Source organism: Euleptes europaea, chromosome 11 (genome assembly GCF_029931775.1).
Source record: "Euleptes europaea isolate rEulEur1 chromosome 11, rEulEur1.hap1, whole genome shotgun sequence".
NCBI lineage: Eukaryota > Metazoa > Chordata > Lepidosauria > Squamata > Sphaerodactylidae > Euleptes > Euleptes europaea.
The window spans coordinates 29437849-29582027 of NC_079322.1; the positions used below are offsets into that span (position 1 = coordinate 29437849).

The 144179-nt window shown below is 42.8% G+C and overlaps 3 protein-coding genes and 1 pseudogene across 3 annotated transcripts in view; all 4 read right to left on the reverse strand.

Moving 5' to 3' along the window:
* Window positions 1-648: 648 nt before the first annotated feature.
* Window positions 649-67100, reverse strand: DNAJC13 (DnaJ heat shock protein family (Hsp40) member C13). Its single transcript, XM_056857229.1, has 57 exons — window positions 66999-67100; window positions 57787-57867; window positions 56786-56861; window positions 54911-55060; window positions 53796-53837; window positions 50947-51147; window positions 50340-50546; window positions 49458-49553; window positions 49018-49109; window positions 48625-48791; window positions 48329-48408; window positions 48083-48252; window positions 45478-45577; window positions 45028-45135; window positions 43918-44073; window positions 43416-43472; window positions 42035-42156; window positions 41425-41500; window positions 39747-39842; window positions 39447-39590; window positions 38031-38045; window positions 37256-37338; window positions 35185-35338; window positions 33305-33408; window positions 33045-33204; window positions 32207-32269; window positions 31391-31492; window positions 28259-28363; window positions 27096-27298; window positions 26246-26330; window positions 25920-26074; window positions 25566-25611; window positions 24852-25006; window positions 24457-24658; window positions 22725-22840; window positions 21554-21632; window positions 20472-20607; window positions 18756-18940; window positions 17952-18026; window positions 17467-17586; window positions 16846-17025; window positions 16286-16453; window positions 14885-14998; window positions 14237-14353; window positions 12363-12540; window positions 11893-11984; window positions 10066-10165; window positions 9009-9083; window positions 8429-8541; window positions 7260-7429; window positions 6892-6934; window positions 6454-6627; window positions 5419-5598; window positions 4290-4430; window positions 2083-2226; window positions 1745-1844; window positions 649-765 (listed from the first exon to the last, which is right to left on the reverse strand). The coding sequence occupies exons 2-57, from the start codon at window positions 57852-57854 to the stop codon at window positions 668-670; spliced, it is 6738 nt and encodes a 2245-aa protein (XP_056713207.1). The 5' UTR covers window positions 57855-57867; window positions 66999-67100; the 3' UTR covers window positions 649-667.
* Window positions 67101-83962: 16862 nt separating this feature from the next.
* On the reverse strand, window positions 83963-94065 carry LOC130484160 (zona pellucida sperm-binding protein 3-like; annotated as a pseudogene).
* A 5946-nt stretch (window positions 94066-100011) lies between these two features.
* Window positions 100012-119697, reverse strand: LOC130484161 (prostatic acid phosphatase-like). The gene is made up of 10 exons (XM_056857064.1): window positions 119569-119697; window positions 119001-119096; window positions 115249-115335; window positions 114393-114542; window positions 112551-112649; window positions 109389-109493; window positions 105523-105655; window positions 104324-104406; window positions 103568-103678; window positions 100012-100167 (listed from the first exon to the last, which is right to left on the reverse strand). The coding sequence occupies exons 1-10, from the start codon at window positions 119695-119697 to the stop codon at window positions 100012-100014; spliced, it is 1149 nt and encodes a 382-aa protein (XP_056713042.1).
* Window positions 119698-127785: 8088 nt separating this feature from the next.
* Window positions 127786-144179, reverse strand: part of LOC130484103 (prostatic acid phosphatase-like) — an 18441-nt gene continuing 2047 nt past the window's right edge. The window contains exons 3-9 of the mRNA XM_056856979.1: window positions 139543-139641; window positions 136650-136754; window positions 135514-135646; window positions 132867-132949; window positions 130413-130519; window positions 129609-129778; window positions 127786-127878 (exon numbers count right to left, since the gene is read on the reverse strand). Coding sequence (XP_056712957.1) covers window positions 129622-129778; window positions 130413-130519; window positions 132867-132949; window positions 135514-135646; window positions 136650-136754; window positions 139543-139641 — 684 coding nt within the window. The 3' untranslated portion in view covers window positions 127786-127878; window positions 129609-129621. The remainder of the gene's footprint in view (window positions 127879-129608; window positions 129779-130412; window positions 130520-132866; window positions 132950-135513; window positions 135647-136649; window positions 136755-139542; window positions 139642-144179) is intronic.

Here is a 144179-nt window from a genome sequence, read left to right on the forward strand (position 1 = left end):
TACGGGATAATGTATAGAACATATCACAATTACACTATGCTTTTATATAACGTTATTTTTTTTAAATAGTTTTTTTTTTTTGCTGCACTTTAATTTTTTTTCCAATTTGGTAAAGCAGTTTTATACATACAAATATCTTGTTAGGTCTCGTGAAGGGTAATGTTAATGATTGAGGACACAAGTAAACATCAAGTCAGCCAAGTTCAAGAGGGATGGATCACATCCGACTTGGAGACAAGGAAGGAAGTGTTCTCCTTAGAGAGGGGTGAGAGGATCAAGTGATTTTAGCCCAATTCTTCAAGACTGTAGCTCAACTCCAGTCATGCCAAGTCCATAAGATACAAAAAACTAGGAAAAGTGTTGTTTGATTCACAGTCTTGTAAACAAAAATATAAATGAACAAAAAATGTGCTCACGTACAGCAAGAAAAAAATTCTTCTGTACCCTATTTAAGCTGATCCACAGAGTACTTTCTTCTTATGTTACAATGCGATAGAATTGTGAATTTTTTTTCTAAAAAAAATATATTCATAGAAAAAGGAATAACACTGTCAGGAAACTGGAAAGGCAGGCAAAATTCGTTTCAACTATTTAGGACCAAGGAATGGAGGCCTTCCTTATCACTGGCCAGTCTGCTGTGGAGTCTCTCACAGGTGTTTTATGTCCTTTAACTGGTATCTCCAGCTTCATGGTCCACCGGTGGTGGGACGCTGGGCAGGACAGATGAAGCCCTCCCTGCAGTAAGGTAGCCAGCAACACCAGGACCTGTTTGAGGAAAAGGGGAGGAGGAAAATAATATTTTAGAAGGCGCTCAATGAGCAAGTGAGTGTGTTTCAAGCTGTTCGTTCAGCTCAGACAACCAAGGCGGTTTGACCTCTCTACAGTAAATTAATCTGATTTTAAATCTCTCTAGAATGCATTTAATCAGTTTACTGATCAGGGTTTTTTTGTTCATCATCACTGAAAAGGCACTTTATTAAGGATGTGCATTTTAAACATTGGTATCTTCTTTCAGAAACCAAAATGTGAATCCGGAACAAGTCACTGTTGCAAAAAAACCAAGGCTAGCAATTCTGCAACAGTCTACAACAGATACAAGTTTGCTACAACCGTAGGCCATGCACCTAATTGGCATTTTGTAAGAGGAACGGAGCAAATGCAACATGCACGGAGCAAAGTGGTATCTACCTGCTTTAGAGCGCTAGAGAGAAGTTTAGCAAGCTGCCTGCCAGAGTCAGTTCTAAAGCCCACTTCTGAGATGAAGGGGACTGCTACCAGACAGAAGGGAAGGAGAGGAGATACCTGAGGGAGAAAGAAATCAGAAGCAAGGGAAGTACAGACAGCAAAGCACTTGGAAGCAAAGGTGAAGCACAACTCCGTAGTGTCTGAGAAGGCCTGGAATTGACAGATTGCTTACACCTATAAGCATACTTTCATAAGGTACATTCAGGTCCTTCTGAACTGCAAGTTCAGAATGAAGGCCAGAGGGATGTTAATCTCTCTTATCACCAGGCGATCCCTCACACACTGGTTTTCTTCAGTGATGAAACAGAACCGTGCCAAAGCCCGTTTTACCAGGAGTAGTTTTGAACCTCTTTCGACCCATTTCAAACCTCTCACTCAATGTGTAAAACCCAAGGTGGATGGAAATTAAGGAGTTATTTTAGAGATAGCTGAATAAGGCAGATCACTCAAAACAAAGGGGGAATGGGAAGAAATGCCTGACTTCAGGGGCATTACCAACCTGTGAGGTATCCGGCTGTCTGAGTTTCAGAAATGAACAAGTCATGTTTCTGATCTTTAAAGGCACTCCACACAGAGGAACGAGACAAGATTTCATTTACCTGAAAAACAAGGAAGTCCACGGAAGGGTTTTTTACCTATTTTATTTGCTGTTTATTTACTGCAAGTTGTAGCAAACACTCTCACCTGTTACAAGGGTCAGATGATAGTTTAATTTCATGAGGAGGTGATCTTTTAAGATGCAGGTTTTAAATTCTGTTCTTTGTAAGAGTGAAAATGCAAGAGGGTCTCTTGACATACTTTAAAAAGGAGTTCAGGAGTCTGCCATGGGACGCTTACCTGCTCTCCGTACTGTAGGCTGCGAGTCATAGATTTCAAGGCTTTCACAATTTGAGCTTTTGTGGCTGAAGGGCTTTCCAGATTTTCAAGGCCAATGCCTTCAAGCAGTTTTAGCAGATACAGGACCAGGTCTGCTTTCAATGCCTATAAAAACAGGATTGTAGGCTACTTCATGATTGTCCAGAAAAAGGTAAAGACGCGTGTAAGTCTCTGAACCCAGTGGAGCAGTTATCACCTACCTATGCGGCTTTTCATCTCAAATTAAAATAATAATAATAATTGGTTTTTATACTCCACTTTTCTCTACCTTTAAGGAGTCTCAGAGCAGCTTATAATCGCCTTGCCTTCCCCTCCCCTCCCCACAACAGGCACCTTGTGAGGTAGGTGGGGCTGAGAGAGTTGGGAGAGAACTGACTAGCCCAAGGTCACAGGATTCATGTGTAGGAGTGGAGAAACAAACCCAGATCACCAGATTAGTCTGCCGTTCTTAACCACTACACCACGCTGGCTCTCATAAACATTTTTCAGACTGGTGTGTTAGCAGAACTCATCTGAAGCTCACCTTAATACACAACAGAATTACTATAGGAGGAATTCATTAGCTTTCCAACATTAAAGACAGCTGTTCCAAATTCTGGTCTGGTGCTGTGGACTGTGGTTCTATCAACACATGCACACATACCAGAGGTGGGCAAAACATATATTTTTTATTATCTCTTACATTTCCATCACACCCTCCCTGTCACATAACTCAATTCAGCCTTACACAGGATCCTTAAGTGATCTCCCACCCAGCCACTGATTATGTTGCTGCATGAAGTGATTTCAAACGATTGCATTAATTCGGGGGTCCTCAAACTTTTTAAACGGGGCCAGTTCACTGTCCCTCAAACACTGTTGGGGGCCGGAGGCTCTGCCACTGAGCCACGGCCCCTCCCCAAACACATGCATGCAAACTCGCATGTGAGCACGCACAGACCCAGGATGGGAATGGAACACTTTGCCTGGGTGGAGAAAGAAAGAAAGACAAAGAAAAATAGAAAGTAAAAGAAAGAAAGAAAAAAGAAGGAAAAAGAGAGAGAAAGAGAAAGAAAGAAAATCCCTGCGAGTGGCGAGAGTGCGCACAGCCCGGCCCGCCACCCTCCCCATCCCAGCCTTCCCCTCCACCTCCTGGCCGGCGAACCTGACCCTCTAACCCCGCCCGGCCCCCCTCCTCCTCTGCAGCCGAGGCCCGGCCCGCCTCGCGAGCCTTCGCTCGCCTTTTGCAGAAGGGCTGGGAGCCGAGCCGGGGGGAGGCGGCGCCTGTTCCTGGAAGAGCCCAGCCTGAGAAGTTGGTCACATTCTTGCCCGCACTTCAAGAGCTGAGGCAGATGCACCAACAAACAGGCAGGGAGCGAGTGAGCGAGCGAGGAAGGGGGCCCCGAGGAGGAGGAGCGCGCAGCCCGCCTGCATTAGCTCAGCCCCGAACCACCCTCAGTCTAGGCTGGAGCGCAGTGTGGCTGCAGTGGAGACGCCGGAGCGGGTGGGCAGGAGGCGGAGAAGGACACGGGGAGAGCGGCCGCCCGAGCCCCAGCCGGCCAGCCGCCTGCCTGCCTTTGCAGGCGGAGCGCGGCCGAGCACTTCCTGCCCGCCCCGGCGCGCCTGGGTCTAACTGCCAGCCAGGCAGCGAGCGCCCTTGCCGGGCTCGCCTTGCCTCCCTTCCCCTTCCTCCCCTCCCTCCTTCGGCGAACATGGACAGAGCGGAGGCGGCTCCCCAGGCAGCCGGGACGGACGTCGGCCCCCGCGGCCGCTGACTTCGCCCTGCCGCGCACCCCAGCCCGAGGTCGGGTTTTTTTGGGGGGTTGGGGGGCTGGAGGGTCGTTTGGGGCCGGCGGCTGGCGGATCGCCGCCTCGGATGGGGGCGGGAGGCAGCTTTGAGACAGCGGAGGGGGCTTTTCTCTCCCCTTTTTTACCCCCCCTCCTCCCCAGAAACAAACTTGTGGCTGCAATTTTTTAAAGGGGCCGGGTTCAGGAACCTGAGGGGCCGGATCCGGCCCGCAGGCCGTAGTTTGAGGACCCCTGCATTAATTTTAGGGCTCCTCCTCCACACACACACTCATCCACCCTTCCCAACTGGACTGAAAGAAGCACAAGAAACTCTACTTGGTATGTGTCTAGACAGTAAAACTAAGTGCCACACAATAATGAAAGTCATGAAGCTTGCTTACTTGGGCAACTAAATCATTTTGCTCTTTTTGAAACATTCGATTAAGTGCTTCACAGGCCACCCCAATAGTATCCGGCCGCTTCTTCATTCCATTCATCACAGGGCCAATGGTCTCCAGTGCTGCCATTGAACGAACACAAAGCTGCACAAAAACAAAACAACCCCCCCGGCTTTTGCACCATCTGCGGATTCATAGATGTCACAGTGATGCATACACAAAGGTGAAAAAAAGATCCAGCACAGCAGCCTTGGCGCTACCCACATTATAAGCTGCACCACCCTTGACAAAACACATTCCTAGTGCTTCCATTCAAGGAAGAAGTTTCTTTGCACCTTATTAACTGTTGTACTCAAAACTACATGGGTGTGTTTTAACTGTATTCCATTTTATACTGTACTAACCAGGCTTAACATGCCTGCTGCTTGCTTCGTCCAGAAAATTTAAACCAGGGGTGTCATAGAGGAGGGTGCCGAGTTATTTTCTGTTGTCCCAATGGGTTGAAATTAATCAAAAGAATTTCCGTCTAGATATTAAGAAGAATTTTCTAACCGTTAGAGCAGTTCCTCAGTGGAACAGGCTTCCTCGGGAGGTGGTGAGCTCTCCTTCCCTGGAAGTTTTTAAGAGGCTAGATGGCCATCTGTCAGCAGTGCTGATTCTATGACCTTAGGCAGTTCATGAGAGGGAGGGCATCTTGGCCATCTTCTGGGTATGGAGTAGGGGTCACTGGGTGTGTGTGGAGTAGTTGTGAAATTCCTGCATTGTGCAGGGGGTTGGACTAGATGACCCTGGTGGTCCCTTCCAACTCTATGATTCTATGAAACATACAGCCCCTTGAGAGCTTTTATCTGGCCCGCAGGCCAGACGTCCCCCCCACTGTCAATCTGGGCTGGTCAGGCATGGCCTGGCCTGACCAAGTGACATTTATGTCATATCTGGCCCTCGTAACAATTGAGTTTGACACCCCTGATTTAAATGGTGTCATTAACTATCAGCCCGATGAGCCGAGGCACAGGTGACTGAAGTTCCACAAACAAGCCTCTCAGAAGTCCTCTGTTCTTGGCACAGATATATTTAATCAGTGTGGACTTTAAAATTAATCCCATTCGGGAACAGACCCACGTCCGTGTACCTCGTTGTCAGCCAGTATGTGAATGACGCGCATGGCACTTTTAGGGATGGCGTTGTTCTTGTGATTCATGGCCTGGAGAATCTTGGGAAGATGGCCAAGTGGGGGGACTTGGTCTGCTAGCTGAGGCTGAGCACAAAAGAGGCACACCGTTGCCGTCGTTATGGTTTCTAGAGTTTCCCCCTGTTTCAAAACAAAAACAAACAAAACAGAGCACATCAATGAGATTTCCAGATCTGCAAGAGGCAAAATTGTACAGCACCCCCATGTTTGACTTGTAAAACTGGTTATAATTTAATACCACCCAGAAGTCATACGTATTTAATATCTTAAAATTGTTTGGTAAGCACTTCATAGGCTGGTAAGTGATAAGACAACCTCAGGCTGACTTATCCTTTCCTAAGTAAAGGAGGGGTCCAGAACCCGGATAATCTCTTCTAATTGTTGAATAATTAGTTTTCTGGGGGAAGAAATTTGCATAGAAAAACCAAACCATATCCTCAGAATCTTTGTGTAAGTTGTTTTGTACAGCTTATTATTCACTTGTGCCACTCATGTTGCACTGTGGTTGTGCAAGTGTACACACGTTTGGTGGTCGTTACAGTCCTTGCGTGAAGGAGGAGGAGTTGGATTTTATCTGCCGACTTCCTCTACCTTTTAAGGAGAATCAAGCTGGCTTACAATCTCCTTCCCTTTCCCTCCCCATAACAGACACCCTGTGAGGTAGGTGGGGCTGAGAGCGTTCAGAGAGAACTGTGACTAGCCCAAGGTCACCCAGCTGGCCTCATGTGCAGGAGTTGGGAAACCAAACTGGTTCACCAGATTAGAGTCCGCCACTCATGTGGAAGAGTGGGGAATCAAACTCGGTTCTCCAGATTAGAGTCCACCACTCTTAACCACTACACCACAGCTCTATACAGGCTCATAATGATATACATAACCAGAACTTGGCAGATGACTAAAGCATTTATTCAGCTTTCAAAAATTCAAAACCAGTAGCAACACTAGTCTAAAGTAAAACCAGTGTGTACCACTTACATGTGGGTTGTTCTTCTCCAGTAGTTCAGTGAATTTTTCTAATAGTGCAATGAGAAATTCTCTAGGTTTTCGAAGGACCCAGGCCGGCTGGGCAATAAATATTCTTAGGAAGACTCCCCCAACGGATAATTCTCCTTCTGCTTCGCCATATACCACAGCAAAGTCCTCAGGCAACTGGATCAATCAGAAGGGAAAATGGTTATTCTGGGTGGCTACTACAAGGTGGCAGCTAATGCGATTTGCAGGCCTAATTGCTACAGTTAGGGGGCAAGTTCTGTAGGGTAGTTGCAGATTGTTACAGTAATGGTAAGCCGTGAGTAAAGACCGGTGCAGCTATTTTCTCCACTATCCCAGAGAGAAAACAGCATACAAACACAAAACATGTTCATGTTGGATCTCTCCTGTTAACCTAAGTTAAACACTTAGAAGCTTGTTTACCTTCCAGTTAATATCTGGGTTGTCCCTCTGTAGTTTAAAGTGCCTTTAAAACAGAGAAAAAATCATTAGGGTAACAGTTCATTAACTGGAGTAAAAAGGAACTGCATTTAATAACCCCCCTCTCTAGTACCTGAGATTCAAACCCAAATAGGTGAACAGTGTTTTGGTTGTTTTCAGAATTTTTGATTGATATAGGATATTTGTGTTATTCTACGTGATAATTAAGGATCCATCCCTATGTGGCAACTTCACTTGGCTGAGTACTGAAGGATTCTCAGCTGCATTTTTTTCAGGCTTTTACATTCCATTAAGTTTGATCAGGAATCTAGCTACACAAAACAAATTATTTTACTACGATTGAGACTTACTCTAGCATCATTTCACGAACAGTGGTGGATACTTTCTCCCTAGAGTTGTCATTCCATATTAACTCGGGATTTTCGTGTGTTCCTTCGAAAATATGAACAGCAGCTTCAGGATTATCTCTCATGGCATCCATAAACACGCCAGGCAGAAACTTCATAAGGATAATCCTAACCTAAAGATTTAGATTGCAGAAATACAATAAAACAAGGCTATGAGCACTGTGGCAAAATCTGCAAATAAATGTGCCCAATTAAATAAGCAAAAGCACTGAAAAATAGTTTTGAAAGAAATTTCAGTTCTCTCCAGGAGACAGAACTATGTTGGGGATACCTCCACATGGAAAAACCATTATTATGGAAATGACCCATGTTACAAAAATAAAAAAATCCTCAGATTTGCAATAACCTCCTCTGAATCAACTGAACACTAAAAATAGGCTTTTCCAGACAGAAATTTCTTCACACCCCAGGCAGGGTCTTCATGGAGTTTATTTAAAGCCACCACCTAGTTGAGGTTGTTCATTTGTAGCAACATATAGTGGTTGGATCCAAAGGTGCCCACCTGTGTGAAGTAGGGTTGCCAGGTCCCTCTTCACCACCGGCGGGAGGTTTTTGGGGTGGAGCCTGAGGAGGGCAGGGTTTGGGGAGGGACTTCAATGCCATAGAGTCCAAATGTCAAAGCAGCCATTTTTTCCAGGTGAACTGATCTCTTATCGCCTGGAGTTCAGTTGTAATAGCAAGAGATCTCCAGCTAGTACCTGGAGGTTGGTATCCCTAGTGTAAAAGTGTCTTATGCTCACAGGACACAGCTGTTTCACTCCTGTGCTAATAAGTTGGGTGGGCAAAATGAATCTAAATCAAAAGATGTACTCTACTTACACAAGTAGGAGCATCAGTACAGCTGCAGAACCTACCTGCTATAGCGCTGCATAAACTTCTTTGCATATGTTTACAGCACAGCAGGAGCAGCTGCGGCTCCTTCCACTCACAGTTCTTTGGATCCAACCCATACATCTACTCCTAATGATACCACAGGCAGCCTTTTTGATAAGGGAGCGGCAAGTCCAAGCCAAACCACAAGGCTACATTCCAGCATGCAGTAGGGTATGCTCTCAGCCCCTTGTACCTGGAGTGCTGGTTCAACAGCCATACAGGAAACTACTCTCTCTCACCTTTGGACCCACCAGCTTATCTGCTGTCATTTTGGCAAAGAGCTCTGCGGTCTGAGATCGGACTTGTGGGTGGGTTGAGTTGCAGAACATGTCAAGTAAGTAGATTAAAGCGCCTGGAAAAGGACAGAACGGCAATTGGCTCTTCCAGTCACAGCAAGTTTGCAGACATGCTGGATGCAACAAGAATCACGTAACATCTTATATTAATGTACAGACATGTGGGGCACGTTTCTATAGTGCTCCGATGGCAACAATAGTGCCCCATGACCATGGTGGTGTTTTCACATTCTGCAGCTTGCCTGGCTGACACACAGCTCTCCCCTCCCCTACTTTGTTTCCTTTCGTTGATCCTTCTTAATCCCCTGAAGGAAGACTGGATTGTGAATTCCGAAGGAGGATATACAATTTAATTTCAGGGGCTTCTTCCCTTCTTCATGATTTCCTATCACCCGGATAACATAACTGGTGTTTTATGTATGCACATTATTTCTCTTTTCAATTATTAATGTTAAACATAACAGAAAATATCAATGAACTCCTGATTAAAAACAGTAAGAAGAAGTAACAAACGCCACTGTACCTTTTGCCATCGCCTCCTTAACAATTTTGGTACTAGACGTCAAAGCATACAGAGTTTCAAGAACAAGCTGCCGACCTGCCAAGATTAAGCAACTCTTAGTAAAGCCCAAAATTTAAATCTACTTATCAGGGAGGAATTCAACACTAGACACAACAAGGCACGGAGTAGACTTGCGGGGAGTGCTCCAGTTCAAGAACTGGAGCATAAAGCTTCCATGGAGTTTAGGTCCACAGACGTACACTTCTAATTTGCAACAGTATTTATCACTATTTCTTATTGAGTTAATTCTATGTGTTATAGAGCTGACCTGCAATCTAAGAGTTAAAGCTGACACTTTTTGCATAGATTTGGATGTGTAGCATAGCTGAAGAAGTCTTAATGTATGGTGCTGAATTACTGATCAACCCATTTCTCACTGTCCAATAATTCATAACATTTCTTGTGTTATCTTTAGGTTATACCCACCCAATAGCTACTGTGCAGGAGTAACACCATTAATATTGGTGGGGAACAGTAGCAAACAGCACCCTTTAAGCCGCACTCTCTATCCTTTGTGATGCCTGCAGCCCTGAGGAGATGTCAGGACATTGTTCACAACAAAGGCTAGCAGGTCTTAGTCCTCTGCCTCTGTTTTGAATGCCAAGACTAAGCCCTGAAGCACAAAAACTATTATGAGTGCTACTGACCATCAGCAGATCCTGATCCATCGTCAGCAAATAACCATCATTAATCCCACAGATCTGTGATTGGGGTGCAAGACTTTAGGATTACAGACCATGGTTTCGAAACGGGCTTGAATCCAAAAACATTGCCCTGAGGAACTGGGCTCATAATCCTATGTAAACTTACATAGGAGTAAGTCCTACTGACCTTACTTCTCCATAAACCTGCACAGATTGGCCTATAAGAATTAAGAGTTATTGTGCTACTTAAGACAGAAATGTTTGATATCTGCACGGTTTTCCTTGTGAGTATTTTTAACAAGAAGTGTTCAACATTTATTTCTATTGCAGACCGCGCTTTTGTCATTGAGTGGGTCAACATAAGTTCCACGTACTTGAAGGCAGCGAGTGCAGAAGGGCCAGTAAGTTGGAAAGAACCATTGCCTCTGCAATATTGTTCACACATTCTTGGTTACTAGTGACTATGTTCACCACCTGTGGGAAGGAAGAGGGACAAGATTAACAACAGCTAAGCTTGAACTGGCAGCTTGCCTCTTCTATAAACTCCTTCAAGGCAATATCAGGCTGGCCTGCCATGCAGAACATTCACTGGCCACAGTGGGCTACTTCATCCCTTCTTCTCCCCTCTGGACACTGGCATTCTTTTGAGCTCCTCCCAACTGCTACAGTTAAGGGGCAAGTTCTGTAGGGTAGCCCCTTCGTTCAGAACGTCCTCCTTCTTGATGCTTCCCTGGAGACAACCTTACTTCTTTTTAGGCAATAGGTCAAAACATTGCTCTTTACCTAGGCTTTTAATAAAAGTTCCACGTTATTTAGCTTTCTTATGGTCAGCTCCTAGACTGAGGACTGTTTTATCATCATGCCTTCAAAAGTTAAATTTTATGTGCTGTCATGTCCTGGTTTGGTTGTAACAGCTTTATTGCCATGTTTTTATTTGCGTTCTTTAATTTTTTCTTAGTTGATTTTGTTTTTTATTGGCTTTACTGTTGTTTTCTTTGTTCTACTTTACTGGTTTGGTTGTGAGACACAAGCAGGTGTGGAGAGGTAGCACACACATTTTCTGAATCATATATAACACATTAAAGAGATTTGGCCCCATTTACCTCAGCTATAAATCTCAGTGCTCATTTCCCTTAGCTCTTCTGGTTATATTATTAATGCTGGTATTAAATGGTAAAGGTAGTCCCCTTACCAGCGTAGTATAGTGGTTAAGAGCGGTGGACTCTAATCTGGAGAATCAGGTTTGATTCCCCACTCGTCCCCATGAAGCCTGCTGGGTGACCTTGAGCCAGTCACAGTTCTCTCCGAACTCTCTCAGCCCCACCTACCTCATAAGGTGCCTATTGTGGGGAAAGGAAGGGAAGGTGATTGTAAGCTGCTTTGAGACTCCTTTCAGTAGAGAAAAGCAGGGTATAAAATTCTCCTCCTCCTGTGCAAGCACCAGGTCATTACTGATCCATGGGGTGATGTCATATCACAAATTTACTAGGCAGACTGTGTTTACGGGGTAGTTTGCCACTGCCTTCCCCAGTTATCTATACTTTACCACCAGCAAGCTGGGTACTCATTTTACCAAAGGATGGAAGGCTTCTGTTGGGCTCAAACTCTGGTTGTGAGCAGAGCTTGGACTGCAGTACTAAAGCTTACCACTCTGCGCCACGGGGCTCCTTAATGCTGGTATTAAATGGAATTAAATACAGCCAGTGTGGTGTAGTGATTAAGAGCGGCATACTATAAACTGAAGAACCAGGTTTGTTTCCCCACTCCTCCACATGAAGGTGACCGTGGGCCCGTCACAGTTCTCTCAGAACTTTCTCAACCCATGTGGAGGCAAGCAATGGCAAACCACCTCCGAACATCTCTTGCCTTGAAAACCCCAAGGGGTCACCATAAGTCAGCTGTGACTTGACAACATGTGCACACACACACACACATACCCATTAAATGGAGGGCATAGGAACTAACGTCACTGAGAATGTGAAGTCTGTTCGTTATTTTAATGGTAATCAAGAGAAGAATCCTGACACTCCTTTTACAGAGAGCACATGAAGGATGTAGTGGTGCATAGATCACCATATCCAATTTTGATGTCTCTGGCCATTCAGGAAGTGAACTTCACCCTAGTCTACCTACACAATGCATTCAAGAAGTATCTGGTCAACCCTGTAATACAGCGAGCAACTTTCAATATTTTTTGTTACCTCCAGAGCCAGCTGTTGTACTTGACCAGCTCCGTGGACACGCAGCAGGGAGAATATTAACTTAAAGTGTCCTATGCATTCACACTCTGAACCTACATGAAGAAAAGGGATGCAACAAGAGAGGTAAAATCAACAAAATGAGTGAAATGTGTTTTTTAGCAAAGGAAACAGTACCTTTAAAGATCTATCTGGAAACACTTTGAATAATAGCTGTTTTGGTGTGATTATATTCTTCAGTACAGTGATCCTGTGATTATATTCTTCAGTACAGTGATCCTGCTGGTGCTCAGCTTGTTGTTCCTGTTCCCAGCCCTCTTGGTCTGTGGTCCAAAGTCTTATCCTCGACACTGGCTAAATAATAATTCTGGCAGGTGACTACAGTCACGTGCCTTCCCTCTCACTGTTTTGTCACTTGCTCACTAAGTGCTATGTCAGCCAAAGGGCAGTGACTTAAGATGAATGTCACTTACCTGGGTTATGTTTTATTACATTCCTCAGAGCCTCCAAAGCCATTTCAACCCTTTTCAGCCTCTCTCCATGTTGGTTAGACTCTACTTTCCCAGTCTGAGTGATAGCCATCAGTGTATGAAGGTATTGTGCTTGTGAGCCTATATAATCTAAAAGGCTTGCAGCAAATGCTTTAGGAAGCTGCAGGGAAAGAACACAATATAATTCAGTAAAATTACCTGTTAGCATTTTAAAGATTTAAAATTCAGTGATAAAATCGAATCTTGAGTCAGGATTGAGTACTAAAAAATTTTCCAGCTTCAAAAAACAGGTTGTTCTTCGACCAAAATCCTATCTACCAGATTAGAACATAATACTTTAAACAGACCAACATACTTTGAATAGCAGTCAAGGAAATTCTATAATATGTGGTTATTCTATCCTAAATCTCTAAGATTCAAATGCTGGACTACAATCACAAAGGAACACATGACAAGAGAAAATGGAGACACATCTCCTGAAAGCATGCACAGTGCTAATAAATCAACCGTGTACACTTTCTTTGCATTCAGACTTCATGATAAACTGCAGTTGATATAGCCATGGTTTAAAGAAACTCCAGTTCAGTGTATTATGAATGCAGGGTGTCTAAAGTGTGATTTGTTGGTAGTTGCTAAACTGAGATTTTAAACTAGGGTTTACACCTGGCTTGTTAACCATGATTTGCACTACCCATGATGTGCTGTGAGATCTGAATGCAGAAAAGTGTTTGCTCTGTAATATTTATTTAATTTAAAACATTTTTATGCTGCCTTCCCACTTGATCAGGGTCAACAAGGCAGCGGACATTAAAACATTTGAGCAATTAAGATACAGTTTAAAATTTTACAAGAAATCAATTAAAAACAATGATCACCTCTCCCACTATCCTGCATAGAGGGAAGCACATACTAACAGGAAACCAGCAACCGTCTGCTACAGAGGGCACTTTCTAAGGACACTCCATCCCCCGCCCCTTCACTCTGCCTTTTCTCCACATACCCCAGCAAGTAATGATTCATCAAGAAAAGTGTCCCTCAGAGTTAAAACTAAAGGAAATTTAAAACGCAGCCAGAAACAAGAAAGAAGGGGTGCTGGAGGGGAACTATAAATGACCTGTTTTATTTAAGAGTACAGTTTAGGGGACACAGTGAAGTAGTTCCATAGGGATAGGGAATCACAGAATCATAGAGTTGGAAGGGGCCATACAGGCCATCTAGTCCAACCCCCTGCTCAATGCAGGTTCAGCCGAGAGCATCCCTGACAAGTGCTTGTCCAGCCTCTGCTTAAAGACTGCCAGTGAGGAGGGGAGCTCACCACCTCACTGAAGACAGCTGATAGTAAGAGAGAAAGGGGAGGTGAGGACTCTATACACAATTTGTTTTTGTTTGAGAGTTTCATGTCTGGTTCAGTAAAGCAGCTAAACAGGAAAGGGGAGAATCAGGCTTGTCTTGCCCTGGACTTCTTCCTCGCAACCCCCACCCCCATTTCCCTTCTCATTTATTGCAGCCAGTATCCAACAGGCTGCATAAAAAGTCACCTGAAAGTGCAAGGCAGCTAAGGATTGCGCTTGGGAAACAGGAAAGTAGGCCAGCGGCAAACCAAATGGCATTATGAGCACACAGTGGTCTGTTATGTACATCTGGCAGACTAACCAGGGTTTGTTCAAAACACTGGCTTTAAGCAAGCCACAGCTGACTGAAATTCAGCTGAATTTCAACTGAAAATTCAGGCAGAGATGTTTCAGTCACTGACAAATACTTCATGTTGGTATGCCCTAACTGGCTATTAAAATGTTACTTTAAAAAACCCCACCATTAAAGGTTTCAATCCACCAGTAGCAAAAGCAGAACCTCACCTCTAGCTGGAATGTGGGAACTTCATTGTACACTCTAACGAAAATCTCTCCCACAATAAGTTCTTTCGCGTGATCACTGAAGACAAATTCTGACCCGTAACTTTTGTCACAGTCACCCTTCAGGGGGGGAAAGTTTAGATTAGCATATTTACATAATAAATTACACACAGAAATAACACTCTGCAGCTGCCTAGAGGGGAGAAACAATGTGAAATGGCCCAACACAAAAGCTGCAGAATCCTTTAGATAAATACACAAACCCTTAAAGTTTTAGAATATAGCCGTGTTTGCAGCCACAAGTATGTCTGTAGACCAATTTGGAGTATGACAGTCAGGACAGAATTTGGCTAAGAATTCCAGCTCTCACTTCCTGGACTTCTTTGCAGCAAAGGCTGAAAATGTGGGCAAAGGAAACCAAAAAGAGAGACGTCCAGTGCTTACAGTGGATACTGCTTCTGTCCTTTCCTGCACAACACTTGTAAGAGGTACTGTTTGGAGTTAGGCTTAAAATATTTAAGCTGCACCACCTCTGTAAATATTTGCTTACTTATTCTGATAAAGAACAGTAGGCTTGCATGCCACTTCTTAGAGTACCTGCCTCAGCCTCTCCCAACTAGCCAACCTGACCATTTTAAAAAAAAGTCTCACTCTTTTTATCATGCTTTCCTGTTGAGATTCCAGGAACTCAAGGAGCTCTACTCTCGTCCGATTGTTCCAAATCAAGTAAGGGCTCTCCATGTTGCTGTTGAGCATCTTCAAAATCTAGGGGGAAAGGTTAAGGACAAAGATTTAGCTCAAAATAACTTCCATTTCTTTCCACAGGTGCTTCCTTCAGTCATTGTAATACTTCCTTAACGCTACTTCAGGAACACTGTAGATCATCTAGCTCTCTCACACCCCAATCTGGTGTTTAATCCTTAACCTGCATATGCTTTTCTTAATTTAAAAATCTAGCACTGATTTAGGTTGGCCCCATCATGAACCTACTGCCCCAGAAGCCTCTGCTTCACAGTTCTGGTATGCACCAAGCTGTTGTGAATACTGTCTTTCTATATATCAGCTCTCCATATTTGTTTTCTTCCATACTGCCAGTAACGTCCAGATCTGCTCAAGCTAGGACCTGAGAGAGACAAGTTCAAATTCCCCCCTCAGCTATGAAGTGCACCAGGAGGTCGTGGGTGTCACTCTCAGGCTGATCTATCTCAAAGGGTTGTTATGAGGGCAAAACGGAGTGGGAGAACCATGCCAGTAAACCAGGATTAAAGAGGAGGGGGAGGAGGAGAACAGTTGGGTTTTTATATGCTGACTTGCTCTACCACTTAAGGGAGAATCAAACCAGCTTACAATCACCTTCCCTTCCCTTCCCGTCAGGTAGATGGGGCTGACAGAATGTGACTTGCCCAAGGTCACCCAGCTGGCTTCATGTGTAGGAGTGGGGAAACAAATCCAGTTCACCAGATTAGCCTCCGCCACTCATGTGGAGGAGTGGGGAATCAAACCCGGTTCTCCAGATCAGACTCCACCGCTTCAAACCACCGCTCTTAACCACTATACCACATTACACCATCACAAAGAACAGTGGTTATGTAGAACGCAAACATAGTGGGGGCCAAAGCAACAGTTCGCCACACAGAGTAGTCAAGCTCTCAAAGTTATCTTTGGTAGCTTTAACATGGCGTCTGAATTGTGTGATAGCCATTAGTACTAGAGACAGTACCTCTGTTAGCCCCGTGGCCCAAGAAGAAAAAAATGCTGAGCTATAAATTGTCAGAAGAAATCTACAGATCTCTGCCACACTCCCATATCTTGTTTAAAAATTCCATTAGTTATCATACTGAGAACTGAAGGTTCTCACAAATGCTTCTGTCAAATATTCTCAGTGTCCAGTGAATTAATGGCTAAGAAATGTCCTTCCATATTTCCATTGCTCAGTCTATTCTATTGAGAGCTCACATGCTCTCCGTCTATGGAGCACAAACTCTTCTGTAACCCTAACCACTGAAGAAAAGCAGACAAGTATTCATATGAACATTAAACACTGGTGTGTACCTCAGTAGGACTAACCACTGCCAGCTTCCTTGCAATGTAAGGAGTAAGCATGCTTGCAAGACTTTTTCTGATGGTTGGATTTTCAGGTGTCGCTTGTTCTCCAGGAAGATATCCTCCAAGACGGCTCAAAGCAAGGAGGCCAAGCTTGGCAAGGCTATTGGCTACTTCCTGTTAATTGAAAACAGTGATTCAATCCTACACTTATGTTACTTGAGTTGTAACACATATATTACTTCTGTTTTCACAAGACTGCAGTCCATTCGGACATGCACAGAGTATGCATAAGCAAACATAATTCATCTTGAAAATACTGCTTAAGCTATTGTCGAAGGCTTTCACGGTCAGAGTTCATTGGTTCTTGTAGGTTATCCGGGCTGTGTAACCGTGGTCTTGGAATTTTCTTTCCTGACGTTTCGCCAGCAACTGTGGCAGGCATCTTCAGAGTAGTAACACTGAAGGACAGTGTCTCTGCTTAAGCTGTTCAAATGAGGTTATTCAGGATACCTGTCGCCATACCTTAAATTTGTTTTCACTATCCATTAGGAGTTCTCTAATATTACCTGCTGATTGGAATCTTCACTCTTCTGAATACCACTCTCTTCCAGCGTATAATCATAGTTGAAGAGGTAGCCAAGTAAATACCACAGAACTCCAGCTCCAAAGAGATGTGTCTGCAGCAAGTAATCCACTGCAAACGAGCTGACGCATTCTACTCCCAGGGAAGCCACACGTGGAATGTTCTAAAGCAGGAGGGGAAAATAATGGCTTTGAATGGCGAGTGAGAAATGCCGAAGCCCAACTGGAATAAGGCAAATGATATTTTAGTCTAAACTGCAGATTGCAGCTCTTGCGCGTGATCCTAAGGGTACACAGAACTTGCCTTTAGTTTTCTGAATGTACTGTTCTAACGAAGTCATGCTGGATTGTAGTGTAAGTGAATAAATTAGCTCCTAAAGTTGGAGATCAGCAGCTTCAGTAAAATAAAGTTCTGCTGCGTATGCAAAACAAGAAGTGTTTTCTACGCATCCAGGCAAGATGATGCCTAATTTGAATTAGAGTCCTAACAGGATGCAACTGTTACAATCTGATGCATCTATCTAATGGACATTTGAAGTCCCATTCTAACCACACAGAGTAGAAGCTAGGAAAAGTGCCAACACAGAAGCCTCAGAAGAGCTTACTTTGCCATAATACAGCACTCGACAGAGGTCCTTGATGATATTGGGCATTTCAGTAATTTTCTCTCTGCAGTCTTCAAACTGAGCTGCCACGCTGTAACACTTACTTATATGTCCACACACCTAAGGAGAGAATAAAAACTTTTGTAACCCACAAGGAATTGTGCTGCACTAGGTAACACTGGACATAGCAAATCCACCTTCCATAGAAGTAAAAAACCAAGGCAGATTTGCAGTGGGCTTACCATCCATTGCCCCTGGGAAGAATTAATATTATGCCTTCATGAAGTGTCTAATGTTACAGTAAGCAAGAAGCAGTAATTCCCATTTGATGAACAACTGATCCTTAAAGAGCCATAAACCCAGCAGCATCCAGCAGGTCTATGAGATACAACATATATGAACCTGGACTCCCACATATGGGTTCTATTTCAGCTCATACACATACAGGTCGCATCCTTCATGACAAGGATTTCTTTCACGCTTACCTGGACTGACATATCATCTGGCTTACTAGAGCGTGTCAGGACTGCAACACACCGATTAAATGCCTCTTGCAAAACCTGTGGGGACAGACATTTCTTCAGCAGGTTGCCAGTGTCTAAATCTGTTGAGACTGCTTTATCACCCACTAAAGATTTTCTTCAATCTTTAGATCCTGTTCTAAAGCCACAATGCTAAAATTTGTACTCCAAAAGACTGTTTGATGTAGCAAAATACATGACAGAGTTTACCTGTACGCATTTTTTATAGTACTGTGAGGACCTTCGGGTTTTCTTTGCCCTCATTTTGAGTATTCATTATATTTATTCTACTCAGATGTATTTTTAATTAGAAGGCAAAGAAAAACAACCATTGGCTATAGAACAGTAGCTTCAATTGTTGCCAGCCACCTTAACGATTAACTGAAATTATACAGAATAATTTATATTAAATATTTCTAAGCAGCACTGTTACTGCTTCTATTATTTGGCACGTTAGAGGCTTGTTTTATGTAAAAATAGTCCTCACTCAGTCATTTTTCCAGCAAGCTATTTCCTTACTCTTTGAGCAAATTAAACTGCATACACAAAAAACTGTTGTAATTGCTTTTGCAACTGTACAGAATTGACCTGGGCCTGCTTGTTACATATATGGCTAACAAGCTGGAAGAAAAGCATTGATTCCAGAAAGCTTCCATAAGTAGTAAAAGTGCAAATATTTTAACAGAAAAAGAAATTCATTCCTCTTCTCCTTCTGTAATGCCCAAACCAAAACTTGCCCATAGAGCAAAAACCCCAGCCACGGTCTACCTCTATTCCATTCTCTCTTCTGAGCTCTTCTGCATTAAGTGCTGAACAATTGACAGTGTAGAACGCCAGCTCAGTTGCGGCCGGCAACAGAGGGGACTCCTTGGAGAACAAGACGTCATCTGAAGTTTCTAGGGTGATTGTCTTGATCAGCATAGGGTAGCCTGCATATTTGTAGGGCTTCAGCTCTGGAAGAAGAAAATGCCAGAAATCAATGTCCATATTTGAATCCACCTGGCAACAAACCCCTGGACTACACAGTTTATATTATCTCACAGCTCTTTTGTTCGCATGGATGACAGAAACGAAAATTCTCCTGATCTACCCAGAGGAAGCTAAAGATACTGATAACAAGCTCAGAAACAGAGACTTAATGAGATAAATTATCACATTATTATTGGTCTTATCAACTGACAACAAAAGGAAGCAGACAGAAGGCAGTGGCTGCTCAGCAACTATCTGGCCCATTATTGACCAAAGTTCTTTCAGTATGAGCACAGAGTGATTTAGCTTCAATCTAAAAACATAAGAAAGGACATGCTGGATCAGACCAAGGTCCATCAAGTCCAGAGGTCCGTTCACACAGTGGCCAACCAGTGCCTCTAGGAAGCCCACAAACAAGACAACTGCAGCAGCATTGTCCTGCCTATGTTCCACTGCACCTCATCATATAATAGGCATGCACCTCTGACCCTGGAAAGAATTGGTATGCATCATGACTAGTAGCCATTTTTACTACCGTAGCAGCCATGGATAGCCCTATCCTCCATGAACTCGTCCGCTCCCCTCTTAAAGCCTTCCAATTTGGCAGCCATCACCACATCCTGGGGCAGGGAGTTCCACAATTTAACTATGCATTGTGTGAAAAAATACTTCCTTTTATCTGTTTTGAATCTTTCACCCTCCAGCTTTAGCAGATGACTCTGCACTCTGGTAATACGAGAGGGAGGAAAGCTTCTTCCTGTCCACTCTCTCCATATCATGCATAATTTTATACATCTCTATCATGTCTCCCCTTAACCCCCTTCTTTGCAAGCTAAACAGCCCTAAGTGTTGTAACTCAAAGGACAGTTGCACTAGCCCCCTGACCATTTTGGTTGCTCTTTTCTGCACCTTCTCTTCCTTCATCCCACCCTCAAGTGGCTCCTCACACTGTTTGAGGCAATATTGAAACTCCCAGAGATTCTGGAACAATTTCTCAAGCAGCACCTGGGCAAGAGGGCTTCCTTTGGACTACGTTGGATCTCGCCCACCTAACCTTCAGCACGGGGACCCCCACTTTCTGCCTTAGGCTGAATTCTGAGTTTTCTATCAACAAAATTTTCCTTTTTAGTCTGATGTCTGCACTCTTATTGAAGATACTCTTCAATACCAGGAATGCACCGTTGTACAAGTATTTAACATGTCTGAAGAATGCTTTCTGTTTGTGATGCATCCATTTAAAACTGAATAATAATGCACCCAACTATATCCAAGTCTCCCGCCATGGAAGGCAAAACATAGCTCTGCCAGTTGTTTGCAGTTTTGCATACCTGCTGCTTCTCGCAATGGCTCAAGCCTAGAGCTCAAGGCTGTAATTTTCCATTACTTGGGGGTATAGGGCAATATCTGTCATATTTTACAGCACTGCATACGTTTGACTTTGCTGTGCAAGTGCTGATTTTCAATATGCTCAATACCAAATGGAGATGAATATACTCAGAAGTCAAATATAAGTACCTTCTCTGTGTCTGTTGAAGAGGATGCTTTGGGCTTTCAGAATCAAAATAATATTTTCAGGATCCGGACCATCCACTACTTTGGCTGACTTTGTACACAAAAACTCATAAGCTTTATTCACTTTTTCAAACATATCCTGCAGATGAAGTGCATTATGGAGAAGTATATATGAATCTAATCTCAAAATAGATTTGCTAATGCTGCAAAAGAAACAAGTTTAAAGAGATGTGCTTTTCTTCTATGTAACCTTCAGGAAAACACTGTTTTGTTTTGTAGGTCATTTCAACATTTTGCTGGTTTATGCTTTAGGCTGTTTTGGAAAGTCGGTTGGCACAGTATTTGGAATAGTGTACAAACACTGCAAGAGTATTATCTCATTATTTTAAAAACTTAGAGAAGAATTCACTTATGTATCAAATCTAGAGCCCGCGTGGTACAGTGGTTAAGAGTGGTGGTTTGGAGTGGAGGACTCTAATCTGGAGAACCGGGTTTGATTCACCTCTCCTCCACATGAGCGACGGACTCTAATCTGGTGAACTGAATTTGTTTCCCCACTCCTACATATGAAGGCAGCTGGGTGACCTTGGGCTAGTCACAACTCTTAGAGCTCTCTCAGCCCCACCTACCTCACAGGGTGTCTGTTGTGGGGAGGGAAGGGGAAGGGGATTGTAAGCCAGTTTGATTCTTCCTTAAGTGGTAGGTAAAGTTGGCATATAAAAAGCAACTCTTCTTCTTTTTCTAGAAGGTGCCTGATAAGCCATCTAGTCCAATCCCTGGATCCATTCCAGAAATCTAAAGCTATTCTCAACAGTTGGCTATGAAAGTCATATACTTAGCAGCTTTCCAAAACCATCTGCTGCATTTTAATGATGGCACTTGTGCAAACAGGCTGCCTCAATCATGCAAGTTAGACAAATACATCAGCACATGCCAAGGAATGTAGACATAACAATCTCTTCCTGCCACTGAAGGAATGGGGATGATCCCTGCAGCTGGGAGAGTTCTATGTAAGGCATGCAGATCTTATAAGCAATCCCTGGAAGCAACACACATTCTCTACAGCTATTATATATATTACTTACTCGACCTTCGGGATTCTTGTCAGGGTGATATTTCTGAGCCAATCTGAAATATGCTTTCCTGATCTTGCTCTCATCATGTCTGTCAAGTACAGAAAGGATTTAGTGACCTACATGGTAATTTAATCAGGGAGAAAAAAACATGATCTAGCTAGTTATACCCACCTAACTAATGCTGTTTATTTTTAGGCTATTTCTATGCCACCTCTTCAGAGTCCTGCACAGGGCGGCTTACAATTAAAATGATGTAACAATATGAAAACAAAACATTAAAAACATTGCACATAAGCAGCATAAAAACTATCCATAAAACAAAAGCAAACCATTTAAAAAACTGGTAAGATAAAATGTCTAATTACAAGCCTGGGTAAAAAGATATGTTGTACAGCAGGTGCAAGGTGAGTGTCCAGGAGAAAGGTGTTCTTGAGATGAGGGGGCCACCATGAAAAATGCCCTGTCTAATGCTGCGGAGTCAACAGCTGCATGTCTAGAAGCCAACATTTCAAACTGGAGGTTTTATCCCTTCCTCCAGGCATTTTTGATGCCACAGATAACTCTCTACAGACGTTGTACACAATATATAAGTCTCTTACTTAACTTAATAGAGGCAGCAGCCATAATGGCATAATGAAAGGAATCTTAGTGGGTTACTCTCAACACAAATTCCAAAGACTCTAGACCTCTCCAATTAATTTTGCATTTCACTAGACTACAGTCCTCCTTACATTATAGAAGCTACAACGGTAGGGCCAACATCAATTATTCGAGTCTGCACACAGGATTCCCCTTCCATGCACTATGCTATTTTTCTCTTTTTGGTATTCTGCCTGCACTTCTGAATGTGGCACTGAGCCAAATCAATGAATCAGGATAGTCCCAAACAAAGTGTGCTCCAGTGTCAAATTACTATATTACTGCTGCTCTCTAAAACCTGAAGAAGTGAGCTGTGACTCATGAAAGCTCAAGCCCTGCCAGAAATTTTGTTAGTCTTTAAGGTGCTACTGGACTCTTGCTCTTTTCTATCTCTAAAACCTGTTAGCCACACCATGATTCATTGGTTTCCCTAGGCCAAGGAGCAGCTGGGGCCAACTAAGCAAATAAGATCCAACAGAAGGAAATGTAATTTGTTTTAGGCCTCAGTTCTACTTGTAACAAGGAACTTATGACAACTTACTGCCCTTGTCCCTTTGGAAGATGGAGGACTTCATAAGCATCATCTATTGACATTGTAGGTGGCCTCTTCTCTACCTCCTTCTTCCAAGCATCCAGGGTGTCTTTCAACAGTTTAACCTGTAAGAGAAAGAAAGAATTCCCAATGACGTTTTTTGCACCTCTACTCAGTAACCTACTTGGCCCTGTATTAGAAGTCTGCAGGACACTTAAATTTCTTTCTACTTGAACACTGACTCAAGAGTTCATTCACGCTTATCAACTAGCTTAAATTCAACAGTTATCATCAGTGTGGGATTTGGTCTGTGGGATCCCACAGGGCGCGGGCTTATTCTCCATGCTATTCAATCTCTGTGTAAAGCCCTTAGGATAAATTGTTTGCAGTTTTGGAACTGGATGCCATCAGTATGCTGATGAAACCCAGCTCTGTATCTTTCCAACCAAATCTCCTGGGGATGCAGGAGAGAGTCTTGAGCCGCTGCCTGAGGTTAAATAGCTGAGAGAGAACAAACTGAAACTGAATCTCAACAAGACAGTGGTTATGCTGGTTAGGAAACCTGAGGGCACTCTGCATCCCACTTTTGATGGGTTTCAGCTGATGCTGACTCAGTTAGCCCCCTAACCTTGGCTCAGCCAATCTGGCCACCTGGGACCACACCATGTTAAACACTGAGACTGGACTACTGAAGTGCACTCAATATGTATCTCCCCTGAAAATCAACTCAGTGCAGGATGCTGCAGCTTGGTCATCATCCGGAACTAGGCAGTGCATGATACTACAACAATTCTGCAATCATGCCATCAGCTGCCCATCACATACCAGGTTCAGTTCAAGGTAGTGGCCATCACATGCAAAGCCCTTCATGGCCTTGGACCCTTATATCTGCAGGATCACTTCTCCTTCTATGCCCCACCATGACACCTTTGGTCATCTGAACAGGGCCTTCTACAGGTGACCCTACAAACGGGCAAGTTCAACAGCTGCCCACAAATGGGCATTCTCTGTAGTGGCCACCACCCTATGGAATGGCCTGCCTGAAGAGGTTAGGAAGGCTCCCAAGCTTTTAAACTTTCCGCAAACTATGTAAAACTGAATTATTCAGAAGGGCTTTTTATATAAAGGAATAGGGCTGCATTATAGCAGAATGATTCAGGAAGATGTTTTGACAGAGGGAATGGGATTGTGTGTTCATGCTACTAATATGTATTATCTGCTGCTGTATGTTTTGATCTTACTCTCACTACATTATATGTCTCTTTCTATAATACCATTTCTTGCACTGGTTAACATGCCACTGTTTAATACTTATGCCTTGTGCCAGATTTCTGCAATCCTAGTCCTATTACATTGTTTATTAGACATTTCCTCATCCTAATGATTGTACTGACTTACATTATGCAATCCATCTTCAGTCTCAGTGAGAAAGGCACACTATAAATAAACCATAACAAATAAATATCTGAAGAAGTGAGCTGTGACTCACAGAAACTCATACCTGACAGACATTTTGTTAGTCTTTAAGATGCTACTGGACTCTTGCTCTTTTCTACTGCTATGGATAACAAATAAATTATAAATGTAAGCCAGGCTTGTCCAGATCACAGCCCCTGGGGCATACTCAGCAAGTGAGCTAAGCGATCATGGTTTTTACAATTATTGACCTCTTCCTCTCCCCACTGCCCTTAAAATTCTGCTGTGGTACAAATAAGGCAGTTTTTAAAAAAAAGTGACTTACAGGATCTTTAATTGGCCAGTCAGGAAACCGCAGTTTATCGCAAAGATGTCTGAGGTAATAAATGTTACAAAACAGCTCATTCTCCAGTTGAGGGTAGTTGATTACTGGGATTGGGCAATACTGATAAAGCGCTCTTGTATTACTTTGAAGACGGGGAGTGAAGTCAGAAAGATGAGCAGCAATTTTCTCTATCATGAGGCGCCTGTGAATTGCAAAAGGCATCTTCAATCAAACAGGTGCTAAAAGGTCTTCCAGATACTGAAAGGCAGTCAATTCAGTCTACTTCTTTGACCACAAACCACAAAGCCATCTGGATGATTCAGTGTACAACCAGCAAACTAACAGGAAATATGTACCAATCCCTTCTTTCAGCAGGAAGTACATAAATGAGTTACCTCATTTCATTATTCCAAATAGCTTCTGGAGTGTCAAATTCACCCAAAAATATTTCAGAAAACTTCTCTGGTTCATAGTTTTCTAAGTAGCACACCATGGCTTCTGGTAGGATGTGTCCAAGAATACTCCTCTGAACTATATCTTGCCCTTTTGTCTAAAGCACAAAACAGAAGAAACCATCAAAATGATATCTGCAAATTAAATAAGGTTTACATACCTAATATAACAAGTATTAATCTGTGCAAGCCATTATTAATCACTAGGAACTTCAAACACTGTAGAACAGTAAACTACTCTCCACTACTTGTGATATAGTATGATGATCCAACAGTGATTTTTAATGGTTCATCACCCACTCACCCATCAAAACTAACTCCACAATGGAAGGCCTGGCATAACACTATGTTAGCCACATATTTCCAAAGAACAGAATTCAAGTAAGGGAAGTTTGCTCTAATTTTTGTTCTGTCAACTGTAACTAACACTGATTCCTCAGAGATAGACACAACTTTCAAAGACAGACTTAGAGATGTTTGTGGATTTATTTACAAAATTTATATCCTGCCTTTCTGCCCTTACAAGGATAACAGACCAGCAACAAGCAAAAATTCTAGTAGCTAAAATTGTGTATACTTGCTAAACAGAAGGTAACACATAGCTGTGCTCTGCTCATTTGAAGGAACATTGCAAATTTGTTTTGGACTGCTGCTTACCTCTTCCGACTTGAAAGCCTGCTTTGAATGCGTATACTTCAGAAACCTAGAAATCAAGTTAAAGCATTTGGTTAACTACCTACCATGAGTTGCGCGCACGTGCGCACACACAAATTAACACACTCGGATGATTTCCCACCTGCTTTAACCCTTAGTCCTTGGATTCTCCCCAGAAATTTATCAAGAGCCACATTCCTTCAGAGACTCCTTCTCGCAATACTTACCCCTCTCTTTCTCTATCCACTCCTCAATATAGCCTTGACCCTTTACTGTACAACAGCATATAGGGAAGGGGTTTGAAAACCCCAGTCTACCCCTTCCAACCTCACATGAATACATTCTTTGTGTTCTCACCTTGCAACAGGGAGTACGTTGGAACCAGTGTACATCATGATGAAAAAGAATACCCCACTGAGGTAAAGACGTGGTAACTGTGGGTTGTCTTGCATGATGTAGAAAAGTACTATGGCCACTTTCTCAACAAGAATGGGGTCAAAGGTCAGCAACAGCTGAAAGGAAATAAAACTTTACATTGTTTGAACCAGGCAGCCCAACTTAACTTGCTGCCCTATTATCCAATCAAGAGAAAATATTTCAGGATAAAACAAGATGCCGGAGAGAACACAACAACTGAGGTACAACTCCTTCATAAAGATCAGACGGCAAAAAAGTCAGCTTACCTGAATGATATGGGGAAGGCAAGTGCTGTCAGAAAGAAGTCTCTTCACTCTAGGTAAAGGTCTTATAATGGCATTGTCCTGATCTCTAAAATGACAGGTTTTCCTTTATCAAATGGGCATATTATACATCATTCAATATACATAGTGATATACTTTACTTCAAATACTTCCCCACCATTTCCTGCTTTACAATCATCAGCATTTCCCCTTCCAGTTATGCCCCACAGTCAGCTTTACCTTTTTTTAAAAATAATTGTTATGCATGGCATATCAGCCTAGGAGATCTGTTGCTTCAAATGGTCACAGACCTCCCTTTCACAAGTTTCAGTAACAGTGTAGTTACAAATGTGCTTCTATCCCTCTTTGTGTAGCCACAGTATACTGGGCCTGTTCACCTATGTTTGAGGATCTGTATATGGTAGGGCAGTGATGGCGAACCTTTTAGAGACCAAGTGCCCAAACTGCATCCCAAAACCCACTTATTTATCGCAAAGTGCCAACACGACAATTTAACCTGAATACTGAGGTTTCCTCCCAGCTCGGCAAGGGGGGGGGCGCGGGGAGTCCAGGGAAGGGGGGAGGCTTTGAACGGCTCCGCGCTCCGCGCGTGCCTACAGAGAGGGCTCGGCGTGCTGGACTTGGCACGCATGGCATAGGTTCGCCAACATGGTGGTAGGGGCATATGCACAAAATCATCCCCCCTAGAGGCAATACTAGCTATAGCAATACAGAAGAGTCTTCCAGATGATATCTTGTGTGTGTAAAGGGCTGTCAAGTCGCAGACGACTTATGGCGACTCCTTTTGGGGTTTTCATGGCAAGAGACTAACAAAGGTGGTTTGATATCTTACCTACTAGGAAAATAGCTACACATTGTGACCAGCATGTTGAGAATAAGCGTAGCAAGATCCGTCTCATTCAGCACAGCCTGTCCAGTGGCGAGGAGGCACCACTTCAGTTGAGGGATAACCTGCAGTGGCCGCCACCCATCCATGCCCTGGGCCCAACAACGGGTTTTCGGCGTCAGTTTCCCTTTGGCCCACAAATCCAGCATCTAAGTTAGAGATTGATTGTGACACCGAACAACATGAGAAATCATGGCTACGAACAGATAAGCTAAGATGCAGGGCATAAAGAAAGCCCCTCTACTCATCCCCCCCAAATAAGCCAAGTCACAGAGCACAGAGAGCGCCCCCTGCCCACTCCCCCAAAATCAGCTGTACCAGAGACACTAGCTAAAACAACCCGAACTAATATGACTCAGGAGAGCTCTCTTTCACAGCTTAAAATACCAGTGAGAAGGAAGAAGAGTTGGTTTTTATATGCTGACTTTCTCTACCACTTAAGGAAGCATCAAACTGGCTTACAATCCCCTTCCCCTTCCCACAAGGCATCCTATGAGGTAGGTGGGGCTGAGAGAGCTGTGACTAGCCCAAGGTCACCCAGCTGACTTCATGTGTAAGAGTGGGGAAACACATCCAGTTCACCAGATTAGCCTCCACCACTCATGTGGAGGAGTGGGGAATCAAACCCGGTTCTCCAGATCAGAGTCCACCGCTCCAAACCAACACTCTTAACCACTACACCACGCTGGCTCTCTCTCTCTTGCCAATCCGGGGGGGGGGGGTAATTGATTGGGTGCAACTCTGTGCTAACCAATACTCTGTGACTGGCCCTGGCAGTCCCACCTGTCTAAAAACAAGGACATGAAGGCTGGGGAGCACACCCCTCCCATTGCAGTGTGGTTGAGGGCATCACCACCACGACTGGCATAAGGCCAGCTATGCAGACCACACTGCTTGTGTGGGTCTCCAGATATACTCCACCAGCTCTTTGGATTGACACTCTGGGCGTGTAGAAACGGCAGGACCAGATGGACTGCATAAAGCAAATCTGAACATGGGAACATGCCCCCACCTCACTGTCCTTTCATGTTAATTATCTGCCAACAACATGATGTAGCCTTCAAGAAAAGTGCAATGCCAGTTCTTTAGCAACTGCATAATAAACTTACCTCATGAAAGCTGTAAGGACCACTTCTCTCTTTGTCTGCATTGCCAAAATACCACTCTTTCTCACTCTCTCTCTTCATATCAGGTGACGCTTCAATTACGTTGCTCTAAGAAAAATGCCAAAACAAACCAGATCATTACATCAACCCAGCAAGGAATGACAGATTTTCAATTTGAATGTTCAGTGTTCAACAAGCTCGTAAATGTATATTTTAATCACACACAGGCAATTTTAAGATAACACCTAAGTAGCAGCAATCTTTCACATCAGATGGTCCAGCAGATGTCACGCTGAAGATGCAGTCTCAAATGTGACACTGAAGATGCAGTCTCAAATGTGCTAGCCGCACACTAGGAGTACAGACAAATTTTCTCCAGCAATACAAACACCCGCTGTGATAGAAATCCTAAAACCTGCTAAGGCTCAGGCATGCCACCTAGAGCGTCTGGGACCCTAGATACAATAAACGTATTGAGGTCATAAGAACATAAGAAAGGCTCTGCTGGATCAGATGAAGGCCCATCAAGTCCAGCAGTCTGTTCACATACTGGCCAACCAGGTGCCTCTAGGAAGCCACTAACTAGACGAGTGCAGAAGCACCATCCTGCCTGTGTTCCACCGCACCCAAAATAATAGGCATGCTCCTCTGATACTAGAGAGAATAGGTAAGCAGCATGACTAGTATCCGTTCTAACTAACAGCCATGAATACCCCCTCTCCTCCATGAATATGTCCACTCCCCTCTTAAAGCCCTCCAAGCTGGCAGCCATCACCACATCCTGGGGCAGGGAGTTCCACAATTTAACTATGCGTTGTGTGAAAAAATACTTCCTTTTATCTGTTTTGAATCTCTCACCCTCCAGCTTTAGCAGATGACCCTGTGTTCTAGTATTATGGGAGAGGGAGAAAAACTTCTCCCTGTCCACTCTCTCCAAACCATGCATAATTTTATAGACCTCTATCATGTCTCCCCTCAGCCGCCTTCTTTCCAAGCTAAACAGCCCTAAGCGTCTTAACTGCTCCCCATAGGACAGTTGATCTAGTCCCCTAATCATTTTGGTTGCTCTTTTCTGCACCTTCTCAAGCTCTGTAATATCCTTTTTAGGTGTGGTGACCAGAACTGTACACAGTATTCCAAGTGTGGTCTCACCGTAGATTTGTACAAGGGCAGTATGATATCAGCAGTTTTATTCTCTATTCCTCGTCTAATTATGGCCAGCATGGAATTTGCCTTTTTTACAGCAGCCGCACACTGGGTTGACATCTTCATTGAGCTATCCACCCCCCCCCCCCCCAAGATCCCTTTCTTGGTCTGTTGCTGCCAGCACAGATCCCATCAGTGTATATGTGAAGTTGAGATTTTTTGTCCCAATATGCATCACTTTACACTTACTCACATTGAATCTCATTTGCCATTTTAATGCCCATTCTTCCAGTATGCAGAGATCCTTCTGGAGCTCTTCACAGTCCGATTTTGTTTTAACCACTCTAAATAATTTGGTGTCATCTGCAAACTTGGCTACTTCACTGTTTAACCCCAACTCCAGGTCCATCCCACATTGGACTATCCTGGCAGACTTAATCCCTTTTGGACAAAGGAGCGGTTTAGACCAGACCAGGTATTTGTTGTGGGATATGGCTCTGATTGGTAAAAGTAGCCTCTTGAGATGGGGATTTGCATGGGATTGGAGAAATTCACTTGTCAGTCTTAGAAAGGAGGCTGGCATAGGTCCAACTCCATTTAGCATAAATGTGTACATTTGGGGTTTTCCCCAGTCTTCAGCTTTCAGTCTTCCCGGGAAACTGAGTCCACGGGAAGTTGGGTAGGGGTTAAGGACTCCTTCAGCTTCTTGTTACCACAAGGAACTCTGCACAGGCTCTGAGCAACCAGCTACAGCATAGGTAGTGTGTTTAAGCTTAGTTAGTGCAACTGCATTGCTTTTCATGTATCTGTGTTGTTATTGCTGTGTGCTTTCCCATGCATTTTCGTTTGTTTCACCTTTTTCCACCACCACCCCCTTTTGAATCCAACCACTCTTTCCCTTTAGTTTTCTCCTTTTTACAATAGCCCCCCCCCTTTAAGACTTTTTGTTTTGGCTTCACTTAGTACAATCCATTTCTCTGGGGTATTTCTCTCAATCTCTTCCCCATGTGCTAGACTGCACAGCTGCTACTAGGTTGGTGTTAAGTTATTCTGTTATTGCTCTAGTACTGCACTGGAAGAGGGCCTTCTCTCTCTTGAACAATAAAACCATAAAACATAAATATGACCCATCTCCAAAATACCTCTTCTTGACTCTTCTCTGCAGCCTCCAAAAAACGAGCAACAAAATAAGTACGCTGAAGGTTAGAATACTCTAAGAGGAACTGAATATTTTGCTCCAAAGTTGCTCAAGAAAACGCGGACCATTTGTTAAAACATGGTATAATCCATTTTAGCCTAAGTTGGTACACGTAAGGACAATGCAAAAGGATATGTACCAAGGAGTCCACTGACTGAAGAGGGCAGGGACTGGAAGAGGGCCCAGCAAGGAAAGGCACCATTTCCCCCCTTCCTACTGTAACATACCCTCCCCCCTTTAAGAGGCTCCATTTGGAGTTCATTTCAGAAAATTCACAAGGGACTGAGACAGCAAGGTAGACTTCCCCTGACTATGGAAGATCCACTGATTTAGCAATTTGTAATAATCTTTTTTCCTTTCTGTAAATGTATTGAAATGTATTAGGACAGCAAGGGAATATCTGGGCAGGATATCTCTGTGTGTCTGTGTGCTAGTAATTGGGGCAAGAGTCGCTGAGGGTTACAGTGAACCATAACAAGAACTGGGTGAAACTGTTACTATACTGCCGCCTCTCTGTCTGTAATACAATCAGATATGCCCTAAATGTTGATGGGCTGTCATATCTTGAATTTGGATAAATATCCCTTCCTCAGTATGATCGGGACTCAGAGATTTCTGCCCATTAGGGCCTCTGGGTTGCAGCTGCTCCAAATAAATAACTGTTTCTTGAAACAATGGTCTTGGGTCTCTCCCCACACTCGAACCCCCGTTTACCGCAACAGGACCAATACTTTTAGTCACATGCTTTTAAGCTCTACATAACGAAGGGTAAGAAGCTACAGATTTCATACTTGCAATGGTACTGTAGCCCTGCTTGTGTGAAGGTGAGCCAGAGTGAGGAGATCCACAAGGATCCTGATACCATTTGAATCCATGAGCTCCTTGACATTTTTCTGAAAGAAAATAAGAACAACATTGTTGCAAATGGAATACGTTTAAAAGCCCGCTTTAAATATTTCAGTTCACTTAAGAATAACGCAGTACCCCCAGAAAGTCAGTGAAAAGCCTGCCATTGCTTAAGTTTTGTGACATCCCTTTCCTTCCTGCTTCTCTAATTACAGCAACAGATATCTGCTAGATCAAGGAAAAGAATAAAAAAACACATCCTGAACAGTTTACTTCAGAAAGGGCTAAATAATATCGATAGTTATAGAGTAGGGGGGGGGGTTAGCAACAGAAGAGACCAACTAGAAAAACACCTTGCAGAAACACTGATAGTCCACGCTCTGCCACAGAAGTTTGCTGGGTGACCCTGGGCCATTCACACACACTCAGCCTAGACTAACAGAACTTGCAGGGTGGTGGTTGTGACGATCATATAGAGGGCAGAATTATGCTGTAAAGCTGTTTTGTGTCCCCCCGGGGGGAGAAAACAGGGTATGTAGGAATAAATAAAAGGCATTACAATGTCATAAGAACCTAAGAAAGGCCATGCTGGATCAGACCAAGGCCTATCAAGTCCAGCAGTCTGTTCACAGTGGCCAACCAGGTGCCTCTAGGAAACCCACAAACAAGACGACTGCAGCAGCACCATCCTGCCTGTGTTCCTCAGCACCTAATATAATAGGCATGCTCCTCTGATCCTGGAGAGATGTCAGATGGATTACCTTGTTGAGAATGAGCTTGTTAAGGAACAGTATCAGCCGGTCCCGCTCAAGTCTGTCAGTGCACTATGGGAAAAGACGGAAAATTATTTTTAATGAGAGGAACAAGCTAAAGTACTGTGCTACATTACTATCACCATCAGTCCCTTTCATTTATTTATTTTTAAATTATGCATTAGCAGACAGGTTAAAGATAAAATCATCCTATCATTTCCAACTTCATATTACGCAAATACAAAATTTAGGAGCATTCTGATAGCGACACCGCAAGTGCTAGAAAATGACCTGAGTAAAGTTAAACTGCTTTCTCAAGCTGCAAAACAGCAATCTAGTTGTTCAGTACAGAACTGACAACTGCAACACAATTATGGGAAAACTGTCTCCCAAACATACTTTTCTATTTTACCTTCTTCATTTGCTAGCCAAAAAGTGTGGGGATCTCTCAAACACTGCTGTGCATGTATGTTTTATTTGGGTAAAAGCAAGCTGAGTAGCGTAATTATGATCAGGACAGGTTTTGTACTGTAAGAGTCCTGAAGAATCCCATGCTATGACTTTTTTCATACTGGACATCAAATTTGTCTGGCATCTTTAATTTTCTAGAGTCTGCAGTGATCAGGCATGCCCAACTCAGGAACCCTGTGTGTGTGTCTGTGTAAAGTGCCATCAGAATCTAGAAATGTATAAATGCTACACTTTAAAACATACACATTAAGAAAGAAAGCCATTCAGGAGACAGCACACAGACAAGTTGTAAGAAGCTGCTTGTTCAATAGTCAGGAGCATCATGTTTGCATTCCCTGCCGCTCAACAACTGAACATTAACTGAAAAAATGCTTACCCTTTCCAACATCCCTACAATATATCTGGTGTCACCAAACGGGCCTATCTCTTCATAGCATCTGCCATAAACAATGGCCAGGGCTTGCAAGCAGAGACATTTCATGTTTATTTTAGGGGTGAGCAGGAATCGGTGGTACAATTCGTTGAAAAATTCATACCTGTAGTAAGTAACAACACAAAAGGTTTATGGAGCAGGGAGGAAAAATCCCATGAAGACTCTAAAAAAAGAAGAACAATAGGATCATAACAGCAGCTCACGATTTTTTTATTGCTCCACTTTCCTCACTTTCATCTTCTTCCAGCAGCAATCTCAGGTAATAATCCCCTATTTTTATTTCTTCTGACAGGCATTCATACTTCACCTTTTGCACAGAAAAAAAATGTAAACAGAAGTGTCCTCTATTATTGCTAAGTAGTCAAAGTTGGGTTCCTGCAAATGCAATACCTGAATGATAAAATCTCAGAATCCAAATGTCACTCAACTATAGTTTTCTATTTAGTCCCCCTTTTGAGGAGAAAAAGGAGTATGCCTGATGATGTTGGCTTAAACTTGGCAGGGGACATGGCTCAGTGGTAGAGCATCCCTCTTTGTATGCAGTAGGTCCCTGGTTCAGTCGCCAATTAAAGGGATCAGTAGGTGATGTGAAAGAGCTCTGCCTCTGTGCCTGGAGAGCTGCTGCCAGTCTGGGTAAATATTTCTATCCCTGATGGACCAATGGTCTGATTCAATATGAGGCAGCTTCATGTGCATGCATGTGTAAACTTGAATGGAGGCATTAAAATCAAGTCTACAAATAAAATGTACACAAAGCACAATATAGCAATGTTTACATACACATTGTGAATCACCCTTCAAATACATTATGCATTCCTTATACTTAACAAAGGATTATTATGTAAATATTTGCATACTTATGCACTGGAGAATCTATTTTATAGCATATCCTGATTTACAAACTTGATTTCTATTGATGTTTATGCAGACGTATGGTATTGTAGTTCTGATGATTAAACTAGCCCTTCCTTATTTTCTCTATGTTACATTGACATTTAACAGAACAAAATTATTCTTTCTTTTTTTTGCCGCCAAGTCACAACTGACTTATGGTAGTACAGTAGGCTTTTCAAGGCAAGAGATGTTCAGAGGCAGTTTGCCATTTCCTGCCTCCGCGTCATGACCTTGATATTCCTTGGAGGTCTCCCATCCAAATACCTGCCAGGGTCAACCCTGCTTAGCTTTTGAGACCTGACACGATCAGGCTTGCCTGGGCTATCGAGGTCAAGGCAAAATTATTATTAGCAAGCCCCACAGCTGGCAATTTCTCAGAAGCAGATACACCAAAAGAGACTTCATTTAATATAGTTTTGATTATCTATTGCAAGCATGGAGGATGTCCTATTTCTCCCATTTGTTCCAGAATGTGTGGGACCTCTGAGAGTAAACAAAGCAGCTTCTTTGAGGAGTGTCTTCTCAAGAGAAATGACTAAACCCTTCATCTATCCAACATTCTCTAACGTCACATTTAAGGGTGCATATTTAAAGTCACCCAAGGCGGATTACCTGTTGATAATCCACCTACTAATGCCTTGTAAATACTGTGCCATTCAGTCAAGATTAAAGACCACATTATGCTTTCTTTTCAAATGCATGCTCAGAGACAGAGAATTCTAATCAGTTTGTGATTAAGAATATGAAACCAGATGCTACATATTTCTATATTAATACAAGAACACTTTTTAAAAATCTGCAAGTGTTTAACCACTACATGGCAGAAACTTGCCACTGCTTTAAGACCACACTGGAAACTTTGCCGTCATATTTTCAGAAGCTGTCTACAATGGATGCTAAAAATGTACTTACATGTATCTGTTTGGATACATTACAGAAATCAGTATGCATATGTGTGCACCACATTCCCTACTTTGGTGTAATTAATAAAGCTAAATGGCATCATGTTATCATACACAACCCATGCAAGAGAGCATTGAACTTTACCTACAAAAGGCATTTTAAAAAATAAGCTATTTCCACACTATCAGTAAGTAATACTACACATCCTATAATGCTATAGATACTAATACAGGTACATTCAAATTAATGAGTCTGAGAGTTTGCAAGAAACAGACGTTAGACATACCTCAAATTCATGGTGATTCCATGAGATGACATTAGCGCTGCCAAGTTCTCTATCAATCTGAAATGCCCGCATTTCAGACTCCAGGGTGTCTCTCAATTCTTCCCGGGTTTTGAAATTCCAAATCAAGTTGGATCTAGCATGATCTTGAAGAAATCTATACAAGGATATGGGGAGCCTATTTCACACAGTATTTTGATGCTGGCAGACATTTCCCACTACTGTTCCATATCATAATTTAGGAGGGCATTTTTATAAAGGAATTAAAGCTGTAGTATAATAGAACAGCTGAAGAGGATAAGAATAGGATTGCAGTCTATCTCGAGACTAAGAGCCCAAGCAGCTCCTAGATTTACTGAGGGGCTGCAGATGAAGAGAAGACAAGGGAGACGGCTAGAGCGACAGTGGAGAGATGCTTGTTACAAATCCAACAAGGCCCAGGCTAGAGCTCATTTTAAAGCGTATTCTGAGGCGGTGACAGTGGTGAAGAAACACTTTTTCCACCACCAATGTATCCACACAGTGTAGACCTAAGAAACTCTTCCAAGTGGTCAGGGGCCTATTGGGGTCTGACATACTGGAGGAGGCAGACAACTCTGCTGCTCAATGTAACCATCCGTTCTGACTTGGACTCTACATTCGCAGTGACAGGATTGGATAGTCCCAGGGTGCTGGACTGGCCAGTCGTATAGGAGACCTTTCAGCTTGTTCAGTCTAAGGATGTGGCTGGATTCTTGGAAGTCTGAGACCTACCAGCAGCTTGTAACAACCCGTGCCCCTTCTGGCTACTTCAATCTGTTGGAGATTAGGCTGGATCCAGGAGACAGTAAATTTTGGGCTGCAGCAACCGGCTCCAAAAAACCCCATGTGGGAATGCATAGTGGGGAATTGGCCCGGCTTCTCAATTCAGGCACCTGTGAAGACCGTGCTTAGCTCCTCCGCCTCGCCCTCTCCCATGCCGCTTTCTTCTTCCTCTGATGAACTCTATGGGATTTTACCAGGCCAATCTCATATCTCTCTCCCTGCTCCAATTGTCTCTTTAGATCAGTAACATTTGCTTAGGTTAGAATTTAGCAGAAGTTAGGATTTGTAGAACATTAACTTAAGTTTGTGCGGGCAGGAGAATTTCAAACTTCATATTCAATTTGCTAATTCCCTTGGTTATTATTTTCTTAATAAATCCTTAACTTTGAACCCACGCCTGTTTATTTCTGCAAGCCTACACACCCTTACGAGGTGTTAGACCAAATCTTAGACCTTGGTATACATCAGGCAATAGTATTTGCCCTGAGCACATGTGCGCATTGGAGTCTGACGCTTTAAAAGCAGGATGCACCTATAGTCAGAGTATATACACATGTGGGCCATTTGGGTAACACCAGGAGCTTCCATTCATGCAAACAGCGGCATCTTTCAATGAGCTGACCACCACCTGGAACCAGGGGAAAGTGCCCACAAGGGACAAAGAGGAGCACCAATGGAAGAAAGGCTTAGGATCTAAAGCCTTACTCTTTTCCCCAATTTGTTGTATGTGTAATTTTCAAGCTGTGAACTAGCACAATGCCACATAATCAGGAAATAAGAGAATTAACTTTCTGAGTTAATTTCTGAAGGATGGCTTGGTTCCAACACAAGAGCTCAAGGAAGGTGTTGGCAGAATGGATCTTTCCTTGCCTCCCTCTTCCTAAGTGGTCTGCTGTTTGTCCTGAAACTCCTCTCCAAGGTTGGGGAGAGCCCTTGTAAGAAAAATGCACTATGGGTCAGGGAAATCAAGTGAAACAGCCCACCTCCTCAAATTCTGCAAGTGGCTTCCGGAGGGTCAAATCCAAAACTTGCAGTTGATCACAGTGATTCAAAAATTAATCACAGCTGTTCAAAATTAAAAGGCTGCTGGAATGTAAAGACTCTTGTTGGCATTACGGCAGGAATGCTTGGGTCAACCTCACTTCAAAACCTTCCTATCTTGTTTTACAAATTATTTTAATAATGCACTTTTGTACATAAGCCTCAAAACTGCAGTTCTGACCAAAGTTTAATAAGACTTTCCAATCCAACCACCAAAAAAATGGTTTACCTGTAGTAGAAGAGATCCCAGTTTGCTTGTATTTTTATTCTTTGCCTCCGTTTCCTCAATATGACCGGCTTCTGATTAATATTCTGCCGAGAGAAAATTAGCCAAACTTGAGGCCAGGACAATTAAAGGAATGCTGTGAAATGAGACTGAGCACACACTAGAACCATTTCCAGCAGCTACCAAATACAGAAGATTTGATTATATGTCCCTATTTGAACGGAGGTACCGGAAGTCCATAACAGATACACAGCCTTTTTTCCAAGCCAAAGAAAAACAGAAGGTGGAGCAGACACTTATAGAATGTGAAAATGGGTCACTATACCACAAGAATAAGTTTTATGTTAGGACAGATAAGCAAATCAAGCAAGGGATTAGTCTAGCTATGCCCCAGCTTCTTTGAACAAACTGGTGCTCTTTCTGCTGAGATCCATCTCTTTGCCAGGTGCTGAGGCAGCAGTATACCAAGGCAGTATTGTGCTACTGACAAACTAGCTTGCGGGAAAGTTGCACCTTTGGAATTTTACCAAAATGACTGGGAAAGACAAGCACACCTGTTAAACTGGAATGGAATACCCACAATGAGAAGGGAGGACAGCAAGTTAGTGCAGACACAATTATTTCCCTGCAGGACTAAAGACGTTAAGTAGCTACACAGAAAACTGCATGCCCAATTGGCCGAGGGATACTAGAAACCCTACTGTGCACCAACAGAAGTCTCCACATGCCAGGCATAACTCAAGGGAGTCTATAGAAAGGAAGGAAGACTCAAACTCACCATATTGTTTCTGTCCTGGTTGTATTTGGGAAGCAGAAAAACAAAAAATCAATATTTGACCAGAAGAGTTGCCCCACACAAATTTGTAATAACCAGAATAGTGTACAATAAGCCTCACTGTAAACATGATTACTAAATGGCAAAGGCAGAAACCTGAACCCACGAGCCAACGTGTAGTCTGCAAAAAGCTTAAAACAGATTGCATTTTTGGGAGTATTAGTAGTTTTGCTTGTAATACATGCAGTTCTGGAAAGTTTAACTACAGTTCTCAGGACATGCCATCAAATAAGCAACTCAAAAAGGCCGTTTCTATATATAGAAACTGAACTAGTGCCCAATTTTTCATTTCATCCCATAAAAAATAGTGTTGTGCATGATAATTCAGTATCAGGCTCAAGGCGGCAATAATTCGATGCAAAGCTCAATCTTCCACATATAGCTTATTTACTTATGAAGCAACAAGAGATGCAGGTCACCCTCTCCTTTGCCATGACAAGAGCAAAGTAAAGCAGCAAGCCCCTACATGTTAAAAGAACTGTTAACTTTAGCAAATAGGTCATTTTGATTCAGGCAGCTCTCGCTTTAAGAGATCAATTCCTGACTGCTCTAACAGAATCATGAGCTAGCCACATGCCCAGAGATGAATGAAAGCATGGCCCAGCAAAAGAGGGAAACGGGACCCAGCTGCACAGCTAAGGCAGCTCCACAGCAGAACCACAATAGGAGGAAAAGAAAGGAACAAGGCAAGTAACAAGAAAATATGCCAATGTGGATGGTGCCTCCGATGTATTCAGCCTACATACATTTGCTGTCAAAAACACGATTGTCACCCCTTCGCACCCACCTAATCAGTCAAGAACAGCTAGGAGCAAAAAAGGAGCAAAAGCAATTTTTGAACTAAACAAGCATATAAAAGTCTAGTAAATTTCACAACCCCTAAAAATGAAGGGAAGGGGAAAAAATAGGTAGCTGCAATATTCTTGTCCAGCATTAAGACCTAGAACCTTTCCTGGTATATTCAAAATTTCCCCGTATGGAACAGCCCCACGGTCACAATCCATGGATGAAGCTATGAATGAGCTGGGAACTCCACGTCCTAATTTAACACCCTACATGGATGCAACAGGCAAGACCAGCCATAACCTTTAATAAAGATATCACCACTATTCTTAACTATTTTGAATGCAAGACGACAACGTCGAACACATAAGAACTCCAGAGTTGCTCCAACAGCATCAATTAAATAAAATAGATTTGAGGTGTGTGGGGGGAAATCAAAGAGAAGATATTGAAATACAGTGACAGAATATTAAGGCTACAATCTTACACACGTTTACTTAGAAGCAAGTCTCACTGAGTTCCAGGAGACCTTGTTTCCAAGTAAGCATGCTTTGCATCATGTACTAAGAGTCTTACCTCTTTCTGAGCTATTCCCATTTTGTCTCTCCAGTGCATCAAAACAATATCCACCTTCTCTTTGGCAAATTTTTCAACTTCCTTAGCAGCTTTTCCTGCAAGTCTTTGCCACTCTGGCACTTTATTAAACTTGCCATATTGATCCTGCAGAACAAAGCTCTAATCAAAATTCATTTCCTGGGAATGTAATTGCAAATCCGAAGCATGTTTAAAAATTTTAGTGCCTCATCCCTAAAAACAGGTACAAGCAAATAGCAAGAGGCACAAACAGAATTCAAACCCACTCCAATTCATACTTACATTTGCAATTTTTAAGTTATCTCTAATATGCATCCGATCAGCATCCTTCTCAGGAACTGGGTCATTGCTGTCTAGGTATAATAGCAAGCCTGATGGCTTAAGTCACAAAAGAAAACAAGGAAGAAATAACATTCCTTTACATTTTTATATACATTTTACATACATTTTCATAACATTTCTTTAATTAAGCTTTCTGAATTCAAAAGCAAGTCAGAATGCATTTTAACAACTACTCAGCAAATATGCACACACAAGTCAGGGACTGAACACAGCTGAAACAATGTTATTGTGTGAAATATAAGGGGCACAATGCAACATACATTTAAACCTTTCTTAATTGAGCTACATGCCGCTTTACAGAAAATGTTTAGGACGTGTCCTCTGCTTGTATTTTGTCTAAAAGGTATTAGACCAATTCAAGATTGCTACAGCACTTTCTTCATCCCTGATACATGGAACATCTTCCATAGCACCCACCTTTTACTGCTGCTGCTTTTTCAGATTTTTATAGTACGACCTTTGACTTGGGAATTCTGCACCTACTTATTATTCCCAAAACCCCAACATATGCCACAGAGTGATTTCTAAACAAGTTGTCACACCACATAGACTTAATGTTGTTTTCAGACATGACTGTGTATACACTGATACCCTAAATGGAGATCATCATCTGGAGATAGGATAATGACTTGTGTGAAGTAGTCTTAACATTCTCTCTCTGTGTGTACAACAGTAATGTTTTGTATACTTCTGTTTCTTCTTTGGGTCTGGCATCTAAAGAACTACTAAAGACATACCAAAAGGCTTGGGCATACCACAATGGGATTACTGTGTTCCCCCCTTTGATCACGAGAACCCTGGTAAAATAACAAAAATTGCTTTTAAAGCTTTCCTCCATTTCAAAAGATGTTTTTAATACAATGAGGAATTGCTTATTAAGAAACACAAACCCAAATTTCTTGTGCATGCAAAATTAATTGATTCCAGTGGGGCAGCCGCACTGTAACAAAACAGAATTCCGGCAGCACCTTCAAAACTAACAACATTTATTCCAGTGTGAACTTTTGTGAGACAGATGCCACTTAAGATTCTATTGGAGAAAGAAACCCCTTTACCTCCCGCACTTATGTAAAACTGAGATAAAAGGGTTTTTTTCTCCTGTTGTATCTGAAGAAGTGGGCTCTGTCTCGCGAAAGCTTGCACTGAAATAAATACTGCTAGTCTTTAAGGTACCACCGGACTTCTTGTTTTGCTGAATTATTTGCACAGTTCTTCAGACCCAGGCCCAGATAATCAGATCTTATCTATGCTTCACTATAAAATACCAGATAATCAGATCTTATCTATGCTTTGCTATAAAATACAAGGATCTACAAGTATTCAGAAGCACCTCCATTCTGAAAAGACACCCAACCAATGACAGCCTCTCTTGAAACTTGTGAACTGGCTTCTGACGGTGCAAAGAGCTATGATTTGGGGGGGGGGAGTCCTCTTTAGATCCCACCACAGTCCTCAGCGATATCAGATTCTTCTATAAGCACAATAAGTGTAACATTCAACTCAGATGTTTTCTTCAGCTATTAAAAAAATTGTTGTTTGAGGAGCAGTGTGAGGACCACTTGCAAAATATTATAAACGTATAATATTTGACCGACACTTAAAACAGAGTTTCTCTTACCAAAATACGCTTCAACAAATTCAGAGCAGTTGCATTTTCAGCTGTCCACAGGCCCACTAAATGTCTGCTTAGCTGTCTGAAAAGCAAACATTGAAAAACTGTTTCTTTGCCAGAGAACAAACGTTCTGTCCATTTCACAGCATTTTTTGTTCTGAGGTACTACTATTGCCCAGTTTGTAAAATGTTACAATCTAGCCCTAATTTACTTCGTATCTGTTTGACTTGTGACTGTTCTTTCCCAAAAATCAGTGTAAAGCTTAACACCATCCTTTTTTTTTTTAAGTAACCTTAATATCCATAGTAGTCCTTAGTCTTCTTTCTGTTGCTATTAACCCGAGACATTCATTTTCAGGGTTATTTACAATACTTTTGCCCCATGGACTTTATAGCTGCTACTTCTGTGTATGTCAATTTCATTTCAGGTACCGAATTCATAGTTGGGGAAAAACAAACTAGGAAAAAAGGAGCAATGTTTAGTCGCCACAAAACTCTCTTTAATGCTGTTTTAAGTGGGGTGAAGAAAAGTTCAAGAGGCTGCTCCAGGAAAAGGGGGACTTGGCCAAAAGGCAACATCCGGATATAAGTAAGTGGCATTTAGTTCCAGACTTACCTGTTCGTAAGCATCCTTTGATCTGTGCTAATTGTAAACATGGCAGTGTGTAAATGACGAGGCAAGGCACCTTCGCTGAGGGCAAGATCTTGCATTTTGGTTGCTATCTCTTTATCACCCTCCTTGGGAAACAGGGCAAGAAGATAACTATGAAAGAATCTTAGTTAAGTTATTGTGTCTTTACATTACAATACAAATCATTGAAGCAGTTGGAACGGGGGGGATGAGTCTTGCTTCTGTGCTTAAAGAAAAATATTCTACTGAATCACCTACTATTTGTCAAAGAGTTTCAGTTCCTGGAGTACTGTGTAATATTTCGCATTGTGCACAAGCTAATTCTGGACCATTTTCAGTGTAATATATTGCAGATAGGGCATCCACTTTAGTTCTAACACCAGCACCTTCTATTACTTTTTTATTTAGCATCAAGCCAAAATGCAAAGTTCTGTAAAATTTGAAAGACAGCTTACTGCTTTATTAATTTTAGTTTGTCCTCTACTACAAATGGTATCAGTTTGCAACCTTACCACCTCCGTCTGACAGAAGGGCATTTCTGAGGGATGAGAAACGGGGTGATTTCCGACGATTCCTCCCACTCACTACAGACCCCCGCTTTGCCCCCAATGCTGCTCTGGAGGCTCTGCTAAGCACCAAGGCTAAATGTTAGAGGGCTCAGTGGGCTGCAGCAGCAGGAGAGAAAGCAAAGTCCTGTTCAATTCATGGCTCTCACAGGATACGAGCCATTGTTACTAGTCTTCTTTTGGTTTTAATGGAAGTAATTTTCCACAGCGACTCTTTTGAGATGGATACTCCAGTCCCAAGAAGACAACCAGCATGGTGGAATGGTTAGAATTGTGTGACTCTGATCTGGGAGACCCAGGTTCCAATCCCCACTCTACTGCGGAGATTTCGGGGGGACCTTGGGAAAGCCTTGCCCAAGTTGTTGTGAGGATAAAATGGGGGAATGGAGAACCATGTATGCTCCTCCCTGAGCTCCTTGGAGAAAGGGTGGGATAGTAAATGTACTAGACAGATTTACTCAAAAGCTTGTCCCATTCACCTCAAATGAAGAACACAAACAAGAAAGTGTTTCAGATCAGAACGTTTAGTTATGAAGAGTACATCCACAGAACTCAAAGTACTTAGCAACCCATGCAAGAAAAAACTGGATTGAACTACAGCTTCACAGAAGTCAAATCAAGCTCATAGGTTTGCTTCATTCGAAAGAGTAGGCATGCAATTGTTGTACCAAAGAGAACATCAGAAATTGTTCTCAAAATTATTTCTCCAAACGTCTAGTTTGCACAAGTAGTTTGCAGCTCAAGCTGGCTACTCCCACTCTCATGAGAAGATATTACTACAGTTACACAATACGTCTTACCTCTATTATTGCCTTCATAACCAACCCAGCTCCTTTCACAATGGCCATGGAAGGGTGCTGTAAAACCAAGTGATATAGAAAGAAACCAGAATCTCACTATTTCCTAGTACAGCATCAACATCTCAGATGTGCAACAATATGAGAAATTCTCATCAAGAAGAGTGATCTAGAACTGCAGTTGCCATTCTGGCTATTAGAAACCGTTAAATGTGCCAACTGGTTTAGCGCTCATTTTAGAGTCTGGTCTTATTACAGACATCCATGACCCTCTAGAATAGGACCATACTGGAAAAAAATGTGGAAAGCTTGAATACAAATTTACTTTGTTGAATTACCTTTTCCAAGTTTATCAAAAGATACATGTAAATATATATATTAATTTTCCTTAGTCAACCCTTACACAAATATTACTTTAGTATGACATGTGTAGAATGCTTTCAGCCAAATACAGAATAAGAGGAATGATCTTTGCAAGCATCTTATTTCACATTACCAGTCTCACCTGAAAGAGTTTAAAGAGGGTCCTCCCATTAGATGCAACCATCTCAAGTAGCATATCAAATTGCTGCCCTTCTGTTGTCTCACTATACGGAGCACAGAGAGCAAAGGTAAGGAAATCCAAAAGTGAACTAATAACCAGGGCACCCGTTCCATGTTCCTGAAATTAAGAAGATTTGAGCATTTCAGGTGTAGAAATATTTGCAGATATAAGAAAAGCCATGCTGGATCAGACCAGGGCCCATCGAGTTCAGCAGCCTGTTCACAGTGGCCAACCAGGTGCCTCTAGGGAGCCCCCAAACAAGACAACTGCAGCAGCATTATCCTGCCTGTGTTCCACAGCACCTAATATAATAGCCATGCTCCTCTGATCCTGGAGAGAATAGGTATGCATCATGACTAGTATCCATTTTGATTAGTAGCCATGGATACCCCTCTCCTCCATAACACATCCGCTCCCCTCTTAAAGCCTTCCCAGTTGGCAGCCATAGAGTCTGTGTTCCTGTAACTGTTGATTTGAGTCATTAAGGGGATATCCACAATCTTTGCAAGACATTACCATTCTTTTTGTCATATTTAGCCACAGTGATAAGAAGGTAAACACTTGACAATCCACACACAAACATACACAAAGGTTACAAAGAAAATATCAACAGCAGGGTCAAAGGGCCACAGAATGCAGGGCAAGATGTATGCCTGATCCTTGTGAATGCAGGATTTCACAACTACACATATCCCCTACCAGGTTCCTGCCACTGTTGGCCCCTAGTTAGTTGCATTTCCAGCTACTTCTGCTGCTGCTCCTTCCTCAAGCCCAGTTTCTCATGCATAGGAACAGTTTTTCTGTTCATACAGATCCCTTGCATCTCATTGAAACTTTTGCTTCATACTGTCTTAATTTAAGTTTTCAAATGCCATTAAGCCAACAAAGCATTTACCATTTAAGGAATCATGTGACCAAATTCCATATCAATCACAAGCCAACTTAAGAGTGTAAGGAGATAAAACTGAAAATCCTTTAAAAAATCCCCCAAGTTATCTAAGGAGTCGTGTCTCACCCACCCCCCGATACACAAAACACCCTCAAGTATTCAAGTGATCTAAAAAGACTTGCCACATGGGAATTAAATTTCTCCAATAAGTTTTCCAGAAACTTCTTTGAAGAAAGAAGGGATGCTTTGTTTAGTTGCTCTTGCCTCAGGTCATAGTCATCGTGCATGGGCTATGGATAAAGAAAGCATTTAAATCAGAATGGTTTCAGGCCCTCAAATGATCTTTCGGAGCTTTTGGTTTATGAACACTGTAATGTAATAAGGTTATGGCTCTAGAAATAATAGAAGGAAGACTATGGTATAGAAACAATAGAAGGAAGACTGTGATAAAAATGAAAGGATTCAAAGGTCAAAGTGACAGTATCGTATGGGTAAAATACCATATATACAGAGGGTTGTGGTAAGATTGGTGGCAATTCTCACTCCCTTAAGGAAGCCAGTCATTAACTCATGAAGCTCATGACAAATGATAAAAATCCTACCGTAACATACTTGACAAATATAATACTTACACACATGAGGGCACAAAGCATATCAATGGAAGCATGAGTTACTCCACCGTTGTTCCTTTTAAGAGCCTTCACTACCTTCATTCCCAGGCGTTCCCGAAATCTTTTAAGAGAACACAGCAAAGCATTACACTAATACGAAAAGCAGCAAAATAACTAATATTGAACTTTACTCCAATGCTCTACCCCATGCAATGAGCAAACCACTGTTTGTGAACTGATTTTATATTAACTAAAAGTGATTTTATTAGCACTGACTGTATTATGATTGATGGATTGTAGTATGCTGGAAGCCGCTCTGAATTCTGTTTCAGCGGGGGATGGCAGGGTACAAATTGAATAAAATAAATAAGCAAGCAAGTAAAATGAACAAACCTTGAATTCCCAGGTTCATGCCTTCTATCCTTCCTCCCATCATGCACAGAGCCCTAATCAAAGGCTTCCTGGTTTAGGATGTCTCTTTAATTTGATGCAACATTAAACTAGTCCAATGGTACCATAAAGGCTAAAAAAAATTATTCTAGCAAAGTTCACTTCAGCAGATGCATTAAACATTCATGCATTAAACATTCATGCACTCCTCTGCAATCTAACCCCAACATTCCTGAATTTGGGAATGTTACACAGGGATTTTACCCCCCCTCCCCCGTAACTGGGATTCTAAAACAGGATTATACCATAGTTTAGAATCCTGATTATGGATTCTAAATTTGTTAAGGAGCCAAGCTTGGACATTTAAAAAACTGGGAGCAACACCTGAGTATTCCTAAAGCAGGACATTCATTTGTGGCTCTGATCACGAGAGGGAATACATGAAACCAAGGCTTTGAAGCTCATTCTCCTCTCCTCATAAATCATGATTTGCAACGTCTTAATGCAGACTGTTCCAATTTAAAATGTTTACTTCAGCCTGTCTGTTCATCTGAAAATAGCACATATTTGTTTAGACCATTTATATGCTGCCTCTTCAGAGACCTCTTGTGAACAGTAACCCTGAACTTTACAGTAAATCTATGTTAATTTACTTTCTAGTTTCAGATTTCAAAATAATTCACAGGGAGTTTAAAGATATGCTCGGCAGCTTTGGACAGCAAAAAATCAGGCCAAACTAAAGGCCTTCTTGCTTAATATACTACAGGTAAAAAAAAAAAAATCACCATTAAGAATAGTAGGGAAAAATGAAAGTATTATTCCTCAAGACTCACAGAACACAGTAAGATTTAACTTCTGGGTAAACGGCAAAGAAATCAGTTCCTACTTGTTCATGCACTTCTACAAAGAAACATGCACACAAGCAAGTTTGTGGATGCACACAAGCAAGTTGTGTAAAAGCCTCTCATACTTCACTGACGCTGCCATTAGGGTAAGCAATTTATTTTTAAAGTCTTTATTCAATAAAATAAACAACAACCAAAAACAAACAATCTTCATAGTTTAAAATATAATATATCTATGTAAACTTAAAAATTTAACAGATACAACTTATTCCAATATCCTCATGTATACTACCACACCAAATACACGGTTTAGTCCTCTGTAAAATAGCTAGACTATCATCACAGCACATTGTCCTTTCTCACCCTTGATTATAAGATTTTCCATTTTATTTACAGTTCGTAGCCAGTGTCTGGCAAAAGTCATTCTAGCAGTAGTTATCATGTGTAACCCCATACATGGTTTATCTTTAGTTAGTTTAGGGGCTAAATTTAACAAGAGTATCTCAGGTTTAGGGGTAAGCAATTTTTAATGCTTTTAATCTGACTGCATTTATTTCATTATCATTCAAATTCCCAGTGGTAAGGAAAACAAAGTACCCTACTTCATTCTGTTTACTCTTTATGTAGTTTGATTAGTTCTTCCCTCCTCTGTTCAAGGAGAGACTACAGCTCTTAGGCAGATTCATAAACCTCCAGTGGAAAAGAAGGAAAATCTGAATGCAGGCTCTAAAGCACCAGTTCCCCTTCTCTACAGTAATTAAACAATCCCTTTCCACTTATCCAGATCGTGAGGATTAGATGGCTTATTTTTCATACTGTGTTTTTAATTGTAAGCCACCTCTAGCAGGATTGTGAAGAAATATTAAACACAGAAATATTCTGAAGAAGAAGGTTGGTTTTTATATGTCGATTTTCTCTACCACTTAAGGAAGAATCAAACCAGCTTACAATCACCTTCCCTTCTCCTCCTCACAACAGACACCCTATGAAGTGGGTGGGGCTGAGAGAGCTCTAAGAGAGCTGTGACTAGCCCAAGGTCACCCAGCTGGCTTCATGGGGAGGAGTGGGGAAACAAACCCGGTTCACCAGATTAGAGTCCACTGCTCATGTGGAGGAGTGGAGAATCAAATCTGCTTCTCCAAATTAGAGTTCACCACACCAAACCACTGCTTTTAACCACTACACTGGCATAGTTAAATAAATAGTTAACCCCTGAATAAAGCACCTAAAGTAAATCCCTGAATAACGGATCAGCACCTCAGCATCTTGGCAACATTACAGGAGCCATTGTGAAGAATACAAGAGCTCAGAGAAAGCTCAGAAATAAAACAAACAGAATGCGCTATATGGATTGATTATTACAAAGCTGATGTCAAAAATAAAGTACCTACTTCAGAAGCTGAGTGAAAGCAAGAAACCCTGCTTTTGAAGCAACTAATCTCCTAACAGCTTGGAACTGGCTTTCAAGCTCTGCATTTGATGCTGCAATATCACCTTCTTGCGAGAGTAACGCTGTTATGGCATTATTTATTAATTTTTCTTTGTTTTCCGAAAACAGGCCCTGAAGAAGGAAAAGATATATTAACCTTGACCTCAACAACAGAACATTAAAGAATGAACAGAAGAATTTTACTTACATCTTGTGTTACTGCATGCAGAACTCCGCTGTATGAAATGTTAGCATTGAACCTAAAGACCGCATCTGCAAAGTTGCCATCTGTGATAGAAAAGTATTGGGAGGCAATATTATAGCAAATTCACACAGCACAAAGAGGGCTTTGTTTTTAAAATGCAATTGTAAACTGCAACATACTATATGCAACCTAGAATCATAGAGTTGGAAAGGGCCATAGAGGCCATCTAGTCCAACCTCCCCCACTTAATGCATTATCAGCCTAGAGCATCCCTGACAAGTGCTAAATAGAAGACTTACTTGGAGGTGCTGCCAAGAATCTTAGATGAAGACTTTCAACTTCCTCATCCACTGGCATACTTAACAGACCCCACCGCTGACCTTTGTCTGTTGGTGTCATTTTCACACAGACATCCCTATTACCAGAAGCTCTTACTCCATCCAGTAAACTGGCTAACAATGAATCCCTGGGTGGGGGAGAGAGAAAAACAGTTCCAATTACTTTTGTTGCCTGAATATTTTGATACTATGCTAAAGCACTATAGTTTTGAAGCTGAATAAAACTTAGCATGCTCACAAGCACATGTAAATATTATTCTAGGGAACACACATGAAGCTGCCTTATACTGAATCAGATCATAGGTCCATCAAGGTCAGTATTATCTAAGATTATCTAAGAACTTTTAACTATACCTCTCTGTTGAAGAATATTTTCGGATTTGTCCCTTGATAAACTCTATGGTAAAGAGCTGTGGATTTTCTGAATCACACACTAGTGCAAATACCTTGAAGAAGAAAAAAGAAGTCAAATTGGTGGCCATGCTACAGCTCTATTATTCTGTACCATTTTATATTTAAATTTCAGAAATTACAGGTTTGGATGTTACTTGCAACATCAAATTCAAATTTCAAATACTTTTATTGGCATAGTACAATTTACAGACTTGCAACATACTTTTGATTCCCCCGGGGGCCCTGGTGTTTGGTGCAAACCAAGACTTGTCATGAATCTCAAAACTATGCTTCAATTTTTAAAACCACAATATGTTGCTTAAACAAGAGTCACATTAGACATCGTATCCAAATTGTCACTTTTAATATTTTTGTGACCCAGACCAAAATTGCCCCCTTACCTCTCCTAAGGGTTTCAGAGTTGCAATGTTATATGTAGCAGGGTCACGTTCCACTAAGCAAGTTTCTGTAAGAGCCAATATCCTTCTCACCGGTTCCTTAAAAATGAAGAAAGTGCATTACATTCTAACTACTGGAGGCAACAGTACTTAGTTGAGGCAACTGCCCTCCATTAAAAGTCAATAGGATGAAGTCAAGTCAATGTTAGATACATTTGGGATATTATTGTAATTACAGCCTACTGCTGTTAGGTTAATTGGGAAAAAGCACAAAATTCTGGAGTATGGTAAATTTCCGAGCTGGAGCCAGACTAAATTTTACATCAGCAGAATCAAATTTTCCTGGCCTTCCCCCTCCCACTGACCTCCACAGAAAGCTGCACCTGGGGGATAAGAGTCCCTGAGGGAGGACATAAAGAAGGGGGGGGGGTTAGTTGCAGGAAAGGGGTATCAGTGGAAATTACTAATTTAGCCTGGGTCAGAAACTGCTTGCTTTGGGGCATCAAGGGCTGCTCTTCAAGGGCTGCTCTTCACAGAACTCATTTTTATGTTCTTTGGATTGTAGCCATTTGTTTGAGCATGTCTCACCTTGTGAACTATGTTTACATATCAACAAAATGTTTAGTGTATTTTAAAAACAAATTTCATGCATACTACAGATTTCTGTATTTCCTTTCATACATGCATTTAATATTCCTTTGCCAACTGTTCAGACTACAGCAGCATGCATACTTTTCCTGAACTACCATGTGGTAATATATTAACAGGAAACAACATTTAGGAATCAATTACTAAAAACTGAGAAAGGGTGAAGGAGAAAGACAACACAGGGTCTTTTCCTAAACTTTAACACACAAATCATGCATTTAAATTATTAGACCTTACCGAATGTCTAGGAGTTATCTTTTGCACCACAAACTCTGCTAAAGATGTGATAGATTCATCATTGCTGTATTTCCCAAAGCGAAGAGTCAAATACTGCTCAAATTCTAAAGGTTCTTTCCTGATCCTCAAGAGGATGCCAACATAATTACCAGCATGATCTATTGCGCTCTTGATAATTTCTTCCCTTTGCTCAGAAACAAATAAATGCTGCAAATTGCAACAGAATTCAATAAACTTTAGTACATAAACTTCTTTTAAATTTAAAAATTAATAATCTTGAATAGGTATTTGCAAACCAGTTATATAAAACTAGAGTAAATAGCATTAGTGAATGTAAATCAGTTCAAAAGACAAGTTTCTCTTTTTATAAATTTTCTAATACCCACCCACATGTTTGCTGAACAGGGTCAAAATATCTACCGTATAATAATATTTTACTGAGGGTACACTATTTTCTATTTCAGATATTTAAAAAAATATATAGAACTATTACTGATGCTAGATAATTTTCTGGTTTTGCCAAACTAATCAACAGTGTTTATAACATTCTGGGCAATTAGATACTAGATTCAGGGATAAGTGGTAACTATTCTGTAATGACACTTACTAGTCTACTAAATCCTCCATAAAGTATACAGAAACCTCCTGGATAATCGGAGAGATCAACAAATCCTTCAATATTTCTGTAGTCATAAGAACACAGAACTTTATTTGTGACTGGATTAATTTGGTCAAAGCCTCCAGGAGTCACTTCTAGAATTACAGGTTTTCTTGTATCACTCCAATGGTGCTTGTAACAGTTATATCTCTGTGGGGGGAAAGTAGCTGTTAGTTAGTTTGTTTTTTAAACCCCACTATCATACCTTTGCAGAACAGTTATTTACTACAAAAAACAAAAAATAAAATACATTGCCAAAACAGCATATCAGACATTTCATCATCCTTTTCACTGTCTAAAATAAACCTGTCAGCAGCTGTCAATTTATTATAAGTTAAGACCTCGTCACATGCTGTTATTTTTTCCCTAACCAGAACTTATCTAGAAAGAAATGATTAGGTAGATTGTTGTAGGATGATTCTGCTACTGAAATATATTCGTCCTGGAAAACCGTTGCTAGGTGTGGTTTCCCAGAACATGCCATGCTGTGAAACAGAACATGTGACAATCAATATAGCACAGTCTCATTCTCTGCTAAAATTTGCCAAACTCAAAGACCTCAGTCTAATATACCTCAAAGAGACAGCAATTAGACCTGTTCTGAAACAACCCTCTCTAAGCACCACTAGGTTGGAGAATTTCCGGCCAGTTGTCAATCTTTCATTCTTGGGCTAGGTGCTTGAGCAGGTTGTTGCTACTCAGCTCCAGGGGCTCTTGGAAGAGACTGATTTTCTGGACCTATTTCAATCTGGCTTCAGGTCAGGGTTTGGAACACAGTCTGCTGTGGTCACCTTGGCTGATGACCTCCACTGAGAACTAGACAGGAGGAATGTGATCTTGTTTGTTCTGCTGGATCTCTCAGCGGCCTTTGATACTATCAACCTTAGTATCCTACTGGACTGCCTCTCAGAACTGGGACTGGGGGGGCATAGTTATACAGTAGTTCGAGTCCTATCTGGGGAGGGGCATTTCAGATGGTGGTGATGGATTCCTGTTCTGCCCCATGGCTGCTGACCCATGTGGTTCTGCAGGGTTTGATCTTATCCCCCATGCTATTAAATATCTATGTGAAGCTGCTAGGAGGTCATAACAAGGTTGGGCTGTGGTGTTATCAATAAGTGGATAATACCCCTCTCTACCTTTCTTTCCCACCTAATTCCAAGGATGTTGGTGATGTTCAGAACTGGAACATCAGTCAGTAATGGGCTGGATGAGGGGCAACTTAATCCTGACAAGACAGATTTTCTCTAGGTTAGTGAAAAGGCAAACCTGGAACTTGAGATCTCTGTGGTCTTGGATGGGGTTATCCTTCCCACAAAAAGCCACATTCGAAGCTTGGGAATGCTACCAACACAGCAGTCACCTTTGAAAACCAGGTGGCAGTAATTATTCGGAGTGCTTTTTCCCAGCTTCAGCTGGTGCGTCAACTGTGTCTGTTCCTGGCTCAGTCAGATGTTAACTTCAGTGATTCATGTTTTAGTTACATCTAGACTGGACTACTGCAATGCAATCTACTTGCAGCTACCCCTGAAGATTGCTGCAGCTAATGCAGAATGTGGCAGCTAGACTGCTGGTCAGGGCCAGCTAGAAGAAGAAGAGATGGTTTTTATATGCCGACTTTCTTTACCACTTAAGGGAGACACAACAGACACCCTGTGTGGTAGGTGGGTGGGGCTGAGAGAGCCCTAACAGAGCTGTAACGTGCCCAAGGTCACCCAGCTAGCTTCATGTGGAAGAGTGGGGAAACAAATCCAGTTCACCAGATTAGCCTCCGCCGCTCATGTGGAGGAGTGGGGAATCAAACCCGGTTCTCCAGATCAGAGTCCACCGCTCCAAACCACTGCTCTTAACCACTACACCATGCTGGCTCTATTGGAAGCATATGAGCCCAATATTACAACAATTACACTGGCTACCAATCCACTCCCAAGCCCAATTAAAAGTGTTGGCTTTGATCTTTAATGCCCTACATGGCTTGGCACCAGGATATCTGAAGGACCGTCATCGCCTATATATTCCTGCTCGGGAATAAAGAGCACACAGAGGCCCTCCTGACTGTACCATCAATCAAATAAGCTAATTTGATGGGTACACAAGAAAGGGACTTTTCAGTGGCAGCCCCATGATTACAGAACAACCTCCCCAGAGAGGTACACCTGGCCTCCTCACTTTCAACCTTTAGGTTGTAGTTGAAGATGATTTTATTCAGGGCTGAATTTGTTTAAGCTTATTAGCAGTCCTGAATTATTTTAAATTTTGTTTTTTATGTTTTTAATGTATTTTATTCTACATTTTTTATCTATGTTGTAAGCTGCCTTGAGCTCCGTAAGGAAGAAACACAGCTAGTACATATTTATTATTATTTATTTATTTAAAACATGTAGCTTAACCCAAGCATGTGTACTTAAAAGTGAGAACAAGCAAGTTTTATGGGAGATACCCCAAGTAAGCTTGTATAAGTGGTAGAAGACTGCAACTGGAATCCTCCCATACTGTGATAGGGTCCTCCACCCTCAAAATGTCAATAACGTTATAGTTCTCCAAGAAAAGAGCAAGAAACAAAAAGGAAAACCATGTGTCCCTACTAACAAATATATATGGCTGAAGTCTGTTATGCCACTTAGAACGGAGGAAGGAATCACACACAATTTAACCTGGAAAAAGATTCTCTCTGTTGAGCTTAGTTTCTTTTGTAAGATCTTGAGCATGGAAGTGAAGTACCTTATTTTATTTCTCTGTACCAACTTCTAAATTAAAAATCAGGAAGACTTTTTAACTTGATGGTGAAAGATACTTGCCCTTCCAGTGATTTTTCCTTCAGCAAAATCAGTTCTGAATCTCTGGGGGAAGGAAAACAATTAACAGTAAATGGTTCAAAAATAGCATATGATAATTCAGATTAGTGACAGATAATTCAATCCAATGCTCATTTGAATACAGGAATTATGACTAGGATTGCCAGATCCCCACCAAGGGCAGGGGATCCCGTGCTTTGGGCCCCTCCTCACGGTGCCGTCCAGCTGGTGCCTTACCAGGCATAAAATGAGGCCTAAGCCTCAATGTTGCTGGCACAATGACATCACTTCCAGAAGTGATGTCATCGTGTCACCTACAACGGGGAAGACACTCTGGTATTTAGTAAGACTCTAAAATAAAACTCTAAGGTAAAAACAGCTTCTACCACAAAATTTTTGTCCAAATACCAGAGTGACTCCCTTGCCGGCGGTGACATGATGACGTCACTTCCAATAGTGATGTCACTGCACCGATGCCACTGATGCTTAGGCCTCATTTCAAGCCTGGTAAGGCCCAACCCAACCCCACTAGTTGCCAGGGGGACCTGGCAACCGTAATCATGACTTAGTTCAGATGAAATGTTCCCAAGCATCCAAACTGTGATTTGAAAGATGCCATGGATTCATACATTTTTTCAATACAAATATTAAAAAAAACTATGGTTTGCCTAGACCCGGAAGTTAGGGTATTGTAATGATTAAAGTGCCGAACAGAGGTGCAAACTCCCAGCCGTGAAATTTAATGGGTGACCTTGCACCAGCCACTCTCTCAGGCTAATGTGCACCACATGATTGTTGTGAGCATAAAATGGAGGGAGAAAAATCTTTGTACACCACCGTAGCCTCCTTGGAAGATTAATAAAGGGAAGATTAATAAAGAGAAAGGTAGAGAGGGACCTGGGAAGCAACTGAAGTGTGTGAGGGCATAAGGAAGAGCATAAGCATGAGGTTTGGACCCAAGCGAAGTCAACCACTTTATGGGAAGTTACCAGTAATTAAAAACGCACCATTTTAGTGCAACTGAGTAGGAAGTGAACATTTCACATTTCTACTGCAGCTGGCATTGCAGACCGCAAAACAAAAAATGTATTCAGGTCTTCAAATTAGTAGGTTCTTACCAGTGCTTCAGTAAGGAGTTCTGTTCTGTGCTCTGTAGAAAACTTAAGTGTTTCAGACTTTTTCCCACTTCCCTTACGAAATGTGAGATTGAATTCTGTTCCTTGCCCTCTTCCAACAGGACTGATGCTACAGATGTCCCCATAAGGCCACTGCACCAGAAGATCACATAGTCAAAAAAGATGCTGTTTAATGCCTATAAAACACTAATACCTTTAATCAACACAAATTGCTAAACACTCACACAATTCATGCAAAAACTGAGCAGCCTGTCTTGTTGCTAATGTAATCTTTAGTAGTGACCATGTTCCCTCCTATATTTAGAACATGTAAAGTATAGATATGACTAGCCTGGATAAGCTAAGGGCTTATGGGATCCTTCCTCTAAATTATGCTCATCAGTAAAACTATAGCGTGGGAAAACATCAAGCACCGACTCCAAGGCAGTCCAGAACTTTTAAGTAAACAGGTGTAGGAATTCTTCCCACAACACAAAGGATAGATAATTTAGATGCTGAAAAAGACCTATGACCCCAAATATCTGGAAAGCAGCTGAGGATGGAGAAGAAAAGAACTACTAGCCACAACTGTGCCACTCCAAATAGTGCCCTCCCTCTGCCATTTTAGACATCTGGAAACCTGGGTGTACCACCACATATCTAGTTGGCCCTGAGAATACATGGGAGGAGAGCAGCTTGCAAAGTTGGCTACTGAATATTCTAATGTTTATCGCTCCAAAAGAGCATTTCATTGAGCATAAAGTCACAATAGCACACACACAGGGAAGTAATAGCTCACTCTTCAGACTTCTAGATTCAGAGTCTGCAGCAAACATTTAATATACTGGAGCTATGATGGTTACAATCCAAGTGCCTGCCTACCAGATTCTAAATTTAAGATTCATATTTTTTATGCAGTTTTATCTGCCACCCCTGGTTCATCTAATTATTTCATGATGGGCTTCTGTTATTGGCAGTTGCCAAGTTTTTATCTCAGTCAATCAAGAAAAAAAATAACGAATTTCCTTATTATTTATCTAGATATCTGTTTTATATCTGTTATTATATATCTGTTTTATATATATAGTTCCTTTTTAATTTTTATTTTAGTGTGACATTGTTCAGGGTTGAATTGGCCATATGAACAGTATCATTAAAGTAAGATGGGCATCTGTTCTGTAGTCAGTTGTATCACTTGAAAAAATGATCAGTCATGAGAAACATGTTGTTCACGCAGATCAGAGATCTAAGGACTACATGTTTGTTATGAACATCACTGAAAAAATGATCAGTAATGAGAAACATTATGTTGGTCATGAAGATCAGAGAACTAAGGACTACGTTTTTGTTATGTTCACGCTCTTTCAGATTTTTATCTCTTCAATAACAATCAGTGCCAAGCAGAGATGTTAAGCAACATAGTAGGAGACAAAGGGATACAAAAATAATCTGCAAGGTTCAAGGAAACTGTTCAAGCAATATAAATGTGTTGTTTAATGCCGTAACTATTCTTCACTATTTAATCCCACTAATGTAAAACCCACTCTTGCACTCCAGATTCAATTCCCTGCTTACAAAAGACTTATAACTAATGCTGATTAAAAACCTTCATTTTGCCCATAAATGTGAACAAAAAGACTTGGAATGCACATGCTGGTACGCTCTTGGGAATTCAGCTATGTAACTAAATGGTAATTAACTCATAGTATATACCAAAGATGTTATCCAAATCCATCTTTTTTCACTGCTTCATGCCACTGACAAAAGTCCTCTGCTTATTCTGTCTAGCCAACACGATTTATTTCATAAGCTGATTTATTTTCAATTGGAAGACTATTTAACACTTCCCAAAAAGACTTCTATTATATATGACATTACCTGATTTGTAACTTCTAATGTGTTGGGATTGTACGTAGTGATGGCATGAGTTCCAACTGAAAAAACACGCTTATACCTAAAAATACACAAACACCAGGCAAGGATTTAGTTTAAATGCTTCCCCAAGACCTAACAAAAGACTCTATGATAATAGGTGATTTGTACACAAGACAGCTCACTCTCAAATAACTGGACTATGACCAAATATGCAAGTAATATTTTACTTTCTATATTTATTAGGGACACTATGAGATGGAAACTCATTTTCTGAGGGAACGTAAGAGAACATTTAGCGTGCTCAGCAATTAGAGCTTCAGATGAAGAAGAGTTGGTTTTTATACTCCACTTTTTCTCTTCCTTTAAGGAGTCTCAAAGCAGCTTACAATCGCCTTCCCTTCCCCTCCCCACAACAGACACCTTGCGAGGTAGGTGTGGCTGAGAGAGTTCAGACAGAACTGTGACTAGCCCACGGTCACCCAGTAGGCTCCATGTGGAGGAGTGGTGTCCGCCGCTCTTAACCACTATACCACACTGGCTCTCAGTACTGCTCATACATGCCATTTTGTGTTTTGCAGGTCATCATGATGACAAAACACACAACTTGAGAAGTATTTGAAACTGAAGTTGCTACCACCATTCTGGAAAGTGAAACAGAAAGATAGCACTGTGCTTACTGACAAAACTGTTCATACTGGAATCTGTTATTTAGGGTCTAGTTCACAAATGTATAAAAAGGGATCAGTAAACTGACCATTCATAAATGGTGAGTGCTTTACCTAAGCTAAGAACCCTTTTAAAGGATAACCACACATGAAGGCAGGCTATGTAGGTAATTCAGCATTGGTATCTTTGAGTAATCATAAAACAACTTGGGATGATTAAAGTATTCAAGTTCAAAACAATTTTAATAGATCAATTTTAAAACTGCTGGATATCAGGAACAGACGATAAAATGGTGCAATCAGCTCAAACTAGAAAATAGAATGAACCATGCTACTTACTTGCCCCTCCACGAATGCTTTGTTGTGTAGAAACAGGCCAAATCTTTATTTTCCCTAATTATATTCATTTTGTGCCAATGCCTGTAACAAAATATATTCATTAAATATTATTTACTTTAACAATTTCTGCTACTGAACATCAACACATTTGGTATACAGCACTAAATATGTAATGCAAACTATTTCTGAAGGGACCATTTGTTGCTCAAAAACATTCCAGGTTAAAATACATTTTAAATGGGAGACACCATCCTATCAATAACTGTCAGGAATGTTTTCATATCTCTTGATTTTGTATGACTTCTTTAGTAAAGAAATACTACTGCTGTAATTCACTAAGCTTCACAAAACTACCACAGCGGAATATTTAAAAGTTTTAGCCCCAAGGATTATTTAAAGGGACCACGCCACCTTTACTCAAGACAGCTGGTGCCGCCAATGACTTATGAAAACATTAGTAATTCAGTTACAGTTCAGAGAATTTCAAAGGCAGCTAGCAAATAAAAGCTAGTATCACCTATTAAAAAACACCAAAAATAAAACCAATGCAGCAAACATCAAAACAGCAACATAGGCACATACGAAACAGCTAAATGTTCAGGTGAGGAATTATATTAATTTCTATCCCACTTTATTCCCCAATGGGGACCCAAAGCAGGTTACATCATTCTCCTCTCCTCCATTTTACCCTCACAACAATGCTGCAAGATAGGTTAGGTTGAGAGATCGTGACTCCATGGCATGAGTAGGTATTCGAACCTGGGTCTCCCAGATCCTAGTCCAACAACCACTATACTAACACAGTGGTGGTCTTCAATGGCCTAACAGCTTAACTGAGAAGGTGCCAGGTTTCAGCCTCTACAGATGAGTGTCATAACTGCGGCACTTTCAGAAAAGAAGTGTGTATCTGGTTGCAATCCTCTTTGCCTCTAAAGATGAGGTCTTCTCTGGGATACCTTATTTCATAATCTTAATGGCCAGTAGGTATGGGAGAAGGTGGGCCTTTAGATACCCAGGCACAGGATGTATGGGACTTTGAAATCAACACTTTGAACTGCGCTGAAAACAAAACGGAAGCCAATGGTGGTTATCACTAGCAAGATAAACTATAACTAGGAAATTCTGGTCAGTGGTCCATTGGAGAGAAAGGTGGGGTATAAATGTAAATAAACTAACTAAATAATAATACTGATTAAAACCTCACCCCCAAATTCCTGGATGACCTCTCCCAATGGTCTCTTGTACGTAATGAATAGCAGGAGAGACCAAACAGAGTCCTGAACACCACCACAGCATAGATGCCACAGGGCAAATAATCCCCAGCAACATCTTTTAAGAAATAACATCTTTTAAGAGAGGGGAATCGAACCTGGTTCTCTAGATTAGAGTCCACTGCTCTTAACCACTACACCATGCTGGCTCTCTCTTAACCACTGCTCTTAACCACTACACCATGCTGGCTCTCTCTTAACCGCTGCTCTTAACCACACCACCACGCTGGCTCTCTCTTTGGCAGTTACACTAAGCGTAAGTTCTGACAAGTGTATATAACATGCTAATTATGCTAGAGCAGAAGGGAGGGGAGGAGAAAGGGGCATCCTCATATTTAGGAAAACAGTCTGTAAGGGACTTTTTTTGATACAGGAATGTCAGATGATTACTTCATAGAAGAGTGTTTTGTTTCCCCAACTTTTTCCTTCTGTAGCCACTCTCAAGTATCAGTTTTTCCACTTCTATCTTATCTCAATGTCAGCCAAGGCAAAACTATCACAAACCACCTAAGCAGCACAACTGACTTTTAACATGCTGTACTGTGCAACCGGCCAGTCAAGCTTTGCAGAATTATTTCATATGTATTTAGAGGAATACAATCTTAAATGGCTTAAATAAATCAATAAAAACAATGCCACCATAATTTTGTTTTTAAAATTAGAATGCTGCCACTGACATGCAGCTATCCCATAATGTTCTTATTACTAGTCCTCTTTCTTCCTTTAATCTGCTTGCAATTCTTAGCATCAGGTTTTCAAACTAAGTGGTCTTGTGTTGATAACAGTCAATTCTACACATTTTCCTTTTGATTTTTTAAATTGAAATCTGTTTGACAAATATCACAAGACCAGCTGTCATGCCTCAATACGTAAACATTCTGCTTCAACAAGTGATTATTTAATCTGCTTTAGTTTATATACATTTAAGCTGCACTCGTTTTAACAATTTGTAGACATAAATACAGGACTACAAGAACATCTGTGAGCATGTAGGGTACCTGTCATACCCCTCACGGTTTGCAAGCTGCACAAGATATGGGTATGATTATGCGTACAGAGTTTTATAAACCTTCCTTCACAAAGCAAAGTTATTTCATTTAACATTGCCTATGGCATTTTAGATATAATACAGGAGGTGGGGTATGCAAGCTATCTGGCCAAAGTGACCAAAACCCCCACAAGGTCTACTTGTGAAGATGCTGGTGTGTTGACAAAATGTGAGTGTGTGTGTGTGTGTGGGGGAGGGTTGTACTAGGTCAGACACACAAAGAACAAACTGAATTCCAGCAGTGATACCAGCACTTCAGGGGCTTGCCTCGATCCTTAGGGCAGAGAACTCACCTTGTGTGCTGACAGTAACGATCTGACATTGTGCTTTTCAGCACACATGCCTAGTTGATGCCTACCCCTGCTATACAGCATTGCAATCATTTTCAGCAGCGGTTTTTAAAATGGGTTCAGTGATCCCTACTTTCCACAGAAATTTGTTAGGGGATCAATAATGATAGACAACAAGAGCTTGGCCTCCTTTATCAATTTCCCTCTGCAATCTGCAGCCGCAGGCATGTTCGGTGTGTTCTAGATTACATTCTGTTTAGACTGGGTGGTAGTGATACCTAACAGGTACACAGCCAATGGTCTACTTAAAAACTGAGAATGTATCCTATAACATACCTTAGGGTTTTTTGCAGCATACTTGAGATCAATGGCAAAATGTATAAGGGCACGTTGACAAATGAGTTTAAGTGGAAGGGTTCTCCAAAATCTAAAATCTTATAGAATAAGGACTCATTTCTGAAGCAACATCTAATGCAATAACTTCTTTCTAACTGTAATGTCACACTAGAGCCTACCTCCTGCCTACAATTCCCACAGGTTTGTCTTAGTAAAAAATTATATTTTGCTATCCTATAATGGGGACGGGGGGAAACCCTCTAAAATCCTGGGAACTAATACATCAACAAAAGTTTGCCTTTGTTATCATAAGAAACAGAACAGCTACTGCAAACAACAGAAAAGATAATCACAAGATTTTCCTTGAGAAAGTTACCAGCATCTGCACCCTACCCAACCCATCACCTACCTTATTGTGTTATACTGTAAACCCTTAATGAAGGGACTACTTTGATATTATATGACCATACATGTATATGAGTGATTTATACCCTGTTACCAACACCAAGGTGTTAGAAAACATTGTGCTACAAGCAATATACCCTAACAAGCAAGATGTATAAAACAACAAAATAAAATAAATAGCACAACTGCCAGGTAAACAGCCTCACAGAAAATACAGTCTCAAATGAATTGTGGAATATCATTTGCAGATTCTATTAAGAAATTTCTATTCTATGTATGATCCTATATCTTTAACCAGAAACTCAGCTTTTAAATATTGCTATACTTTATAACGCCTTCCATTGCTAAAGTGTCATCTTGCACCTACAATACATATAATATACATGCTCAATCATGACCTAGTTCTACAGAAACCTACAGCTGCTAAAACTGTTCTAAAGACACTTGGGTAAAAGTTCTTGCAGTGCTATACAAGCAAGTTCTTTAGCAGTTCTTTTCCTTCCACATGTTCAACAGGTTGACAACCTTTTGCCCAAGTGGAAGAATATCTTAGCATTGAGCTGCACTATCCTCATGCATACCTTTCTAAGGTATAGTATATGCATATTTTTCTAAGGAAAGGTATAGTACAGGCTTTTTTTGAGAGAGATGCCTTCAACATGTGGAGCACCTTCGGATCCAACCCACTGCCATAAAATATAGTATATAGGGAAAAGAAGAAATGGCACATCACATTGCTATTGTTTTGCAAAAATAAAAAGGATATCTATTTAAATATGAACACTAGATACAAGGTTTGTTCCAATCTCCAAGCGCCTTCCATGTGTGTGTGTGTGTGCGTGTGTGTAAAGTGCCGTCAAGTCGAAGCCGACTTAAGGAGACATCTTTTGGGGTTTTCATGGCAAGAGACTAGCAGAGGTGGTTTGCCAGTGCCTTCCTCTGCACAGCAACCCTAGTATTCCTTGGAGGTCTCCCATCCAAATACTAACCAGGGCTGACCCTGCTTAGCTTCTGAGATCTGACGAGATCAGGCTAGCCTGGGCCATCCAGGTCAGGGCTAGCGCCTTCCATATTATCTGTTAAATGGAAGAACTGAGTTTTGCCTATGCACCTTCAACTTTAAATAAGGAGCTATAGCACCATTGTTACTGCATTGGTGAGAAATTAATGATATTTACTTTTCTTGCATTTTAAAATAACCCAAACTAACACATTGTTAGACGTTTTCTCATCCTATCGATTGTAATCACATTATATAATCCACCTTGAGTCTCAATGAGAAAGGAAGACTATAAACATAAATAAACAGTATGGTTTACTTATTGTAGTAATCATGCATAATTGCAATTTAAAAAAAATTAAAATTAATGGAATGTTAAGCAATGGAAAAGAGGATAATCCTTTTGGTATTTCATTTGTAATATTGGATGGATAGCTGTTCTTGGTGAATACTACTCTAAAACGTCCATTATAATGTAATTTCTACATAGTATCTCATCCTGTGAAGTTTGGAAAATATTATAAATGATATAATGGAAAAGATGTAAAACAAAGCACACATATTCACATATGCGGTTGTGGAGTCCACAAATTTAATTACTGAAATGGTGGATTTGGCAGTAATGAGGAAAACAACAAATGTTAGATTTTAGAATTCATACAGACTGTATGCAGCAAGAATGGTGTTCATTAATGTGTTTTGGAAAAAATTTGGGACATGCACATATTCGAAGTATAATGATGCAGAAATAATATCTGGTTATAATAATGATATAATTCATTTTTGTAATTTATTTTTTTCCAGTTGCAAGTACATTAAAATCATGAATGGCAATTTACCACTGAGAATATTTTTATCAGAATCCATCAAGCAATACCAACCCATCAACTACACAGAAGAACAATAAGCTATTAATCAAAACCGTCTGGCCACAAGAAAACCATGACATGACTTATATTGGGGCTGGGGGGGGGGAACTGAAACAAAAACCAAAGCTGTAGATCAACAGAGTTCATAGGAAAAGAGGAAGAAAACTGTATTTCTTGTAACAGTTAACAACCACCTTGGTGTACCAAGCAGTCACATACAATTGTTATTCTTTTCTATTCTGACATTGTATTCACCAGGCAGTTTGGGGCAATTCTATAATAATGGAGCTAACCTATTCATTTATGCTCCAATTCGTGAAATTTTGTAGTTCACAGCAGCCACAGACAAACTGCAGTTGTTGCATTCAAGTTTAAATGCTAGAACTTAATGCCAGAACTCCACCACAACTTTTTTTCCAGTGAGACCACAGAAGAATAAACCAACAGGAATCGTGTAGCACCAGGGATTGATAGATTTATTGCAGCATATTCTTTGAGGACCCTCAAAACTCCTTTATGATTTTCTATAACCGTCTAGCACAACTTCCCCGCTAAAAGAGGCAGTTTCTTTCTTACACTTATGGAAATATGAAGATAGTCAATATTTAGTTCCATTATGTGAACTGCACTTCTACCCTACCCAAGTCCATCCTGTTAAAAGTTTCCAGGTGAAAAACTGTAATGTAACTCTTTCAAAATAAAGCCTGAATTCATCTCAATCTTTCATTAGATGTGAGCCCTCTTTGCTCCAAGGCATAATTTTCTTTGCCACAAACCTGAAGTGATACAGTGTTCAGTTAGTATGTGACCGGTTAATCAATATGTAGATGCACGTTTGCCAGTTATGAAATGAGAAATATATAAAGAGAGAAAATGTAATGAGCATAATCAAGGGAAAATGGGTTTTTAACAGTATTTAAGAATAACTTGTCCTACATGCCTATTTCCCCAACAAGACATGGAAGAATCAAACTTTTAATAATTGGTTTATGTAATGTCCATATTGTACCAGTAGGCAAGAGCAAGTGACCGAGAGCAACCTTATTGAAACAAAAACCAAGAAAGTTCAATTTATTCATTATTATGGAAGGCATGATGGTTTCAGGTAAGATTATCAAGAACAAAGCTGCAAGGAGGACAACAGAAAAGGGTTCAGTTCAGGAAAAGGAAGATCAGAAGGGTAAAAACAGAAGGGTGGCAATGAAAGCTTTGAAAAAAATGATGAATGCTTTCAGCGTTTGGTAAACAAATGAAATTCTTGTTATTGATAACATACAGCATTTGCATCTTTAAATTAAAAACAAAAATTGCAGTTGAGAGATAACCAACAGAAATCTAAAATGACTTCCATACATTATTCCCTCAGCTCAATTTTATTTACACATTTGTTGTACGGAAACATTACAAAACCTGGGACATCAACAATGCTTCCAAGATCCTAAAACTTCAGTAACCCCAAACTTTCCACAGATATAAGCAAGAAAAACATGGTTAAATGTTAATATTCATATCTGATGCATCCATCTTCTATCAAAATCAACACTACCATGATAGCCTCAAGACAGAGCTTACATGTGACACAGAAGGAAGCATTGGCTTTTCTATTTCCTGTGTCCAGAACTTACAATATTGTTAGTTAGCATATAAAATGTACTCTCAAAGGATAACAAGCCTGAATTTCCATCCATAACCTTATGTGTAGAATTATAAACCATTGCCAATCCCATGTCTACCATACTCATTTCTACAAATGATGCATCAATTTCCCATCTCCACCATAAAATTTAGCAATGGGGAGAGTTTTTTTTTTAAAGACACACAAGCTACAGTACAAATAGAAGTTATAAGGGCAGAAAAGGCAGAACACTTCTAGGTGTTAATCATTAAGCAATGGTATATGGGGGGAAATTTACTTAGGTTCGCCTCTGTGAAGAAACTCAATTTAACTTATGCACAAGACCAACTCAATTTAACTTATGCACAAGACCAAGACAATCTAGAATTACTTTTGCGCTGAGGAGATTGTACAATGAAGACCAAAGGCAGCCACGTCCATTAACATCTTGTTTAAAAATCTATTATATATTGATTGTTCTTTTTCCCACTCTGGCTCTCAACATGGGAACAGCAGCTATTAAGAAGATTCTCCTTGTAAGAGCCACTTTGCCATGCACAAGTGTAAGTGCTACTTTCCAGAACACAAACTAATTTATGTTCTACTTTGAGGTGAATCATATCAAATATCACTTCCCCATAAGACAGTAAGTTTCTTTGCCCAAGATCTCAAACACTGTTTGATCCACAAAGAACCATCTTCTAGAACTGAAGATACTTTTATCAATAACAGCATCTTGAAACTCAGGAGTTAACATGTAAAGTTTTCATCCATCACAGTGAAAGTGGAACAGCACAATTCAGCCCCTCCTAGTACACCTCTCAGGTAAAATCCAGATGCTGGAAAATAAGAGGCTTAAACCAACTGGAACAGTTAATCATTTATGTGAACATTACTAAAGCCTCTTTCCAACGTTGCATGAGGCATATGAGTTAGTATGCTACAAAGAAGAGTTGGTTTTGATATGCCGACTTTCTCTACCACTTAAGAGACTCAAACCAGCTTACAATCACTTTCCCCTCCCCACAACAGACACCCTGTGAGATAGGTGAGGCTGAGAGTTGTGACTGGCCCAAGGTCACCCAGCTGGCTTCATGCATAGGAGTGGGGAAACAAATCCAGTTCACTAGATTAGCCTCTGCTGCTCATGTGGAGGAGCGGGGAATCAAACCCAGTTCTCCAGATCAGAGTCCACCGCTCCAAACCACTACACCAGGTTAAGAACATAGGAGTGGTCCAAACATAAGACATACCTTGATGGATTGGACCCATGATCCATCTAGTCCAGCACCCTCTCACACAGTCACCAGTTGTCCTGAAGGGGCAACAAACTAGGCACAGAGGCCAAGGCTTCCCCCAACGTTGTTTCCTAGCATGGGCGTTCACTGGTTGCCTGCCTTTGGATATAAAGGCTCCACTTCGTTATCATGGCTAACAGAATTGGCAGACCTATCCTCAATTAGTTTGTCTAACTTCCTTTCAAAGCAAATGTGGTATAATGGTGAGAGTGTTGGATTAGGGTCTGGGAGACCCAAGTTTGAATCCCCACTCGCTGGAAATTCGCTGGGTGACCTCACATCAGTGACATCCTCTTAGCCTAACCTACCTCACAGGGTTGTTGTAAGGATAACATGGACAATAACATAGGCCGCTTTGGAGCCCCACTGAGGAGAAAGACAGGATATAAATGAAGTAAAAATAAGTTCTATGCTAGTGGCCATCACTTCATCCAGTGGCAAAGAAACCTCAGTGTAATTAGTCGCTCTGCGTACAGAGGTACTTCCTGCCTGCATTCCAGAGCAAGTGTCCGGTGGATATCAAAGCAACCAAGAGCAGAGTCACCCAAAGTTAGGTGTATCTGAAGAAGCGAGCTGTGGCTCACGAAAGCTCACACCCTACCAGAAAATATTTTTGTTAGTCTTGAAGGTGCTACTGGACTCTTGCCCTTTTCTACTACTGCAGACAGACTAACACGGCGACCCACTGGGAATCACCCAAAGTTGTACTCAACACACCGATATCTGTGTGCAAGTCGACGAACATGCAATTTTTCAAAAAGAACTTTGAACCAAATCATAAACAAGTGTATGTTCCACTATTCCTTCGGGGATGGGAAAAAAAAAAAAAGGACTAGGGCTTTTTGCAAGATAAAACTGCACCCTCTGGCTATGAAAACAGACCTGAGGGAGGGAGGGGAAAATGCTCGCGGGAAGTGGCTTTCGTAGTAGGGATGGACCGTGACTCAGTGGGCGAAGGGTCCCTTCCATGAGGATAAAGGGGCTTCCCCATCCCTCTCCGTTCCCCGACCCACCCCCGCGGCTAGCCAATCCGGGGGAGGGGCCTTCCTCAGCCCCTCCTGAGCAACCCCACCTATTTACCTGGCCGGGGAGCGGCGCTGCCCAGTCTCCCCGAGCCTTGCCCTGCAAAGGGGCCGCCACGAGCCAGCAGCCTCAGAGCTGCTCCTCTCCCCGCCGAGGCCGAGCGGGGTTCTCTTTTTTTTGCCTCTCCCCGGCTGAGCGCCAGCCGCTACCCACTCCACTCTCCTGCCTCCCCTCAGAGCCTGGCGCTGGAGGCCGCCATCTTCGCTCGGGCAGGGAAGCCGCCCTCCCCGCGCACGCGCCGCCTCCGCTCCAGCCAGTCACGGGACGAGCCCGGCGGGTTGGTCCCGCCCCCCTCTCGCCGCCGCCCGGAGTTCGGTTGCTCTCACCTCGCTTCCCCCTGCGAAGGAGACGCAGACATGCGCAGACCGGGCGCCAGAGGAAGGCAAAGTCGGGAGGGGGAGGGGCGGGGAACGCCCACGCTTGGGAGGGGGAGGGGGGAGGGGGGAGGGAGTAAAGGGTGGCACGGAGAAGCACTGGGCAAAAGGAAAGGGTGTGTGGAAGCAGAGGGAGAAATGAATGGCCTGTGCCATTTTAGACTGCTGCGGGGTTGCATGTTTGCCACAGTCCTCTATGGAAGAATCATAGAGTTGGAAGGGATCACCAGGGTCATCTAGTCCAACCCCCTGCACAATGCAGGAAATTCACTACTGCCTCCCCCCCACACACACCCCCAGTGACCCCTACTCCCAGAAGATGGCCAAGATGCCTTCCCTCTCATCATCTGCCTAAGGTTATAGAAGAAAAGGGCCAGAGTCCAGTAGCACCTTAAAGACTAACAAAAATATTTTCTGGCAGGGTATGAGCTTTCGTGAGCCACAGCTCACTTCTTCAGAAAGCTCATACCCTGACAGAAAATATTTTTGTTAGTCTTTAAGGTGCTACTGGACTCTTGCTCTTTTCTACTGCTGCAGACAGACTAACATGGCTACCCACTGGGAATTATTTTAAGATTATAGAATCATTATAGAATTATAGAATGATTATATAGATTATAGAATGATTATAGAATCAGCATTGCTGACAGATGGCCATCTAATCTCTTCTTAAAAACCTCCAGGGAAGGAGAGCTCACCGCCTCCCGAGGAAGCGTGTTCCACCGAGGAACCGCTCTGTTAGAAAATTCTTCCTAATGTCTAGACGGAAGACTCTTTAGCTAGAAAACTAGCTCCACAGGGAATTGGCTGAACACATGAAGCTGTCTTATACTACATCAGACCCTTGGTCCATCAAAGTCAGTATCGTCTACTCAGACCGGCAGCGGCTCTCCAGGGTGTCAGGCAGAGGTCTTTCACATCAGCTAGTCCCTTGAACTGGAGATGCCGGGGATTGAACCTGGGACCTTCTGCGTGCCAAGCAGATTCTCTGCCACTGAGCCACAGCCCCACCCGGTTGGATGACAGCCTTCATTTTAAGGTGCCAGTTGTTGCCCAAAAGAAATAACTAGCAGGGAGCATTAAAGTATTCCTATCTGCGACTGCAAACCACTCTTACGGGGTTGCCAATTCTGGCTTGGGAGATTCCTGGAGATTTGGGGCTAATGCCGGGGGAGGACTGCGTTTGAGGAGGGGAGGGAGTTCGGGGAGGATGGGATGGGATGGAATCCGCCCTCCTGAACTGCCATTTTTTCCCAGGGAACCGATTTGTGGAATCTGGAGATCAGTTGTAATACCAGCAAGACTCCAAGCTCTACCTGGAGGGTGGTGATTCTACACTCTTTTCACCTCAGCGTGCTGTCTACTCAATCCATTGTAGGCTTTTCCTGGTGTCTATGTGCTACAGCACTGGGAATATGTGGACTCTGGACTGGTGCTGTATCAAAATATAATTCTACTGCATATCATAAAGATTTAGCATGGCCTTCACCCCAGCAATCTACTTTGTTACATGCAGGAGTATTTTTTTTTTGGCAAGGGGAAAGATAATTTTTAAAAAAGCAAAGCTCAGTTTGAAGGGTTTTGCTTTATTTATCATGTTATATATTACTGTGTATTTTGTATCTCTCCAGGCCTCCCTGAAAACGGCTATGAATGTGGGTGAAGCTGATGTCTGAACGTAAAAATTCAGAATTGATATGAATGTGCAACCTGCTTTCATTGCAATATCTCAGTCTCCAAATTGGATTCCCATATATATTTTTTGCACCTTTCATTCTCTCCTTAAAATATGAGCAGGGTCAAACAGCTGTGCATACTTAAAAAAAAGGAACATTGTGTTCTGAACACGCAGACCAGCTTTCATTGTGAGCTGTCACTGCTCATGAGAAACAGCATATTGTGCTGTGTTACCTGTCTTTTGCTGAGCTGAGAGAGGGTTTAAAGCGGCCAGGGACACAGAAGTGTTCACACCTGCTTGCACTGATACAATATATTTTGGCATTCTCCTTGCTTTGAGCAGGAATTCAAACCTGAAATGTTGATAGGCTTGCCAGGTCCCTCTTCACCATGGGTGGGTTTTTAGGGGCGGAGCCTGAGGAGGGCGGGGTTTGGGAAGGGAGGGACCTCAATGCCATAGAGTCCAATTGCCAAAGCGGCCATTTTCTCCAGGTAAACAGTTGTAATAGCAGGAGATCTCCAGCTAGTACCTGGAGGTTGGCAAACCTAAATGTTGAACTGCATCCTGAGCATTCATGACAAATTTCCCACCTTCATCTCAGGTTTTAAGGGTGTTAACATTAAAAGCAAACACGGCTGAGTTAAACCAAAGCCTTCAGTTTCTTTTGCTAATGATCCTCTCACACATACACACAAACAAACCTACAGTCTGAAGTCATGCAGTTCAGAATTCTCTCACCTCAATATTCTTCCTTGTGGTGTGTAATACGCAGAACCACTTTATTGTGGAGTGGGTGGTTAAATGACCTCGCCCCCACGGTTACATTTACAATTTTAGGAAAGAGCTGCTTAACTTATACTCTGTCTACGCTGAAAGGCAAATCTAATGTACCCTTCCCAGGTGCGGGGTGTGGGGGGGACTTAGCTCCTTTTGAAAGGTAAAGGTAGTCCCCTGTGCAAGCACCAGGTCATTACTGACCCATGTTTACGAGGTCTTTCTAGCTTCTTTTTATTCTGCGCGGCTACAGAATGGCAAGTCACATTCAGGGGTGAGGCCTGAAAATCTGGATTTCCGGCAGGCTGGAAAATACAGACTTTAACTGTTTAGTACAAAATGGTGATTGTGCATAGTGCATTCTCCTGGTATGAGAGATGGGGTTGCCAGAAAAGTTATACCTGGAACAGGCAATAAAAGGCAGAGTGGTGTAGTGATTAGAGTGTCAAACTAAGATCTGGGAGACCCAAGTTCGAACCCCCACTAACATGGAAGGTTGCTGGGTGACTTTGGGCTAGTCGCACGCTGCCCTCACAGAGTTTTTGTGAGGTGGAAAGGCAGAACAGTGTAAACCACTTGGGATCCCTGCTGGAGAGAAAGGTCTAGTGTAAAGGAAGTAAATAAATCTGTGTCATTAATAGGTATAAATTCCAGTATCTTATCCAGTGACCTCTATTAGGGATTCAATGTGAGTTCCATTTCTGTCAGGGTAGTTAAAGAGTTAACTTGTTTATATCAACAATTTAGATAGTCTCAAGGTGATGATGAAATGTAAGATGTAAGTATTCTATTGGCTAGGGAATCACCATTGCAAACGTGCAGACAGGCATGGAGTCACAATTGTTTGTTACCCTGTTCCTTTGTTAAAGGTGTGAAACTTTGGGGCAGGATGCGTTAGTTACTTTTGAATCTCACAGAAGCAAGATGCCTGTTCTTAGCTCTCCTGAGCTGGGACACAGACAAAAGGGGTTTAAGCCTTAGCACCTGCTAGCATTCCTAGCAAGATTTATAGGGAACTAGATAGAAAGATTGTTATTTGTTTTTACTCCATGTAACCCTCCCTATTTTTAGGAAAGTAAAGGATTTTTGTTCGACTAAGAGAAAAGTCTTTGACTCTGTTTTATTGTGTACTTGACCTGATTCTCTCTAACCACAATCACGATCCATTGGGCCTCGATTAAACTCTACAACCTCACCTCAGTGTCTTGTTGTTCTTACTGTGCATGTAGAGAGAGGAAATGGGTGTGATTTCATTGTTCTCTATGCTCAGGCAATAGCAGCAAGTCCATCCAAAAGTCATCAAAAATGGTGGCAGTTGCAGCCCAGCAGGGGGGGCTCCGTGACCCACCTGGATTGAAGAGTGCTGAAATGGTGGGCTGTACTGTTTTTGTTTGTTTGTTTGTTTGCTTTCCTGGCATAACTTAGTTCCTGTCTTCTTTTTCTTCTGGCTCAGTTTCAAGCACCTCTGCTATGCAGTCAGCAGGTCAGGAGCTGCTGTCTGGATAAATCTTCAATGATATTTCCAAGAATTTCAATGCTCATGCTGTTTCTTTCTTTCTTACTCATAAACATTCTCCGTTGTTATGATGAGTAATCTGCCATTACTTGCCCAGTGACTGCTTTAGCAGCATGAGAGTGGGCAGTTTACCACTTGGGCTTTGACAATTAACAGACACCATTATTTGTTACAGACAGAGGCCACACACAGTCCCGACGGTCCTTTAGAAATAGGTGAGTTTTGTTCTGAGAGTGTGTTTTGAGGCTTTGAATCAAAGAGATCAGATAGTTTAAACCTTTTCATTTTAAATGGGAAAGGAAGGCCTGACACATTGGAATTCGGTTAGTCATCTAAACACTTCTGTTTTGTAGCTCTTTTGAAATGTTGTGAACAACACAATGTAATATTTCTTCAGAAGTTCTCATTCCACTCTGCAAACTAGTAAAAATTTGGTGTAATAAAAAAATGCTGTGTGTTGTCAGAACAATGTACAGATACAAACAAATTCCTTGTTATCATAGCTCATGCAACAGTTTATAGGAACAGTAATTTGGGGCCTTTCTGAGAGCCTAACCAAGGAATGAAACTATAGGAGATATGCTGGATGGATCACCAGCGGGTTTTTTTACATTGCTAAATAACAGCCGGGAGGGAAGGTGGTATGGTATAGCCCAATCTCATCAGATCTCAAAAGCTAAGCAGGATCAGTACTTGAAAGGGAGACCACCAGGGAAGACTCTGCAGAGGAAGGCCATGGCGAACCCCCCTCTGCTTAATCACCTGCCTTGAAAACCCCTTGCTGGGGTCTCCATAAGTCGGCTGTGACTTGACAGCAATTCACACACAAATAATAGCAATGACCCCCTCCTCAGACCACAGCTCTGGCCTTGAGATTAGGAATGAGTCCCTGGTTCCACATCCCCCATTTATGCTTTAAAAGTCCAAGGGCAGTGGTAGTTGAGGGGGGATTTCCCATTAGGGCTGCCAACTACGGGTTGGGAAATTCATGAGGATTTGGGGCTGGAGTCTTGGGGAGTTTGGAGTTTGAGGAGAAGGACCTCAGCAGGGTCTAATGCCAGAGAGTCCACCCTCCAAAGTAGCCATTCTCTGTCATCTGGAGAGCAGTTGTAACTCCAGGAGATTTCTAGCCCCCATTTGGAGGGTGGGAACCCTGATTTCCCTGCCCGTATTGCAGCACAGCGTCCGATCTTTCCATTCTTGACACAACGCAAGCAGTTCAGATTTCATCTCATAGAAGAAGCCTGTAGGTTGTTCCATTGAAGTAGGCTGGGAGGAAGAAGATGAATGGGTTTCTCAGCCTGGCTAGAGGATCACAGCTGTTTATACGATCAGCAGAAGCAAAGTCTATCAACATGCAGATGGTGAGTCCATCACAGGGTTGAAATCTTTCTTACGCAGTTATGCTACAAACACAAAAGTAGCATGTAGGAGTGCTGCCTGTCATGTTAGTTTTCTGTGTATAGATGGGAGGATTTTTGTTTGTGTGAAGAAACATTTGAACCTTCAAACGTCCTCAAGCTGTTATATGAAGTGTTAAAGTCAACGTGGAAACTATTTCAGCAAGGTTCCAAATGGTTGGCATAAGGTATAAATGACCTGTGAATTTACGGGATATGTGGAATACTAAACCTTTCCAGCTTCAGAATCGATGGAGGAAAGTTGCAATCAATGTTGTAGGTGTCAAAACCACCATTAAAAAAAAACACATTTTAAAGCCGCCTTTCCACACAACTTCCAGACCCCAAGGCAGTAGGGTTGCCAACCTCCAGGTACTCGAAAACAGTTTGCGAATCTAAGTCGAACAGTTTGACCCGGCTTGCCTCCGTAGGTTGGTCATGCGCAGTCAGTGCAGCTCACTCTGTGGGTTGGTCATGCGCAGTAGATTGTATTCAAACAGAAAAATGATAATTCAATTCGCGCCATGTAAAAACAGTGAGAGTGCAGATGGGAATCCACAAATGAAGTGGATAAGATTCCACCAATAACAGGAACGTGGGATCTAGATATGTTTTTCCACGTTTTGCAAAACGGCTTCGTCAGGCATTCTAATGGTTATTAGTATATTATAGACAGTGCTGTATTTCATCAGACCCATAGGTTCAAGTCTCCACTGTAGGATCTCTAAGAGAAATGGTGAGCAACTAAAAGTTAAATGTAGACCTACTTATTTGTTTACACCCTGCCTTTCTCCCCAATGTGGACCCAAAGTACTTTACGTCATTTTCCACTCCTCCATTTTATTCTCACAACAACCCTGTGAAGTAGGTTAGGCTGAGTTTGTAACTGGCCCAAGGTCACCAAGCAAGCTTCAGTGGCACCAGCGGTGATTCAAATCTGGGTCTGCCAGAGCCTTGTCTGATACTTGTCTGAACCACTGCACCACATGGGCTCTTTGTCTTGTATTGTTGTAGGATACACATAGATAATCATTGGAGGAGGAATGCAGAAATCTGACCTAAACTCTCCTTACTGGTTGATAATCCTTCAGACATAAAGACTCCCTAGTGCAAGAGTGTCAAATATAAGGCCTGCAGGCCGGATCTGTCCCCTTGAGAGCTCTTATCCAGCCCACAAGTCAGCCAAGGCAGCCACCCCCCACCCTTGATCTGGGCTGGTAAGGCACAGCTCAGACCAACTAAGTGACATTTATGTCATATCCAGCTCTCATAACAATTGAGTTCAACACCCCTGCTCTAGTGCATTTCGTCTGTGCCAAAAAACAACAACAAATCAGTGGGTTATAGATCAAATCAAGCCTGAACTGACCCTAGAAGCTAAAATGACTAAACTGAGGCTGTCGTCTTTTGGTCACGTCATGAGACGACAAGAGTCGCTGGAAAAGACAGTAATGCTAGGAAAGGTTGAGGGCAGCAGGAAAAGAGGAAGACCCAACAAGAGATGGATTGACTCAATAAAGGAAGCCACAGCTCTCAATTTGCAAGATCTGAGCAAGGCTGTCAAGGAAAGGACATTTTGGAGGACTTTCATTCATAAGGTTGCCATGAGTCGGAGGCGACTTGATGGCACTTAACTCACGCACACACCCCACTCAATTTCCTACTTTTTGAATGAGGAACAAGCAAGTCATTTCCTAACATCTCTGTGGTAATTGTGTGCGTGTGTGTCAGAAATTATATCTAAAAGTCAGTATCTCCGGTTTATTCTGTTACACTTTGGATTTATAGAATGATTTCTGAACAGTTTGTTTTTACTCTTGCTGCAGGACTCCCACTTTTAGCTTGAATGGCAGGTATCTCTTAGACTTATAATAGGTTAAAAAGCAAACTGTTGCTGTTGCTGGCCTAATCCTGCTTGTTCCTGTTGCGGAACTGCACAAAAGATCCAGTCCAGCACTATCTTCCTGTGATACTGATCAGGGTGGTCTTAGCCAATGAGCAACAGGGACAGCTAGGGGAGGTCAACGTCCCCTGGCCCCAGGAAAGAGAAAAATAAATTATTATTTTTAATTTAAAAAATCGGATTTTTAAAATTTAAATCAGATTTTTTAAAATAAAATGCTTTTTGAGGAAAAATCTATCTAAATATAGGTTTCTGTCTAAGATACGCTATAGTCTAGAAGTTATTCATCATGAAATGAGGATTAGTTTTTAATTATTGTAAAAAGAAGAGCATTCCCCTCCCCTTCTGGGACTTGGGCAACTGGTTTCCAACAGTAGCTTCTGTTCATCTATGGGGTGAGGCCCGCTTCTTGCTTAGCTCCAGTTTGGGGGGGGGCAATACTGGGGTAGCAGTGATTCTGGGGGCCCATTCAAGACTTTTGCCCAGGGCCAAAGAATCACTAAGACCACCCTTGATGCTGATTGAAGAGGTGTCTCCTCCTGTTGTAAAGGCAGTTAACACAATCTAAACTGGGGGTTTAGATTAATTCCCTGCTTTTGGAAGTCACATTTGCAGCGTTCTGAAGGTCACATGTCTTGGTTATGAGGAACTGTGAGGAATATCCCCTATGAGGAGCTGTTGAAACGCTTAGGGCTAGGGCTGCCAGGTCCCTCTTTGCCACTGGCGGGAGGTTTTTGGGGCAGAGCCTGAGGAAGCCAGGGTTTGGGAGGGGAGGGACTTCAATGCCATAGAGTCCAACTGCCAAAGCTGCCATTTTCTCCAGGTGAACTGATCTATATTGGAGATCTCCAGCTACTACCTGGAGATTGGCAACCCTACTTAGGGCTGTTTAGCTTGGAAATAAGGCAGTTAAGGGGAGACATGATAGAGGTCTATAAAATTATGCATGGTATGGAGAGAGTGGACAGGGTGTAGCTTTTCTCCCTCTCTCATAATATTTGAACGTGGGGTCATCTGCTGAAGATTGAGGGTGAGAGATTCAAAACAGATAAAAGGAATATTTCTTCACACAACTCATGGTCAAATTGCGAACTCCCTGCCCCAGGATGTGGTGATGGCTACCAACTTTGGAAGGCTTTACGAGGGGAGTGGACATGTTCATGGAGGAGAGGGCTATTCATGGCTACTAGTAAAAATGGATACTAGTCATGATGCATGCCTATTATCTTGGGTGCTGTAGAACACAGGCAGGACGATGCTCCTGCAGTTGTCTTGTTTGTGGGCTTCCTAGAAGCACCTGGTTGGCCACTGTGTGAACAGACTGCTGGACTTGATGGACCTTGGTCTGATCCAGCATGGCCGTTCTTATGTTCGTGCACATCATATACAAGCATAAAGAATATATTGGCCAGCTTAATTGCTTTTCTCAAAAAAATAAAATAAAGATCAGCCTGTCTCAGAGTTGGCTCTTCCTTATATTAATCATGACTTCTAATGGAACTGTTGTCATGATAGGGCAGCTGATTCATTTATAGTTTCCAGAAACTCCATTACAAATTTGAGCAAAGGAAAAGGTAATTACCCAGATCCTTGAATAAGGATTAAGGGTGAGTTGCTCACTACAAAAAGTAAATTGTCTCCCATTTGGCTAAGCATTGTAATCACATGTTTAGCACTCCAGCAAGTAATGCCTATTTGGTTACCTTCAGTTCTCACCTTGCTAACGGAGTTGCCAACTGTGTGTGTGTCCTCTTCTCAGTTCACTCTGTGCATTTGAAGAAAAGGGCTGGTGCCTCAGGACATTCAAGCCCACAATTAATCAGATAATGCTGCAACAACTAGTGCTTTACTATTATGTTACAGCCCAGACATGCATCAAAAGACACCTTTTAAACAATAAGTGCCACTTCCCTGACAACTGCAGCTCAAGAACAGAGGCACAATCTGTTGTTTGCTGATGGATAATATATGGGAGCCCCATAGGGTTGCCAACCTCCAGGTGGTTGCAGGAGATCTCTTGCTATTACAACTGATCTCCAGCCGATAGAGATAAGTTCACCTGGAGAAAATGATCATTTTGGCAATTGGACTCTATGGCATTGATGTCCCTCCCCTCTCCAAACCCTGCCCTCCTCAGGCTTCACCCCCAAAAATCTCCCACTGGTGGCGAAGAGGGACCTGGCAACCCTAAAGCCACAGTATGGGTGACATTAGAGTTCCGGGGGAGGGGGCAATAGGACCTAGGCTGTGGTGCCAGGGAGTTAACTCTTCTTTTACACATCATTTCCACCACTGAAATAGGCCCCCACATCTGCTTTAAGCTCCAATAGGTGGGGAAACAGTGCCTGTATTTCTCCCTTATCAGGGCTAAAAGCTTCCGGGGGGGGGGGCATTTTTAACAGGGAACAGCATAGATACGAAGAGTAAACCTCCCCTTCACCAGCACTATGCCCGGATCCATATCTGTCCACTCATGAGGAGGCTGAAGTTGGTCCCCAGTTAATTCCCTTATGTCTGCTTTTTAGGACCAAAGGACGCTTTGGGAAATTCAAGAATGAAACTCCAGCATGAAATGTTGCTTGGCTCAAGAATCTGCTTCACTAGAGCATATTATGGTCTTAAACCCAGTTGGCATACAACAGTGGAGGAACAGCCCTCCTCATTGTTCTCCATCTGTGGCGGTGATACACCTTTTTCACAGGCTAGATAACAGATTCTTGCCCAGGCCTCACCATACCTGCATGACAGCTGTGTATCCATTTTAGCTCACTATGGTCGTTTTACCCGAGGAGTTCGTTGCTGGCTGGACCCACACTTTCCTGTTGGGAATCTATGCACCAGCAGTCTCCAAGCTCAAATCATGTCCCCACCCCTTTAAATGCTGCTTTGTAATTGGCTTACTTTGTAGAGCTTACAGTGGGAGAAAATCCCCCCAAACCCAATTGCTGCATTAAAAAAAAAATGTTTTTAAGAACAAAAAACAGAGCAATCTGAAAGTGGGTGGGGTGGGGGAAAGCCAAGCCTCAGTATTAAAAAGCCTTTCTTCTGCTCAGAAAGCGCTCCCAGGAAGCAGGAAGAATTTGAATCCCTGCCTTTGGACATGCTGCTTTGTAATTGGCTGTGAGTGAAATAGGGTTGCCAGGTCTTCGCCACTGGCAGGAGATTTTTGGGGGGCGGAGCCTGAGGAGGGTGGGGTTTGAGGAGGGGAGGGACTTTAATGCCAGAGTTCAATTGCCAAAGCGGCCATTTTTCTCCAGGTGATCAGATCTCTATCGGCCGGAGATCAGTTGAATTAGCAGATCTCCTGCTACTAGCTGGCAGTTGGAGCAGAAATCGCACATATACTACAATAGTCAAGCTAAAGGGAAAGTGCAGTAATGGCTCTAAATTTTTTTTACACAGACAAGTATTCTATGAAAAAGTTAATTTAGTGCCAACGTGAAGACTACAAAAGTTGAAGCTAACGAAAGGAAACTTACAAATTGCTATGAGTACAAAAACAATACAACAATACGACAACAAGCACAGGGTACAGTTTTTATCTCATTCAATGGCTTATACTCCCTTAGGACTTTGTACTGTTCATATGCTTATAAATCCCACAGGCACAGGAAGAAAAAGAGTGGCGAGAAGTGGAGAGGAACGTTGTCCGGTAGTGAAAACGCGAAGCATCCGGACGGCGTTCCTCTCCACTTCTCACCAGTCTTTTTCTTCCTGCGCCTGTGGGATTTACAAGCATATGAACAGTACAAAGCCCTAAGGGACTAGAAGCCATTGAATGAGATAAGAACCGTACCCTGTGCTTGTTGTCGTGTAAATTTTTTTTAGAGCCATTACTACACTACCTGGCAGTTGGCAACCCTAGAGTGAAACTAAGCTTGCGTGTCCTGCATTTTGCCTCATGCATGGAGATTTCACCTGGGCTGAGCTCAGGGGAGAGGGAAGAATCGGGTTAACAGAGGAATGGGAAGTCCTGGGATTTGTGAGGGCTGGCAGCGAGGTCATCTCTAATGGACAGAAAACTCATAACTCTCTTCCCCCAAGGTCTCTCCCTTCCCCCAGGAATCCTAGGATTTGTAGTTTTAGTGAGGTCTGGGAAATTGTTATAATTGTTTATCTCCCCTTCCCTGGACTAATTCTTTGGGTTCCCTGCCAAGACCAAACAATAGATAAAGCAGTTTAAATGTATTTAGACTTCCCCCCACAAAGAGAGATGAAGCACACTGTCACAGCCCCCTGATAATGGGGTATTTTGTTATCGGGTACTTTTTTTCTGGTAGCCAGTCAGTGAGAGGGACCCTGTTCACGGATTTACACTCCGTTCTCAGCCATGATAACCTTGTGTTGCCAAGAGAATGTGCTTTAATAGTTCCTGTCCAGGTTAAAACTATGGGGGTTACCGCACTTTGTATTCCCAGCAACGTATTAAGAGTTTGAAAATGTAAAAAACATCACTTTAAAAGGGTTTTTGGATACCACGGCTTATAAATGGTTGGAAGACGTCTTCACCGCTAAAGGGGCCAAACAAAGTGCGAACAGTATTTTTTATAACGTTTTCAAACTCTTAATACATCGGTGGGAATACATAGAAAGTGCGAACAGTATTTTTTATAACGTTTTCAAACTCTTAATACATCGCTGGGAATACACAGAAAGTGCGAACAGTATTTTTTATAACATTTTCAAACTCTTAATACATTGCTGGGAATACAAGTGCGGTAACAGCCTATGATAATTGTTTTGTAACTTCTTTACACATTCTGCCCTGGGTTTGTTTTTGGGCTAGAAGAGCTAGAAGATTCCACAACTGGATACTGACTAAAAAGCCATTTGTGTGTCTGCTGAATCATACAAAACTGTTATAAAGCTGACATTCCCTAGAAAGGGGGAAATGCAGTGTGACGAGACATCTGTCTTCCAATGAATCAATCAGAGTCTCACATTAAAGCACTTCTGTATTTTGAATTCTGTAATGATGCTAAGGTAATGATGAGCAGGGTGGAGGAGACATTTAGTAATTTGTAGTAGATTTTTAAAATATAATTTTATTTGTTTTTAATATATGGGGATACAGAAAAAAGAAAATGGGATACAGGAGTTTTGGGGAAAGAATCTATATATATAATTAAAACATGTATGTGCCTAAGCGTGATAAGCTGAAATTTCCACGTACCTTACCACCCCTAGTATTCCATCGCCTGCCCATTTCTGACATGCATTCTGAGTATAAAGAAAAACCATTGACTAATACTAAGAATATTAAGGATCAAGTGTTAAATACTGAATACTATAACTGCAATTTTGCTTTTATCTATTGATCTTGTGCATAATTAAATGATACCTTTTGTATAATAATAATATTTTATTGAATAAACATTTAATATTTCTGCCTTCAACAAAACCACATCATACTAAAAATGTGTATTTATCATCGTTGTTTTGTTTTTGTTTTTTGTTTTTTTAGAAAGAATTAAAATAGATAAGAGTAGTTGCTGTCGGGGCACAAGCTGAAGGGAGGGAAGGACAAGCATAGCCAAGTGACAGTGTGGGTGAACTTGAGTCAGAACAGGAAAAGTATCAGTCCTGTGCTATCTATCTAGCTGGTGTATCCATACCACAAACCCAACCCTGGCTGGAGATAAAGCATTGGTTTAGAAAATGTAACTCCTGAAGCAGGATGGAAAGAAGTGAGAAGGAGATTTTGTCAGCAATCCGCTCTTGCTTTGTTAGAGCACCAGTCCAGGAAAGAGACATATATAGGAAATACCGTTAGACGCTAGGGTGGGCCTAGCCTTTTGAGGATTTCTTAATAGCCTTGTTTCTATCGAGAAACAGTTAAATCAAGAGTTAAATGAGCGCTAGAATAAGCTTCTCGCTGAGGATTTGTCTTTTTCTTTTTTGGGGTCATCATTTCCCAGCACTATTGTTTCAGGTTTTCTTTTCTTTCCAATGCTGCTGCATAAAAAATATGGCCGGATGTTAACAGGCACAGAATGATGACTCAGCGGACAAGTTCCAGATCCTTCAGTTCAGCCAGCATAACGATGGCAAAATGCAGACTTTGGTAATTTGGTGGAAAACACTTTGAAACTGGAGCCTGCCAAAATTTCAGGTTCAAGTGAACAGTTAACATGTCACTGTTTCCTTTGATCTATAACAGTTACTATCCAAAAGTCTTGGTTTACATGTGGCTTCCATTGCTTCCCATATCGGTAACCTATTTGAAGAAAAACTAACTTTTCATTTGCAGTCTGGGACCATCTGCATTCCTTTCGGGATGTGTGATTCCTTATCCACCCACCTTCACCTAAACTACAGAAAGTTTGCATATATTTTGCTGTCAGCAACAGCTGATGTCTGTGGGATCCAAAGATGCTGTATTACTGACATAATATTTCTTCCAACAATGGAAAGGCATGTTCATTAGTATAGGAGGGAGCAGCTTTTACTTATGCCCCCCATCCCACTGCAGAACCCCACTTCATCCTCTTGCCCCTATGAGCAGAACATGGAGAAATCAAAGTGCTCTATTCATTGTACTTGAATCTAACCCTATAAGAACATAAGAAAGGCCATACTGGATCAGACCAAAGTCCAGCAGTCTGTTGACACAGTGGCCAACCATGTGCCTCTAGGAAGCCCACAAACAAGACGACTGCAGTAGTATTGTCCTGCCTGTGTTCCACAGCACCTAATATAATAGGCATGCTCCTCTGATCCTGGAGAGAATAGGGATGCATCATGACTAAAAGCCATTTTTACTAGTGGCCATGAATACTATCTGTTAACCATTCACCATGAGGCAGAGAAATATGCATGCTTCAGAAAGGCTTGTGTATTTCCTCTTCTTCTGCCATTCTGCATTTTCATCATTGTCAGCAAGCAAATTGCAGTTTCAACGATGGCAAACAACCAGGAAACACAGAAGAATACTAGGGAAGGAGATCAGGTGCTAACCTGAGGCTCAGCATGTAACTCCAAACCGTGGTTTGGTGTTTTGAACCAGTTCAGCTAGGCAGTAATAAGAATATGGAAGTTCCAACCTATCAGGAGCTAGTATCATCTAGAAGTTCTTGTCGTTAGAATGAATGTTATGTCTCAGATCATATGTGCCTAAGGTACATTACTCAATAAATTGAGTGGACAGCATCCAGGAGGTCAGTGTTGCCTGATCCCATACATTTGTGTTCTTAGTTCTGAAATTAGATCATTGAAAGGCATATGTATGAGTTCATGACAAAACATGCTGTTTAGTAAGCTGCTTTGAGTCTATATCCATAATGCTTGTGTTAAATTCACATTAACATGAGTCCATAAGGAATGCTGAACCTCTTTTTAATAAGAACTTGGCTCAGTCTATTAAATGAGTTAAACATCTTCCCCTGTGCAATGTTCAAGACGCTTTCAGTACGCGACAACTACCATGAAGGAATAGGAAACTAGATGCCTTTCAAACACCATACACTTTAATCCTCCAGTTTAGCAGATGAATAACCCTTGCCTACCCTGGGTTTGCCGACCCTGAAGAAGATTCGAAACGAGTCTTTGCGACGGACCCACCTTGGACCCCATTGTTGTTTTGTTTTGTTACTATTGTGATTGTAATACCACCATTGTTGTGTATTGCTTACAACCACCACTATTGTTGTGTATTGCTTATAACCATATCTTTTTTGGTTTATATTCAGCCTGGGAGGCTTTATTTTTGTTTAGCTGTTCGGCTTTCCTATATTTTCAGCCTATTGGCACTGCTTTATAAGCCCTGCGAGGCTAAGCCCTGCGAGGCTATTGTGTGTGTGTTTTGACACACTTTTCATTTGTTTTGGTGATTTTCAATACATTTGACAGTAAGACAAACACAATTGTGGTTTTTTGATATTGATGTTTATTATTTTGAGCCACGTGCTGCCTCTTTGTACACTTGCCTAGCATAGAGCATCAACGTTTTTTTTTTCAGAGCTGCCAATTCTGCATAATCAGTTTACAGAGACCACGAACAGTTCAACCCTGAAAACATTACAAGGTTAGATAAGGGATTTATAGAGGCCTGCCCTGTGTATGCTTGCTTTCACTACTAGTTATAGCCTATATTTTTTAGCACTGAGGGATATCTAGTTTTTTTGAGACATGACTCGTATAGACCCTCATGGCAAAACATTTTTGATGAGAAATTGTCATTGATGGGCATATCACGGGATATGATAAGCAATCTTGGGAAATCAGAGGCCTTCTCTGAAATAAAAATGTGTATTAAAGATATGATTTTAGCACATCGTTTTGTGTTCGTCGCGTTTGCTTGTCTGTTTTTTGGAATTCCTCCCCAGTGTTGCTTGCCTGCTTATACCTATTTCTTGACAACTCCCCATTTCTTAAGAGCTTTTCTTCCTTGCTAGATTGAATGTTAACCCTATGGTTATGCAATGCAGATACATGAATCTACCATATTCGGAAATGACCTGCCTGTGTTCTTCTGGTTCTGTTGATCGTCTAGCACATGGGCTCCTGGAATGTTGTTTTTATGAGGATCTAAGATCAAGATATATTATTCCTCTTCTAACAGATCAGACTAGTAACTTTGTATCTGAGCTAATACCCTATTTATTAAGTGACAGTGATCCTAAGGTTACACTGGCAGCGACAAAATTTAGCTCAGTCCTTATATCCCTTAAATGATAGATTTAGAATTATGCTGCCCAAGATTTATGAATCAAGGAGTAAGGGAGAAGGAAAGTTATAGCCGCCCTATGACAAAATGCTAACTGTAGGTGTAGCTGCATCATATAAGCACTAGCCTTAAAAAAAAAAAAAGTATCAGTGCATCAGATTTAATTATATGGTTTCTTTTCACTGTGCTGAAAGACAGTAGTAGTTAAATTATACACCAATTTGTCATTCTTAGAAAAGTGGTTGGCTTAGATCCAATTTCATTTTAGCATAAATATCAGGATAGCTGGGATTTCCCCTTGTCTTCAGTAGAAGCCGGATCCACAGTAAGTTAGGTAGGGGATTAAGGACCCCTTCAACTTCTTGTTACCCACAAGGGACTCTGCACAGGCTCTGAGGAACCAGCTACAGCATGGGTAATGTGTTTAGCTTAGTTAGTGCAACCGTATTGAGTTTCATTTGAATATCTGTGTTGTTATTGGGTGCTTTTCCCTGTATTATGTTTTGCCACTTTCCGCCCCTTTTTGAATCCAACCACTCTTTTCCCTTTTTTTCCTGCTAACTTGTGTAAGCTATAAGAAAGAGAAAAAAAACCTCTCAGTGTTAGTTTTGTTTATTGTTATACATATAAAGCAGTGGAAGAGAGCAGTGGCTAAGAGATATATTCAAGTAAGACAAGCTTCAGAACTCCAGCTGCTATGGCCAATAAATTCTCCTGAGAAAACTGCTTCTTAGATGCTTTACCTAAGAGGAAGCAAGAATATTCAAGGCAAGAGTCAGAATCTCCTATCCAAGTTTACCACCCCCTTTTAGCTGCATTTGAGTCCATATCTTGCAGTGGCATCTTGGCCACCATCAGTACTGCTAAGTCACCTGAAATCCCATCTGCATCAGTACTCATCTTGGCAGCCATAATATCATTTTCATATGCTACATCTAGCATCATGTGTACAATAAGAGAAATTAAAACTTGCTTGTACAGACTTATAAGCTTTGCCACCATTGAGAGACTGGAATAATTGATATGCATTAAGAGACTGAGTAAGAAGAGAGGAATACGTACAAAATTACGCAAGCACACAAATGCATAAGAGGTACATTAACAGAAAATGATGGTCAGTTATGGATTTTATGTTTGCTACATACAGTTAGTCCATATGGTTAGTTTAGCCCCTGTGGTTCACATTTCCCTTGGACCTCTGCTAAGGAGCAACGATCCACCGAGTATGATCAGAAATGAGTAGTATTGCAGGCGTTTCCCTAGTTATGGTGTCAACTCAAGGTAGTGAAAGTAGTTAATACCAATAGGCAGCAGAAGTTTCAGCCACCCCATTTTGAGACCTGTACCATTCTCTTACTGAAGAAGAAGAGTTGGTTTTTATATGCCGACTTTCTCTACCACTTAAGGGAGAATCAAACCGGCTTACAATCGCCTTCCCTTCCCCTCCCCACTGCAGACACTCTTTGAGGTAGGTGGGGCTGAGAGAGTTGTAACTAGCCCAAGGTCACCCAGCTGGCTTCTTGTGTAGGAGTGGGGAAACCAATCCAGTTCACCAGATTAGCGTCCACCGCTCATGTGGAGGCGTGGGGAATCAAATGCAGTTCTCCAGATTAGAGTCCACCTCTCTTAACCACACCACTACGCTGGCTCTATTGATGATTTTCCTGAAGAAACCTACCATTTGATGTCACAGTTTCCAAGTCTAGAGGCCCACTTAATTCTTTATCTGCTTGGAGGATAAACTGGGGACCAACTGCAGAGTCAGCCTCCACTTCTATCACAGTAGGGATGCCTTTAAATAAAAGGTGACAACGCAAGGTGTTAACTCTTCCATTTTCTGGCTTACTCAACAGGGTTTTATAGGGTAAGAGTACATATACAGACAATGTTTTCAATATACGTTTAGAGGTTCAATGGATATTAGAGGTTGGCAAGCCTTCTATGCAACTTGAATAAATAGTGATTCAAAATGAGGGGTTAATAGAGCCCTTTGTTACTTTGCGGTCTGGAGGCTGGTGTTAGGTGAGCAATCTAGCCCACCCATACAAATGCAACCCATTCTGTATCACTGGTGTATCGTGGTATTGCTTTTGCTGCAGCCTCTGTATCAAATGCTACACCTGTCAGCCTTCTTCCTGTTTGAATGCTTGTGTTCAAGAGGAAGTGATTAACAGGGCTGACTCCAACCAGCTTTTCTGTTGGTGAAAAAAGATAGGTCCCATTTGACCACCCCCAAAAAAGTAAGCTTGTGGGGGGGAGGTGAAGATCGTGGAACCTGCATGGACAAAAGCCCAGTGGGATGAGGGCTGTAGTATGGAGGGGTTTTTTGTTAGATTCAAGACAATACATACACCTTCTTGATTCTTTTCACAACAACTTCATACACCAGAAGGCCAATTCACACTATGCAGCAAAGGTATTTATCATCTTAAGAAATATTTTATGCGCAACCACAGTGGGGTGGTAAATAGAAACATGTACTTGTAAATGCACAGAGAATAGAACACCAGCAAGTGTGTATGTTCAGAGTAAATATTTCTGATGAAAGCTGCAGTTTTTCCCCTCACTGTGTACAGAGGTGCATGCACATGATGAGCAGTTGTTTTATGGCTCACCGACTGCTTGTCAATGAGCAAATAAAAATCCATTTCTGCAAATACACTAAAACAGTCACAAGACTATTCTCCATTATAGTAATGGTTTTAGACCACAAGCTATTCTTGTTTGGGTGGATCAGTCAGGTTCTCAGTGGTAGGAAATCCTTTGAAGTTCTCTAGACTAATCTGATTTTTTTTTAGTCAAAGTGTAAGTTACCAGAGCTACGACCCTTTCATTTAGATAGTTGTTTACCTTCTTCTTGCACTTGTATTCCTTCTCGATCTTTTTGGTGATCCTGATCAACATCAAGTATTGAGAGAGGTCCCACCACAAGATCATTCACCATTTCTTCTTTTGAGAAGTCAATGAGAGCTAGGGGGTAAAATATTTTTTTAAATCCTTTCATCTGTAGCAAAGACAGATTATGTGTTAGGTGATGTGTGTTTCCACAGATGTTGCATATACTAAAGGCTTACGTTTAAGAGCAACAACTTAAGAATTTCATGCAAGTTTCTCATGTGCCTTCAGGGCAAGTCAGATAACTTAACATCACTTGTTTGGTGGCCCTTATGAGGGTGGAAATGTGGGGTGTCATTTTGTAAAATTAAAAAATAAAATTATCCAGGGAGATTCCTTCAAAATTTAATTTAATTGCATTAGCAAGAACCCCGTGGTGCAGAGGGGTAAGCTGCAGTACTGCAGTCTAAGCTCTGCTCACGACCTGAGTTTGATCCTGATGGAAGTCATTTTCGGGTAGCCAGCTCAAGGTTGATACAGCCTTCCATCCTTCTGAGGTTGGTAAAATGAGCACCCAGCTTTCTGGGAGTAAAGTGTAGATGACCGGGGAAGGCAATCACAAACCACCCTGTAAAGTCTGCCTAGTAAACATTGGGATGTGATATCACCCCATGGGTCAGGAAGGACCCGGTGCTTGCACAGGGGACTACCTTTACCTTTATTAGCTGCTTAGAGTTCTTATTCAATTATCCAACTAACCCATTGTGGCAGCAGTAAGATCATGAACATACCTGGCCCAGTAAACATTAGTTTCTTGTGCCTTGGTGAAGCAGTATTGCTGGGGTTGATTGCCCTGGGCCATCCTCTGGGTGAAGGACAGCTCTGCATTTCACAGCAATTGCAGATGTCCCTGGAGCCTTCTACTGGAAGCTAGCTGATATTACATTAAAAAGTCATCAGATGCCTTCAGAATCTTCCTGTCATCCTGATTACACCCCAATTCATAGTACTCACATGTTCCTATGTTTGTCGAAGACCGCCCCCTCCCCACATTCAAAGAATTGAGGGGAGGGGCGCATTTTGTCTGCGGGCGCGAAAGGAGAGCCAGTCCTCTTGCATCTTTGCCTGACGTGGGGAAGAGGGCGGGCCTGGGGGAAAGGGCTTAAGAGCGCCGGGGTGGAAATTTCCTCCCTCTTTTGGAAGCGGACGGAGCAGGCGTCTCACCCACCTCAAGTAATCGTCATCCACTTGGGCGAGAATGACATGGGAAAGCGGCCTGGAAAGTCTATTGTTTTGCAAGCCCTGGCGGATTTTGAGCACCTGAGGGCCCTGGTGCCCGGCGTACGGTTGGTTTGGTCAGACATGCTCCAGAGACGGGTCTGGAAGGGCGCATTGGCCCCAGGGCACCTGGAAAGGGCTCGGGCAAAGGTGAATGGTGAAATACGGCGTGCAGTAGTCTCGGGGGATGGCTTGCATATTGCGCATCCGGAAATCAAGCATTGCTTTCCACACCTATACAGACCTGATGGGGTCCATCTTTCAGATGCAGGCTATGACATCTTCTTGAGGGATCTGCAGCGGGGCCTCCTGGCAGCCTAGAGGGCAAGTGGGGGCTGGGGGCGGACCAAGCATTGGGCTGATCCGCCCCCGTGGCGGGAGCAGTGCGGGAGAAAGGTGGCTTCATGGTTCATTTTACAACTCCGGTGAGCACCCTGAGGCATCACTTGGGAAGATGAAGGAGTAACCCTCAAACCAGGACTGGGGCCTCGGTGCCTGGCAGGGAACTGGGACAGGAACTCCTTGAGGGGTGCCGCTATCCTTTACCTATAGACCTCGCGGCTAGGGTGGATTGGACGCGGCACACCTCCCTCGAGCACTAAAAAGGCTTGGCAAGGAAGAGCGGGAGCCGTACCACATGTGACGGCTCGGAGCTCAGAGCCAGGGTGGGTCTCGCCCTTAGAGCGGGGATGCAAAAGCAAGAGGAGGCCTGACTCTTCAGCATCCCCACAATGGCCCACACTGCAGTCAGTTATTGGGGATATTTTGGTTTTGTGCGCTGCAGATCCCTATTGAATGATTAAATAAAGTTGGCCCTTTTATTATCCCAGCTCTGGTGTCGGCTCACATTATTTACGCATCCGCGGACAAGACCGCCCCCTCCCCACATTCAAAGAATTGAGGGGAGGGGCGCATTTTGTCTGCGGGCGCGAAAGGAGAGCCAGTCCTCTTGCATCTTTGCCTGACGTGGGGAAGAGGGCGGGCCTGGGGGAAAGGGCTTAAGAGCGCCGGGGTGGAAATTTCCTCCCTCTTTTGGAAGCGGACGGAGCAGACATCCCACCCTCCCTCTCCGTGTTTCAGAGTAGGCGTAAGCTGGTCGCCCGTCTGGGGGCCGGGTAGGAATTTTTTACCCCCCAGGCACCATTGGCAACTAGCCGAAGGGGTTTTTTCGCCTACCCTGCTCTGAAAGTGGTAGGTAGCATGCGGGAGCAGTGCGGGAGAAAGGTGGCTTCATGGTTCATTTTACAACTCCGGTGAGCACCCTGAGGCATCACTTGGGAAGATGAAGGAGTAACCCTCAAACCAGGACTGGGGCCTCGGTGCCTGGCAGGGAACTGGGACAGGAACTCCTTGAGGGGTGCCGCTATCCTTTACCTATAGACCTCGCGGCTAGGGTGGATTGGACGCGGCACACCTCCCTCGAGCACTAAAAAGGCTTGGCAAGGAAGAGCGGGAGCCGTACCACATGTGACGGCTCGGAGCTCAGAGCCAGGGTGGGTCTCGCCCTTAGAGCGGGGATGCAAAAGCAAGAGGAGGCCTGACTCTTCAGCATCCCCACAATGGCCCGCACTGCAGTCAGTTATTGGGGATATTTTGGTTTTGTGCGCTGCAGATCCCTATTGAATGATTAAATAAAGTTGGCCCTTTTATTATCCCAGCTCTGGTGTCGGCTCACATTATTTACGCATCCGCGGACAATGAACAAGCTTTGTTTAAGAGATCTGGTTCTTCATCAGCCTCAGTGACTTTCAAATGGCAGGTAATATAGATCTAGAAAAAGAATTAAAATTAAACAAGATTGTAGTGGACATGACTGCCATTTTACTGTATTTAGGAGATTATGTGGCATAAAAGGCATCCTCTCACCGTGTTCTTTGTGTCTCCAGCAAATCTGAATGCTTCTATTGTGAATCGGAGAGTTTCCTGCTGGGATCTTGGCATTCTAAAAGCTGATGCTACATCATACATTCTCCCATCTACCAGGCATCTAGAGCCAAAGATCATGGTTGCAGAGTTTTGAAGCAGCACGTTATTCCAGTATCTTTTTTTAAAAGGCCCCCATTTAAACTCAGTTCAATCTTATGTGTGTTCAAACAAAAACAAGCCCTACCAAGTTCTGTTGGACATGCATGGGACCAAGTGTACATAGGACTGAATCCTTGATCTTTTTTGATCCACTACAACGGAGTCCGCCACGAACAGATCAATAACCCAGCATTAGGAAAGGACTAGACTAGGATATTTGCCATCTCCCCATGTATCACCTTAGAAATCCTGTGTGAATCTATCAGTTTTTCTGCTGAATGCTATCAGATCACCCACTTATTTGGGACAGTAGGAGCCTGAGCTACCTTATTATTTCCCTCTCCCTTGATAGTACATAGGGCACCACCACACAGATTGAGAATTTAGCCCTTTTATGCAATCCAGGCCAGTGTTCTTTAATCTTACCCATGAAAGTCAGTTATTGCATATTTTGGAGTCTTTGTCTGGTTCTTGTGTAGCCACATAGCTATCCACAAATAGCCTCAGAGGTACATGCTTTCCACCATAGGCATCCGCTTGAAAATGGAGAATGTCACCCAGCCGATATCCAATGGAAGCTCTCTCTGCACTCCAGTTATCTGTAACCAACCACAGTAAACAGGAATTTCCATCATTCCTGTTCACCTGTCAGCTATCATCTTAAGGCTTTAGAAATTTACTTTACCATTCATCAGACGCAAGGAGAAGAGCAGCTTATCCTCTGCCAACACAGTTGAGTTAAATGGAATCCAGGTAGGCTTGATAGCATGAGTGGTCACATTCTCTTTCCTAAGACAGGGACCTGCTATTTCATTGTCTCATTAACAAAACCAAGTAACTGAATAATATCCTAGATGTTACTGCTTACCTGGGGTAATGGCACTCAATAGGGATCTCAACTGGGCTGTTTCTCACTATTACGGGGTTGTTAGCCAAAATGCTCTTTGGATGGGGAATTAGCTAAGCAGATCGGTAACTTTAATATTTTTATAGCGAGATCAACCAACTATACCAGAGCCCATTGACTGTGATCTTAAGAATCAAGACAGACAAGGGAATTAAGAGAGTTTATGTCGTTTTCTTTCAAATCAGTGATGCATACACACATACAGAGAAATCTAAGAAATGCAAAGAGAGTAGTACAAGCACAGATGCCAACGTGGCAGGGATAGTTGATGGGGCAATATTTACCATTCTTGAAGAGGAGTTGTCCAAGTCCATGTAGACTAAGATAGTAGAAATTAAGAGCAAAGGTGGGGGCAAGGGGTTCCCATAGACTTGGCCAGCAAGGCGGGAGGGAGCGCGGTCAGGCTGCGCAAAACCAAACTAACAGAGTAACAGCAAAGATGCCAGGAAAGACCTAAGGTAAAACTATGGGCTGGGGGCATCCCAGATATACTGTTTTTCTGGGGGCGGGGAGAGGGGATTTACCCCTCCTAGATTCCCAGGTGACAAAAGGATTCATCTGTGGCTGCCGGGGTGGGGTAGTGAGAATTTGGAAATCTATTCTGATTCCAATGGCTTTTGCAACCCGGGAGGAACCGGGAGATCTCTGCTGAAGTGATTAACGTTCTGGAACAATAGGCGCGATCTCTGCAAACGTCTGGGGAACGCTGCTGCATAGCTGGAGGAACGACTCATCGCTGATATCAGGATTGCTGCTGATTGTCCATTAAGCTGCTGATGTTGCAATGGGAAAGGGGGGTGTTGGCGCTGACTAGGTGACTGTCTGCTTTCCACGACATGGCTGCGGCTGGAACAGAGTTTGCACAGGAACATGGAGTCTCTCAGGTTCACTGGAGGTTGCCCTTGCTTCTGTTTCCTAGCTGCTGGCTGCACGGAGCTCGCAGGAGCGGCCGTGTCAGTTTCAATGGAGCGCGCAGCAGCCATCCAGTAGCGTTTGGAGCGGGCGCACGGCTGGAGCAGTAGTCGTGTGCCTGCATATCGGGTTGCCAGGTCCAGTCCAGGAGTTTAGGCGGCCTGTATGCTTTCAGGGTTGCCTGCAAGGCTGGGATTATAGTACAAGCTTGTGTGGTAGATCAAGGAGTCTGGGGTTACCTGGAAGAACAGAGCGATCCTACAGTTAGTGTAGACTGACTTAGTCTCCTGTTCTCACAGAGGCACATAAATGTGGTATAGTTAACAGTTTGAAGTTACATACAAGTTGGGTAATTCATTTTGTACCATGTGCAATGCTTTACAATTAAGAAGTATTATATAATATTTCCGGCTGGCCCTAGGAAGACTGCAAAAGGGACACCCTAAAGTTAGGAAGCTCAAAGTCATAATCTCTCTTCTTGTTAGATGGCCTGAGGACAAGAGCAGCAGAAGCAACATCTAGTTTTAAAATTGCTCTTCTTTTTGTACTGCATTAGTATCTTGTGGCTGCTTGCAATGGCTTTCAAGGATTCCAGTTTGATATCTACCCAATAATGGGTACCAATAATGACTTTTAAACAACCCTATTACAACAGTCATGAAAGCTCCCCCGCCCCCACCAAATAGTCCCAGTTGGTTAACTAAGTTTATCTAGGGAAATTTTACATAAGTATGCTTCACATATGCAAGTTACAGGATCTGCTCAGATAAATATACCATATCAGTTGTAAGTACAGATTATATCTAAGCCAGTGTTAGAAGAGCAGATCCTGTAAGAGCAGATTTTTAAGCCATGCATCTGCAGCAATAGAAGCAAAAGCTAATGACAGGTAGGAGAACGGAGCATTCAGTTATCATGTTCCAAAGAAGCTGAGATAGGGTTATTATTTCATGGGAAAATACTCAAATCTTCACCACTAAAAGCTGGACAGAGTGAGAAGACCCCAAGAATACATTTTTTCATATGTTCATGACAAGATGTGCTCTTAAGAACAAAAACCTTCTAGGAGCAGCTGGCACAAGCTGTTCTTCTGTGATTATAATAGTGACAGTGTATTTGAGTGAGCCAGGAAAAGGTCCATTGCTCCATGAATGCCACTTATGGTTAGCTTTTCAAGGTTCATAAGCAAAGAACATCAATTGCATCGAGTAGCAACATTTTGTTTATAAGCTTGCTTTGCATCTTTAATTTAGAAGTTGAACACTGAGGGGAAATAAAGTCAATCAAAAAGAACAATAGAACGTACGTTCAGTGGAGATCTATGAAGCACTGGCAAAGGCAATAGAATAGCAGACATCTTTTTGCTCAGAAGACCCCAACGTTGAGCCAGCCATCATCTCCACAACATTGCTTCAATTGGAGATCAAGCTGTATCTTATTTACACACAAACTCCACATTACCTGTACTTTACTGCTACATTCATGGAGCCCCACTTCAAACATCACCAGGTCATCAGAGGCACCAGTAGATGTATGACGGCAGCCATGCGGGCCAAGGTTGAGATCATCTGCCTGGATCAGATAGCCTGTCCCAAACAGATCTCGGTGGACCACTATCACCATTTGAGTTTCCTGGCATTGCAGAGCATCAGGCTGTAAAAAGCTTGGCAACAATTCAGACAAGGTTTTCCTAGAAGATGTAACATAAGATTGCTTTAAACCACTAAGCACTTGGTTTGGAAACCACTGAGTTATTGACACATGCCTAGAGAAGTCCCCAGGATTAAGACAAGCTATCACAATAAGTAGGCAACACCAAAAGCAACAGCTATGTCCTTTCAACCACCACATGGCTTTTGCTTTACTTCCTCAGTTCTGCCATAAGCCAAAATCAATCATCTGTGGTCTTTTTATACACTCTACTCCTTTCCTTCAGAGGAAACAGTGAGGGAATCAGCTTCACCTCTGAATGATCAGCATCGCTATATCAGAAAGTTTAAGGCCGTGGGCCTAGACACACTTTCCTGGGAATGAGGCCCCTTGAACTCACTGGGATTATTTCCAAGAACGTGTGTGAGAGAGGCTGCAAATTGTTTAGATAATTGAAGCCTAGAGTTAAAGCTTAACATCTATTGAGTTTGGCTTCTTGGAAATTCATTTTGTGACTGTTTTAGAGGTAGTTAAGGAAAAAAGGATGTTCACTTTTCCAAGCAGGGTTCCTGAAGCTTTAACAATTTCATGGCAGGCAGGCAGACATTCAAGAACTGAAAGCTTCTCTGCTTTCATGGCGAAGAAAAAGTGGCACGTATTGTATTTCCTGTCTGTCGTGCACATTAAAGATAGAGTAAAAGGGAGACACTCTATCGGAAGTTCATTATTCACAATTAGGGTTGTCAACAATCATGAGAAAAAAGTCCAGTCCTTTTAATAGAGGCTTCACGTATGGAAATGGGCTGTTGAAGCTTTTCAGAGCTTGGAGGTAAAGAATATCCTCTGGTAAATAACAACCCAGTAAGCCTTTATTAGAGGGACAGGACATTTTTCTGAAGGGCTGTTTACAACCCTGTTCAAATCATAACTTTTGCAACTAATTTTCTGTGTGGTTTCTAGATATTGGAGGTAGCCAGATTTCGGACTAGAAAGACAGCTTCCCTTAAATAATCTGTCTATTCTCGCCTCCTTAATTCTCCACTCTTTCAGAATGCTTACATAGAAATGACTCGGTGGGGCTTACTCCCAGGTCGCTGTTCTTTCCCAAGATGTAGAGAGGTCTCACTCACACGTTGCTGTTTTCCATGGTCAAACTTGGCCTTGGGTGCTAACACTGGCTGAAAGGTGGTGTTTAAATTCTCCCAATACATACATAAAAGTAAATACACTGAAGTGTGGTGGTGTTTGGTGAGTCACAAATCAATGAGCACGGTTGTTGGCTAATTGTTTGGGTAGGTTATTGATTATACATATAGAATTTCTTGTCGTTAAAAAAAAATCTGGGTTTTATAAATAGGGTTGCTAGCAGGCCAGGAGAAAAGTGTCTTCCTGTCCCTTTAATAGAGGCTGAATGGGTAGAAATGGGTAGTTGAAGATTGTCATAGCATGGAGGCAAATAGTATCCCCTGGTAAATAACAGCTAATTAAGGACATTTTTCTCTAGGTCTGTTGGCAACCCAGTTAGAAACAACTGTCTTAGACTGGTTTTAGTATAGATACATTTGTTTAGCAATGGACATTTTATTTTGTTTTGGAATAATAAACATAGAAATGGAAGTTGACGGTGTCTTTTTCAAGCCACTGTAAAATGTTGAGTCTCTATTATATATGTGAATTATATCAATATTTTCTTTTAAACATTAACAAAATAAAAATGAACATCTTTTCAAGTTATGAGGAATCACTATCAATCTTCTTTGCTTTTCTACAGTATTTAGTGCCAAACTGAAATCTATGTTAGCTAGAGTGCAAAAACACTTGAAAAGAAATCCTCACTGCTTTTAATCCCATGTTACTTCTGAAACCCCCAGCAGGCATGTGAGCAGAAGAAACCCAGTTGAAAGAATAATGTTTCACTGAGATTTTAAGGAGTAGAAGAGTGTCCTCTAGTGGTTATTATTTTTCCACAACTGATTCCATGTATTCTGAATGCTTTAAGAGCCAGTGTGGCGTAGTGGTTAAGAGAGGCAGACTCTAATGTGGAGAACTGGGGTTGTTTCCCTACTCCTCCACATGAAGCCTGGGTGACACTGGGCTAGTCACAGTTCTCTCAGAACTCTCTCAGCCCCACCTACCTCACAAGGTGCCTGTTGTGGGGAGGGGAAGGGAAGGCAATTGTAAGCTGCTTTGAGACTCCTAAAGGTAGAGAAAAGCAGGGTATAAGAAGAAGAGGAAAAGTTGGTTTTTATATGCTGACTTTCTCTGCCACTCAAGGAAGACTCAAATTGGCTTACAATCACCTTCCCTTCCCCTCCCCACAACAGACACCCGGTGAGGTAGGTGGGGCTGAGAGAGCTCTAAGAGAGCTGTGACTAGCCCAAGGTCACCCAGCTGGCTTCAAGTGTAAGAGTGGGGAAACCAACCTGGTTTACCAGATTAGCGTCCGCCACTCATGTGGAGGAGTAGGGAATCAATAATTTTTAATCTAGGACCATAAGAGCAATAGTACTTACATTTTCCACTTTATTATTTTGAGTGACACATAAGTTTAAATAGGCAAGAACATTTAAGGATGAGTTCCGTGAAGGAGGAAAATCTTGATGGGGCGGATTTGCCGGGGGAGGGAGGCAGATGCCATGGTGGCGGGCAGAGAGGGGGCAAAGGCAGGAAGTGGGGGAGGCTCAATGGATTGAAGCAGATGGCTTGTTCTGCAGCGTGCGTGCCCCATTCCCCCAATTAGGTTGCTACTAGGAGGAGGGGAAGGCTCAATTGCTCCGAAGAGATGGCTCATACTGCAGTGCGCGCACCCAGTTCCCCCAATAAGGCTGCTGCTAGGAGGAAGGGGAAGCTCAGTTGCTCAGAAGAGAGGGCACATTCTGCAGTGTGCATGCCCCAGTCCCCCAGTTAGGCTGCCGCTAGGAGGTGGGGGATGCTGAATTGCCCGGAAGAGATGGCTTGTTCTGTAGCGCGTGGCCCCATTCCCCCAATTAGACTGCTACTAGGTGGTGAGAGGGGAGGGAGAAGGAGACCCTGGGCCTCAGAGGGGAGTCACAGCCCTTGGTTAGGCAAAAGCTGTGGCTGTTAGTCAGGCAAGACTATGGTGAGCAAAGAGGAGGAGGAGCTGTACGTTCCTGAGATGCTCAAAAATGTCAAGTTCTATGTAGTGGGAGACACAGACCCCCAGGTAACCTTCCTTGGCCTCACTAATCTCCCTGCTGAGGCCCCTTTTGCTCTTCCACCTGCAGGACCTTCCAATTCCTTCTCTCTCTCCCCCCCTTTTCAAGGACCACATGTTGAAAGTGGCTGTGGTAGGCTGTGGGAACATGAGACTTGGGGGGGGGGGCGCTTAGGGTGCGTTCCAAACACTCATGGGGGAGAAGAGTATTGGGGGCTGGTGACTGTTAACAGCTTATAACAGTCTGGAGTGAAATGGGGCCGAGAAGAGGACGGGCTCTTCTTTTGCCCCCCTCCCACCGCTTGGCTTCGCCAAAGGCCACAAGTAGATCTGCTCCTCATCTGATAGGCTTGACTTCCCCAAAGAGTCTGATTTTACACCTTGGGAAGGGGGGGGGACAGGAATGGAGGGCCTTTTCATGTGTGTTCTGTGTCATCAAGTCTAGGGTTGCCAGGTCCCTCTTTGCTATTGGTGGGAGATTTTTGGGGTGGAGCCTGAGGGGGGTGGGGTTTGGGAGGGGAGGGACTTAAATGCCATAGAGTCCAATTGCCAAAGCAGCCATTTTCTCGGGGTGAACTAGGGTTGCCAGGTCCCTCTTCGCCACCAGTGGGAGGTTTTTGGGGTGGAGCCTGAGGAGGGCAGGGTTTGGGGAGGGGAGGGACTTCAATGCCATAATCCAATGGCCAAAGCAGCCATTTTTCTCCAGGTAATCTGATCTCTATATTGGCTGGAGATCAGTTGAATTAGCAGCTCTCCTGCTACTACCTGGCAATTGGCAACCCAGCTGGAGATCAGTTGTAATAACAGGAGATCTTCTGCTATTACCTGGAGGTTGAGAAAACCAGTACAGGAGCAATGCTGCTAACAATGCCAATATATTATAGCTACATATACACTTTACAGTATGTGGTAATGAAACCACCAACAACACATACATTCAGTACAACAGTGGATGTACAAAATTTCCACAGCTCATTTGAATTCCATCTGGTAAGTATCAAATAAGTCATTTAAAGTAATTATCTTAGTCTTTTCACAAAACAGATGCTGCAAGATGAACAGTCAAGGAGAATACGATCGTTTCGGAGCACAAGGGCTCAGTTCTTCATCAGTTCTTCCTGTACAACATAATAAATACAAATTTTTCTATTCTGCAGTCTCTTTAAAATCCAATAAATATCTTTCAATAAATAACAATAATTAAGTTACAATAAATAGTTCAAATACTTACAAAAGATGCAATGCATGCAATCCTATATCAACATCCATGATATCAGGTTTCAAAGAAACTTTAAAGGACTTATTTGATACTTACCAGATGGAATTCAAATGAGCTGTGGAAATTTTGTACATCCACTGTTGTACTGAATGTATGTGTTGTTGGTGGTTTCATTACCACATACTGTAAAGTGTATATGTAGCTATAATATATTGGCATTGTTAGCAGCATTGCTCCTGTACTGGTTTTCTCATCCTCCTGATAATAGTACAGAGGTGTCTTTTTTCTCCTTCATTACCTGGAGGTTGGCAACCCTAATCAAGTCACTTCTGACTTATGAATTAATGACCTCCAAAATGTCCTCTCTTTAACAGCCTTACAGACCGTGGCTTCTTTATTGAGTCAATCCATCTCATGGTGTGTCTTCCTCTTTTCATACTGTCTTGAAAGTTTCCTAGCATTATTGTCTTTTCTAGTGAGTCTTTTCCAGTTACTGAAGTACAGTAGTTTCAGTTTAGTCATTTTAGCTTCTAGCAGCATAATTACCAGATAAAGCTTTTCTTGGGCTGTACTTTATCAGGCTGTGAAGGAGTGTGAGGTGTTCTGTATTTTACGAAAATGTCCTGGAAAATGCTAGGCTGAAAAACCTTTTCCTTGGGTTGGGTTTTTATGTGTGTAGAGGGGTTGAGGGCATATTTAAACATTTTAGATAGATAAAATTATGCAAAAGTATAATTAGTCATTGATAGTTCACAGAGGTCAACATAATTTATTCTGTCATTTAAAAGAGTTGTTGATTATAAACATTGATTTTATACGTATACATAAAGAAAAAAATGTACATAATAATGTAGATCCAGCCCTGAATCTTGATGCCTAGAACAATGACTTCGCATATTTTTGCTGTTGCAAAACTTATGGGTATCTTGTTTCCTTCCTCTTAAGATGTTGCTGCTGCTTTGCCCTTCCTTTGACTTTAGGTTTGCTTCTGGTAGATAAAAGACAATAGCAACATGTAAAAAAAAGCCGCCCTTTCAAAATGTAGACATATATCTTACGGATATAGTTAGTACAAATCCTGCATACAAGAGGTGTACAAATCTGCCCTATTTTGTTTCTTTTGCCGTTGCACGCTGCTGTCATCAGCCACTTCCCTTTGTCCTTAGCGGATCCCAATTCATGTTTAATGCAATTTTAATGCAGATTTATACACTGTTTCTATGCGGTTGACACAAAAAGCCCTCTTTAAAACTGCATGAATGTGATGGGGGGAAATGGTACCAGAAAACTGAGTGAAAATAAAGATTCATGGGTTCAATCCACACAAGAGAAAAGTAACATTGAAACAGGGACCACCCAGTTCCAAGAGTGGGTTGCAAAATTTGACCCTTTTCCTTATATATAAAATCACTGGTCAAGACACACACAATTCTGTTGTGTGGTTAAATAATGGTTGAATCCAGCAATCCATAGGTCACTGCTATTTCCTGTATTTTCCTCCTTTCAGCAGTCCTTCTTGATCCCAGGAAAACTGATTCCTAGGGTTACAGGATCCATGTCCACTAATCGCCACATGAGGTGGCTTTAGGGTTGCCAGGTCCTTCTTGGCCACCAGTGGGAGATAAGGGGGTAGGGTTGCCAGATCCAGGTTGGGAAACTCCTGGAGATTTGGGGATGGAGCCCAAGGAGGACAGGGACCTCAGTGGGGTACAATGCCTTAGAGTCCACCCTCCAAAACAACCATTTTCTCCAGGGGCACTGATCTCTGTAGTCTGGATATGAGCTGTAATTCTGGGTAGGGCTGTTGAAAAAAAAATTCAGTATAGTTTGGCTTCGGCAAAATTCGGCCCGTTTTTATTCGGGCCGTGCCGAAGTCCAAACTCCCCCGCTTCGGATCCCCGGAAATTCGGGGGGATCCGGAGTTCGGGGGAAAATTCGGCCCCGAACTGAAAATAAACCTGAAATTAGCCATATCAACAATATTCAGGTCTTGATTTTACCGAATACCGAAACCTGGGAATAAAGCCGAAGCTGTATAGCCGATCTCCGAATCAGCCAAATAGGTATTCGGCTTTTTTTGGCTTTAGCTTTCCCCAGCTTTTCCCAATGGGAATTTTTTAATGAGCTCTGGGGGAGGCATTTTTGGAGGTAGAGTTCCCAAATTTTCAGGGAGCTTCAAGGGACTCTCCTTTCATGAACCCCAAAGTTTGGTGAAGATTGAGTCAGAGGGTCCGATTTTTGGGGTCCGGAAGGGGTCCCTCCCTCCTCCATACTCTATGGAGGGGGAAGACCCCTTCCGGATCCATTAAATTGGACCCTGAACCAATCTTCACCACAATTGGGGGTCCATGCAAGGATAGTCCCTTGAAGGTACCCTGAGAATTTGGGAATGCCCCCTCAGGAGCTTTGAAAAAAATCCCCACAGACTATAATGGACCCAATTTTTTTTCGGTAAGCCCGGAAATAAAGCTGAAATACCCCTTCACTGGTATGGGTATTTGGCTTATTCCGGGTTTACTGAAAAAAACCTGAACCCACAATTAAAAAAAAATTTTTTTTTTGCACAACCCTAGTGAGTAAGGCCAACCTGGGAATTTTAAGAACATTACTTCTTGTTTATACGTTACTATCACTTCCACTATTATTCCCAGATGACAGACAGATAACACTGTTACTTACCTCACATTTATAATGGCTTCCTACACCTTGCTGCATTCTCCTTGCAAGTCATCCGGTATGACAGGAGCAACCAATTGTTTAAATTTGTCAAGAGGACAAGCTTTTGAACAGCCCGGCAATGTGAGTGGAGTAGGGTCTTTGGCAATGTTGGTCAGATACTTCATCTCAACAGTGTACTGACTGATTTTATGGCATCCAAAAGAAGAAGAGAATTAGGTTATTACCTTCTTTGAGTACCACATAGAAATGAAATGCTGGGCTACATGGGCCTCGCTAGCAATATTTGTTATCTAATATAAATGTTCTGAGATCTCTTGTGATAACCACTGAAACTATAAAAATTACCCTGTGATATCTTCAACCTAAGCAAAAAGATTGTAGAGATTTTATTTATAGATGTCATTTGCTTTTGGGGGAAAATGCCTAGTTGTAAACTTTGAGGTTGTGCCGTCTGACTCTATGAGTACTGACTTACAGCCAAACTACACATTATGTTTTCCCCACAGTCACACTGCAGCTGCGGGGAAAGGCAGCTCCAAAGATGAGTAAATTACTCCTTCCCAGCTGTTTCAGCTTGGGAAAACAGTACAGAGGGAAGGCAGGAGCTCCTCCCCCCCCACCTTGGCCCAATCCAGTCACTAGAATCTTTAAAATGCCTTTCTCTGCTGCTGGTGTGGGGCTGTGGGGAATGCGAGTTGGGTCCAGGCGACCCAAACCCAACTTGTCAAAACACTTAAAGTGCAGCTTGGCCTTTACTAATTTCAGTGGACCCTTCTTATGACGTAAGTGCGCAAAGGATCTTTGCAGTTAGATGCACCTAGATTTTCCGGTTGCAAATTTAATTTATTTAGGCTATAGCAAATGATTACTGTAGTGAAATGATAGAAATACGTGAATGAAGCCTGACAATCCTTGTTGGAGGATGTGAGCCTTCTTTCTTTAGTCAGGCTAAAGGCAACTTATTCGCAATGTATGGACGCAATGTTGTGGGGATGCAGCCTTCGTTATACCCAGGCCTGGTCCCCAGCTCAGCTCCTGGAGGGCATTTCCTCCTGGTCCTTTCCGTTGCCACATATGTCTTCTACGTCCTTACTTCAGGGTCAGGATATGAGTAGGATTGCCAACATGCCTGGAGGAAAAGGTCCTATCTTTTTAATAGAGGTGTAATGTATAGCAATGGGCAGCTGAAGGTTTCTACGGCACAAAAAAGGTAAATAACATCCCAGCATGTCTCTATTAATGGGACAGGCAGCTGGCAACCCTAGGAATGAGGGTGTTCCTCTTCCCCAGCCACGGATGGTTTCGCTTGAAGTTGTCCCCAGACTCCATCAAAAGTCCAGGGATGCCTCCATCTTGCTCCTGGAGAGATCTGTTTCCATAAGGCTGTGCTGCCTTCCGTCCAGCACAGCCTTATGTTAGAAAACTGACCTTTCTCTCATCTCCTCCTTCTTTTGATCCTAATGCTGGGAGCTAGCGTGGTGTAGTGGTTAAGAGCGGTGGTTTGGAGCTGTGGACTCTGATCTGGAGAACCGGGTTTGATTCCCCACTCCTCCACCTGAGAGGTGGAGGCTAATCTGGTGAACTGGATTGGTTTCCCCACTCCTACACACGAAGCCAGCTGGGTGACATTGGGCTAGTCACACTCTCTCAGCCCCACCTACCTCTCAGGGTGTGTTGTGGGGAAGGGAAGGTGAGTGTAAGCCAGTTTGATTCTCCCTTAAGTGGTAGAGAAAGTCGGCATATAAAAACCAACTCTTCTTCTTCTTTCCCTGCCACATATGCTTCCTGTCTCTTTTATCTTACTCCTGAACAGGTTAGTCGTTCAGGAGAAAGTTTCCCCTTTGCTGCCTGGCAACAGCTGGGGGTTTGTTTTGATAGCTCAGCCACTGCTCTTCACGGGGGCCACTACTGCTATCCTTTCCCGTACTTGGAGTGCCATATGATGCCGCACAAGGAGAAGTATGGAGAGCAGTTCACCTAATGCCAAATGAGCTGCACCCAGTCTATTTAACAAGAGGCATGATCCAGCCAAAGGTCAGCCCTTAAAAGGGCAGAGGGTTACTCAGTTAAATAATGACCAATTTACAGGTTACAAAGTCCTCCTGTTAAGTGACAACAGGAGGAGTTTGAATCTGACATTCAGTGGGAGATTTGTGCCTCCTAGATTAACTCATGTCGTTTTCTGCTCATGACCACAGTGCGCATGAAGAAGTGGCTTCAGTCTTCACCACTCCATGTTGTTTTTGTTTCCCCAAACCATCCCAGGAAGCCACTATTGGCTCTACTGCAAAACTCACATGCAATTGTGTAAATAATGTGATATTTCAAACAGAGCCAATAACAGTTTCACAGGACAGCCCGAGGAGAAGAAAGCGGAGGAGACGGTTTTAGCCACTTCTGCCCTCATGCCCTGGTCACGAGGAGAAATAGGCACATGTACATCTAGGAGGCACAACCCTCCCACTTAGGGTTGCCTACCTTCAGGTGGTGGCTGGGGATCTCCCGCTATTACAACTGATTTCCCACCGATAGAAATCAGTTCCCCTGGAGAAAATGGCCACTTTGGCAATTGGACTGAATGGCATTGAAGTCCTTTCCTTCTCCAAACCCTGCCCTCCTCTGACTCCACCCCCAAAATCTCCAGGTATTTCCCAGCCTGGAACTGGCAACCCTACTCCCACTGGCTGTCAGATCCAAAGCTTTCAGATTGTCCCTCAACAAGCATGAGAACTTTGTAATGTGCCAATAGGATTCCCAAATGCCCGCTAATGGAAGGCAATCACCTGCCAATTGGTGCTGCTGCCTGTGGACCCTTAGATGGTCAGCAGAAGAAAGCAGGCCGGAGGAAGAGGGGAAGCAATCTGCATCCCCTGCAGGATGACATCACTTCCAGCTTGATGGGGAAGTTCTGGTAGCACGCTGGGGGGGATGCTCTAGCACTGCTAGAGCGCCCCCCTCCCCACTGCAATGCCAGTACTTCCAAACCAAACTGGAAGTGACGTCAGTGTGCAGGGGGCGCAGATTGCCGCCCCTGAATCTACCTCCCTAAAACTCCTGCCAGTTGCCAGGAGGGACCTGACAATCCTATGTGCCAGACTTTTGTGTGGGGTTCCCTTGTTGGCTCAGGAGCTACATAGGTCGAGTTCAGCGCACACACGGGTGCATGAAGACCTCAACACCTCTGCTTTTTTCTATGTTACAGGATGTACAAATACATCCCCCAAAGTCTAGCAATGCAAGTGTGTGTTCCCTCAATGATCTTGCAGTTCAACCACATGCCCCCACCTGCTGCCCCAGGCAACACAACAGATTGGGATCTTCCTGTGATGGTGTCAGAACGCTATGAAACAATAAATCACAACTGTTGCAGAAGCTGTGAATTATTCCTTTTCTTAATACATTTTATACAGTAAATTTCTACTCAAAAGAAATGCACACATTTCCTTGCAATTTCTTTCAGTGGCTCACAAATTGTAAGAAAAAAATGCAGCCCGCAGACTAGTTTCAGGAGGCATGTGTCTATAGATAAAGGTTTACCCAGGAAAGCATGGTTGCATGTTGCATTTGAGTAAATACTTGCCCATTTGGTTCTTTATAGAGCTCAAAAATGTGGCAGGCAGCATAAGGAGGTAACTTTTTATCATATACATTCAGGGCTGATTGAAGGGCAATTAATGTCATATCATGCTATGAAGAAGAAGAAGAAATTCTCATGAAAGACATTTAAGCTCTAAGGGAGTTCATAACCGACATCACTTCTTAAAGTCTTTTGGGGAGGGTGGGGTAGAAGTGTAATAAAATAAATAAAGTTGCGGTACCATCCTAAGCAGGTCTGTTCAGAATCCTGCTCAGGTCTATTCAATGGAGCTTACTCCCAGGAAAGTTTTCTTCGGTTTCCACTGTTTATTGCTGACAAGGGGATCGACCTTGCAATAATACTCGAAGAAGGCAGGAGCTTAAAGGTGAAGAAATCTATAACCATGTAGATTTAAGATCCTTAGGTTGGTTCTGCCCAGTTTTCATGATCCAAAATTAATGTGCAAAATTAATGTTGTTGTATATTTGTTGTTTTATGCACATCTGTATCTCCTTTCCAAAGAAGCCATATACTTCTGCACACGAAACTTGGGCAATGTGTGTACATTTGTACACATATCCCACATATCTACCATAAAAAGAGTCACACAAACAGACTCTTATAGGCCTTGATTCACACTAAACTTTCTGCACATAATGGGATTGCTCACTTACTACACAACATGAACTCCCTTAACCACAGTAGAGAAAAATGCCCTGACCCTTTAATAGAGGGTTAATGGTATTAATACTCACTGCTGAATACATCATCATTTTTTTGTAGTCGGGTTTGCTAGCTGCGTTTGCCAACTCTTCCAAAACAGCTTTCACAAGGAGACCTGGATGGACATAAGAAAGAAGATGAATGCTAGAGAAACCAAGACAGAATTCAGAACTTGTTACTGCCATTTATCCTTTACCAATTATGAATGTTTTATTTTTCAGCTAAGGATGACTGAGGTCATTTATGCATGGGTACTGTCACCCCTGCCCCCGTATGTCTCAGTTGTTCCTTGGAGTTATGCATGAGTTTTCCCTCCATTAGAGATGACCTCACTGCCAGCCCTCACAAATCCCGGACCTTCCCATTCCTCTGTTAACCCGATTTTCCCCTCTCCCCTGAGCTCAGCCTGGGTGAAATCTCCGTGAATAAAGCAAAGTGCAGGACACACAAGCTTAGTTTCGCTCACAGCCAATTACAAAGCAGCATGTCTAGAGGAGGGGATTCAAATACTTCCTGCTTCCTGGGAGCTCTTTCTGAGCAGAAGAAAGGCTTTTTAAAACTGAGGCTTGGATTCCCCCCCCCCTTTTCAGATTGCTCCATTTTTTGTTTTATGTTCTTAAAATGCTTTTTAATGCGGCAATTGGGTTTGAGGGGAGAAGGGAACTTTTCTCTCACTACAGCCAATTACGAAGCAGCATTTCAAGGGGCGGGGATTCAAATATTTTCTGATTTGAGCTTGGAGACCGTTGGTGCATAGACTCCCAACAGGAAGGTTTGGGTCCAGCGAGCAACGAATCTAAGGTAAAACTTCCATGCGTTATTTGACCTGAGAAGGTCTAATGGTTTTAACGCAAGGAGATACTGAATTCTAACTAAGTAGCCCCAATAGGTTTCTGTATTCTGCAAACAAACCCACACATGTAAAATTGTGTATTAGGCACCAAAGTCAGCATTCTTGGAAGTATAGCTTTTTTAAAAAGCTAATTTCTAGTCCTTATAGCTGTGCTAGACTATGACATGTAAACCTCACCCTTTCACAACAAATTATAGTTTTTTTCTCATAATCAAATAAATCAGAGCACAATCCACACAAATGGAAATATATATATATAACATTTTAAAAACAGTGTTCATTGGGGTATTATTTCAGTAGAAATGTTACATATTCAAGGAGACAAGATGGGGCAAGGAGCATACATGTCAGAGAGAAAGGAGCCTATCAGATACTTGCCTCCTTGTGTTCGTGATTTTTCTTCTCTTTTGGGCTCTCCAAAGACTGAGCTTATGACTATCTCCAGCAGTGATTTAAATTTGTCCAAAGTCGCCTTGTCTGCCCAGGCTGGATTACTTTTTTTATGGATCCCCTAGAGTTAAAAAAGTGTGCTTAATATTCTATATATTAGGTTTGTAAGGCATGTCCTATAGGGTTGCCAACCTCCAGGTACTAGCTGGAGATCTCCTGCTATTACAACAGGTCTGCAGCCGGCAGAGATCAGTTCACCTGGAGAAAATGGCTGCTTTGGCAATTGGACTCTATGGCATTTGAAGTCCCTCTCCTCCCCAAACTCCACCCTTTTAAGGCTCCACCCCCAAAACCTCCCACCAATGGCGAAGAGGGACCTAAGCAACCAGTGAGAGATGTGGAGTGTGGGATTATGTGGTGGGGAATACCTAGAATTGCCAACCTTCAGGTAATAGCAGAAGATCTCCTGCTATTAGAACTGATCTCCAGCTGATCGAGATCAGTTCACCTGGAGAAAATGGGCCCTTTGGCAATTGGGCTCCATGGCATTGAAGTCCCTCCCCTCCCCAAACCCCGCCCTCCTCAGGCTCCGCCCCAAAAACCTCCTGCTGATGGTGAAGAGGGACCAGGCAACCCTAGGAATACCATTCCTGAAGATTACTGATGTCACGTCTGCGTTTACCCTGAAAAGACGCCACGCTGTCAGGGTGGGATGATGGCGATTTTTTTGTTTGCTTATTTTTCTCCCACAACTGCTCAGAGATGGGGGTGGTGGTGACCTGGCCCCACCAGGGGCTTGGCAGCCCTGCTCCAGCCCCCTTTCCTTTCCAACTATATCTGTTCTGTTGCTTTACAGATTCCCCACCCCGCAACGGGCTGGAACAACTGTCCTAATTATTTGAAACATTTTTTTCTAATGTAAGCTACCCAGGTCACCACGTCACTTCTCCCAGCAGCATCAACTGCTAGACTGGAGCAGGGGCTCATGGCACATAACCTCGTGGCCTTGGGTACCCATGGGATCGTAGCCACAGCCCTCTTTGGATGTTACAGTTGCACATAGTAGGAGCCTGCCATCTGCGTGTCTCAAGAGCATGTGTGACCCTCAATCCTCCTATTATGCTGTGTTGTCTGAAGAGGACAACACAGAGATTTGGTATGGTATACAGCAGTGGTTCCCAAAGTGGGCAGTACCACCCCCTGGGGGGCGGTGGGATTACCTAGGGGGGCACTAAGAGGCAAGGGGGCAGCAGGGGGCGTGCCAGAGGTGGGCCCCTTCAACTAATTTACAACCGATCAAGCTATGGCACCACGCTGGCAAATTTGGTGGAAACTATCAGAATTTTTTTCCAGACTTTGAAGAGCTGGTAGCACTGGATCAAGCACTGGATAGTGGAAACTATCAGAATTTTTTTCCAGACTTTGAAGAGCTGGTAGCACTGGATCAAGTTAATCAGTCTTGTTGCATAAATTTCAACTAAAAAGTTTTAATTTGATTTTGAACAGATGTGCAATTAAATGTTACTGATTTGAAATTTTATTGTTCTTTAGTGAGTCATGCAAACCCCTATTTTGAACAATGCTTTTTATAGGATAGGGTAGGGGGCGCTGGGGTTGAGTTTGTGGAACCAAGGGGGCTGTGGGAACCACTGGTATACAGCCTTTGTACATGCTACATGAAACCTTGATTTTTCAGTGTTCTGATTTGCATATAATGAAGGTACAAATCTCTGTGCTGCTCCTTTCAGACAATATGGCATCTTCTGTACCAGAAGGATCTATGACTGGTTGCCAGTCGCTCAGTATGCCATCATAATGTCCCAAAAGGGCTCATCTGCATGATATAGTGTGAAGCTGTACCACTGGGAGAGGGTACAGGTTTTCAGCAGCTAATATGCCACAATTGTGATGTCTGAATTGGGCCTTAAGAGCAATTTGCACATTATGCTAACAGTGCGGGTGCCACCATAGTCCCAAACTATATAAATATCTCTCCACATAATGAGCTGTTTATACCAACTGTTGTCTCCCCAGTGCTAGTGTTGCCAACCTCCAGGTACTAGCTGGAGATCTCCTGCTATTACAACTGATCTCCAGCTGATAGAGTTCAGTTCACCTGGAGAAAATGGCCACTTTGGCAATTGGACTCTATGGCATTGACGTTCCTCCCCTCCCCAAACCCCGCCCTCCTCAGGCTGCACTCCAAAAACCTCCTGCCAGTGGCAAAGACCTGGCAACTCTACCTAATGCCCACATGGATCATTATAACCAGGTCCAAAGAACCCTTCATTTGGTAATGAGTTTGCAGGCATGATCATAATAGGAATTACCTTCAAGAGAACACTATTAGACTTGGGCTGTTCTTTTGAATTCTCATAACTTACAATTGGTTGTAGCCACACATAAGTTCAGTGAGCTGTAGGCAGTCACAGCAAAGCAGGAGTGCAAGTGCTCCACCATACCGACAGACTGGTCGGTTATTAGGGGTGGAGCCTGAGGAGGGCAGGGTTTGGAGAGGGGAGGGACTTCAAGGGGGTATAATGCCATAGAGTCCGCCTTCAAAAGTTTTCTCCAGGGGCGAAAACGCATGGTCGCTTTATCCTCCTTTAATCCCTGTTTTAGCCAGGATCGAACGCACATTAGGCGAAACTCATGCGCTCGATCCTGGCTGAATCCTGGCTGAAACAGAGATTAAAGGAGGATAAAGCGACCATGCGTTTTCGCCCCAGGCGAACTGATCTCTGTCACGTGGGGATCAGTTGTAACAGCGGGAGATCTTCAGCCACCATCTGGAGGTTGGCAACTCGATCAGTTATTGGCTTATGATGCAGTGTGGAGACATTACTTGAAGTCAGTCCCTGGCATGAAGCCCTCTGCCTCTTGGAGTTTCTCCTCTTCCTCCCTGTTGCCTGATACCATCCTACTGTGGAGACTGGCACAGAAAGAGAGGGCATCTGCATTGCTCCTTGCCACTGCTACCTGATGACTTGCATGCCCACCCTTTCCCTCAGGCCCCAATGCTGCCTGTGGAATAACAGGTTGTGGTGTGAATGAGAAAGATGAGAAACAATCACTGTCTGCCCATTCAACCTCAAGCGGTGCTGTGGTAGGTGTGGCCTGTCCCACTCCTCGTGTTTTAAGGGCATCTTGTTCACAAGAGACCCCATTAAAATATGGAGCTCGCACCAAATTTGTTCCCTTCATCATTATGGGAGATGTACATGTTACCCATTGTTTTGTGATTTTTTATTTTTTGGGGGTCAAATGTAGCTGTTGGGACTGCTTTTTCAAGGGGAGAATGGTTGGAGAAGAAGGGATATTTAGTGCTTTCCTCCTCTATAATTTTCCAACTGGGAAAAGGCCCTGCCAAGCTGCCTTTTTCTCAGCTGGAGAAAATGTGTGGGTACTCAATGGGGCTAAAAGCAGGAAAAGAAGAGGAGTTAGTTTTTATATGCCGATTTTTCTCTACCTTTTAAGGAGAAGCAAACCGGCTTACAATCTCCTTCCCTTCCTCTCCCCACAACAGACACCTTGTGAGGTAGATGGGGCTGAGAGAGCTTGAACAGAACTGTGACTAGCCCAAGGTCACCCTGCTGGCTTCATGTGGAGGAGTGAGGAGACCAACCTGGATTAGAGTCCACCACTCATGTGGAGGAGTGGGAATCAAACCCAGTTCTCCAGATTAGAGTCCGCCACTCTTAACCACTATACCACACTGGCAGAGGAGAAGGTTCCGAGGGTCTCTTTTTATGGAAGCTGGATATACTATAAAAGGTTTTTTGCCGTCAAGACACATCTGAATTATGGTGACCCCTGGTGGGGTTTTCAAGAATATAATAGTTAATTAAATTTACCTGAACAAGTAAGGCATCATATATATTCCAGAGTATTTGACCTTTTGGATCCAGAAGAGCTTTCACATCATATCCAGTTTTAGGTGCTATTTGAGCTAAGAAAGGCTGAAAGATTAAAAAAAAAATAATCAATGCCCTATGAATACAAATCAGCATACAGGATAGACTCTCTCCCTGCACTGAGTGACATGAAATATATTATAGTAAAGATAAATATAGTCCCCTGACCCATGGGGTGACGTCACATCCCAATGTTTACTGGGCAGACTATGTCGATGGGGTGGTTTGCCATTGCCTTCCCCAGTCGTCTACACTTTACCTCCAGCAAGCTGGGTACTCATTTTAAAGACCTCGGAAGGGTGGAAGGCTGAGTCAACTTTGAGCCAGCTACCTGAAACCGACTTCTGTCGGGATCAAATTTAGGTCGTGAGGAGAGCTTTTAACTGCAGAACAGCAGCTTACCATTCTGCACCATGGGGCTCTATATTATAGTAAATGTTAATAAATGCATTCAACCTTGGTATTTACTGGCAATTTCAGAGCATCCCAAGATCCACCTCCTTGGCAAACAGCCCAGTATTTTATTCTTGTTTCTATCATCTACCAGTGTCAATATACCATCCCTTTGTTTCAAAGCAAGCTTCAAAGCGCATGCAATTTGAAAATGTCTTCAGTTTGGTCAAAGAAAACTTTGCCTCCTAGGTGTCTGTCCAGCACAGACCGTCCCTCCAGTTGGGGATCAATAAAGTGGGGTTGTGTTGTCCAGGCCCGTGAACGCACTAGCCACTTACGTCGCAAGTTACACTCGTCCAGTACGCAAGTATCCAAAACGCCTTTAAATTCCTGTTCCCACCGCGCCTCCTTTCTCCGCTGCATTTGATAATCCCCAGACCGGCACGCATGCCCAGTCGGCGCTCCAAGCAAGGACGGCGATTGGTGCAGCGTTAGTAAGGGAGGCGGGGGGAGTGCAGGGATTGGCTGGCAGCAGGAAGTGGGCTGGCAGCAGGAAGTGGATTTAATGCTCATTGCATGTTCCCACTGTAAGGCTCCGGATGAGGAAGACGCTTTTTTTTTTTTTACTTCGCCGTATAAGCGGATCCTCTTACTGCGGAGAAATTGTGCTCTGATGACGCTTTGGAAATCCGTCGGTTGAAAGTGGGAACATGCAAGGAAAGCCCGCAGAAGTCGGCGCCGCAAACGCCCAGAGCGGACATGGCCCAGGTGTCTACCCCCCTAAAAAAAGCAGGAAGGATCAGCAGCCTCAGCCATTAATGACATGGTTGGTACAGCCCAAGAATGTCCAAGTTTTCCTGGTGAACAGTCCAGTTTCCTTCCAATTGCATTTACTGGCACATACTGACATTCACGAAGATGGGTTACATAATAGGTTAGAGAGCTGAGCTTCTTTCACATCTACTATTGCACATGAACACATGAAGCCGCCTTATACTGAATCAGACCCTTGGTCTATCAAAGTCATTATTGTCTACTCAGACTGGCAGCGGCCCTCCAGGGTCTCAGACTCTTAGGGGTTGCTAACATTATCTTCAAGCTATTCCCCTTCTCCTCACATTACCAAGTTTTGTTCTGTCCTATAAACAGTACACAGATTAGGAAGAGCAGCAGAAATGAAGTTGTCAGCTCAGCAGCACAGAGAAAAATCTTATGAAATCAAAACATTTTTTTAAAAAAATAACAGAGAAGCTCATATGAGAAGTGGGATACATTTAAATTTAGGAATGGACATATATAGAAAAATTATTGAATGGAAAGAGGGAAAATGGGTTTTAAGAAGTAGAGAAGAACTTAACATGAAGGATTGGTTTTTGTATTATAGACTAAAAGATATATTTAACAAAGATAATCAGCTTGGATTTAATAACAATAAATCTGAATTGGAAAAAATATTAATAAAAGGAAATAAAGGACTGATAGGAAGAATGTATAAATTATTAATTGAAACTAACTTAGAACAAGAAAGAATTAAACCAGTTATGATAAAATGGATGAAGGAGTTAGGATTTAATATTGAATTGGAAATATGGGAAAATTTATGGAAGAGAGAATTTAAATTCACAATAACCAATGAAATTAGAGAAAACCGATATAAAATGTTTTATAGATGGCATATAACCCCTGTGATGATTTCTAAAATGAATAAAGGAGATACGGATTTATGTTGGAAATGTGGAAAGGAAAGAGGTACATACATGCATGTATGGTGGTTATATAAAAAAATTAAAAGTTTTTGGAAAAAAGTACTTAGGGAAACTAACAATTTGATTAATGGTGGAGTAAAAAGGAAGCCTGTTTTCAGTTTATTGGAAATTCCACAAAAAAATATGAGTAATAGTGATAGGGTTATTTGCCAAAAATTTTGCTGCTGCAAGAATTGTGATAGCTAAAGTTTGGAAGCAAGTGAATAAACCTTCAATTGCTGACTGGAGAGAAAAATTATGGATGTATATGAGGATGGCCAAACTAACGGAATTCCTACACGGAAAGGACATGGAAGAATTTAAAAAAACATGGTCAAAGGCCGCCACATATTGGGATAAACTGGCAAAAATGGATTTTACTATTTTACTTAGCGAGTTATAGAAACTAGTTTTAATATTTTTATATTATATTGTTAATAAGTATTTCATTATAAAAACTGTTTAGACACTTCTTCGGAAGTCGGGTGATGGGTCACTTTTTTAAGGTGGGTGGAGGGCGAAGAGGTATCTTTTTGGATTTTATGATTTCGTAATCATGACTGTAATAATTAGTATATAAAGATACTCCTTTGTATTTTCTTTTTGTATTTTTTATATTAATTTTACTGTATTTGTTTATTTTGTTTTGTGTTATAAAAATTAATAAAAATCTATTATTAAAAAACATTTTTTAAAAGAAATAACAGAGATATTTTCATAATCTTTTCTGAGTCTTCCAGGGGAAGCTACTCTGCAGCATCTGGCAAACTACCAGTAGCATGAGATTGTGAGAACCCCTGCACAGTAAATTGTATTAATAATAAAACAACCTCGGGGAAATGTCATAATGTTATTTGGGAGGAAACAGTTTTATGATCTCTGGAGCTGTAAAAGTCACTTCAAAGAATGGAACAAGGCTGCTTGTCAGATAATTCACTGAAAATGCTTTCTTTCTTTGTCCTACCATATAGTTTTTCAGTTGGAGCTTGAATGCACCTGAATCCATGGTTTCCTTCAGAAGTTTATAAAATCGTGGACATTCAAGGTTCGGATAGGACAATAGCTGAAACAAAAAAATAATACAATGCATTAAGTAGAAAAGCTCCTGGTACTGTGGTCTGGCTCTAATCTATTCAGCTTGTTTACAGCCATGTTGATCCAAAGGTAAATGCTAGAAAGCCAAGGACATTATCCATGCAGTACTTTTTATTAGGACCAACCCAATTAGGATGTATGACACTGTACAAACTTTCGAGTTCCTCAGAAATCTTTATCAGGCTAGATGTTCCTACTAGGATGAAGTCCTCTTTGTACATTTTACTTATTTTGCAGTACACCCAAGGTTTTTCTAATGAACATTAATGTTATCAAAACTGCAGCATCCATGGTGTTTGTTCTCAAAACAATCCTGTGACTAGCATCAAACCCTGATTCTAAATCGAGGAGGCCTGGGTCAGGGATGTCACATGAACACATGAAGATGCCTTACTGAATCAGACCCTTGGTCCATCAAAGTCAGTATTGTCTACCCAGACCATCAGTGGCTCTCCAGGGTCTCAGGTAGAGGTCTTTCACATCACCTACTTGCCTAGTCCCTTTAACTGGAGATGCCAGGGATTGAACCTGGGCCCTTCTGCATGCCAAGAAGATGCTCTACAAACTGAGCCACAGCCCCCTCCCCCCAGTACCAGCTCCCAGCTCTTGATGGGGTCCAACTGATACCAGCTCCCTCTGTTAAAGAGTTTGGAGATGACTCTGGATTCTTCCCTTTCTTTGGAGGCCCAGGTCACAAATACTACTAAGACGGCATTTTTCCATCTTTGCCAAGGCCAGCAGCTGACTCCCTACTGTCTTGCTCTGACCTGGTCCTGCTCTGACCTGATCCATGCAGTGGTCACCTCCAGATTAGACTAACTCACACAACACTGGGCTACCCTTGAGATAAGGGTTCTCAGGTCCCTCTTCGCAACCGGTGGGAGATTTTGGTGGCGGAGCCTGAAGAGGGCGGGGTTTGGGGAGGGGAGGGACTTCAATGCTATAGAGTTCAATTGCCAAAGCGGCCATTTTTCTCCAGGTGAACTGATCTCTATTGGCTGGAGATCAGTTGAATTAGCAGGAGATCTGCTACTACCTGGCAGTTGGCAGCTATACTTGAGATTGCTCTGGAAATTACAACTTGTCCAGAATGCAGTGGCACAGGTCCTTACAGGGACCTCATGGATATACAACATATAAAACAAGGGCTCCGTCAGCTGCACTGGCTCCAGATTGAGTACCGAATCAAGTTCAAGGTGTTGGTACTTACCTTTAAATCCCTAAATGGTCTAGGCCCCTCATATCTGCGGGACCGCCTTTCCCAATACAACCCCAAAGAGCCTTACTCTCAACTGGAAACAATCTCCTGGTGACCCCTGGCCCAAAAATCTGGGTGTCCTCAACCAGGGCCAGGGCTTTTGTACATCCACACCCCATGGTCCTCAGCATAGCCTTTTTTGGTGGTAAAAGAGAACCCCTCCTTCCTTTTTAACCAGCAGAAAATCTGCTTGTCTTTGTGTTTGATTCTGTCTACATGGTTGCTCCAGCAACTACTGTTACTCTTCCTCTTCTGAGGGGCAGGAGAGGGAGGAAGATGGTTTCAGTCCCCATTTCATACCTTCTTCTGCAAGTTCTCTTGCAAGCTACACAGTTATGCATTTTTTTATATTCTAGCTACCCAAGCAAAGTTTTGCTGGGTGAGAAAGATTTCCTCTCAGATGTCTGAATGTCTGAAAAGCTGAGCTTAAAAAAGAATCATATGCTTTCTTACCCGATCCTTACGAGGCACAGTATGAACTGGAATAGGCTGCCAAGTAATGCGATGGCTCCATATTTGGCTCCCAGTGGGAGGATAAAGGCCAGCTAGGGTGGTTTGAGCACTCATAATAGTTCGATCAACATCTGTGCTTATTACATAAATCTGGAGAGGCAAAACATGAGTAGATCAGAACAGTGCTGACTTTTGTACCTATGGACCAAACACCAGGCAGAACGCAGAGTGGGGTGGACGTGAAGCCCAATAAAATCTTTTGTTGGGGTCAGTTTGTGGACGAGATGGGTGGAGGTAGTAGTTGAAGAACACTGCAATCTTATGCAGAGCGTGGGGCTCCCAGAGCATGTCTGGATGAAAAGATCAAAGAAGACACATGGGGGACACAAGGACTTTGTAATGGTGCCACTGGAGAGAATGACCTATCTGTCTCTAGTGACTACCCTCCTTAGAACTGAAAGGCGAATACAGAGAGGGCTTCTGAGTACGAGTCTAATGAATTAATAAATACCTATGAGAACAGCCGGGTCTCAGGCTGCAGAGGGCTTTAAAGGTGACGTCCAACCATTAACCATTTGAATTGTCCCTCAAAGCAAGTTACCAACCATTTTAGATTATTTATCCCTAGTAGGATAACGTTCCCCAAGAATTTACACCAGTCAATCAGCAATTTCACCCTCTCCTTTTTGCACATCAGGATCTTCCAAACAGTCACATTGACCACTAGTTGGTCACTACAAGTACAGATTTTGCATGTTCATCTGTTGGGAAGGCTGATGCATTCATGGAGATACCTTAACTTTGATAACAATATTCGTATAAATGTTGTTGCTGGGTGAACAATTCCTTTACTCACTTCCTTTCGTTTGTATTCAGTGGCTAACAATTTTCCATATTGCTTCCGTAAGTATCGCCCAAGTTTATGCTGCTGCTTCATTCCTTCCTGCGGGAACAATAACATGGGTTATAGCCTTAATTTATTTTATGGCCCCAGTTTCTACGTTTTGAAGAAACCGTTTCAAAGTAGGGAAAGTACTTTGCATATCATATGATAACAGTGTTGATTGCAAAACTGGAAAATCATTGACTCGTGAAAGAGTAGAGCTTAGAATTTTTGCCCAGTTTGTTTCACAGTTGTGGTAGGACAGCATCTATAGCCAGCATGGTGTATTGTTTAGAGTGTAGGACTAGGATCTGAGAGACCCAGGTTTCAAATCCCTACTCTGCAATGAAGGCTTGCTAGGTGACCTTTGGCCAGTCATATACTCTAACCCTAACCTACCTCATAGGGTTGTTCTGAGAATAAAATGGAGCAAAGGAAAACAATCCAAGCCTCTTTGGGTTCCCATTGGGGAGAAAGGCAGAGTATAAATCACATTTTAAAAATAAAAATACATATAGAGAAGTCTAGATTTTGGCACAATCTTCAAGATCGGCTGCAAGAGAAATTGGACTGTTTTGATAAGTGTATTCTGCTGTAACTCTGAATAATCCAATTACTGTTTACCGCTGTGCAAATACTCTGTTATCATTTATTGCCATTTCTGTAGAAGTGATTGGTGATGCCATGGTGCCCTTTTCATTTACAGGGGCCATCCAGATGCTTCTGATTCTGATTTCAGTGTTTGGAGGATGCCACAGAGAGAAACCTTTCTTTTGTTTACAACTGAGTACATCCACACTAAGGTTTGCCTCTGGTTTGGCATCCAAACTGGAGTGGGATTTTTGGAACCTCTACATGATGTCATCCCCTGATCATCCAATTCCTGGGTTTCCCCCTGCTTTAGTATGATCCTTCCCATTCCTGGTTTGACACAGTATTTTTAGAAAGAGTGCAGTGAAAGCACATTTGCATGCTGTGTGGATAGGAAGGTGTGCAATTTTTATCCGTGTCATATTCTGCCCCGTAGCCACCAGTTTTGGGCTTTTCTCTTAAACTAGCAATTGCTAATCATTATAGTGCACTAATGTTACAATGATCAATTGCCATGATCTACTAAAAAAAGTAAAGGTCCCCTGTGCAAGCTCTGGGTCATTCCTGATCCATGGGGTGACATTACATTGCGACCTTTACTAGGCAGACTTTGTTTACGGGGTGGTTTGCCAGTGCCTTCCCCATTCGTCTCCCCTTTACCCCCAGCAAGATGGGTACTCATTTTATCGACCTCGGAAGGATGGAAAGCTGAGTCGACCTTGAGCCGGCTCCCTGAAACCGACTTCTGTTGGGATCGAACTCGGGTTGTGAGCAGAGCTTGGACTGCAGTACTGCAGCTTACCACTCTGTGCCACGGGGCTCTTAGGTCTACTAGGGTCCTCTGAATTCCCAGCATCCATCTCTGTTTTCCTTTCAGTGATCGCACCCCCTATAACTCTACAATTAAATGTATTACCATCTACATTACTGTATGGAAGATTTAATAAAGATCCATATCTGGATAGGGTCTGCCCATGTGGCAGGCCCTCCTTAAGTGTTCGCTCTACGATAGGGGCCGATCTAATCTCATAGACCTGTTACTTGCTGTTAGGAAATGGTTACCTACCAAATCTAAGGTGTCCCACCTTATGACCACACAGGATCCAATAATTATTGACTCAGTGGCAAGCTTTTTTCAGCTCATAATTAGAGAATGTGATTGTTACTCTGCACCCTATAAGGGTTAAGTCAGGATTGAATAACCAAGTAACCAATTAAGTGGGATTCGCACGTTCTGATAAAAATGATTTTATAGCAAATTTTATTGTATGATATCTGCATGCCCTTGTACCATGATTTTACTGTAAACTTCACTGTATGATTTCCCTTTTAATGCCAACCAAGGCTTTCGTATTCGTAGACCTCTACAGTTAAAAGGGCTAGAGATTATTTTAAAAAATGAAAGCTGGGACTACTGAGGAGTTAGTAAATCATGACGAGAGACTGTTATAAGATTATGGCACTCTAGCAATCGCCAACTTTTTTTTAAAAAAAGCTCAAAACAGCCCTCTCGTGGTGGTGGTGGGGATGTCAGCCATGGGGAATGAGGTGAGGAAAGAGTGGCCAAAACATTGTGTAGGAAAGAGTAAGAGTCCACTAACACAAACTTTCTGGCAGGGTGAGCTTTCGTGAGCCACAGCTCACTTCTTCAGATACAGCTAGAATGCAGTCTCTCTTTCTAATCTCCCTTTGAAATCCCTGTGTAAGATTTCAAAGGGAGATTAGAAAGAGAGACTGCTGAATTATAACTAATAATGAAGCTCAAGACCATGCATTCTCTGGGACTTAATAGAGATCTGGGATCCCTGTCTCATTACCAATGCTGATTTCTCCACCCCTACTACCCCTCTGCATATCACACCTAATCCAATCACGCCTGCTAATGTCATTGACTTGCTTTTGACATTTACATTGCCATTGTGTGTCTAATTCACTCGTCTCTGCTTAAGGACAGATGGAATCACATTCTAGCTGTATCTGAAGAATTGAGCTGTGGCTTGGGTTGCCAACCTCCATGTTGAATAACCTCCAGGTACTAGCAGGAGATCTCCTGTTATTATAACTGATCTCTAGCTGATAGAGATCAGTTCCCCTGGAGAAAATGGCTGCTTTGGCAATTGGACTCTATGGCATTGAAGTCCCTCCCCTCCCCAAACCCCTCTCTCCTCAGGCTCCGCCCTAAAAACCTCCCACTGGTGGCAAAGAAGGTTGCCAGGTCCCTCTTCGACACTAGCGGGAGGTTTTTTGGGCGGAGCCTGAGGAGGGCATGGTTTGGGGAGGAGAGAGACTTCAATGCCATAGAGTCCAATTGCCAAACAGCCATTTTCTCTAGGGGAACTGATCTATATCGGCTGGAGATCAGTTGCAATAGTAGGAGATCTCCAGCTAGTACCTGGAGGTTGGCAACCCTATTCCCACTGGTGGAAAAGGAAGCACGGGGGTCCCCTTTGACCTGCAAAAATTCTGTGCTGAGGATCACGGGACCTATAAGGACAAAACCCGTGTAGGATGGCAGCTGTAGTGAGGATGGGAATTGGGTGGCACTGAGCGCTGAGTTTCTGGATTCAACCCATTAATTCTTGCAGCCCAGGCAGCAATTTTTTAATTAAAGTAACACTATGGCAGCAAAAGCCCTGACCTGGATGGCCCAGGCTAGCCTGATCTCATCAGATCTCAGAAGCTAAGCAGGGTCAGCCCTGGTTAGTATTTGGATGGGAGACCACCAAAGAATACCAGGGTTGCTGTGCAGAGGAAGGCACTGGCAAACCACCTCTGTTGGTCTCTTGCCATGAAAACCCCAAAAGGGGTCACCATAAGTCGGCTGCGACTTGATGGCACTTCACACACACACACACACACATGGCAGCAAAATGTGATGCAAATGACAACTATTTTTTTAAAGATGTATGTTAAAAGAAAGAAAGAAATGCAAGCTTTTTAAAAATAGGAATGTAGAAATGGACTCTCTCAGGAATGCAAACTTGAACAGATGCTGTCTTGACTCCGCTGTATTCCACTGTAACTAAACTGGCATTATTATCAGTGGACCCTCAATTAATAATCATGTAATGGAGTGCCAACACCTTTATAGCGATTAAAATATATTCAGTAATTTTCAAGAGCCAACATCATACCCTGGTGAGTTGTCCATATCCTTGTGGCCAAGCGGATTCTGAGATTTGGTTCGTGGGAAAAGTTGAAATGGGAGTTCTGTCGCCATGTCGGTAAACCTAGTAGAATGGATTGAAGACTGAATTAGCTTTCAGGAACTAAATAAATATAGAGTTGAAGAGCCTCATGCATGTCATATCCCTGTGGAATGATCAATATTCCAAGCTGCTAAAAATAACTAAGTGGGCAATCCTAAACATTCGGTAAAACTGAAGCCCGAATATTGCCGAAACGGCTAATTTCAGGTTTATTTTCGGTTTGGGTATAACGATATGAACAACCCTACAACCCTACTAGCAGCCCTCTGAGTGCAATCCTATGAGCAATAACTCTAGTCTAGGTCCACTGACATCAATGGATGGATAGGATTGTACAGTTAGCATTGCTCAATTATGTTGCAGGGGAAATATTTTCCCTTTGGTGGGTAAACAGAATTTAAGATTATATTGTGGAGAAAGTATAACTTGCAGCTTTATGCATCTATAGAGCAGGGATATTGTCAGCAATGCAGTAAAGGAGGCTTGTACTTACCGTCACCACAAACTTCAGTTCCCTCCCTGTGCCTGTGGCTCTTTGAAGAAGCAGAATGAAGCAGAGGCTAAGGAAGGAGAAACCAAAGCCACTGAGCCTGCGTGCCAGATATGGCACTGACATGAGCATCCTGACAGCAGGACAAAAAATGCTTTTAGGTGAAAGTGGCTCCTGAGGAGCTATTTTATAAAGAACAAAGGGGTGGAGACACCATGCTGCTCACATCTGTCCAGCCTCTTTCTGGTCATGCTTGATATGATGGAGTGCTGGGAACTGGAAAATATATCAGTTGGACAACCCATATGATATTTCAGCAGGCATTTGCCCAAGTCTCATAATGTGACCTGTTGACATGCTGGGCCTACTGGTGACTCCTGATACATGGTTCCTTGCCATTTGGGGCCTGTCAACATATTCTGAACCTGCTGATAATACAATGGAATTGTTATGGAGGGCCTCTCAGTCTACTTTAACCTTGGTTTTCTACATCCAATGTCTCAAATGGTGGAGGGGAAAGATTTGGGAGCAGGATTTGCCACTAACCTCTCCTCAATGGCCATGCAAGTTAAGTTCACTCACCACTGTTGTCTGTCTGTCTTCCTCTCCTCTCCTCCTCTCCTCTCCTCTCCTCTCCTCTCCAGAAGTCATGGTTCCCCGCTTGAAAGGGCTTTTACCATGCAACCACGTGTACCCACTGCAGCCTATAGACCAGGCTTTGGATCAGAACCCCATAAGGCAGCTGGAGCCCCTTTGAATGATCCCCCAGAAAGACACTGCATTTTTATTCAGTCTCTCCCGAGGTCTGGAATTAAAGCCTACAGCAACTTATTCCTGGGAGGAAAGAGGATAGTCAGTGCTCTGAGTAGTTTCCTCTATTTCAAAGGGAAGAAGGACATCAAGTGGCAATTTGCCTGGAAATGTACACATCTACCTACACCCCCTCCTTCCAAATTGATAATTGTGTCTCAGTTAATTGATTTCCTTATAGTCCAAATACACAAAAGGATCTGCCAGATATTTGACTGTGACATGCAAACATATTGATATTTCAGGCTAATACTTTTATTCCTCTTATGTTTTTCCTCCAGAATCCAATCATACCAAGTGGTCACAATATAACTCGGTTTGTTATTCTTTTAGAACAGGGGTCCTCAAACTAAGGCCCGAGGGCCGGATCAGGCCCCCGGAGGGCTTTTGTCCGGCCCGGGGACCAAGGAAGCCAGTCCCCCCTTGCCCCCCTCCCCAGAGCTTTTCTGGGCTTCCTGGCTGTGTACGCACAACTGGAAGCCTCCCTCCCGCCCCAGTCGCCCCCTTCCCTGCTCCCTCTCCAGCCCCAAACCCCTTTCCTGGGCACACAAGGCATCTTGCTGCTTCGCGTGCCGCCCAGTCGCCCCCTTCCCCCTCTCCCTCTCAGGCCCAAAACCTCCTTTCCTGGGTGCGCGAGTCGCCCCCTTCCTGTCCTGGCGTTCCTGTTTTGGCAACAGTTGGCAGCGTTCTCACGGCTCGGGGCTCTCTCTCCTCCTGGGGGTATCCTTGTGGCCTGGAGGTAATTGTAGGGGCCTCTTGGGGGGGAGGGCTGGGCATATCTCCAGGGAGAAGAAAAAGACTTGTGGCCATTTATGCACAGGAGGTTTTGCCTTGGATTTGCCGCTCTCCAGATGCACATTTTCCCCGTCCGAACTCTCAGAACTCAAAAGTAAATTCCCCACCCCACCCCAGGGGAGAGTTTGGAGAATTCGGATGGGGAAAATGTGCATCTGGAGAGCGGCAAATCCAAGGCAAACCCTTCCATGAATAAATGGCCTTGGTTTTTACATGCCAACTTTCTCTACCACTAAAGGGAGACTCAAATTGCCTTACAATCCCCTTCCCATAGCCTCCCACAACAGACTCCCTGTGAGGCAGGTGGGGCTGAGAGAGCGCTAACAGAGCTGTAACTTGCCCAAGGTCAGCCAGCTGGCTTCGTGAGTAGGGGTGGGGAAACCAACCAGGTTCACCAGATTAGCCTCCGCTTCTCACGTGGAGGAGTGGGGAATCAAACCCAGTTCTCTAGAGTCCCCGCTCCAAACCGCCACTCTTAACCACTACAGGGGGAAGGACCGGGCTTGTAAGGAGGATGCTTTTCCGGAGAGCCCCCTCGTGCCACCGCCTCCTCCCCCGCAACAGTCCGGCCCCCAACAGTGTTTGAGGGACAGTGAACTGGCCCCCTGTTTAAAAAGTTTGAGGACCCCTGTTTTAGAACTATAAACCTTATCAAAAGAGACCACCCCAATGCCTCCTTCCTTGGGACAAAACCTTTCCACCTAACTGTTATCCACCCAATCAACCAAGAAGGTTTAAAACTTTTGGCTCCAATCCAGTTCGGTTTGAGAAACATCTTATTTCCCCCTCTGTCTACACACTTTTTGGATATAAGATCCCCAGTACATCAGATGAAATATTGCAGTAGCAGCAACAAAGCCACAACAAGACTTTTCATCAAGTACTGCCCCTGCGACCCAGCACAGGTACCTTGGAGATTGTGAGCTGGTTTCTATTCCACTCCTACCACCTCTTCCATCTTGTTTCATCAAACCTTCCTGGACTTCATCTTCTGGACAAGTTTGTATGTTTACTCCCCCCCCCCATACTTTCAGACTTGGGTTAGAAACTAGCAGAAATTAGGATTGATAGATTAATGTTCTGTGGGTGGGTGTGTCTATGAATGTTCAATTTTTGTACTTTACATCCTTCTTGTTACTTCCTTATGCTATTAGTTTTTTAAATAGAGGTTAAAGTTCCAATCTATGCCTGTTTATTTCTAGGGACTTCCTCACTCTTATAAGAAGTGCTGCCAAGATCTAGGACCTTGATATACACCAGGCAGTAGACCCCATTAAGAATTGCTTGAAATACCCATGTGTGTGAGCACTTGACATACAAAAGGGGGACTCTGCTATTGTCAAGGAACACGCATGTATAAGAAGTTTGTGCTTCTGTACAAACGTTTGTGAGCATGTGCTGGTCACCAATTGCCATGGCTTGTTTGGTTTGGTCATTGTCTGTATGCAAGAAGACTGCTGAAGAGGAATGTGGGGGGAGAGTTCTGGCTTCAGTTATATGCTGTTCCTTCTTCTTCAGGATAATTGTTTAGAAAGAGTATGCACTGTAAATTATTTAAAGCTGATTATAGTGCAGTCAGGGATGGAGGTATCAATAGTAAAAATATACAGATCTTTATTTGAAAAGGTGGAACAGATTCCCATGGACATATAAAATATTTGCATAAGAATAAGCGGGCAAGACATCGTTGTTCCAAAGCATAGTTAATCAATGAGGACATCAGTACATGCCAATACCATTATCTCAATAGATTATTTGTGCTGCCTTCCTAAAACGAAACGATTAAAACAGGGGTTAATACATAATATTGCATCAGCAGGCAGAACTAGTGGACCATTAGTTTCACTAACCCATATCAGACCACTGAGTACAGTCATTTCAGGGTTGAGAGTCAACGGTTGCTTGACTGATTACAGTTGGTTATGGACATTGATTGCAAAGTACATGGGCATCAATTAAGGTCAGGATCATCCCTTTTAATTAGCATAAGGCAACTAAGGGCCAAAGAACACAATACATTTTTTAATGAGTCGGGTCTGGGTTTGTTGAATCTGACTTGCTTCCTCTGCAGCTGCACAGCAGCTGTGGGGCATGTCGTTTTTAGAGCCCACAGGACCCCCAATTTAGCTTGGGACTATGATGTAGGGGAAAGAGGGGCTCTTACCACCTCCCCACGCCTTTTTCACAAGATGAAATGACTCCAGTATGGAGTTAATTGCATAACTTTGGAGCAGCATGTGCTTGGAATACTCCAGATGCAGCTCCAAAGTTAAGCAAATAACTCCCCACTGGGAACATCTGGGCTTCGGAAAATGGTGTGGGCAGGAGTGCCCCTCCTACCACAATCCCAAATTGAGCTCCACAGGCTTTAAAAATTATGTTCCCCATAGCTGTGTAGTCTGGCCCTAAGAGTGGCAAGGCAAGACATTTGAGTTTAGGTGTGTTGTTTTTGTGGAAGTCATGGCAGTTCATGACTACAACGTCTTTCACATTTTCAGTTTGGGAGATGAAGGTTTTGTGGATGTGTGTCAACGAAGGAACCAGAGAACCTGTGCAAATGCCTTGTTGCCAGAGAATGAAAAGTGATTTGGGGCCCACATATTATTATCAGTTTATTATATATAGCAGTAATATTGGGTCAGCTACCTGCCCTAGGCCTAATCTGGCACCCACTGGAGAGGGGAACAGGAACAGAGTGAAACATTAGAGCAGGCACTACTGTGCTGCCAGAGACAAATGGCAATCGCTTGGCACCCATATTGGGATAGTTCCAAACAGGCTGAGAGGGTAAGATCAGGAGTCTTTTGTGACTCCCCCCCCCCCCCGGTCAATGCCAGGAGCAAACCTCACACAATAGGAAATATACTACCTCCTTTGCATTTGTGTTCATGCTCTCCTTGCAGTAAGTATGCTGATCACGCCAGAGTTTGGAGGCAATCAAATTTCCTTCAGACTCCCGGAGCTTCCCTCCTCAGGACTGGAGGGATGGGTAATCTCATTGGAACTGTCAGTCAACACCCCCTGACTCACCATCTGTCCTTCCTGAGAACCGGTCCTATAATATCCTTCTCCACCTGAAAATCTATGGCAGATATTTACCTATACTTAATCAGCATCACTAGGGTATTGTCTGACACCTTCCCTCATTGCCTGTCTTTTCTTACTCAAATAACTAATCCATTTCTGAAGCAATCAGCCTTTGTCCACTCCCGATGACTACCATTACCAGTGAAGTCACCCTGCTCCAGGGCAGCATTTTGTTATAAATATAGCCACCATTTGCTATGGTTCCTTGTACATTTTTGGATCCAAACATTGTGCCCCGCACTTGCTGTGCAGCTCCTTCCTAGTGAGAGAGGCTGGTCGTTGATCACTCCAAGCAGCTGCTACTCCGGACATCATCCTTTTCCTTGAACAGGTAGCTATACAACTTCCCTCTGTCCCTTTGACTTATAGATCTTGGGTGTGTGTATGCTCTCATATAGGGTTGTACCCCTTTTAAACCCCTTCAATAAAACTACCTTCTTTTGATACAAACGTTTCTTTATTGAAAGCTTTTCCACTGATTTGCTCATCCCTCGTATACATTGGGAGAAGATTTGGCTTGAAAACCTCTCGTAGTGCTCTAAGTGTCTTCGTAGCTAAATTCCCCCACAAAAACCAGGAGACCCCCTCTCTAATTCCCTTAACAATAATATCTTACAATATAGTTCCTACATGCCATATTTCCCCTCTCTTTCTCTAACAGATTGTTAGTGGTGTAGAGTACTAACATTACAGTTATCTTGGGAAAGACTAGAGAGGTGGGCTTTCCTCATGCTTATAACCTCATGGATGTCTATAAAAAGTAAGCCACCACAACAAAATGATCTAGATGGAAAGCGGGGCATTTTCTGTTGTGTTGCCCTTCTTAAAAATTCATTCTCAGGGAATCCTGTGACATTCCTGAGGTGATCTGCAGCATCTGTAGCCCTCTCCTTACTTCAATGTTCCAGGAGCTACTTGAATTATTAAATGAAAAGTATCTGGTCATTCCAGTTTCATCCAGCTCTCCTCAAGGGCTTGTCTATACTTTTTCAGTAAATTGGCCAAAATTAAGCAAAAATTAAAGCAGGGTTAGTTAGCATCTTCCTTAGAGATATGATGGCCTGGGTAAAAGAATCCACAAAAATTATTCACCCCCCAGGACTGTTTTTGGGGAGTGCTGGAAAAAAAGTCTATACAATACTTTCTCTTTTTGAATGAGTAAGATGCTTGTTTGAGGCAAGGTTTTACTCACAGAACAAATGAAACATGAACATTTTTGTAAGACAATCTACAGCATTAGATAATGATACTATGGATTATACAACATATTTGCAAGGGCATGTTTATTGAATGTGAATAATTTTCTCAACAATTAATATGTTGCTATATTTTGGTAATTACAAAATGTCTGGAAATCTCCCTACATAAGAGCAGACATGTTTACTTAACCTGAAGTTAGGTTGATTTACATACACAAAGAACATAGAATCGTAGTCACAGTATTAGTACATTGATTCTCATTTCTAATAGCTGAACTAAAGGAGTCTGTGTAATCCTAAACAGAGCTAAACCTTTCCTAGCCCATTGACTTCAATGCACTTAGAAGGGTGCAACTCTGCTTAGGAAGGCACTGTGAAACATGTAGTCAGTCAGACACAAGGATTCAACACTTCCTTTTTCTACCATATGCTTTGTACATACAGAGTTACACAGCCAAATGAAATCTCTGTATGGGAATTAATGGCCCAGAATAAACACACAAAGGTTCCACAGCATGGCCAGTCAATGAGAACAGTAGAACAATACATTACAATTGTCTTAATAGAATGAGTGCATTGCGTTCATTGGAAAGTGAACATTACAAGGATCTAGTGCATGATGATGCTGGAACAGTGTCCCCACTAAACTCTTTGCAGACTGTAATTATTGTAGAGCTGAGTGATAATTGCTTACAATGGGTTGGATCCACACAGCTTTTCCACTGGTGAAAAAGGAAGGACCATGTTGGGATCATGGAAACTGCATGAACAAAGCCATATGGTTGTAATGAGGAAGGGAATTAGGAGAGATTGAGTGAAAAACCTGGCTGGATCCAATCAATTGGTTGTGGGCATTAACCCTAGTCCAACTAGGCACCAAACATTCTATGGTCCTTTATGCATGGGTACTCTGACTCACATTCTCCCCCAGACTGACTCGGTTGTTCTTTGGACTTATGCATGAGTTTTCTGTTCCTCAGAGTTGACCTCGTGCCCACCCCACACTTTTCTTGGGTTTTCCCAATGCTGTTTTGTCATGGATTTAAAGTTTGCTCTGAGATCAACTCGGTTTAAATTGTAGCTATTTGTGTACATACAGCATTCTGGGTTTCCCACTCCAGTGCCAGAGTAGTCTATCTGGGCCAAGTGACCTTAATGGAAAATCCATTCTGCATTTTCTTCGCAACTGTTTTTGTGCTGTAATGTATTTCAATGGAGCCCATGCAAGTCAATTGGCAATCCTGGTTCCCATGATCTTCAATGGGCCTTCCAGCCTCTCCCATTGTTTCCAGTGGGCAATCCTGTCATTCCTTTTAGTACATCCCTTTGAAGACTACAGCCTATTACAAAGTAACATTTTCAAGGGGCAGGGACTCTGATACTCCGGATTTGTGCTGGTGATTCTGCAATATAAAAACTTACTCCTGATACTACAGGACTTTCTTCGGGGCAAAAACCCACCATGCATAGGATTTTAAGAATTCAGATCAGAAAAATGTGGGCCAAGGGAGCGTCAAACCCAAGGTAAAGTTCCCATGCATACAAAACCTATGTGTGTGTGTAAAGTGCCATCAAGTCGCAGCCAATTGATGGCAACCCCTTGTGGGGTTTTCAAGGCAAGAGACTAACAGGTGGTTTTCCTCCGCGTCAAGACCCTGGCATTTCTTGGTGGTCTCCCATTCAAGTACTAACCAGGGACGACCCTGCTTAGCTTCTGATATCCAATGAGATCAGGCTAGGCTGGGCCATCCAGGTCATTCTATACATGTGTCTATAACTGGATGGAGAATTATACATGCAAATAGGCAACATACATGCGATTCTTCCATTTGATCCAGCAGCCACCAAGTGTTAGAACTGATATTTGGGGAAGTGCTCTGACCGATCCATTGCACAAATTAGCCGGTTTGCTAATTCTTGATGTATATTATGAACTCCAGTCTGTACATGAATTTTTTTTATATCCAGTCTAAGAATGACTGAGATTCTGTAATACTAAGCAGTTACACCCTTATAATTCTATTGAGATCAATGGGCTTAAAAGGGTGTAACTCTTCATAAGATGGAACTGTAAGAGTTCCAAATGTTTGGAGTTAATCTCCTGTGTGGAATCCAGTACCTCCCAGCTAATGTTAAACTTTTTATTGAAAGCAAACTTTACTGTTAATATGTGTTAAAAAAGCATTTTTTTAGAGATAATTGGCCAGAAATCATTACACAGTGAAAATTATTACTCTTAGTGATTGTTTAGATGGAATATCACACACAAAGGCATTCTGAAACTCTCTCTGCTTATGTTTTTGCTTCCAATTAATGTACCTTCATATTTTCTTTCTTTTCCAACAATATCCGTATAGTTAGATGAGATACAAACATGACAGCAGTCTGCTATTAAATTCAGTAGAAATCAGGGAATATTGTCCTGTAGGAAATAATCATAAAACACTGGGATATGAATTCTATGCATAATCTCACTCAATCTTTCTCAGTGCAGTGAAAAATTGATATATGTTTCTTGTTCAGACTACATCCCCCAAACTATTTCATCCAGAGAGTCTTATTAAATTGATATATGTGTCTTGTTCAGACTACATCCCCCAAACTATTTCATCCAGAGAGTCTTATTAAATGCGAATTGTAGCATGCCACTTGATTTCCCGATCCTAAGGTTGCTGGAGAATGCAGGGGGGGGAGGGGAGTGAAGACTGGGAAGGGCAGGGTTTGGGAAGGAGGGGGACTCAAGCTGGGTATAATGCCATAGAGTTCACTCTCCAAAGCAGGTGTTTTCTCTAGGGGAACTGATCTCTGTGGCCTGGATGTCAGTTCTAATTCTGGATGATTACCAGAGCCCACTTGGAGGTTGGCAACTCTATCTGATCCTGTGAAAGAGGCACAGAAAGAGATTTTCCTGTGCATATCAGTAGCTGGAAATACTTATACCAGTTGGCGCCATATGTGTAGTTTATCCCTCCCTCCAGCAACCTAGACTGCCTGTACGTAGCCTTTGTGAGAAAACTAAGTGATTATGCCCATCAGTTGTTTGAGATGAGAAATAGGAGACAGCGCTTAGTTCCTCCTCTGAGCATTTTAGCTTTGGCTAAGTGGAGTTAATTAATTGGATGACAGAATGATGCTACATAATTGCCCGTCATATTTTGCTCCATGATGATGCCAGTGATAACAAACAAAATTTGCCCAGTCTCTTTTCCAGCTCAGCCCTAGTTATGTAACAACACTGATTAGTGGGCAAAACTCCTACATTGTCATCTGGTTATACAAATGATATTATACAAACCAACAAATACTTTAACAACAACAACCCCCTGAGCTATATGTGACATTTTGTTAGCCAGTAGCGGAGCACGTGCTTTGCATGCAGAGGGTACCACGTTCACCCCCAGATAGCTTGTTAAAATGACTGCGTGAAGTGCATGTTGTTGGGAAAGACTTTTCTTGCCTCATTCCAGATGGGTAACCATGCTAGTCTGCAGCAGCGAAATAACACAGGAGTCCAGGGGCACCTTCAAGACCAGCAAAGTTTAGTCTTGGAGTAATTTTGTTAGTCTTTATGGTGCTAAGGGATTCCTGTTTTACTTTTTCTGCTTGAGACCCTGGAGAGTTACTGTCAATAGAGTGGACAGCACTGAACTGGATGTACCAAACGCTGATTTTGTATATTCTAAGGACCAGACAAAACTCTTAATTGTATATGATATGATACTGCCTCTCTTATATCTTACCACAAATTTCTTCTTTGGGTGTAGAAGAAGAAGAGTAGGTTTTTATACTCCGCTTTTCTCTACCTTTAAGGAGCCTCAAAGTGGCTTACAATCACCTTCCCTTCCCCTCCTCACAACAGGCACCTTGTGAGGTAGGTGGGGCTGAGAGAGTATGACTAACCCAAGGTCAACCAGCTGGCTTCATGTGGAGGAGTGGGGAATCAATCCCGGTTCTTCAGATTAGAGTTCACTGCTCTTAATTACTACCCCACACTAGCTCTCTTGGCAACAGTGTTAATATCATATTTGCTTTCTCACTAAATTTGTTTTTTTAAGATGTGATGGCCAAACTGCTTATTTTATATTCACCTCTTACATATTTTGAAATTATTCCCACTTTTATTGCCACACCTGGCAAAAGATATTCTGTTACCTTTCCCTGTTTCTTAGCTCCTGCATTCGCTTTCCCAGTCATCTACCAAGATAGGAGAAACCAGATCAGCAAACTTCTGTATTGGACAAGCAAACGAGCAGCCCGGCAGGGTGATAGGATAGGGGTCTCTCGAAGTGTCATTCCGAAAATACATCTCGATGGTGTGCTCCCTGATTTGCAGAAGCCAGAAAAAGAAAAGAAGGGGTAGGGAGAAAACAGTTAAAGCAATGGTCCCCCCACATGGTGCTTGAGAGTACCATAGAGGGTGAAAATGCATGGTCGTTTTAGCCTCCTTTATTCTGTTTCAGCCAGGATTCAGCCAGGATCGAACACATGCGCTTTCGCCTAACGTGCGTTCGATCCTGGCTGAATCCTGGCTGAAACGGAATAAAGGCGGCTAAAGCGACCATGCATTTTCACCCAGTGTCTCTCAGTGTGGTTCCTTCTACCCACTCCCTTTTTTCTCAAAGCATCTCTTTCTGAGATAAACCGTGAATCCTGACTTTTCTCTACCTCATGGGAGAGCATTGCACCAGCTTGTTATTTCATTCACAAATGACTTAAATCTAGCCTATCCATGCTCATTTAGTTCCTAAGAATAACCGGTGGTAGTATCATAATAAAATGCCTTGCGGCTGGAAATTCCAGAACTGTGTTTGCTGTGTTACGCATACATGCTTAATTAAAATATGGGTATGTTGCCAAAGATGCTTTTCTACCTAATATCCTGCAAATATAAATCTGCTGAATTGACATTTGGTTGCAAAGGAATATTGATTGTCAATGACACAATAAAATACTTACCCCGTATCTTCTTGATACAGTTCAAAAATCTGGCAAGCGGCATATGGTGGCAGTTTCTCATTGTAAGTATTGAGTGCCATCTGGAGGGCACCAAGGGTAGTGTCGTGCTGTAAAAAACCCCACACACATAAAATCAACTTTTTGAGGAAGAAAAAAACCTTGTTTAGAGTAGATGTTGCTATCTCTTTTTGTTTTTTGTTAATTATGGGATGCAGAAAATGATTAAGCAAGCCTGAACTCCTAGCTTTCTTCAAAGGCTTTTAATTCTATTGCCAGCTAGGAGTTACATGTTTTTCCGGCAGGGCTGTGGTGACTTCAACAGTTGCACAACAGGTAGAATGTCAGTAGATGAAGCTTTATCTATTAAAGTCTCTCTGTACTCAATAAATCCTCCCTTCTTTAACTTCTTCCTGTTGTGCTGGTCTTAAAGACAGACTCCTTCCACGGAGTAGTGGTGGTGGTCACCCTTACAAGGATCTCATTCGGTATCAGTTCCATTTTTATCTCCCCCTGCCCTCCCAGGCACCAGTCAGAGGTTGGTCAGACGCTTGTCAGCAGATGGTTGATAACATACTATAAATGACAGTCTGAAGCTTATGGGTAGGCACAGTACCCTCCCATTCATTCTGGTACTCCTCAGAGGGTGGGTAGATGTCCTATTATTCAGAAGATGGTCCCCTTTTTAGGCCAGTGTTCTGAAATGTCTAAGTTCTGTTTCTCTTTAATAAACAGACCTGAAGTGACTGTGGAGGCTAGATTCCTCCACAGTACTCAGAGTGACCTGCAGTTAGAAGTAGGACCTCTAAAGCTAACCAGTCTGTTTCAAGTTAACTAAAAGAGGATTTAAAGATGATGGGCTATCAAAAAGGAGAGCGAGGACCTTGAAAAGATCCCCAGCCACAATTGGCACCTGGACAGTGTTAGAACAGGTGGTATGATAAATTGTATTTCGATTTAAATTACAATCAATATATGTATATGGATTACCTGCATTGTGCAGGGGGTTGGACTAGATGACCCTGGTAGTCCCAACACTATGATTCTATGACAAATTTGCACAATGTTAATTAGCATATGCAAGTTTTGTTCCTACTCCCCTTCCTTCTTCCACAGATGATTGCTCAAATTCTTAGTGAGTTTCTGCTATATGCAGCCCCTTCTTGCATGCCCCAACCATTTTGGAAAAGAACTTTGTGAGGAATAAAAAAAACAAGAAATGACAGAGAATAGGAAGAATGAAGCACTCTGGCTGTTTTGTGGTAATTCCAAGTCGGGTGGAAGGGGGTTAAAGTGGACAAATATGCCCTGGAATGTATAAGAAGAATCAAATACATTTTGTATGTGATTTGTATGTGATTTAACTCACAGGGTTGTTGCAAAGGAACTCCTTAGAGGAAAGGCAGAATTGAAAGGTAATTAATAGCATTTTAACTATACCTAGTTTATCTGGGCCCTGACCTGGATGGCCCAGGCTAGCCTGATCTTGTCAGATCTCAGAAGCTAAGCAGGGTCAGCCCTGGTTAGTATTTGCATGGGAGACCACCAAGGAATACCAGGGTTGCTGTGCAGAGGAAGGCACTGGCAAACCACCTCTGTTCGTCTCTTGCCATGAAACCCCCAAAAAGCAACCCTGAGCTTCCGTGGTACTAACCAAAGCTGACTCTGCTTAGCTTCTGAGATAAACGTAAAATATAGTAATTTCTAATTAAGGTTAGCTACATTTGGGGGAAATTTACCTTCTGAGACGAAGCCGCTTGTGTCTCATTGTCATCCCGGGGCTCAGCCGTTGTTGTTTTTTAATGAAAACGGCCTTTTCCCGTTTTCAATACTTCCTTGCACTTCTGAATCATTGCAGTGTGCTGTTTAAAATGTCTGGAGCACTACCAAAAGGACTGCTCCACCCCCTGTCTTTTTAGTGGTATGTTCCTTTTTGGCTTTAAAAAAATTCTAAGATTAATGCTGTAGTGCTATAGCAACCCAACACATCCCAGTGCTGGTGATATAGCACTGAATTGCCATAGGATTGCTAAGTTGCTATAGAGCTATAGCACTAATCTTAGAATGCTTTTAAAAAAGCTAGAAAAGCATGCACTGCTAAAAAAGGCAGTAAAAAAGCATGGCACTGTTTGAAATGGCCAGAGCACTTCAGAGCACTTTAAAGACGGCTCATGGATGGATTGAAATGAGCTGTATGGATGCCCGTCCCTGTATCACTTTACTCTGAATCAGGACAACAGTGGATAACCTCTGGTTTAGAACGGTAATCTAAAAGGGGCCATGAATTTGGTCTTAGACATTCTTATGGGACATTCTCCCATTTTAATGAGATCTCAGAGTTGTACATTTCCAAACTGCACTGATAAAAATCTTCAGCCCTGTGCCAATTTCAACTGCTTAAATCCCATTGAGCAGCCTGGCTAGGAGTAGAACTGCAGCCAAAAGCCCTGTACTCACAGCGGAATAGATTAGCATTTTTCTCTTGCCTGGATCTTTAGCAGCATTTGAGATATTTTCTAGAATATCTTTCACAAGGAGACCTTAAAGGAAGCAGAGAAGAGTGTTAACACTGGCAAAAGAGTTACTGTATAGAAGGCAAGGTCTTAAAATAAACCATCATAAATCTAAGATTATGATCTTCACTAAGAGGAGAAAAATGCCTCCTTTTCGCTGGGTATTAGATGGCTTTGAGGTTGACCAAGTCAAGGAGTTTGTTTACCTTGGCATTCTGTTTTCCCATAACCTAAATTGGAATGCCCATCCAAAAGCAGTGTCCAACAAAATTAAACCTGGGGTTGGTGCTATTGTCAATTTTTTTCACACCAAAGGTGGCAAATATATTCCAGGGGCTATTCAGGTTTTTAACCTGAAAATTACCCCAATTATCCTCTTCGGTGTTGCCATCTGGATTACAGTCATCAATGAATCTATAGATCGTCCACTGCTTCAGTTCTTACGAAAACTCCTAAATGCCCCTCGATGTGTTGCTGGCGTTACTCTTCGTTCTGAGTTTGGCCAAATGTCACTTGAAGCTAGGGCGTGGTTGGCCGCCTTTAAACTACACCTTAAACTGTGCTTTAGCACTGAGGGGTTCCTAGCTTCTCTGAAACATGACCCTTTTAAATCCTCATGGCAAAAAATCTTAGATGAGAAACTGGCGTTGTTGGGTTTCTCGCAGGATATGTTATCAGATCTTGGGAAAACTGAAGCTTTTGCCAAAATTAAAAAGCGCATTAAAGAGCTCGATTATAACAGCACTACTTTTCGTGCTCGTCACGTCTGTTCATCCCAGTTCTTCGGAATACCCCCTCCACGTGGTCTGCCTGCCTATACATATTATCTAACAACTCCTCGTCTCTGTAGAGCTTTTTGCTTGGCTAGATTGAATGCTAACCCTTCTATGGTAATGCAGGGCAGAATTCTGAATATACCATAGTCAGACAGGATCTGCCCTTGCTCTTCTGGCTCTCCTGACTCATTAGCCCATGCCCTTTTGGAAAATGGTTGCTATCATTTTGCAAGCAATTTCGCTAAACTGTCTTCTATGTATTTCTTTCTACGCCCAAAATGTGCAACAGTGGAAACTATTTCCTTTCTCACAGAATATTAAAAGAGCACAGGGATTAATCAGGGTAGTAAAGGTAAAGGTCCCCTGTGCAAGCACCGGGTCATTCCTGACCCATAGGGTGAGTCACATCCCGACGTTTTCTAGGCAGACTTTGTTTACAGGGTGGTTTGCCAGTGCCTTCCCCAGTCCTCTTCCCTTTACCCCCGGCAAGCTGGGTACTCATTTGACCGACCTCGGAAGGATGGAAGGCTGAGTCAACCTTGAGCCGGCTACCTGAAACCAACTAATAATACATAAAGATAATATAATGCTATCTTCAATCAACAATCAGTGATTGCACTCAGTGTGCCAAAGCTCTGTGATAAATGTTGTGGTAAGTGGCCCACTTGTAAGTCCATTGGTGGTTCTGCTTATAGCTCCTCTTCTCCATATGTACTCTCTGCCTGTAATTGACATGTAACCATCAAGGTTAAGAATGTCAAACTGATGCTTTATTGCATTTGCCTGATTTGAGGAAATCATAGCTCAACTGTAAGCCATCACAGGTATTTGGCTTGTATTATTGCAAACGTATTTATCTCTTGAGCCACCTACATATTTAGATTAAACTTAGTTTTACATTTAAATCTTAATTCCTAGGCATGTGTGTGAGAAGAGTGGATCTAAGCCTTCCCTCCTGTGTCATTTTCCTGACTTGAAAGGGCCCCGGGGAGATGCTATTTGTCCCGTTGGGGAAGCTAACGTGTAGTCCTTAGTACATGTCAGTTTCCTTGGTGGAGCAAGTAGCTGATCCTTGGGGCTTTTTCAGGTTGCAGAGTCTTAAGCTCCATCTATCTCCCTGCATGCTGCAGTTCTTCTCTCAATGGTGGGCCCCATGAGAATGGGAATTAAGTTCCCAGCATGGAATTTCCAGTGTATATCTAGTTGACCGTCTCTGTGTCCACCATGTGTGACCTATGAATTGATCCTCTAAATCTCCTAGAACCTGTAGACTTTTGGCAGCTTTTCTGGGTTTTTGCTGCAGCTCATCTTCTTAATTGTCTTAACCCCGCCCCCCCCACAGTATTGTTGTATCATTGCTCTCCCTTTTTTATTTGAGTTTCCCCCTGTGTTTTTCCAGACAAAACACAAGAAAAATGAGAAAAAGAACAACCTCCAATGTGTGTAAGGGGGGGGGGGGAACTTAACTGATGCAGTTAAGAAGATGAGCTGCTGAAGAAACCGGGTGCTGAAAAGTCCCAAGTGCTGAAAATGAGGCACAACTTTGACACGCTGTATAATAATACAGCAGAACCAAAATAGCCCCCAAAAGTAAGCACAGCATCTCTTCACTCATAGCTCCATCAGTTAAAAATCTTTCACTGATTTAAATTGGCTTCCGCTGATTAATCAGCTAAAGTTTTTGTTGATTGATGTACCAATTAAAACAATTAGAGCTTGCAAGCCCTAATAATTAGCAGGTTTATTTGAGCTAACGTATTCTGTACAGATAGATGCACCCTGTGTCATAATGCCTGAGTGAAATCTTTTTGCTACCTCCTTGAAGCCGCGCCTTCTCTTCTCTTTTGTAAATGCCAAAGAAGGATGACAAGGACAAGACAGTCAGCTGTCCAAGTTGGGCTTTTACATCCTCAGTAGCCCATTCAGGTAGCGTGTAATTGTGTATAGACTGCAATAAAAAGAACACATTTCTGTTGATAAAATCTTTTTCACTTCCCTTGCCCCAAAATTTAAATTTCATTTTTATTTTGCGAACCTTGAAAAATATTTGACAAGTTTACAAAAAATAATAATGTAGATGTAAAAGGAAAAGCACAAATATCAGAAAAGGGAAGGAAACCCAAAAGTACAAGAACAAATGAACCAAACCAATGTTAATAAGTTAAATAACAATTATTATCACCAAGCATATACTAATAGTGGCATGTGGCCCCCATCTGCGGATACCTAAATCTATGGATTGGGGCCACACCTATACAAAACAGAATTACACCTCATCTCCAGACTGCAAAGATCTGTTCCCCTGGAGAAAACAGATGCTTTGGAGGGTGTTCTTTATGGCACTGTATCCCTCTGAGGTCCCTGTCCTCTCCAGGCTCCACTCTCAAATCTCCAGAGGTTTCCCAACCTGGATCTGGCAACCCTACCCCCCCCCCCCCATTGCTCGCTGATGGCTGGAGGGACCTGGCAACCCTTGTGTTTGGTAGTAGGCCTTCTATCAGATGTTGTCCCTAGAAGCTGCCTAACCATGACACTGACCCAAGGTATACCTCAGTCTCTAGATTTACTAGGAACAGGTGATCTGAGGAACCAATAATGTTCTGCCTATCCTTACACCCCTGCTGTATTCCTCATTCTGTGTGGCTTGTCATTTGTTGCAGGTTGAGCTTCATTGACTGCCTTTTAGCTGTCAGCCTTGATGAGACCCATTATTTGCAAAAAGGAAAAAGAAAAGAAATCTATTATCTGAGCCTAATAATATTCATGGGCTTATCCCCCAAGATTCTGATATTAATATTTTCACTAACTATTCATGCTTAAGTTGGAGGGAGATATCATTTTCTGTGTGTAAAATTTTGTAGTTAACATTTTAACTGACAATTGTTCAGAGGTAATTCGATTGAGACAGCTCAGATAAAATATCACAGCATTAAAGAACTTTAAATAGGTACCTCACAATGTAAAGTATCTTGCACATGCCAGAGTTTAAAGGTGTCCAGATTTCTCAGACTCTTCATATCATATCCTGAATAGCCAGCTATGATTTTTAAAAATCTCTGAAAGGAAATAACAAAGAAAAATCGTGAAGTGAAAATATGTATACGAAGAAATAGATTTATTTATATAGGCTATGATCCTGCACACTATTAAGTAAGGAAGGTCACAGTGGTGGGGTCACTTGCTACCTGCTGGTTTTCTTTACATAGACACAAAGTTAAAGTAAAATACCACTGAAATCAACACAATTGAAATGGGTTGTAGTAAAAGATATCAAGGCCTGTGGACAATCTTTTTTGCAAAAGGAAAGCCTTACAAAAACAAGTCTCTGTTTTGTTGTACGATGTTGTGTGTGGGTGTGTAAAATGCTGTCAAGACACAGCTGACTTAAGGTGAGTTCACAGGGTTTCCAGGCAAGTGATTAAGCAGAGGGGATTTGCCATTGCCTTCCTCTGCAAAGTCTTCCTTGGAGGTCTTCCATGCAAGTACCGACCCAGCTTCGCTTTCGAGATCCGACAAGATCGGGCTATACTATACCGTTCCGAATCCCCTATGATGTTATAACAGTATGCGAACACATCGTTGTGCTGTGTAAAGATTTCTAGTTGTTATGAGACAGATTTATTTGAATAAGCATAAGAATGGTATAACTACAGGGTTTGTAACCTCCTTCATTTGATCGAAATAACTAGGCTGGAAAAAAAAGTGTTGCCTTCCCAGAGGCAAATGAACACTTGTTTTACTTACACCATTCCCACTTTCTAGTGGAACTTCTTGGTTTTTTCTGTTCCCATCCAATATAAAGTCATTATGTTTGGATTGGGTTCCCAGCTGTAGTTAGCACTCTGGTAGGAGAGTCTGGGGCGGGGTGGGGGAACAAGTGCCAACTCATAACATCACTTCAGGCATGAAAGACAAACTGACATCATAGCCATGGGGTGACGTTCTAGGATTCACCTAAAGTTCTGTGGGTAAACTATATACTTTGGGGTGAATCCTAGGCCATTGTGGTGATGCAATGACGGCACCTCTGGTTTCATGACAGAAGTAATGACTCGTTTGCAACACTAATGAGCTGCTAATCCCCTCTCCCCCGCCAGCATGTTGAGCAACGCAGGGGAATCCTCAGTTTGGATCCTGCAGCAAATTTACCATTTGATGTTTAACACAAATCTATACTGAGTGACCCGAAATGTGGGTGAACACTTTGGGTAGGTTCCTGTTTCAATTTCCCCTAGTTTAAACAATTTTGTGCTGCAATGGTGTGTAAGTGCCTACAGTGTAGAAATCATGAGCTTGTATGATATATGCTCATGGTGTTGCATTGATACAGCTGTTGCAGTTTTGCATCTAGAGTAAGTAAGTATCACAAATGCAGACTAATCTTACTGAGCGGATTTAGATGTGGTTGCACATCTGGACCATCTCACCTCAAGACATTTTTCGTTAGGTTGCCAACTGATGCCGGCACCGTGGAGGGAGAATTTGGGGGTCAGGGACAAGCAATTTGGTATCACAGCACTGATGTCATTTCCGTCACAAAACCGGAAGTGACATTGTAGTGTCAGGATGACACTCTAGGATTCACCTAGAGCATTCCTCATATTCCCCACTGCCCTGTTGAGTAGTGATGGGGAATGAGAATTAAAGGCTGAAAGGTCACAATAATGGGAGACCTGATAACCCTGCTGTTCATCCATACTTGGCGTGAGGCAGAGTTGGCCACAGTATAGCTACCCTCACACACTAGTAAAATTGGATTCCAAATTGTGCCTGTTTATTTGTCTAAATATTTGTTTACCACCTTTCCACCCAGCTTGGGGTCCCCAAGATGGCAAACAATCAAAACTATATTAAGATACAAAGAAACATATATTAAATATTAAAAACAATTAAATAAAACATATGAACACAGAAACACACAGACACACAAACAGAAAGGGGGGCAAGGAGAGTTAGTGAGGGAATGCTAAACAAACCCCAAAAGTCTACATCCACTGGCAGTAGACAACGATAGAGGGAACCAACGTGGTGTGGTTAAGAGTGGTGGACTCTAATCTGGAGAACCGGGATTGATTTCCCACTCCTACACATGAAGCCTTCTGGGCGACCTTGGGCTAGTCACAGCTCTCTTAGAGCTCTCTCAGCTCCACCTACCTCACAAGGGGTCTGTTGTGGGGAGAGGAAGGGAAGGAGATTGTAAGCCGGTTTGATTCTTCTTAAAAAGTAGAGAAAGTCGGCATATAAAAACCAACTCTTCTTCTTCTACAGACGAATCTCCCTTGGGAGAGAGTTCCTGAGTTCTGTTATAATGACCCAGGCAGTCATTTATGGAGGGGACAAAAAAGGCAAGACAGATGCTGCTGTCCCGGCTGGGCTCTGGTGGTACTTTACATCCTCCTCCTCCATGGCTGCCACCACCATCACCAACCTGCCGGGCAGCCTCCGCTTTTGTCACCTGCCCCTCCGAGCAAGTCACCAAGGGGATCGCCAGATGATCAAAACACGCAGCTCCTGGATCCCGGCCCCGGCAGAGTTTGTCTGGTCCGTGCACCCCTATGAAGTGGCTGAGGTGATTGCTGTGCTGATCCAGCGGGGGGGGGGGGGCTTACTTGAAGTGGGTCAAGGAGACGGTGCTGAAGTAGGGCTCATGCAAAGGCCTTGGCCAAGAAGCCAAAGGGGGTGTGCCATAGGGGATGGGATGAGGGGGAGTTTTCCAAGGAAGCAGCAATAAAACCTCCCACACAAAGAAATCCTGTACTGTGACTCTATCTCTTTTTGTTTTAATTGAAACTTTCAACACGATACATCGTAAGTCAAAAGGAGTTATTTCAAGAAAAAAATTACCGTGTATGGTCGAATTTTAGCTTGGAATTCCCTTGAGGTCATCGTTTCCTTCAGAAGCTTCTTATAGCGTGGACAGTTTAACATGGGAAAACGTAATTTCTGAAAGAAAATTAGTAAGGGAGATTGTTGCCTCAATTCATGTTTTTCAATTATGGTTTTAATTAGTACTTAATCTGCGTGTAGGCTTGACATTGTTCACAATAAAATTTATGTAATACTCTGCAGGTATAAATGCACTGCAGTTAGAAGCGAAGGGTTTCTCAAGCTAGAGCTCCCGAGTTTCTCTGAGAACTGGCACGAACTCTTCCAGTGCCAAAAGGTTATGTTTACTTATTCTTATAATCCAACTTTTGATTTATTTAAAGCAAATATGGCTTGACAGTAGTTCAGAATCTAAAACGGAGAGGTCAAATGGGTAAAGCTTATGCCTCAAGTGCATAGAGCTGAAGATATTTGATTACATTTTTAAGTGGGATGATTCTAAATGAGAAAGGAGGTATTTGAGTGTTGGGACTAGTGTTTACATGCTGTTGTTAGGCACCGCGACCACTGCTCACCTGTGGCTGGCAACGGTGCACCAAGGGAACATATAAAAAAACTCCTGTGGGTGGCCTGCACCACTGTTAGTAGCCAGAGGTAGACTCAGAAGTCAGAATGGCTCAGGGCCAAGCCAAGCTGAATGGCTCCCTTAGTGATACAAGCCGGGACTGCAGGGGCCACTCCGCTCAGAACTGGCCAGCTGTGTCAATCATGAGCATCAGCTCAACCTGCCATTGTCTCCACCTGTACCGACCCCAACTAGTGGTGGTACAAGAGGAAGCAACTCGTGAGCTGATACTGATTGTTGTTGTCACTGAAAGGTCTAAGACGGTGGCACTGGCCAAACTACTGGGGTCCGGTTGTAGTGGTCTTCCAGGACAGTGGCCCACCAAGATCTTTCACTGTTAAGTCTCAGGGTCGGACTACTGGCCCACAGTGAGAGATGTCACAGGTTCGGTACAGACCTGGGCCATGTGAGACATAGCTTGCATGTGCTACCTTAGCAACATGCTTCTGCCAAGATAATGTCTGAACTGGGCCTTAGCCCCACATGTAAAATGGGGATAATTATATCAGCCCTGCCTTACATTGTCATTGTGGTTCATATGAACAGCCCTGTATCATGTGAAGTGCTTTGAAGCACTTAGGAAAAACAATATGTAACCACCAAGCATTTAATAGGGGTCTCCAATGTGGTGCCTGTTGGCATCATGACACCCACTGACAACTTTTCTGGTGCCCCCGATAGTTTTTAGAAGTGGGTGGGGCTAGCTGGGGCTCTTGTCCAGCAAGGCATCTGACTGGCTGTGCAATTTTTTTAAAATGTTGCCTTAGTAGCAGCTACCACTACATCACAAGGATCTTCACTGTATAATTGATGGTAAGCTGCAGCAGCTGTTTTGTGGCTGGCTGTACCTCCCATGGTAACCATTTTGTGGCAGCCATTTTGTAGCTGCACCCACCATGCTGTGTCAGTATTCCAAAGTGCCCACAGGCTCAAAAAGGTTGGGGATCTCTGATTTAACATTTTCTTGTGCCACATGTAGACTGAAGCTAGGCAACATTCATCCTCACCAACTGGATGTACCGTTTGAACAAGCATTTGATTTGGTGTTTCTTCAAAGTATTCTGGTGGAGAAGTAACTTAATTTTCTTCCTCCGTGGCCATCACTCAAACGATCCCCTCTTGGTTTTTCTCCAAGATATACCATGCAAAGGACCTTTTCTGAACAGGAAGCACAGTGAGGAGAATGCCAGAGCCACCAGATGCCCATTGAGTTACAACTAGGGTTCTCTGACCCCCGCTGGGGGTGGGGGATCCCCTGCTTTGGGGCCTCTCCTCCCACTGTGATTCAGCCCCCTTGTGGGGGGACTTAGTAGCAAACTGTTGCCCGCAATACGTTGATGTCACTTCTGGCACAAACCGGAAGTGACGTCTAGGGCTGTTGATTCGGTTCCGCCCGAACTGAAAATCAGCCAAATTTCCCTTGATTCGGTGGTTTTTAGTTCGGGACGAACCGAACTAAAAAATGGTGGGCAACCAGGGGGCCCGAATTCAGTGAGTTCGGGAGTTCACGAATAAATCCGGCCAATTCGGGGCCGTCAGTAAGCAGTATAACCTTCAGTAAGCAGCATTCTCCTCCCCTGGCCAATCGGTGGCCAAGCTGGGTCTTCTTCTAGCCAATCAGTCAGGATTGAGTACTGGAGGAAACAGCTGATGTGCGGCCCCGCCGGGGAAAGAGAGAGAGAGGGAAATCCTCGTGTGTGTGTGTGCGGGGGTGCATGTGCACATTCGCTCCTTTCCGTGGCTGCAGGGAGTGCATTTTTTGGGGTACAGACCCCAAACTTTCAGGGGATATTCAGACAAGCCTTCTTAAGAGACCACCCAAGTTTTGTAAAATTGGGTCAGGGGGTCCCTAGATATGGGCTCCCCCCTTTTTCTTTCCATGGCTGCAGGGGGCGCATTTTTGGGTGTGCCGACCCCAAACTTTCAGCGGAACATCAGACAAGGCTTCTTAAGAGACCCCCCAGGTTTTGTAAACATTGGGTCAGGGGGTCCCGAGATATGGGCTCCACCCCTTTTTCCTCTCCCCCCTTTTCCATTTCTGTGGCTGCAGGGGGCGCTTTTTTGGGGGTGCAGCCCCCAAACTTTTATCATAGCTTCAGACAATCCTTCTTAAGAGACCACCCAAGTTTTGTAAAGATGGGTTCAGTGGGGGCAGAAATATTGGCTCCCCCCTTTTCTCTTTCCGTGGCTGCAGGGGGCGCATTTTTGGGTGTGCCGACCCCAAACTTTCAGCGGAGCTTCAGACAAGGCTTCTTAAGAGACCACCCAAGTTTTGTAAACATTGGGTCAGGGCCCCCCGAGATATGGGCTTTCCCCTTTTCCCTATTGGGATGAATGGATCACCCTCGAGAGATGCATACATATGGATCTCATAATGGATACAAATGGAATCATATTGGATTACCCAGCCTCCCAGCCCCTCCTGATGGAACAGAAGACAGCCACAGTAAGACCCCTTTGGGGGCTTTAATCTGTAATTTTTCTTTTCTGTGTGTGTGTGTGGGGGGGGAAAGCAGAGTCTGTGTGTGTGTGGGGAGGGAGCAGTTTCTGTGGGTGGGGGGGGAAGCCAAAGGGGGCTTTTGCCGGTTCTGCCTGGGGTGTGTGTTCCCCCTCCAGTCTCTCTCTCCCTGGTTTGAGGGGGGGCTTCATTTTTATGTCTTCAGGTTTTCCCTCATTCATAAGATCAGTTAGGTTATTTTGATGCTTGCTCAAAACTGGTTTTCAAATGGTGACTTAAAGAATGCATCTGCCTGGTCCCAAGTCCAATGCAAAAGGAGAAATTCCACCCCCTCCTGCTCATTATGCATAGCTAGCTGCCTCTGTCCCTTTCCATGGTTTGCAAACTCCCAGGTGTCAGGTGTTGCTTTGCACTGTTACAAAGGTGTTGCATTGTGTGCTTGTGTTGCTTTGCAGTTGTATTGTTTTGCAAAATTCTTCACACCTGCCCCGCCCTTTGCATGTTTGCAAAGGTGTTGCTTTGCAGTTGCGTTGCTTTGCAAAGTTCTTAGCAGCTGCCCCGCCCTTGCTCTCATCAGCTGTTTGTCGGGGCTGGGAGCTTTGTGTGTGGGTGGCAAGCTCTGCTCAGAGATGTACATTAAGGGTGGGGGGGACCACTTTCGGGGCCCATATCTCAGCCCCCCCTGACCCAATCTTTACAAAACTTGGGGGGTCTGGCAAGAAGGGTCCTTTGAAGCTCCTCTGAAAGTTTGGGACCTCTACCCCCAAAAATGCCCCCCAGAGCCGCGGAAAGGTGCGGTTGTGTTTTTAATGGCTTTATTCGGCCGAATTTTTTCCCCGAACTTTGAATTCCCGCCGAATTACACAGACCCGAAGTGGGGGAGTTCGGACTTCGGCATATCCCGAATCTAAACGGGCCGAATTCAGCCGAATCCGAACTATACCGAATTTTTTTAATTCAACAGCCCTAGTGACGTCATCACATTGCCAGTGATGTGTTGGTGCTCTGGTATTTGTGTAAAAACTCTATGGTAAAAATGATTTCTACCATACAGTTTTTGCTCCTATACCAGAGCATCCACATGTCACTGGTGACGTGATGATGTCCCTTCTGGTGTGTGCCGGAAGTTATGTTGATGTGTTGCCAGCAACAAAGGCCTAGATTTGCTGCCGGTAAGTTTCCCCCACCCCCATCCCTCACCAGTTGCCAGGGGTTACCTGGCAACTGTAGCTGCAACCTACATGCTGCCAAATCTTCAGTCCCTCCTACAGGTAGCACAATATTGCCCTGGCAAAGCCATGTGGAACTCATGTTTCTGCCTACCTGGAGCCAGAAGGCAAGCTAGTAATTATCACTCTCTTATTATTTCCAAAGCGATCATCGCAAGGTCTCACCCTGGGACAGAACCAGTCTGGCAGGAAAGAACTGGTAATGAATCTTAAGAGGGAAAGCCCCAGAAAAACGTTTTGAGAGTAGGTAATTGGAAACAGGCAACCAAGAAACATGTCTTTGTGTTGTCTTTAAGACAAATTCCTTGAAAAGATTATGTCAATTCAAAGATCCCCTTTACTG

Excerpts from the sequence above, each read along its gene's own strand:
- LOC130484161 (XM_056857064.1), bottom strand. The coding sequence starts at position 119,697 with ATGCTCATGTCAGTGCCATATCTGGCACGCAGGCTCAGTGGCTTTGGT. Across the intron at positions 104,407-105,522 it reads AAAATCACGAACACAAGGAG|GTCTCCTTGTGAAAGCTGTT; the intron begins GCAAGTATCTGA and ends ATGTCCATCCAG. Across the intron at positions 103,679-104,323 it reads AAATGATGATGTATTCAGCA|CATGATATGACATTAATTGC; the intron begins GTGAGTATTAAT and ends TCTTCTTCATAG.
- DNAJC13 (XM_056857229.1), bottom strand. The coding sequence starts at position 57,854 with ATGAATATAATTAGGGAAAATAAAGATTTGGCCTGTTTCTACACAACA. Across the intron at positions 56,862-57,786 it reads AAGCATTCGTGGAGGGGCAA|GTATAAGCGTGTTTTTTCAG; the intron begins GTAAGTAGCATG and ends GTGTATTTTTAG. Across the intron at positions 51,148-53,795 it reads AAGGAAAAATCACTGGAAGG|AGATATAACTGTTACAAGCA; the intron begins GCAAGTATCTTT and ends TTCCCCCCACAG.